Raw genomic sequence first — 136,059 nt, forward strand, 5'->3', positions numbered from 1 at the left:
CTCGCGCTCCGCCGGGCAGCCTGATGGCGCGGTGCGGCCAGCCGGCTCGCGCTCCTGTGCTCTGCCGGGCAGCCAGAGGGCGTGGCGTGGCCGGCCAGCTCCCTTGCTCCGCTGGGCAATCGGAGGGCGCTGCCGGCAGGCGCTGCCAGCGGGGCTGGAGGGCGGAGGCGCCCTCCAGGCCATTGCGCCCTGGTGCGCCGTGCCACCAGCCCCAATGGATGAGACGGCCCTGCATGTAAGGATGCTGTTAAAGACACAAGAGCAGGGACCATTAACGTTCGGTGACCCTCACTTGGTAAGGATAACAGGCTCCCCTAGATGAGGTTGCAGTTTGATTGCATAAAGGTTACATGCAGGTTAGACTACGCCCAGTCTTTACTAAGCATTTCTGAGTGATTTGTGAGGTGGTTATACAACAATGAACATACATTCTGATTTGCTTGTGGGGTATTCACCTTTGGTTCAACACAGTGTTTAAAACACATTGAAACTGCTGCTGTCCTCAGAACTAGTCTGGTGCTTTAAAAAAGCCAAACCTCCTGCAATGTAAGAGTGAAACATACCTCTAACTGTATTTGAGAACCAAAGTGTGCCTCAGCTACCAGGAGTTTGAGAAACAGGCTTCCATCTCCATAAAAGAGTTTACTGGTACTTGCTTTACTCAATGGCTAGCAAGCAAAACAGGCAAAAACAACTGCTTTGTTTTCCCCACTCTCACAGACTAATCTTCTTTCCCTGTCATAAAGAACATTCTTATCAAGATATGCCATTAAGATTTGGATTTTTATTGCATATTATAAACAACATTTTATGCCACCTAGCCTGCTCAGCACTGAGCCTCTTGATAAGAGGAAAGCTAATGGCAGGTGATGGCAGTGGTTTTTCTTCATTTTCGATATCGCATCTTCATCTTCATCATCAATGTACTGTACTTAAAACGTGGACTCTATAAGCCAAGGTTTGTGTGTTCGTCACCAAGTTTGTATTTCTGTTGACAAAGTTCAATTATTTGTTGTTGTTTTTTAATGCAACAAAACAGGTGCATGCAACCTGAGGTAACTCACCTTTCCCTCCTGGTAGAAATTTTCATACTTATTTTTAAAAACTTTTTTAGCCTGCCCTTGCCCCCGGGAAGCAGTTTAGAGAGAAATGGGCAGTTTAGAAAGCAATGGCAACAGGCAGGAATTCAATAAGTGGAATCCTTCCATTGCTGCTTCTCCCCCACCTGTTAAATGTCTTTCTTTCACACAGCTGCTAAAAACAGGTGTATAAGTAGCAACCTTAGTTCAACATCTCCAATCTATTAAGGTTATTTTCCCTAGAAAGGAAGAGACAGCCTTACACACATTGAAGTGGAGACTTAGAAAAGTGATTCCAGCAGCTGATATGTACATTTAGTTTTGGACGGCTGTGGTGGAGCTGCACCTGATTTGCATGTAGGAAGCCCCAGGTTTAAGACCTGGTAAGGTAAAGGGACCCATGACCATTAGGTCCAGTCGCGGATGACTCTGGGGTTGCGGCGCTCATGTTGCTTTATTGGCCAAGGGAGCTGGCATACAGCTTCTGGGTCATGTGGCCAGCATGACAAAGCCACTTCTGGCGAACCAGAGCAGCGCATGGAAACGCCGTTTACCTTCCCGCCGGAGCAGTACCTATTTATCTACTTGCACTTCGTGCTTTCGAACTGCTAGGTTGTCAGGAGCAGGGACTGAGCAACAGGAGCTCACCCCGTCGTGGGGATTTGAACTGCCAACCTTCTGATCGGCAAGTCCTAGGCTCTGTGGTTTAACCCACAGCACCACCTGCATCCCTTTTAAGACCTGGTATCTCCAGCTAAAAAGGAGTTCACAAGAAGACGGAGTGACATGCCCTCAGAATGAGATTCCTGGGTCAGACGTGCTCTGACTGTGTATATGGCTGGCTGTTCTGTGAGAATAGTCACTCTTTTATTTTGAAATTAGCAAGATACAGACTTCATCTTAGAACATTTACCTTTGAATGTCCCTTGTAGGCTGCCAGCTTCATAAAACCGTCTACTGCTTATTTTTATTGCCTGATTCACTTGCCAATTGTGGTGATACCCTGGAGAGTCACAGCTAGTCAATGTAGATAATACTCAATTGGGTCAATCAATAGTCTGACTCTACAGTCTGCAGGCAACTTCCTATGTTCCTTCTAATTAGTACCTGAGCCTGGAATCACTGATCTCACCTGCCTCAGCTTTTTACTCCTCCGGTTATCTGGCTTGAAACCAGGAAGTACAGTAGTACATCGCCTTTCTTGTGATATCAAGCAGCTGAACAAAAACACAAAGGCAGCATTTTCAGTCTCAAGGCAGTAATTTATTTCCCAAAGGCAACAAAAATAGCAATTCTGGATGTGAAGGAGGTTTTACTAGTTTAAAATAAGTCTTTCTCTGCATCCTGTTTTTGGGTGATATTTAAATATGCTACAGTGGTTGATTTATGAAACTGAAATAAATAAAAGCAAATTTCTGCTGATTAAGTTGCAGCTATATATTAAATTGTGAGGGATGCCGAGGCCTGAATTCAGAGGATGTTTGAGGTTACAATCTCCTTCTTCTTTTTACAGTCCCAGGATCCTCTTGCAGAACATATATTAGCAGGTGCAAATGCTTATCTCCCAGATTGTGAAAACTTCACCTGCTGTTTTATGTCAAACTATCTGGCGTTCAAGGTAAAAGGTTGCTTGCTTTTTTTTTTGTATGGTTGGCAATCCTAGGTAAGTCATTCTTAAATCCCATGGATTCATCTCTCCGGATTGGGCATCCTACTATTTTCTATTTATTTGGGAAATCTACTCTTCTAACAAAATAATCCGAAACAGATGGCATTTACATTTAGGCAATGGAACTCATGGGATGTGATTTGTGTTGCATTTGAAAAAATTAGACGCATTCATGGGCAACAAAATGGCCTCTCCGTCAGCAATCCTATAGCCACATTTCTGGGGACTAAGCCCTAATGTAATTCAACATTATTTATTTATTTTACTAAATAGATATCCCACCCTTTCACCCAAAGAAACTTAATATGCATGTAGTTTGCACAAAAGAATAGGAGTATCCATCCAAATTTATTTGCACAAAGATTGTGGGGAGGTTAGACGATGCTGGCTAAATAAATAAATAAATAAGCATTCATTCTGATTTGTCTGCGGGGAGGTTAGATGTTGTTGTTGACTTTTAAGCTCAATAATACGGATTAAAAAAACAAAACAAAATCCCACAATCCATACAAACACACATTTATTTATTTTTTGCCATGAAATAGATCTCAAATTGCAAAGAAAGCTTAAGTAACTGCGCACAGAAGATGAAGTAGTCTCAGGGTTAAATTTCTAAATGCATCTCTTGCCATTCTTATTTCATACCTGTACATTCAGTTTGGGAGGGTCTTTTTTCTCCAGTGTCATCTCTGTTATGCCAGTGTTGGGCTTCTTCACCTTTGGCTGTGGTTTCAGGGGAGCAGGAGGAAAAGTGTAGGTCACAGCCACAGGACGAAATTCACCTGTGCTTATTCGTGCAGACTGGTGGTTTATTTTTGACCCATGTATGATAATACTGTATCTGAAGAGATTTGCTTTGTATTGTGAGAACATAATGTGTGTGTGTGTGTGTGTGTGTGTGTGTTCACACATGCGTACTTAATGTCAGTTCTATGTGGGATTTCGGGTCTGGATGTAATCACTGACACTAATCTTCCAGAACTGCCTGGTGCGACCCGGGCCTCCCTGTCTGACTGACGTGGAAGACTTGAATAGATTCGAAAGAAGGCAAGCTTTGTAAAAATAGGTCAGGTTGCCCCTGGAGACGCAGGCCAGAGATTTGCATTACAAGGAAGTAACAGGGAAGTAAAGCTTGAAGGTTTAGCATATGGTGACGGGTGGGAGGGGTTTGAGGAAGGAAAGAGAACTCTGAAGAGTTTGGTTCAGCAGTAGCTACTGCTAAAAAATTAAGTCCAGCTCCAGGATTGCTTCTGCATTTGGAAAAATCTGTAAGTGTAACATTTCCTAGCTCAGTCTAGAGCAGACTTCTCCAGCCTTTGCTACTGGTTGGGAGGGATGGGAGTTGGAGTCCACAACATCTGGGAGGCTCCAGGCTGGCAAAAGCTGATCGAGGAGAAATTCAGTTTGGTTTGCATTTTAATGAAAACGTATGTAATTGTTACTTCCTGAAACAATATGTGAACTGAAACACAGTTATCCTTCGAAATTCACACTTCTCCAAAATTTGCAAAGCTGTTCTCCAACGTTGTGTACAAAAATGTGTACTTTAGGAAAAATAGTGCATGAAATGCATACATTGGCGAGAAAAGCATACACAAATGGATTTTATTAGGGAGAAGGGCTGGCAAAAATAGTGCAGAGTAGGCAGTCACTGATGAAGTTTCATAATTTATTTGTTGTTGTTGTTTGTTAAGAAATTCAGCAAACTGATGCAGCAATTTGAAGAACTGAACTTAAACTTGGGGAAAATGAGGAACTGAGAGAAACCAAAATTGTTTTCCCGTAGACTCCCCGATGGCCATCTCTGATACAGAGGCATGGGTGCTGCTATTTAGGGTGAACTGAAGGCCAAGACGGGTGTACAAGTTAAAAAAGACCGAACCTTGAATGTGTGTTTTAGTTCTCTCTTGGATATACATGCGCCTGTAGTGTATCAGAGCAAATTGACACAGGTACATTCATGAGGGAACAATGAGTGTTCAAAACACGTGAGCCTTTTTTATGTATGCCTTATCTTGGCCCTCAGCTAAGATTCTGTTTGCAGAAAAGAACATTCATTTATGAATGGAGATGGCACAAAGTGTGGCATTTTATTCCAAAGCTGAGCAAAACCCAGTTTTCAGTCCAGAACAAAAGGTGATTGGCCCTTTTGAATGATTTATCTTTTCCTTGAACATAACACCGAGCACTTTGACCCACTCCCCACAAGAGGCCCAAAAGCAATGCTATCCACCCCTTTGGCAGCTGTGGCTGCTCTTGGGGGGAAATGCAACCTCTTGAGGGAAATGGCATGATAAATAACGAACTGCTTGAAAACAAAGACAAAGAACAATTAAATGAGATCCGTTGTTCAGTCTCTCATAGGAAAAGAATGGAAGTAAATGAGCTTCCTTTTCCAGGGCCGGCCCTGCCACTGGGCAGAGTGAGGTAGCCACCTCAGGCAGCTGATATTGAGTGCTATGAAAGGGGAATAATATATTCAGAATTGTAGAGTTGGAAGGGGAAATCGTTAGTCAGTTTATTACTATTGTGCAAGGGGGAAATAATACAGATGGAGCTGTGCAGCACAGGAAGTAATTGAAATGTGCCTGTGAAGCCAATCTACCTCTTGTGCCTCTTCACAATGCACATGGAGGATGATCAGCTATTGACTCAGAGATGGCACCTTTGGCTTTAACACTGGACCTAGGGCATGGCCCTGCAGCGGTGTCTCCCATCCTAGTGCCTTAGTACTTCACTGTAGCTCTCCTCCTTTCTCCTACCTGCAAACAGCATTCTAGTTTTGTTCCTCATGAGGTAAGCCTGGCGAATGGTGCATTGTCTCTAGTGGTGCCATAGAACGTGGGTCAACAGCAGGCTATCTTATGTCCTCCAAGCTGGAGAACTCTGGTAGATGGGACAGCACCACGTTAATTACAATGGTAAGGGAAAGAGGAAGCAAGTTTCCCCGTGGATGGAAGATTCTGTATTAGGAGAAGAAATAAACTTCATGTTCTGCCATGTTTGGTGGTGCAGTTGTGGGGACATATGACGGAGCTTTTTCGGTTCTGGCACCCAGGTTGTGGAACTCAAACTCTAGGGAGATTCCTTTTCTTACAGTTTTTATATGTTCTGTGAAAACCATTCTATGTTGCCAAGTGTTTTGTGCCTATTTTCTCCCTGCTGCGCTTCTGATGGTTTTCAATGTGCTGTTTTCATGCTCTTGGATTCTTAAATATTCTCTAAATTGCTTGCTTTGTTTATAAGTGGAAGCCACCTCAGACCCTTTCAAGGGCTGAAAGGTGCTATCTAAAAACAGCTTTAGAAGGAAGTAAATAATTCAAAACATGTGTGAGCTTGGAGGCTGGGAAGATACAAATCCAGGCTAACGCTTGAGATGCTCAAGGATCTGCTGGTGGTGGTTCCAATGGCACTGTCCCTTGTACCATCATTATCTGTTGGAGCAGGAGATCAATTTTCCTTGACTGTGACTGGGCATGCTTTCAGTTGTTAGGTGTTTAAACAAGGCCTATTGGGTTATTTATCTGGCTGATAAAGAGCAGATAATAACCACTGAAATGGAGCGGTCACCCCAGCTGTCAAGGCAGCTGGACTTTGCGCTGTCACATAACTGTTTCTCCAAAGGACAGGAGGGTTAAAGTTAACCTCTGTGAACTGGGACTTATGTAAATGTGCAGTCACCCCACCAAAGCCAGCCAATAGCTGCACCCACTTGGTTGCAGCTGGTTCCCAAGAAGCCGTGGGATTCAGGTTCGGGAAATTTCTTTGCCGTTTCAGGTTTTCTTCTGCCTTTTTCTCTCTCACATGAAAGCTCAAGGTGGGTTAAACTAGTAAAATGAATGCAATAAAACCAATAAAGTCACAATGACAATTCCAATCATCATTCAAACCACCGTTCGCCGTAATTCAAACGCACTTAGCAGCTGCACCATCCTATGCATGCCGACTCTGAAGTAAGCCCCACTGGGTTTACTTCCAGGTAAGTGCGTATCGGGTTGCAGCCATATGTGAATCAAACTATCAGTTGTCTGAAACTGGAATTGAAATTAAATTAATAAAAGTGTTTTGAACTGAAAAAAGGGTTTGCCCATTTCCTGGAGGTTGACAGCCTGATCATGTTTACTTGGAACTTCCACTTAAATCAGTAGGTCTTTACTTCCTAGTAAGTGTGCATGGGATTGTAGTCTGCCTAGAGTCCATTTCTGACAGCTTTGCTCAGAAGAGAGTTCAATTTAAAAGAGAGGGGAACCTGTAGCCCTGGACCTGAACCTGTGTTGCTGGACTCTAACTCCCATCACTCCCTGCCAGCATGACCAATGATCAGGCATGATGGGACTTGTAGTCAGTGGTGGAGCTTCATGCTCCGGCACCGGGGGCGGAGAGCAGGCAGGGGTGTGGCTGCTGAGCGTCCCAGGGGGCGTGGTGCACCGTTTGCGGGGGCGTGGCACCCAGCAGGGGGAGGGAACCGCAATGGCACCCCACCGGGATCGTGGTGCAGGGGGCAGTGCGCTCCCCCACCCCCCCTCTTCCTCCGCCAGTGCTGTGGGTTGCCACAGATCACTTTTCCTGCAATATACTACCCTAGCTGAAATGTCTTGGCTCCTCAAGAACTCTTGCAGGATCTTACAAACTATGAGGGATTTTTAAAGAGAAACCCTACTTTTGTGTTACCAATAGGATGACAGGTGCAATGTTTTCAAAGGCTGGGTACACATCATGTCTTTAAAGCACTTTTAAAGAAGATTACTTCCCCAAATGAATCTGAACTGTAGTTTGTTAAGGGTGCTGGGAATGTAGCTCTGGGGTGGGTAAACTACAGTTCCCAGGGTTCTTTGGGGGAAGCCATGTGCTTTAAATGTACGGTGCCTATGCAGACTTGGGATACTATGTCCTACACATAACCTATAACATTGTCCATGAAAGAGCAGTAATAATGTAGTCCAGGAGCAACCTTCCTGTCCCCTTGTTGCAATGAGATAATCTTTCTAACTTAATCGTATTAGAGAGTTAACCTTAGGATTTTTCTTCAAGTGAAATGTCAGTTAGGATTTAACCAAACTTCTTATCCTTCTTTACTCCATCAGCAAGAGAAATATGTCTCATTGGATAGATCCAGGCATACAATGCAATCCTAACCATGTCTAGTCCATTGAATTCAGTGGGACTTACTCCCAGGCAAGGATGGACAAAATCTGTCCACTTCGATTCTCATTTTCCCACTTAGCCCCCTTTCCATAGCAATCTGCATAAAAAAAAACCTCGTGAAAATTTGTCAGGATTTTAGTGCAAATTTCTCCTAATAAGCACATTTTTTCACATGCAGTCTAACAAGCAGATTCCTCTAATGCAATGCATTTTTGTATGCTATTTCCAAGAATAGAAGCACTTGTATGCACACCCTTCCCCAGCAGCTGACAATGGGGGTGGTGGCAGGGAGATCGGGACAGGCAGGTGGCATTGCACACCGGGTTTCCCAATGCTGAGCTTCACTCTCACTTACTGAGAGGCACAAGGCATGGGAAGCTTAGTGCTTGGTGGCCCAGCCAATTCAATGGCCCTGCCACTGTGATTACACCACAATGAGGTCACTGGGTCCTTTTTAAAAAGTGTGATTTAAATGTCACAGATTTCCTGTTTAGGAGAGTTGCAATACAGTTCATCATCAACAGGAAAATCCTTCCTGAATTTTCTGAAGGCTTCATTACATTTGCAAACGTTGCCGCTTCTGAAGTTTGCAATATGTTGTTGCCTTTAGTATTTGAGCACTTCGCAAAGGGCCCCAATTCAATGGTGTCTTTAAGCACCTTGCCCCTACATCGTCTTACAAGAAGTAGCCCATCAGAGAACTATTACTTCCCCATTGTTGGCAGAAAGTTCTCTGGTCTGCCAAACAGGAGGCAGAAGCTACCAGCACCAGTGGAAACTCCTGAAATGGGGCATTTAGGGGGCAGAATGGGGCAGACACAGGATCCTGTGCAGACTGTGTTACCATCACATGATGACAACGGGCCCAATCAGGCCTAGGAGCTGGTGCAGTATGGGGAACGGCATTTTCTCCTTGCTCTCTCCTGCTGCTGCCCTGCTGGGGCTATGGATGCAGCAGTCTGTCAAATGCCACCTCTGCTGGCCAAAGATTACATATTGTCCAACTTTTCCAGAGCCAAAACTGGGGTGCGCATCTTCCAGGTGAGTCATGTGACCCACACTATGCTCTGAACCCCCCAAAAATGCATTTTCAGGGCCGTGATTGCACGTTTTTCAGATATTTGGTGGGGGGGGGGGTTTAGGCTACCATGATCTTGCATGAAAAAACAGAATGTCCCATTTTTCCCGGGGCACTTGGGAGGTCAGGGTTACAGCCTAAGCTAGTAGTGCTTTAGTCCTATTGAGATCAATGGGGCTTAAGTTAGTGATACTGGATCCAACAAAATATTACCAAATCCACAGCTGGCTCAAAACCAATCTATTCAAAAAAAAATTAAGGAGCTGCGAAGGTTTTTCTTCTTCTGAATATGGCAGGATCACATCACGTAACGAAGGAATCACTCAGCCGTGGTACAATTTTAGTAACATGGGAAGCCCTTCTTAGATTAGTTAAGTATAGCCAATTAAGTGCTTCCTAACATTCCTGGTTGTGTTTGGAGAAACCACAATGTGTTTGGATGTCTACACTAGGTATTTTAAGACGCAATAATTAAGACACAAACCACTTACATATTCAACAGCTATGATTTTATTGAACTTAACAGCAGACATTTAAAAAATAGGTAAATTGATTTCCTAACAACAAAATTTGAATTAGGGACTGATACACATTGGAGCTTTTGTGTGTGTTAAGAAAGCCTTCTTTGACTACCACTAGACACACTGTAGGTTTACGGGTTTTGTTAGAATAACTCATTTTCTTTTTTAAAAAAAGCCTGCAAAGTACAGGATTGAATGGGATTGGGGGTGGAAAGCTGCTGAAAAAGGAGCTTTTGTTTTTGAGGTTAAACATTTGGCGACTTAAAACCAATGATTGTGTGGATATTTCATTACCAATATCTAGTGCCCAAATTCTGCTCTATTAATCCAATATTTAATGTGATATGTTTGTAGCCTAACAGTTTTCAACTGCTTTTGTATCACTGATAGCCACACGAGGGAGATCCAAGGAGGTACATGATCAATGTAAATGCTAAGCCTTTTGCCTTGCCAGATGGCACAATCCACCCTCTCCTCCCCTGCTGCACTGTTCAGAGGGTTCTTCCAAACCCCCCCCCCCACAGAGCCAATTTTGCAGTGTGCCCTGGGAAGCCCCATTGTGAAAGCCCTTAGGGCTTCCATTGACAGGACTCGTTTGCTGAATCTAGACTTTACATTTTATTATATGCTCAGACGTTATAACTGAAAGGAATAACCACCTCACTGCATGGAACAAAGTTTATCCTCGGCATGCTTAGCTTTCCATGTGCATTAATGTGTTTGACATGGGTGAGCATGAAAACATGGAATACTATACTTTCATTCTGAGGTGGGTAAGTCCTGGGAGGACTGTACCACATAAATTACATGATCTTTAGACCTGGCTTTCAGACACATGGGTTTATTGGCCAGTGTTGATGGTGATTGTATTCCAGCAATATCAGGAGGGTTTTGGGTCCCTACCCGTCACATTTCATTACGTATAGTGCTGTACAGCTCTGACTCTGCTTATCACCAATTTTTGAAGGGGGGGGGTGAATCTGCAGCTCACTCCTGCATAAGATGATCTCCAAATCTAGACCAGAGAGGCTGCAACTGACTTCCCCCCCCTTTTCTTTTTTTGAGAATGTATTTGCTCTTTGCCCCTGGTGCATCCTTCCACCACTGTTTACACCCTAAAGAGTGAAGAAGATTGGCTTGTCTTATTTAATTTTACTATCTCCCCCTCTCACACATTACATCTAACACTCCCCTGCTCTCACATCCCTTTACTTTTCCTACTTAGCCCAACTTTCCTCCCCTCCTTCTTTGATCCCGTTTCCCAAGGGTTCTAGAATGGAATGCTTGCTTCCATTTCACCTTTGAACCCTCCAACTGCTACAGAAGCAACAATTCCCAGAACATGCGCTGCTTTTCGCTAAGTAGACATCACTTGAGACGTGCCATAGCCTAACAAAATGGCTGGAATGCAGCAAGAACATACCGTATATACTTGAGTATAAGTCGTCCCAAATATAAGCCGAGGCACCTAATTTCCCTACAAAAACCTGGGAAAGCTTACTGACTCAAGTATAAGCCGGTTCACCTTTGCCTCTGTGGTGGTGGAGGAGGAACGAGCAGCCCGAAAGCAGCCCTTCGGGCTGCTCCTTCCTCTTCCTCCTTTGCTGCTGTGGAGCTCACCCTGTCTCAGGGTTTCGAACCGCCATTCTTCTGATCAGCAAGCCCTAGGGCTCTGTGGTTTAACCCACAGCGCAATGTTCCTTTGTGTTATACAGAGAAGGCTGGGATCCTGTCCTGTTTAAGCAGGAGCCAGGGAAAGTGAGCACCTGTGGGGTTTTAATACTTCCTTAACTGATAGGCTTTCTGCCTTCTGGGGTCTAAAGTTTGCATTTATGTGAGCAGTTCAGGAATGGAACAAGCTGCCTGGGGAGAGTAAAGAATCGCCGTTCTTGTACACTTCTTAAGGAATGGTTGCCTGGGGTGAGCAGGCGGCGGCGGCACAAGCGGAGAGAAAGGGCTTCTTTCTCGCCGCCCCCACCGCCCGCCTTACTTGAGTATAAGCCGAGGGCAGCTTTTTAAGCACAAAAAATGTGCTGAAAAACTAGGCTTATACTCAAGTATATACAGTATCCCATTCTTCACTCATTTAATCATTATTCCTCATGAACAAAAACCATCAAAATATTCACTACACCATTACATTATTACTTGACTGGAGAAGGAGAAAGAGACAAGATGGATCCCCCCCCCAGCATGTGTTCTATTTCCATGTAAGAACCTTAATTTTGCTTTGCTAATGGCCAAACCATGTGAAAGCTTTGATTTTCTACATTGCTTAAAACAAGCTGAGGGCTATATTTGTCCAATAGCATTGGTGAATCTCAGTGAATATCCTGGGTAATCTAGTTAGAAATACAATCTCAATGTGGAAATTTTATATGCTTTTCTCTAGCTCAGATATCACCTAGGAATGGATTTTAGTCCATGTTAACATCATGCATTATACAGACGGCTAAGCTAAGCAGCTCTGAGTCTGGTCAGTGCCTGGATAGGTGACTGCCTGAGAACTGCATAGCACCACCTTGGCCTGTGGTCAGAATAAATAAATTTTGTCCCAATTTTATTTTTTCTTACCAACAACTTTCATTGAATGAATGGGGGATTCTGATATTAGATTAGGCAGGGACTGATATTTCATTGGAAAAAAGAGAGCATTTAAGCACTTGTCCCAAGTAAACGTAGTTTTCACGCATGTTTTGCAAGTATGGACAAATATACTTTGTGCTAATGTTTTGTAAGACCCCTCTAAGACAAGAAGGAACACAGCTTTCAGAAAGTAATTGACTCAGGACTAGTTTGATAAGAGAACCTGACAAAGAATGTGAACACAGGACTGCTAGTATTTACAACTGTCACAACTTACCTATTAACACACATGCACATTAGTTAAGAATCAGTGCTTTAATGTCTGGGGAGCAGTGGAACATTGTCTTTCAGCAAAAGCAATGAAACACAACACACAAAGTATCTCCCAAAGGCAAATGCTAATGTTTATTTCAATCACGCAATTCTGTGCTTTTTTCATGAACAAGCTCAGTCAATAGAGCAAGAAACTTGGGCGAAAGATTCCTGCATTGCAGGGGGTTGAACTAGATGGCCCTCGTGGTCCCTTCCAACTATAATTCTATGATTCTAAGAATGGTCTGAATAAAGACAGCCATTGGGGCTCGTTTTAGTCAAGAGAGAAAAAATGTCTATTTTAGGCTCCTTCCTGTACCTATATTCTTTAGCACTTGCTACATTTTCACTAAAGGAATTGCTCTGTGTAAGTTGCAGACCCCTACTTGTGTGGATTGTCCCAGCAACATTGTTCTTTATTCTAAATAACACCTACCTATCACTATCAGAAGATGCAACTGCCATTTCCCACAATCATTGGCAGTACAGGTTCTCCTGCTTAAATGTTTAATAATCCACTAACTGCACAATCCTATTGTGTCTACTCAGACGTCCCCTCTGAATTAATTCAGGCTGTCCCAGATATGTGTGTGTATAGGATTGCAGCCTGCATTTCCCCCTAAGCCAGGTGTGAGGAACCTTTTGCCCTCCAGATGTTGACCCATCATCCCTACCCATTGGCTGTGCTTGCTGAGGCTGATGGACATTGTAGCTGAGTAACACCTGGAGGGCAAAACGTTCCCCACACTTGCCCTCAGCTGAAGAGAAGGCGGCTATTGAGTTGAAAAGGCTGAATCCCCAGATTTCTGTGGCTAAGCAAAGAGAAATCATCTGAGCAAGATGCAATACAAGATTAGAAGGTGCTGGGGTGGAGCGAAACAAGGCAGAAAGCTGCTACAAGTATGGTAGAATTTGTTCTGGAACCAAAGGTTGGGCAAACAGAACCACAAGAAAATCAAAAGACTTCAGACCAAGTGAGGTGTCCTCTTGGAAGACCGCATAGGAGATGCTATAGTACATTTTTGGGTGGTTATTCCTGCTGGAGCAGAGAAATTGAAATACATTCATGCAGGGCTTTTTTGTGACAGTACTTACTGATTTGGAGCACCAGCACCTCTCTCTTCCTCCTCCTCCTTTTTTTTTTGCTGCCCATGGCAGCCATTTTGTGCTGGCACCCACGGCACTTTTATCAATATATAAATACTGGCACATCATTTTTTTAATTAAAAAAAAGCACTGCATTCATGGAATCAGAAAGAGGCAGAGGGCATGAATCAGCCAAACTTAAGCACTTATGTAATGATTCAATACTTAATTACATGCTTAAACTGCTCAGTTGTGTTTTTTGTTTAATACTCAAGTTTGGCTTGATTATGTCCAGGTAGATTAAGGCAATATGTAGTTGTGCTATTAACACTGTGGTGTTTACTTCCTATATTATGTATCAAGGTTATAAAATATGGAATGTTCCTTTTAGTTCTGGAACCAGGGGTTTCCAGATCCTCAGTAGAAATGCTATTGAATAAAGTATGTTAGCTACACATACCCAGTAGCAAGTAAGATTTATATTACCTGCCAAATAGTTAAGAGGCACTGAATAGGCATTAGAAGTGGAAATAACTGCAATCTCATTAACTTTTAGTTAGTAAGGACTAACCCAAAATTTCACTGGGTGTGGGCAGCAAAGTGTCTTTCTACTAATGGCCCGCTGGCATTTAAATTTGGTCAGTAGTAGAAAAAGTGGATGAACAGTGTACTTTATTTACAGTGCTAGAATTGTTGGCAGAAAGTATAAGATCCATGAACTGTGGGAAAGGTCCCAGAAACCATCTTTGAAGATACATGCTTCATTCACGTATCTCATGGTTCTGGCCCATTGATCTGGCTCACAGAATAAACTGCTTACCCCATGAGGGCAGTCCGAGAAACCCCTGGAAGCATGTTCTCATGGGTGTATTTATTTGATTTATATCCTGCCATTCCTCCAAACAGCTCAGGGTAGTATATGTGGGCTTATTCCATTTTCTTCCTCACATTCCTGTGATGCAAATTAGGGTGAGAGAAAATGAGTGGCCTAAAGTCGCCCTACAAACTTAATTGCTGAGTGAACCTAGGCCTCCTCCGTTGTCCCAACACACTTAATTGCTGCCCCAAGAGTGACCTGGGTATTTCCACATATGACCAACAGGCTTTTGCATGGATGGCAAGAGGCATGCTTCCTAAATATCTGAGCTAGTTTAACTGAGATCGTGAGCTAGACAAGGCTGCGAAAAAGAAGGAAAATCACCTAAGGTGGTTGAACTATATAGCAACACTGTACACGAGTTACCTGGGATCTTGTCACTGTTAATGGATCCAGAAACAAATCTTGACCTTTCAAGCAAGTCACTGCCTGCTGTAAAGAGTACCTTGTTTCATGACAGACCCTTGTAAAATCTGAGACTAGAGGCAGAATGCTCCTGTGGGCCCAGAACGCAGTGGCCCAATTAAAGCACCACACACGCACAGCTCTGAATAAAGCTAGTCAGCTGCCCAGGCTGGAAAAAGTGGGGGAAGACTAAACCGATGGCGCCTGCTTCTCATCCTAAAGCCCGGTCTGCATTTGCCCTGGAACTGCATATGTGCAGACCTGACTGGTGAATCATGCATGCAGCAGCCATTTAAGTGCACCACCCCCGATCCGGTGAGGAGCACAAATTGGAAAGCCTGCTTCCCTGCACATGTGGTCCCTAGTTGGATCAGGCTAGCTGACCCAGGGTGAATGGGAACTACACCAGTTTATATGCAGCCCCATTGCAGAGAATAGGAAGTGGCCTGCAGAAAGGTCAAGGCAAAACAAGTACGGTATATGGAATTTTGTTCAAACGGTGTGGCAACTGGGGGGAGGGAGAGAGGCCTGCGTACATGGAAAGGACCAGCTCTGAGCAAAGGAGACAGACCTGGCCTAGCTGCTTGGACCTGGGCCTTTCAGTTCTCCTTTTGAAAAAGCCGAGCGCAGATATAATTCTCCATTAGATTGGTGACAATATTTTGTTACTGGGTTGTTGTTGTTTTTAAAAAACATGCTTCTGGCATTTATTGTCTCAGCTGGAGCCTGACAAGAGTCAGATGAGAAGATCTCAAATGTCCCTTCCAATGCTAAGATTCTATGTAAGCCTATGGTGCAAGGCCTGTATTTTATGAGAGTTTTGCATTCAGAGGCACTTCACAAATAACAAATATTATCATGATGATTAACTTATCTTGCCTTCACTCCTCTTGTTTCAGCATCATTAAGGGGAAATGGGACCCAAATCTATTAAAAAGAGCCAGCCATGATTGTTTTGCGATTCAAACATCTGCAGAAGCTTGACTGCTTTGAAAAATAAAATCGGTGTAGATGAATCAAGTACCTGAGAGTCTGGGACAGTAATAATAGTAAGTAGTAAGTCTCAGGAAGAGGAACAGGAGAGTATCTCTGCCTACTTGCTTCTTCACTTACCCTCCCTTCTCAAAATACCCACCCCCAAACCTACTGGGACAATTCTCATCCATCACGTGTTCAGATCAGCGTTTTCCATTCAGATTCTATGGACATTAACTGACCTGTCTGAAACCCTCTCTGATTTTAAATAGGTCCCCTGAACCCACCCCAGCATCAATTTTAAAATACAGGAAATTCCCTTCAAGCTGTGTACACACAGATACACACTGAAATTGGACAATAAGAATACATATGTGAACATCCCCAGCCCCCCCCCTTTGCCTAACACCTTCCCCTTTATTGAAATCCAGCTTCATTTATGGAGGTAGGCATCCAACCAGAGTGCTCCAGATTTCTTTAGGGACCTGTAGAGGAAGAAGAAGAGGAGGAGGCATGGCATGGCATTCCAGTGTTGGCATGGACTCTAGAGCCATGCTCGTGCATTTACTTGTGCGTAGGATACTGGCGTGTTGCAACGGGGTGGGGCCATGCTTCTCAGTCCGGTCTCAGATGATGCGTCCCTTTCACTGCACCACCCCCAACCTTTTCAGAGGACTGGAAAGCAAACTCTTCACACAAAGCAGGACACACAATTGTGTGAGCATCCTGTTCACATGCAGCCCCACTGCAGGAGCAGCTGCTTGTATGAAGTCTCGCTTTCAGACCTCCACAATCAACATGCAAAGTTCAAGGGTAGATGCAGTGTTAATGGCAGTCCTACTCCTGCTGCTATATATGGGTGCCCTACATGCAAGTAAAAACATGAATAGGGCTACACTCCTCTTCCCAAATCTGGATTTATAGGGCATGCTGATAACAACCTATACTTAAAATTGTGAATTCCACTAGATATTTAATGATAAAGGCACATTGTCTTCCTGGACAGTTCTTCCAATGGATTGCACAGGAGCATTAAAATGCCTGTTAAGGTGCCTGGCATTCCAGTACTGCCTCCTTTTCTCCTTCCATTACTGGGTTCCAGGATATCACTTGTTTCATAAACACTGTATTTGTCAGTTGCATCTTGCCCTGCCTCCATGAAAGTAAGGGAAGTATTTCCTTATTTTTCTCTTTCACAACAACCTAGCAAAGCTGGCTGGCTTGAGCAATGGCAACTAAAAGGACCAGGCAAGGTAATGTCCACAGGCCAAGCTCACTTGCAGAGAATTCCCAGCTCTATACATGTCTGGGGCAAATGTCTGCACAGCAGTCGAGTTGGTTGAAAGTTCTGCCAAGGATATGGGCTACAGGCCTTGCAATGTCTTGCCAGCTTTTCTACATGTGCTAGGTCAGGCATAGGCAAACTCAGCCCTCCAGATGTTTAGGGACTACAACTCTCATCATCCTTGACCACTGGTCCTGTTAGCTAGGGATGATGGGAGTTGTAGTCCCAAAACATCTGGAGGGCCGAGTTTGCCTATGCCTGAGCTAGGTGAACACACTGAAAATCCCCGCCTGTTCTCTTACCCAACAATGTCTGAGAATGCTTTCATGATAGGTTTTTCTTCATAAGGGACATTGTACTTGGCACAGAGGGACCTCACCAACGGTGCAATCTTGTGGTAGTTGTGGCGCGGCATCGTGGGGAACAGGCTATGGTAAAACAGAAAGGAGAAAGCTTGAGGAAGGCCTCCATAGACTCTGTCCTTGGGGAAATGCACTGCCCTGCCTTGCATGTTTGCTTACAGGAATAAGCAGCAAACTGTAGAAGTAGAGGAATGGGTTGTACCCACTTCAGACTACAGGTGGGTGGTCTCTGCTGGTAGAAAACTAGCACTGTATGGAGGAGGCTGGGTTAGAACCCTAGTCCCTGATGCTGGGTTTTACTTGTAATATTTTTTTAAACATGGGAAGGCATTCAAAAGTAGTCTCCTCATCTAGTAGCTTGGAGGGGAACATCCCTGTACATCACCTCAAGACTCTCCCAAGCTACTCTGCTGCGTGAGTGCATGGCTGGTTGTGTGTGTGTGTGTGTGTGTGTGTGTGTGTGTTGTATCTAAGCACCGGGGTTTTATTTAAACCATATTGTAATTTTATGTTCTTTTGCTGTTAGGCACTGTAGCCACTTACTGTGCAAGTGTGGGATAGAAATAATTATTTCAAAAATAACAACAAGGTAATAATTACCCTGCTTTTTGCCCTTCCTTTTTATGGGTTTCCAGTTCCCCCAGTGAGTTTCTATTGCATCTTACAGGGTCTATTCTTTCTAGCAAAGTTCCTTCAGGCCAAAACATTGCATACTTACTGGTGCTCTATTTGAAAGTTCAGGTGTCCACTGAACCAGTCGTTGAAAAAGGATTGTTCAATGTTGCAGGTAGCTGCCAACTGCAAAATTCAAGGAGACAAAACAGTGAATCTTAATGAAGCCCAGACTTGGAAGCAGATCAAGTGGATTTCATAACAAGCTCTGCTCTTCTGTCACTGCCTATGGTTCTAATGCCACACTCTGCCATCTTCTATTCTAAAGCCACAATCCAAGAAAGTCTCAGATTGCACCTGTTTACACAGGAATTCCCTTGATCTCTCTACCAGTCTCCAGTTTTAATTGCTGTGTTGTTTTAAGGGGATAGTTTTATTCCCTCTTTTAATTATGAATGTTTATATTTCAATGTTCGTGTCACTGGTTTCTATATTTTCAAAATTGCTAAGAAGCCCATTTTGGCACGAAGAGGTTTAATAAATTAAGAAATAATAGTAATTGTGCAAGGGCTTCCATGTGGCCCTCTTGTTTAAACGAGGGCCATCTAATTTAAGCAAATGTTCTTCCCATGGCCACTGTAATGCTTAAATAGGCCCATCAGTTTTGGAAGCCTGAACCAAGAAATCTAAGGCTGGAAATAGTTATAACATGTGGTCTGGAGCCACTTCAAATATACCTTGTATAGATGGCAGCAAAGAACTTCACAGAAGTCTGTTGTGCAGTTGTCAGAAATATGACATTCACCCCATATATCAATGGGGAACGGGCTATCTACCACCAAAAATGTAATTTTATGGGTTAGTTATGGCAGAGGTCAGGGGCAATTGGAGGCGGGGGTTGCTGCTGCTCTGCACATGGCCTACCAGCAGCAGTCAGTGCTCCTTATTGAGAGGGAGAGGAGGGAAGATGCTGGGTGCTATATGGGTGCATTGGCAGAGACCACCTGCCATTCCCACTGATCTGCCTGCACAGCACCAAACTTCCTCAGTTAGCTTTATTTTTAGAGGAATCCCATGACATGGACACAATGGCTTAAGTTTCCCCCCAGCATGATTTTAGAACCCCCACAGGGCAATCCCCATGCGTGTTTGAACAGAAATCCCACCAAGTTCAGCGGCGCTTGCTGTCTCATTAAGGCTGTGTAGGATTTCAATAGTTCAGACTTTAGCAACCCAGTTTACCTGAGCACTGAGCCAATCTCTGTGCTTGTCATTGTCGATTTCCATTGGGATGTGATTCATCTGTGTGACCCATACAAACCAGTGACTTTCCATGAACCTTAAAAAAAGGACAAGGGGGGAGGGGGGAGACAAAAACCTTGCAATTCAGCCTCGTCTATCTGGATAGATTAATCCTTGGACAAAACTGTGCTCCGTTAGTGGAGGGAAAATGGAATTCTTGCCTGAATAATCAAAGGAGAGCCTCCTCCATTCTGTACAGACAAACATCTTAGTGGTTGCTAGGTTTTCCAGTGGAAAAGGTAATTGGCATTTTGCTCTGCCTTTCTATATTGTGAGACACTTTCCATTTACTTACTTAATAATTTGCATATTCACTTTCTGTCCTGAGCAGAGACAAGGCAGCTGTTCATTTGGGATAAAAGAATGTTGTTGGACTACAGTTCCCATCATCCCTAGCCATTCCCCATGCTGGCTGTGGCTAGTGGGAGCTGAAGTCCAACTACATCTATTGGCCATCAATTCCCTGCTCCTGCTGTAGCCAGGTAGCCTGTATTTTTAGCAGCTCAAAGAAGAAGTGACCTGGCTATGAAAACCCCCAAACAATAGACACCCCAGCTTCATAACAGACTGTGTTTCTCATATTTACTCCTGGCAACAGTACTTGGGAAGGAGGTGAAACTGGAATTTTCCACTGGACTGCTTGACATTTTTTTTGTATCTTCTCCAAGGGATTTCGTCAGTGACAATTATAGTAGCAGAAAGGACTGGTTCGTACATGATTATTTTTTCACTTGATTATGGGAGCTTATCGGAACAGCCTAACACAGATACACTGCCAGATTCCCCTCAAGCACAGGGCTGCTAAATGGAGGGAGTTCACCAGATTCATAGGACAGACTCATTTATCCAATGAGTCTGAAGATTTTTTTAAAATATACTCTGCATACTGTTACCTTAATAATATTACTATTTGTCATAGGGTCAATTCAGAAATGCATAAATGAAGAGAAATGGTTTGTTTTTTTAATGAAAGTGAGCTGTTTGCAAAGATTATCAGAGGAACAGCTGCTGATGGCTATCTGAAATAAACAGGATTTAAAATACCGGAGTATGGGATGGCAATGCAACATTCCTTGGAAGAGGAATGTCACATTTCAGGAAAGTTGCACTCATTTGCCTAGAGGTACCCCAGTGGGGGCATGAAAATCCATGCAAAAGAACTTGCATTCTTAAGAACAAGAAACACCATGATGAGGGTGACAACGAAAAGACCTTGGAATCCTCAGGCTTGCCATGAAATCCCAAAGCCGCCTACTTCAAAGAACAGATCCAAACATGCTTTGCAACCATCTCTGATAACTAAATCCCTGCAGAACATGTGTGAATGTGTTGAATGTTTGAGAACCCTTGAATAAATAAAACTAATGAAGCACTTTTGAAAACTGCACTCCTGCTCCTCTGATCTCGGGCTGAATTCACGGCACAGCATTTGGTGTGCAGTAAACAAGCACAAGGGAAACATGCCCTCAGAAAAAGAGAGCTAAAGGGGAGGAATAAGTTGGGAAGAGATGGGATGCAGCAAAGCCTGAGATACAACAACTCAGCAAAGATAATACAGCATAGCAGACCAAAGACAGATGACTGAAAGAGGAAGAAACAGTGTGATTAGGCTACTCTGAAGACACTCCTTAGTTCCACTGTTGGAAAGGGGAGGTTCAGCAAGAGGGAAACTCTACCTGACAAAGGTGAGGAGACACAAGGATCCCAGAACTCCATAGAAGGGGATATATATGGTGAAATAGCGTAGGTAGTAACTGAAGGCCCAGGCCAGGTCCTAAGGAGAAAAGGAAGAGGTTACGTGTTGCAAGGGATAATGCTGCCTCCCTCCTTCCACCAGTGCTCACTTCCACAGAATATGCAGAGAGATGCCTCTTCATTTCCCCCAGGAAGATCTCCTTGGAGTGGCCCAGGCCATTCAACTCCAGTGGAATGAATGGGTTTTAATGAAGGCAATGCAGGATATGCAGGATCTTTCACTTACCGCCCAGAATTTGTGTCTGAACATGGTCATGAAGATTTGCATTTGGAAGTAAACTGGAATGAGGAGAGGTGGAAAAACTGAAAGGAAAACCAGAAGGCATTAGAGGAGGCAGGCAGGCACGAAACATAAAATGGCACCCTGCAGCTGGACAATGACCTTAACATGAAAATTAGGGTCTGGAGGGAAGTGCTATCACTCTGGGAAGACATGGCAAGAGATTCTGTTTCAGTTTGTGTTCTATCCAACATCTCAAGATGTTACGAGAGACTAGGATACATCTGCACCATTCCAGAAATGCCCAGTGCTTCTACTTACAACCGGTTCAGGTATTTAGAAAACAGCAACTGCCCATTTTTACTAGCATTCTGAACCACTTCAAAGTGCAGGTGGGTAATGCCAAGTTTGAATTCTCCACTAGGACAGATGATTCCCCGTATGTAGGAACTAGCACCTCAGTTTTAGAATAGCTAGGTCTCTGGGTGCAGAGAATTTTCGACATGTGGAAATACTTAAAAATGACACTTTGAAATACTGTGGTCCCAGGAGGGTTCTCTTGATGCTTGCCTTTAATAAAGCAGCTCTTACTCGATCTACAATAACCTATTTTGTTCCTAGTTTAACTAGAGTTTATAGACCAATAACATTTATTCTTCACATTGCAAGGACAACTTGGGGAAAAAAATGATGGCGCTCCATGTTTTCTTTCATAGAGTTGTGTGGAGTTGCATCATTTATGCCACAATAGCTAGTGTGGTATAGTAGTTAGCAAGTTGGACTAGGTCTCCCAAGACCTAAGTTCAAATCCCTACTCAGCAATGAAGATCACTGGATGTAATCAGTCACAACATCTCAGCCTAACCTACATTGCAGGATTGTTGTGAGGATAAAATGGAGTATGTGGGGAGAAGGACCATGTATACTGCTTTGAGTTTCTTGTTGGAGGGGTGGGATAAAAATGAAACAATGGCAGAAAGGATAGAGTCAAGAGAGAAATATGTGGTATGGTTCTGACTGGATTCTATGAGTTTCTAAATATGGAATACAATGAACACTCAGAAGTGAATGAAAGGAGATCTACCCTATTGCTGCACATCAGAAATGTAGCAGGAGGGATCTTAATACCTACAGAGGGAGGGGCTTGTTAGGAAATAAAGAATAACTGTTTAATCACAAAGGAATTACATGCAGGCTCCTGCCTGCACCTACATGTACGAAAGTGAAAGGAAATGGAGATACTCACCAAAAAAAAAGTATTCGTGCTGATGGTTATATGGGAAGTATTTCAGCTTCTTCTTTCCATACTGAGGAAAAAGGAAAAAAGGGGCTTCTCAGTGGTAGCTCCACAATTGTGGAACTCACTTTCCAGGGAGATTTGCCAAGCTCCCTTTCCTTTTAGGTCTTTCAGGTAGACTTCGAAGCCTTCCTGTTTCAGAAAGCCTGTTAAGGTTACAATCCTAGGTATGTTTGCCTAGGAGCAAGTCTGATTATAATTGCCTTTGTTTTAGTGGACTGCTATTTAAACTGCCATTGTGCTTCTTGTATTGTTGTTATATTGATTTTTATTGTTTGAAATTGTATTGGTATCAGATTAATATTGTAAGCTTTTTTTCTGACGATAGAGGATTTTATTCACTCATTTAAGCCCACTTGTTATTACGTTTCATTTCTTCTATAATTACGCCCCCCCAAGAACCCCCTAACACTGCATTTACATGAGCCATCGATTCTAATGTGCACCTCAATTTTCAAAACCTTGAAATAACAAAAAAAGTATATGCTGGCAAATGTAAATGTGCACCTTAATTTTTGCAATGTAATTTGGCCAAAAAAGGTGCACATTAGATTCAAGTAAATACGGTACTTACAGTCAGGTTTTTAAATATCCACTTTTTCTTGTCAGCTATGGTAAGAATTGCCATCAGGCAACAAGTCATCGTCGTTGTTGTCATAATTTTATTATTTATACCCCGCCCAGCGTATGGGAGGGGGAAATGGAAGGGGGACCGAGGGAGGGGAATGTGTCCCCAACCATCATTCTGGGCTTCCAAAACCATGGTTTTAGCAAGATGGGATCTAGGCTCTATGCATAGTGGAGGTGGAAGAATTCCTTTACCATTCTCCACAGTTCACAGTATGGTGGCTCTTTTCTCATTTTTTTTGAAAAACTGAAATGACACCACTTTCTTTTAAAGGTTCGTAGTTGGAAAACAGCACACATATTTCCTGAGTCTGCTGGCTCAAACCGATTGCTTCGCCTTCGCAAACATCAGATAAATGCCAATTTTCTGCTGAGATGGACTTTAGACAAGTGCCAACCGGATGATATGCTGACACTTATGTCCATGGAAAAATGGAAAACCAACCTCTTCCTTTTCACAACTTTCTGTGTTCTGCTAAACCATTTTTCAGTTTTTATTGCTGTTGTTATTATGATCATAACCACCATTTATAAATAATGATATTATTTTTTAAATGTTGCACGTTGTACAGTCTGTGCCTGCAGGCTCACAATCTGATAGGCATGACACTAAGAAAGAAAACAAACAAATTCAGTCACCTGTTGATAAGGCTACAATTATCATCTTCAAAATGGCCCAGTGTGTCGAAGGTTGGCATAGCTCCATTGTTAATTTTGTTTGAACATAATGAATCAGGCCCAATCAAGTGGTGTTCCTCGAGGGCACGCAGTGCTCTAGACACCATGATCAAACAGCATTCCTCTACGACACAATGTACAACCTGTACACAACCATGCCCAGTTTGCCCCATCTCTGTTTACTTTGAAAATATCCCGTGCACTCCTCCCAGCTGAGGCTTTGGATTTAATGGCAAGCATCTTCTTAGTATGTGATGCAACAGCACGCAGAGCGTTGCCGATTCAGGGTTGCCGTGGCAACCATTCTGCAGAGCTCTGCTGAAAACTGCGTTTATTTCTTCTGGCTGAAGATCATTCTTTGCACTTTTGAACCAGAGCAAACTTGTGTTCCAAGAAAACAACCCATCACAAAGACAACATACAGCTGCAGCGCCCCAACATTATCAAAAAAAAAAGTATCAAAGAATAACATCTTACTCCCCCCTTTTCTTTCCCACCTATAGGAGGTCTGTTTCCTGTTTTCTTAGAGGTGGTTCTCATATTAACGGTGCAGGTGTGCTCTTGCAAGTCACATCCTAAGCTGAGGATAAGTGCACACCTAAGAGTGGGAGAGCATCTGGACTTGAATGCAGGAGGTCCCTGTTTCAATCCCCAGCATCTCCAGGCAGGGCTGGGAATGTCCCCCATCTGAAATCCTGAACAGCTACTGCCAGTCAGTGTAGACAATATTGGCAAGATCCAGTCCTCAAAGCAGGCAGTGAGCTTTCCTTGTTTAGAGAAGTTTTTAATGTTTGATGTTTTATCGCTTTATTATTATTATTATTATTATTATTATTATTATTATTAATACAGTGCTACCTCTGGTTACATACGCTTCAGATTACATACGCTTCAGGTTACAGACTCCGCTAACCCAGAAATAACGCTTCAGGATAAGAACTTTGCTTCGGGATAAGAACAGAAATCGTGCTCTTGGTGGCGCAGCGGCAGCGGGAGGCCCCATTAGCTAAAGTGGTGCTTCAGGTTAAGAACAGTTTCAGGTTAAGAACGGACCTCCGGAACGAATTAAGTACTTAACCAGAGGTACCACTGTATTCTGTTGGAAGCCACCCAGAGTGGCTGGGGAAACCCAACCAGATGGGTGGGGTATAAATAAATAAATCTACTACTACTACTAAAGGTGCAGCTTCATTCTAGGTGAGTCTTCTGCAAACCAGCCACGTAGAGTAGCCAGCTTTGCTATCACATGGAAGTATGATAGTAGCAAGGACAGTTCCATACATGAATGAAACTGCCTTCAAAGTGAGATGTGACTGGTTTTTAGGAAAACTCTAAAGACATTTCCTTCCGGTCAGCTTTTGGATGAAGGTAGGTCAGTTTTATTCTGGTGATGCTGTGCCAAACATGTTTTCAGATGTGCTGTGCTGTAGATTATGATTTTATGGTTTTAATAATTTATGTTTTAATGTGTTGTGATCTGCCTTGGGCAGGCTAGCCCTGAAAAGAAGCCTATAACTAATATAATAATTAAACCACGTTGTTGTTGTTATCGTTGTTTGCGGATAGTCTCTGAGTCATTGGCTCTGTCATCCAAACCCAAGGTTGTGCCTAATGAAGTCATCCCATTATTAGCACAAGGGGTTCCGCTATGCAACAGGACTTCCTCCCTCTTCTCTCTCCTTGCATGCCCCCAATCCTCCAGAACAGATGGGGATGGGCAAGAGGCTTGCAGGGAGAGGAAAGGGAGAAGAAGTCCCATTGCATAGGTGGAAGTCTTTGCACTAATGAGACAGCTTTGTTTGATACAACCCATAGCATTGGTATGAACTGGTATGAAATTCAGAGTCCTAAAACTAGTAGGGTCAGTATTAAGCCACGGATTAGAATGTGGATGACAGTTTTTCCCTACATAACTTGACCACAAAGTCCAGATAAACTGGCCTGCGAAAGAGTTTTGTCCCTCTTGTTTGTTAGTCATTGAGGTGCCACATAACTGTGCTGGGTTCCCGTCCCCCCACAAACATGCTAAACGGGTTCCCAACTCTTGGAAACAAAGAGCTTCAGTGTAAATGCAACTTGATTTCACACCCCCTCTTCTTACCTCGACAGGCTGTGTGTCTCCCAGGACAAAGAGGTGCACCATGTTCACGTCTGGGTCCTTCTTGAAGATGTTTGGCTTCGCATGGTGCTGGAAGTGACGGTGATTCCACCAGTTTGCTGAGGCACCCTGCAGGAAAAAATAGATTTGCACGGTACATGGGGAACTCTTGCTTTTTCAATGCATTCGTGTACACAAAAAGACGCCATGCAATATTATAATAATGAAAGGGGCTGGGAGTTAGGTACAATAGTCAGTTTGGCTCCCTCGAAATCTTGGCTCCTTTTTCCTCTTGAGGTTTGAGTACCAATTTCAAGTGCCGGACCAGAAGGCCAGCTTGCTGCTCACCACTGGCATGGTAGGCAAGCTGGCTGTTGGTGCTGCTCCAGGTCATTTCCCAAAACTCAGGACAGACAGAAAGCTTTTGCTCACAAAGAAGCTTTCAATTCCAGCCCCAGGCCATGTTTATGGAAAGCAAGTACAACACCCTATTCATAGACCCTGGAGGTCCCCCAGAGAAAAGCAAGGAAGCCTACAGCTTGGAGCAAACAATGTGGGCATTATTGAGAAATTAGCTAGCCAGTCCCAAAAGCCTTATCTGGATTTTATGTGGCAAGGATAAATTGCTCCAGCCAGCATTCCTTACTGCTCCATGGTTAGTGATCTTGATTGAGAATCTGAATGGAGGCACTTAAAAGAATGGCCACGAATGTCCATTCTAGGTGATGCTAGTCTTGCTGCTCCTGTGTCTTTAACAGTCGCCTGGTAACTGCAGCAACAAAGCTTTTCCTGACACTTTATCTCCACACCAGGAAAAGCTTAATCTGCTTTCTATCTGTGTGTCAGGTTGCTGCTAAAGGCACAGGAGCTTGGGGGTGGGGGGGAGTTGGCAGCCCTAGGTGACATACTGCTAATTCTTCTGGAGTATTTCAAGTTGGTGGTTCTTAGCTGTGATTGGCTGGCTAGATCTGTTGAATTTCTGCCTGTCAGGCACAGGCCCTCTGTTGGTTAAAAAGGTGGAAAGTATTATTGGCTCTATCCTTATCTTCTGCCATAGCTCTTCAGCCTATTAATGGATTCTTGCAAGAACTGATTTCCTCATCCTGAGCTCTTGAACCTCTAAACTCATTGTATTTATTGTGAAATCTCTTGAACTCAGATCTTCCAGCTTCTGAGTTCTGAATTTATAAAATCCCTCACTTTGGGGTAAAACAGATGAGGCATGTTTCTGCACAAACTCATTGTTTACTTTGATCCTGCAATGTCTACACACTGATTCTATTATTATTTTCAATTTTATACATTTAAATGATTTTACAATCATTTTAGTATTTCAAAAGTTGACTTCCTTCACCCTCTTTCTGCAGTTCCTTAGATTTATTTTTAATATTTTTTGCATATCCAAATTAACTTAATTTGCTCATTTATTCATCTACTTTATATGTATACTCTTATAAAACTGCAGGTTATTACAATAATCCTGCCAGTGTTCTTATCTGCTTACAGTTTATTTGTAAAAAGTTTGTTTGGTTTTATCTTTATTAATCTTAAAACCTGCTACCTCGCCAATTTTTTTTAAAATCTCTTGTAATACTTTTGGGATTGACTGTATTGGATATTCTACAGATATCACCATGTCATCTGCAAATGCTTTTAATTTATATTGTCTCTGCCCCACTCTTATACCTTTAATATCTTGATCACATCTTATTCTTTGCACCAATACTTCCAAAACTATTATAAATAACAAAGGTGACAAAGTGCAGCCTTGTCTTGTTCCTTTAGTTATATTACAATTCTCTGTCAGGATTCCTTAACAAACTTAAAGCGAATAATATAGTCGTTTGACTGTGGCCAATGGTTCAGATTTTGAAGGGAATTTTTAAAAATATATTGCTTGAGACACATTTATGTCAGTTCACAAGCTATACCCCCTCTGTGGGCACAACAACCTGTTCATCTAGAATAGATCCATTTCAGCTTATTCCTTGCTAAAGCACAAGAGCTAGAATTTACTGTTTTTTTAATCACATGGAAGAGTGAAGTAAGCTGGCCTTCAGCTAAGATTGTGCCCTTTTTGTCCTGCTCCCTTAAAAGCTGCATGACAGGCAGAAATCCAACAGGCACAGCACTTCCCAGTGATGGGGAATGCATGATCCTTGGGATCTTTGTCAGTTGTGCAGTTTTTAAAGACACAGAGCTACCAGGAGAGAGATGGCAACCTTAACCCCATCATTTCTTACTGCAGCTATTTCCTTAATGGGAAATGACCTTACCTTCAAGTGACCAATCACAAACTTATGAACTAAGTGGTTCCATGTAGACTTCTTAAACACAGAGAGGTGTCCAAAGTCATGTTGTAGCCATCCAGCCTGGGCCTTGGGAGGAAAGAGAATGACCATGAGAGAGAGGAAATGCACCCCAAAGAGAAGCTTTATATCAAAACCTAACTGTAAGTGCTTTCTCTTCAGTTTCCTTTACATCAATGGTTCCCCAACTTCGCCCCACCACCTTGGACCACTTGAAAATTGTGGACCACTTGATGATTTCCCTGCCTGTTCTAGCAATTGTATGATTTTTTTAAAAAATTGTTCTTTTATTGCTTATTTTATTTCTTACATATTGTGTTTCATTACAATACAAATTGTAGGTTTATTTTTTGAGGGTATTTTGATTCAGTTGTATTATAATATTGTAACAGGGAATGAAACACAACACAGCATTAAAGATGGCCCACCCTTCCAGTAACGATTGGCAAGTATTAAGTTACAAGTTGTTTCATGCTATCTTCAGTGCCTTTTCGAAGCATGCAACTTTCAAGGCATGGATGAACTAGGAGGCAGGTGACTGCCCATTCAATATCCATAGAACAAAGTTTCACCTGGGAAACTGCAAGGATGATGGCGAGGAGGAAGGTCGTAATCCAGTTAGTACCACAGTACGAAACCATAAGCCAAGCCAGAGCCTCCATCACAAGGATATGACCCAAGTAAAGAGAAAAAAACACAGGATCCGCTTGGAATAAGTTCATGTCTTCTGCTGTCTTCCTCAGGGCACGGAAATCTTCCACCAACTGAGACTGCCAAGTAGAAATAAAGGATATTAAAAGAGGTCCTCTAGATACCAAAGGGACTTATGCACACCAAATTTCGCTGGATTGCAAATTGTGTAAAAGAAAATTATATGCCAGCATTTTTGGCAACAGCAAGATGGCTCTCCCTCTCTGTACAAATGAATCTCTCTCGATGAGAAGGAACATGAAACAGACCCTCCCACACACAAACATCCAGAAAAGCCCATCCATGAGTGAAGGAAGTGCCTTCCATTTCCACACACACAATTTATTTTGTCTATTTCCCCCCTCCTTTAAAAAACCCCCAATAATAATCCAAAAACTACACAAGAAAGGGCCATTATAACCTTGGTAAGGGTACAATGCTGAAGTTTCCTAAGGAAACTGGGGTGAAGCAGACGGGGGGGGGGGGACACGAGTCTGTAGACAGTTATGCAAACTCAGTTCTGCAAAATTGTGGCAATACTGCAGCATAAAACTCAACCGTTTTCCAACTGCCCCTGCCTGCAGCCCCAATTTGTTCTCCATAATACCCCTTTCTGCGGCAATAGATTTTGGAACAGCACCGCCTCTGTTTGCAGCGAGCAGCACCCAAGACTCTCAGGGTTTGTCATTGCACCCATAGCTGTCAACTTTTCCCTTTTTTAAAAAAAGGGAAATTCCCTTATTCCGAATAGGATTCCTCGTAAGAAAAGGGAAAAGTTGACAGCTATGATTGCACCGCACCGACTACAAATGCACCGGAGAGCAGCTTTGCTAGGGGAGGTCAGCAACGGGGGGGGGGGCACACTGGTCAAGATTTCTTTCAGAGAATCTGGTCTGCCATTAGTGAACTCCTCATGGAAGAGTCTCTGATAAGCTTTCTAGGAAACCCTGCCGCCTGCTGAAATGTAGTCTGAACCGCCATTCCCTTTGGCATAGGAAGCCCTGAGCTCTGCAGAGTGGTGTTCCTGAGGGAAAGCAGCTCACTGAGGCACCTGCAGGTTAATGTTTAGACACCGGCTGGCTGTCATCAATGCAGTCATCCAAGAACGAGAGGCAGCCGAAAGGGCTTCCTTTTGCAATCAGCCAAGTGGGACGGAGTGCCTGAATAATTGATAGCTGGAGCGTTTGGGATTTGAGGGATCCTGAGTGACACGGCGACGTGGGGCCCGATGGGAAAGGCATCTGTGGATCCTGTTTGCAAAGATGCCCTCCAGGCCAGAGCTCAAAATTTCAGATTATGAGAGATCTACGCATGGCTGGTTTCCTATCCGTTTGGAATATATATGGACGACTGGTTTGGTATGTGGCCAGTTGCACTGGGAACAGGCTCCTGACAGACCCATGAAAACTCTCTGGCCGTTTTATGTTACTTGGTTAATTTACATTCAGGGCTCTTTGTTTCTTTGCAACACTCCCCCTCCTCCTCCCTGCCTCCCTTGTATGCATCCTCTTCTATACCTAGGCCTTGTGTGAGGTTTTCCTTCAGAATATTGATTTTGTGACATAATAGCAACTCAGCTAATCTCTCTCTCTCTCTCTCTCTCTCTCTCTCTCTCTCTGTGTGTGTGTGTGTGTGTGTGTAAAAGTCACAGGTTTATTTCCAGCTGGCTCCTTTTCCTGTCTCTCATCTTCATATGTCATCTCCCTCCATCCTTCCCATATTCTGGTGTTGTTTCCCTTTTTGTTTTCTAATAGCCCCCCCCCCCTTCTCTCTCCCTGCTTGTTTCTTGCAGCCTGCTTTCTTCAGGACCACATTTATCTTTATCGCAAACCCCACCCCCCACCCCCCATTGTACGGCATTTGCATATATTTTTGTTTAATGTTAAGTCGCTTGGAGACCTTAGGGTGACTAGCGACTAATAAGCTTAATAAATAAATAATAAATTATCTGCACATTAAAGGCAGTGTCAGAAGCACTCCTGAAGCCACATGTCTCTGGAGATGTGTCCCTCCCCATTCCTCATTAAGGCATCTAACAAAACAGCTCATCTAATAGCTAGGGATGGCTTTCAAATGGAAAGTTAATTGCAAACTTGTGTCCGCCTCATGTTTTATTCTTTACAATTTCTTTTCTTTTCTTTTACAGCCTGTGTGACCTTGGGTGGTGGTGGAATTACTGTCACAATTACCCATTAAATCATTGTTCTTGTTCTTTTTGGAAGATTCTAAGATATAGCATTTATTAAGCCAATTAAGTCAATGTTGGTAGGATGGACTTACATTGTCCTAAGCCCCTTTGAGAAAAGGGAAACCTCTAAACCTGAAGTTCACTAAATATTACACCTTCCCTAAAACCCTTTTTTGCACATACAGCAAAAGGAGGTAGCAGTAGACTCCAGGGGTATAGTAGCCTACCTCAGTTCAAATAAAGCAGAGGCAAGCTGAAACCCAATAAGTCTTGCAGTATCAGTTCTTCCTATTGGCCTACAGTGTCAAATATCCACTGTATTACAACCCTTGATACAGCTCTGGATGGTAGTGTTTAATCCTCAGATGAATCAAATAAATGTTCTGTGCTTTCTTTGACACCTCAATCCTATAATGTATTTTATGACCCTATAGAAATGTCTACACAGAAACCCTGAATCTGGTGTTATGGCATAATCATTGTGCTGGCATTTTCTGTGTTTTCTACTGCAATCCTGTTTTCTTTCACAGACTATTTTAAATTCTGGTCAGTTTTTTTTCACAGACTATTTTAAATTCTGGTCAGTATATCAGTGTAGTCTCAAGGTATATTACTTTGCAGGAAAATATCGAATTTGTGCCTGCAGCCTCCAAGTGCAGGCCACTGTCACTGGTTCATGCTTATCCACATACCAAGAACTCCCAGAGCTTGGTGTGGTAGAACTGCACTTTGCAGAAGCCAGGCTAGGGTTACCATATTTCAAAAAGTAAATGGCAGCCCTACTAATTCATCTTCACCAAGTTTCTCCCATGGGATAAATAATTTCAGCTTTTAAACAGATTTGCCTGGGATAGGCTGGCTTGTCTGCAAGATACTCCCCTTCCAACACTCAATGCAATTATTCAGTCTCCAATGAATGTTTGTCTTCCAAAGCACCACTTCAAATATTTACAGAACTAGCTCATGAGAGATACCAATGTAGAGTAAAACACAAAAAGGAAAACTGACTCTAGATGAGGGGTGCAGACCCTCCGGCCTGTGGGCCAAACTTAGCCCGCTAGGCATCCCTATTTGGGTCGCAAGGTTGTTTTGGCCAAGCCATATCCACTCACCCTGCACTTGACATCATATATGACATTAGGTGTGAGGCAAGTAAGGACAGAGCCTTAAAGGAACAATGGGCACTTTAAGGGGAACTCCTGTTTGCTCTTTTGCTGGAGCAAGATACGCTTTCATTGTCCATCAGTTCATGGGTGGCGGGAACGTGCCTTGCTCCAAGAGGGGAAAGTGGTTTCCACTGGAACCGTGGTTATGGAAAGCACCAGAGCCGTCTCAAGGGGATCTGCCGCCCTGGCGCGGCTATCCCTCCGGCGCCCCCGCCATGCCGCCTCTCCGCCGCCTCCCTCCCACGCTTGCCGCCCCTTGGGAGGGGGGTGGGCGAGCGGGGGATGAGGGGCGTGGCGCTGGAGCGGCGCGGGGCTCTGCGCGCCCTTCCAGCGCTTCCGGGATGGGAGGCGAGGGCGGCCGGCTCGCGCTCCCGCGCGCAGCCGGGCAATTCGCGCTCCGCGCGCAGCCGGACGGCGCGGCTGGGCAGCTCGCGCTGCATCGGGCGGGCGGCCGGCTGCGCGCGGGGCGCGAGCTGGCCGGCTGCGCGCGGGGCGCGAGCTGGCCGGCTGCGCCGCGCCATCCGGCTGCGCGCGGGAGCGCGAGCCGGCTGCCCTCGCCTCCCGTCCCGGAAGCGCTGGAAGGGCGCGCAGAGCTCCTGTGCTCTGCTGGGCAGCCAGAGGGCGTGGCGTGGCCGGCCAGCTCCCTTGCCGGGAGTCAGAGGGCGCTGCCGGCAGGCGCTGCCAGCGGGGCTGGAGGGCGGAGGCGCCCTCCAGGCCATTGCGCCCTGGTGCGCCGCGCCACCAGCCCCAATGGATGAGACGGCTCTGGAAAGCACGTCTCCGTCCCAGCACTGCTCCTTGAACCTTTGAAAACCAGAGGGCTGTTTGAAAGCCCTTCTGCAAACAGCCCAGCACCGTCCTTCAAATATTCACTGAACATACAGGAAAAATTGCTCTTACTCACGTTCTGGCCTCTGTCTTGGCTAGGTTCTCCTGGGGCAAGTTCTCCAATCAATAATGGCTTAAGAAACTTTCTCACAAACACAGGATCAGGGTGAAAGGCCTTAAATGCATCCTAGAATGAAGAAATACACAATTGCTGTTGAAAGAGCTGTTACCCACTCTTTCTTGTCTCTCATAATCATTTTCCCGTTAGAATACAGAAACTTCTATCTACGTGCAAAAATCCTTATGGATGAGCCAGTGCAGAGCAAATTCCCAGAGTGGTTTGATAACCAATCCCTCTTCCCAGGGAACTCTGGGAATTGTAGTTCTGTGAGGGGAATTGGGGTCTCCCAACAAGTCTCAGCACCCTTAACAAACTACACTTTAGGGCAGGCACCCCCAAACTCGGCCCTCCAGATGTTTTGGAACTACAACTCCCATCATCCGTAGCTAACAGGAGCAGTGGTCAGGGATGATGGGAATTGTAGTCCCAAAACACCTGGAGGGCCGAGTTTGGGGGTGCCTGCATTAGGGGAAGCCATGACTGTTTAAGGTGGCGATACTGGTTTATATGTATTGTGCAGACGGGGCCTTACTGTAGGAATCAAACAGTATTATTTCTGATTACAGATTCCCAAAACCAACACACACACCCCTAAAATAGTATATAACACTGAAAATCTCCATCTCCCATCATAATTATTAGTAGATAAGCAAACAGAAAGCAACATGATATTTTCACAGCCAAAGAGTGAGTGGGTGGCTGAACTAGGAATCCTAATCTTGTGGTGCTTTATTCCTAGGGACTGGTCTGACTCAAGTCATTGTCTCTAATGAGTCCTTTGTTGTCCTTGCTTATGGAAAAAAAGGAAACCTTAATTAGTAAGATTAGCTTCAGCAGCTTAATTCACTTGGGAAAAGCACTGGAACAGGGGACAAGGAGAAAATAAATTAGAAAAAGCCGGAAAGGAGAAAACAAGATAGGAAATAATATACAGATAAGGATAGCTGTTAAAGCATAAATGTGAGGCACCATGGATATTTTATCACCAGATGTGATCTCTGTGTGTGCAAGCTGCTACCTGAATCTGCAGTCATCAAGAAACGAACATGCATGTGCATAAGCCTAAAAGATTTGTAACGGAGGGAGATTTCCAACTCCTTATCTTTCCCTAGAGCCATAAAAAATCCCAAACTCCTTCCTAACTCCCAGCAGACAACACTCTTGCTTAAAGTTGTGCATTGCCAATTCACCTTGCGGCAACATAATCTAAGGCTGGGCGCACCCAGACAATGAACATTTTGGTGTGCTCATTAACTTCCAGAGTCTACATGAAATGAAGGCTTCACCTTTAATTGGTACCAAATTTTCCCATGTGGTGAACAGGCGTTGTTGGGGGTACTGGAGCACAATTTTCAGCTTGCAGCACAAAACTCCTACTGTCACTGCAAGAGGATCAGATGTGAGAGAGCTATCTGCACTGTATAATACAAAGCCAAACAAGAGGAGTGTAGACAACCATTATGTGGGAAGGCCCATTCCCTGCCAAAACACTGGCTGCATCATCACTGGACTTCCTCCTCCTCCTTTTGAAATGAGTATAAAACTGAAAAAAGCAAAGGAACCCTTCCCACATACTTCAACCCCCTCTGATACCCAAAACAAATTGAAAGAAAATGAAAGGTTGTGGGAATGGGGGGGGGGGGCAAGGAAGCTTGCTGCTGAGTCACACAATGCCTAACAAAGAAACAGCCAAGTGTTTAGGAAGATGACAATTGGCCTTACAAAAGACACTGGATCAGTACTGTTTAATGCTGGGGAAAATACGAGCCTCCTGGGAACCGACTAATGGTCTTCATTACAACCCAGTAACCGTACCTTGCTAGCACTGGAATAAAGGGCCTGGCAAGCCCTCTACTGGGATCATATTTTGGGGCCATAGGCCTTTCTGACTTATACCTGTATGTCAGACTCATATACTGCATGCATACCACATTTTATTTGCAAAACAGCCATGCTATTTTGTTGAACAGATACCCATCTCTTTCTAGGTTCTTGAACACATTGCTAGCAGATGGCGAGCAACAGTGGCATCTCCTTAGGAAGCACTAAATGGCTTCAAAAATGCACTGTGAATGAAGTCACACTTGCAGTAAGGGTTTATGCAGCCTGAACCTGGCCAAACAGGAGACAGTCCTATGGTCTTGGAATTGGCTGGCAGAAGCTTCAAGGGCTCAATGTGACTTTGGGGCGTGCACTATCAGCTTGCTTGCTACCTGCTCAAACTGTATATTGAGAGAGATATATATATAGATATACAGAATAAAAGGTACCATAAGTGTCTATCATTTCCTCACCCAAAATGGAAAACTAGCTTGCAACATCCTAAAGGGTGTTGATCAAGCCTGAGTGTCACCACACTCCTGAAGTTCAAACATAATTATGGTGGCAAGCAAGCAATGGTCACCTTCAACAATACACTTGGAAGAAGAACATGATGCTGCAGATTTGGCTCTGTGTCCGTCCCCCCCCCCCCGTAAGTACAAACACTGGCACATATGCTGGTCCATGAGACTGATAGCTTTGTAGTGGATGTACAACGTTTGGGAGAAAGACCATTCATGAAATCCTAGAAGGGATGAAAAGGCAATGCAGTTAGACCAGTGACAAAAGCTGGGAGCCACCATTCCCCACTGATGGAATGCGGAAAATCAAACTTGCTTCTGCAAGTTGGGAAACTGTCATATCTGGTAACCTCTAGATTAGTTTACTGCAATGCATTTTACATTGGGCAGCCTCTTTGGAAACTACAGCTAGTGCAGTATGCAGTGGCCAGATTACTGACTTGGTCCAGAACGTCTGAGCACATTACACTGATTCTGGCCTGACTGCAATGGCTACTGATGAGCTTCCCGATTCCTTGATAGGTTTTGACCTATCAAGCCGTATGTGGCTCAAGACCACAATACCTCAAAGGCTGCCTCTCCCAATATGAATCAGCTCAGAGCGTACAATCTTCATCAAAGACCCTTCTCTGTGTGCCTTATCCAAGTGAGCTGTGGAAGGTGGACACATGAGAACAGGCCTTTTCAGTGGTGGTTCCTCCTGTGTGTGGAATGTTCTCCCCAGGGAAACATGCCTGGTGCCTTGGTTTTTATGGGCCAGGCTAAGACATTTTTTATCTACCTAGGCCTTTGGTAGTTACACCAGCTTCTACTGTGGTGCTTACTTTTTACTGATATGAGATAGGATTTAACCTTATTGTATTGGATGAGCAATTATTTTGTATTGTACACTGTTTAAATTTCCTGGTTTTTATTGACTTCATATATATATATATATATATATATATATATATAGTTAAGTTGCTTTGAGACTAAGAAGCACAACAATACATTGCTCCGCAGAATCACACAATCCAGACATTTCAGCTCATTGTGTCTCTTCAGTCTTCCTTTAAAATGTTGCTTTGAAAACCCCCACTGTGATTTTAGACAACAAAGACAATAGAATCACTGTGTGTTTCACAGTTTGAGAAGTTCAGAGATGAGTAGGAAATGAAAATTACAATGTAAATGATTTAACAATAAAACTTGCAGATTGGCAGGACATCTGGACCAATTTATTTTAATACACGATGGCTGTGTTTCGAAGAATGACAAGTTGATTTTAAAGCATGTACTTCTTCCCAAGAATACAAAATGCAGCAAGCGCTTTATGGACAGTGGACAGAAGTAACCACAGACAGAAACATGCAGCCAAGGCCAAAAACATCCATTCTGGCTTCTTGTTCACCTCGTATGACAGACACACACACACAACCAATGGAGACGCACAAGAGAGACTTAACAGAGCCATGACTCGATACACATTCACATGTTTTCTCTATATGTGAAAGCCTGTGGCTGCTTTTAATTAACACACTGTTTACAAATACACTCCTAGAAGTTACTGGTACACGTGCTGTCTGACATGCATGTAGAAAGGTGGAGAACAAAAGGCATACCCACCTGCCACCTCTGAAGGTGGGCTTTGCTGCATTACATGAATATATGATTTCATCCTCACTTCTGAAGATTTGTTTTAGATACCGGGGCCTAGCCAGAGAATAAAGCTGGGAACCTGTAGCCCTCCAGGTATTCTGGACTCCCATCAACCCCAAGCAGTACGATCAATAGTCAGGGATGATGGAAAACAATACAGTAATGATGCTCTGAGTATTGCCAGGATGCTTCACTTTCCCAAGAGTGATCACAACCAGCTGTAACACATTTAGGATTTGTCCCCAGTGCCTCTCAGGTCCCCCCTGCCCTCAGTTTCAGAAACAGGAGGAAAGAAGAAAGTAGAAAACTGTGCCTCTGAGCACATGCAAAGAGGCTTTTCATCATCATCCCTTCAACCCACATTCACCTGAGGAAAGGTTTCCAGAGCAGAAAATGCAGCTGGAACACATTTCTGAGTCCCATCACCTTCTCCGTCCCACCTGCTGGCACACAATGTTAATCTCCCTGCATTCCCCCCACTTAATGGGCATATCCAGGTGGTTGAAATGATAAAAAGATAAAAATACGTCATACAAAAGGCCTAGCTAGTTCAGTTTTCTGTTTCCCACTGTGGGTCCTCTTGAACATAAATGGGTCTTGGTATCTAAAAGCTTGCAGGCCCCTGATGGAAGGCCAGCAGAAGCTGGGGAAATATCCAGTTCAGAATGAATTACCCCCAAATGGAATGAGAGTTAAAAAAAAAAGTTTCTGATCATTCAAATAGGGCTGGGATACAACAAGATGCTGAGCATCCAGTAGGCCGTGATAGCCCAAAGGGCCGTGAGAGGGGGAATGCACATGCCAAGCAAATCTATAGAGCAGGGGTCTGCAAACTTATTCAGCAGGGGGCCGGTCCACTATCCCTCAGACCTTGTGGGGGGGCGGACTATATATTTTTTGGGGGGGGGGAAATGAACGAATTCCTATGCCCCACAAATAACCCAGAGATGCATTTTAAATAAAAGCACACATTCTACTCATGTAAAAACACCAGGCAGGCCCCACAAATAACCCAGAGATGCATTTTAAATAAAAGGACACATTCTGCTCATGTAAAAACACACTGATTCCCAGACCATCCACAGGCCAGATTTAGAAGGCGACTGGGCCGAATCCGGCCCCCGGGCCTTAGTTTGCCTACCCATGCTACAGAGAATGCCATGTGCAGATATGGAGCCTAAGCTATGATAGAGGAAGTGGGGTGCTTGGTTTTTAAAGCAATCATAGAAAGGTGGGCATAAAGGAAGTCTGGTCAAATAGAGAGACGCAGCAGTATACTATTATCTTAATGGGGTGCAGTTAGGGCAAATTTTTTGAAGCTGAGGTCCACATTCACTTGAGGAAAAGTGATCAGGGGACGCATGCAAGCAGTAGACAGGGCTAAAGTCAGAAGTGAGGAGTACAGCTTCCCCTCCTCTCTGCCATGTCTTCCCTCTACCACTTCATTCATCTCTCCCCCCCCCCTCTCTCACACACACATACAACTTGTTTCCCACAGGCATCTGTTTGGCCACTTTCCCCAAACCCATTTTCTCCTGGCGTAATCCAGTGAACCAGAACCCGGATAGACAAAAGTGCTTCTTCAAAGCTTTTATGGTTAAACTATGGAATACTATGGCAACATGTGAGGAGGACCCCCAACTACGATGGCTTTTTTGTTTTAAAGGATAGAGACAAATTCATGGAGAAAAAGGCTAGCAAGACAGGCTCCCTCCAGGACCAGCCGGCCTCAGGAGTCCAGTCGCTAGAGAATAGCAGCAGGGGAGAGCTGCAACTTTTGTGCCCATGTCCAGCCTGTGGGCTTCTCAGAGACATGATCTGACTGGCCACTTTGGGAAGCAGGATGCTGGGCGAAACGGGCCTTTGGTTTGAGCCGCACAGGGACTACCTTCCCCGCACTGTGCGTCCTGCCCGGAGCTATGCCTCCGCTGCCCGGCTGCTCCCCTGCAATTTGCGCTTTCAGGAGCCGCAGCTACTAATCTTGCAGAGGCATCCTGGTTTTGCTCCTTCCCGCCGCCGCCGCTATGCCTGCTCTGCTGCCGTTACTGAAACAGGAGCCAGGGGGTGAGGGGTAGAATGAGGCTAGCCCAACCACTAGCTGCAGAAGCAGAAGCCGCTGCCCGGGCGAGGGGAGGACGCCACCAGCTCCTTTCCTTGGGGGGGGGGGGGGGTCTCAAGAAAAGAAAAGAAAATCCTTGCAGAAAGAGCCACCCTGCAGGAAAGCATCTCTCCTCCCCGCTCTTGCATTGCTACAAAGCTCCTTTTGCAGCCTCCCAGCGGCCGGCAACCTTCCAGCTTGCAGGCGCCCCATTCTCTTTTTTGCATCCCGTCCCCGTTTCATGCCAAACGGCGGTTCCTCCCAGCCCTGCGGCTGCAGCGAGCTCGGCGCTGCGGATTTCCCAGCCCTGCGGCTGCCGCCGGTTCCCTCCCTTCTTCAAAGCAGCAGCAGGTGAGCGGCAGAGCGGGAGCCGGGCGGCAGCAGCCATTTGCGCCCGGCTGCAAGCAGCACCGGCAGCCGGAGCCCCTTACCGTGGCATCTTCGCCAGCGTAGTGGCTTATCACGCGCAGCCCCCCCGGGTGTCGCTTGGCCCATTGGGTGATGTTGTACACTTTCCGCTCGATCACCAGCCACTTGTCCGTGTGCACGTTGTGCTTCTGGATCTCATCCCAGGTGTACGAGGGGCTCGGCGCCTCCCGCTCGCCGCACACCCCGCCTTGCTCCTCGCCTTTCCCCATGAGCGGCCCCGCGCTGCTTCGTCGTCCCGCTCGACGGCTCGGCTTCGCACTTCCTGGCGATCCCGCGAGGCGAAAGGCTCTCCGCCTCTCCGCTCCGGTTTAATTCGCCGCCTGCGCCGCCCCCCCCCCACTCCACGCCTCCCCCTCCGCGTGTTCTTTGTCTTCGCCTTGCCGCCTGCCAGCCCTTGTGCAATTTCTGCCGGCTCCGCCGCCTGCTCTGAAGTGCCCCCTAGGCTGCAGCGGCGGACTTTTCCCTCGCAAATAATCCCTGCGCCAGCCAGCCAGGGGGGAACCTCAGCCTCTCCATCCCATTCCATGAATCACCGACGAGGATTCCGGAGGGTAATCAGCAGAGCTCCTCCTCCAATCGCCGCTCTCCGCCGGCGAAGCGGGGCTCTGCCATTGGCTGGCGCTAATCTTTCGAAGGTGAAGGCCGGCTGACCTCAGCTTAAAACTTGAAGAAGCCTTGATGTTGTGAAGCGGGGCCCCGCAGTGGTTGAGCGGGGCTCGCGGCGCTGGCCCAGGTCTCTTCCCAGAGGCAGCTCCGAGGGCGCCACCGAGGCAGCATCAGGCACGAGGAGCGCGCGCCTCAAGGAAAGCTTTGCGCCTTCCGCCAACGCGCCTATCTTTGTCTCCAGATTGGCACCAGAAACGAAGCTGTCATAACTCAAGACAGCCGGCTTCCTGAAAAGATTCCACACACACACAACGAAGAAGAGTTTTTAAAATTATGCAGATAAGCCTAAGAACTAAGAGAGTCCCTATCTGCTCCTCATGTCAGTGTCTCTTATCTCCCCAACTAGGAGATCTTGGCAGTTCTCCTAGCCAATGCATAGGATTGTCTATCAAGAATACCAACTTGTAAAATATATTCCGCAGGGTGGCCCTTCTTTGTTCAGCTTCCACAATGTTAGGTAGGTAACTTAACTCAAGATTTAGGCAATTTCACTTCACGATCCATAAATATTTTTCTGTATGTTTGGCATAACAAAATGAGCTGAGGTTGGTTTAATAGACATTGTTTTCTGATTGCACTTACATGAATGAAACAAAGGGTTCTTTTTTCCTAATGTTTTTTTTTAATGTCAAGTACATAAAAGTGATAGGGTGCTGTTTTTTTCTGTTAAAAACTCATGGCCATCAGAAGGCTGTCACAACCATACCCATTTCCATGTGACTGCAATGTTATGTATTTTGCCATAAATACATGTCACATTGCAGCAGCTCATGCATGTCTTCCCTGGAGGCAGGGGAGACGTCATAAATTCGGACCTTTGCCACTTTTCCCAGTAAAGTAAAACAAACGTTTTCACCATGGATCACCTTTTATTTGTTGTCACTGAAAAACCTTTCCCTCACTTATAAACAAGCTATGAGAGGTAAAAGTGTAGTTTTAAATTGTTGATTAGACATTTTGATCCCCACAGGGTCTTTTTCACTTTGCAGCTCACAAGGACAGATTTGTTACATTTAAGGCTATGAAACTTTGCAGAGGAATCTTTGATGTTACAGATTTGAAGTCGAGGAAGAAAGAGAACCTTGCAGGCATGGAACATGCCACTCTTGTTTTTGGTTAAGAGCTCTTCCACACATTTGCATCCCTCCAGTGGCAAGGAGTTCCTAAATCTGAAGGGGGGGTATAAATTAACCATCTATCTCTGTTTTCTGGGAATTTGTATGATACGTTAAAACAAAATAAAAAATAAAAATTTTCCTTCCAGTAGCACCTTAGAGACCAACTAAGTTTGTTCTTGGTATGAGCTTTCATGTGCATGCACACTTCTTCAGATACACACGACATGCACACGAAATGCACACGAAAGCTCATACCAAGAACAAACTTAGTTGGTCTCTAAGGGTGCTACTGGAAGGATTTTTTAAAAAAAAATTGTTTTGACTACGGCAGACCAACACGGCTACCTACATGTAACTTGTATGATACGTGTCACACTCCCAACATTCCCAATTTCCTTCTAGCATAGAGCATTTTAAATTATTTAGCTTAGTGTTATGGATAGGTTGGAACCGTAGCCAAATGCACTTGCAATTTTTAAGTACAGTGGTACCTTTTTTCTCAAGCTTAATTCATTCCAGAAGTCTGTTCCAAAACCAATGTATTCCAAAACCAAGGCGTGCTTTCCCATAGAAAGTAATGCAAAATGGATTAATTCATTCCAAACTTTTAAAAACAACCCCTAAAACAGCAATTTAACATGAATTTTACTATCTAACAAGACCATTGATCCATAAAATGAAAGCAATAAACAATGTACTGCAGTCACACAACCAACCAATCAGTAGCTGAACACAGTCACAAAAACAACAAAAAAGCCACAAAATCCAAAACGCAAAATAAATAGTAAAAACAGACAGACCTCAGTGTAACACCAGAACTCTTACTTCCGGGTTTGCAGTGTTTGAGTTCCAAGTTGTTTGAGTACCAAGGCATTTGAGAACCAAGGTACCACTGTATACCTCTGTTGCACTGTGATTTGTATGCTTTCATCATTTCTTGTAAGAAATGACAATTACACTTTCTAAATCCTGGTTTGTGTGTATTTTCTCGGTTGCACCCACATGCAGGCACACCTAGAACAGTGCCTGTTGCTTTTCAGCAAAAGTTTTTGCTCCTCTCTGGGAAACAAGTGTTTGGGGTATTTGAGTGAGCAGCAGATGCTCATGGGATCCAGTCAGACTTCCTTAATAGTACGTGTGCTCTTATCAACTGGCCATGACTTCACCATTACAGGGATCTGAAGACTTTCCCAGAATTTCCTGGAAACTATATACGATTTGTGGGCAAACTATTCAATTGACTTAAAAAGAGGGTTCCAGTTCAGCAAAATAGCACCCAGAAGGAGAAGGGGAAAGACAGCTTCAAAGAAACCACCGAAGGCTCTATAGTGAAAACTTTTGAGATGAAGAATTTGATAAAGTGTTTCATGAGATCATAATGTGTTTAATAGATGCTCTAGTTTTAGTATATGGAGACCCAAGTAAGCTGTTTATTCTGTACACATATGCCAGTAACAACGGCCCCGGGGGCAGTACAGTGGTACCTCAGGTTACAAACGCTTCGGGTTACAAATGCTTCAGGTTACAGACACTGCTAACCCGGAAGGAGTACCCCAGGTTAAGAACTTTACCTCAGGATGAGAACAGAAATCGTGCGGCAGCAGCTGGAGGCCCCATTAGCTAAAGTGGTACCTCAGGTTAAGAACAGTTTCAGGTTAAGAACGGACCTCTGGAACAAATTAAGTTCTTAACCAGAGGTACCACTGTATTATACCAAGAGACTGATAGGAAAAGGCAGCTAGTTGTGTTTGCAAGCTGGGGACTGATCACTAGTGAGAGACCAGGTACCACATGCATAAACAGACCACCAAACTGTTTGGACCAGTGGGCACATTTTGAATAATGAGAAAGATCCATAGGTACTCTGCATGCTCTGGTGGCTTCTCTCATCCCGTTGTGAGATTTCCTCTACCACAGTCAAAAAGAGAAAGTATGCATCCATGCCCACACAACACACTTTGGGTTTCCAAAGGGTCTGACAAAAACTTAGATCCAATAGAATTAGAAAGAATGAATCCCCCCCTATTGTCATGGACTGACAGAGAAGTGGTGGGAGGCACCAGTTGGGGAACCCCTAGGGAACACCCAAGGAAAGAAGGCTAAGAGCCAGGGGGTTGGTGGTGGGACGACGATGTCAGAAGCTGAAGAGGCAACAGGGTTTAATGAGCAGGAAGCGTCTGTGGAAGAGAGCAGTGCAGGTTCTGAGGCTGAAGCAAAGGCTGGAAAGGAGGGGGGGCTAAGAGGCAGAGATCAGACAAGCAGCTGAAGAACCCAGGATATCTTCCCCTTCTGCTGCAACCAGCTACCCCCCTAGTCTCCCAGAACTTGCAGAGGTATGAAGAGGGTGGAGCAAAGGCAGACCAGGCAAGGGAGCCTCAGTTTGTCTGAGAAGGACTTGGGGGGGGGGGAGGAGACTTAGGCAGCTGTGGGAAGTCAGGGACCTTCTGTCCTTGCAACTGCCTCATTGGGTCAAAAACTACCAGGAAGAGTTGCTGTGCTCACTAGCCCTTGCCTCCTAAGCTGTCTGTTTCTTTGCAAAAAGACTTAACTTCATGAACACTGTGTGACTTGCTTCTGGCACCTGCCTCTGACACGCCTTCATTCCTTCTCCTGATTCCTGCTATACCCCATTCCCCCCCCCCCCGACACTCAATTTTCGCCTCCCCACATTTCCAGTCTGCTCCCTCTTCTCCCCTACCTTCTTGTTTGCTCCAGTTTCTAACCAGCTATTCAGTTGCTGATCTGAACCCTGAGGAAATGGGAACTGTCTCCTTCAGTTTTACACACTTTTCAAGGGAAGGTACCGGTACTTTCCACCAACTCCTGATGAAGCAGACAACATAGGAATTAATTTAGCTGCAACTATATGTTACAGCCAGAGACAATCAATCATGCTCAGGCCCTGTTTTCACAAGTTATGCAACTCTTGTTTACAGGGAAATATCCTGTCTCATGTAATTCTACCTACTATTTGAATTAAGTACAAGTAATTGCTTGGATGTGGGCCTGACAATAAACTGAAGTTGAATCCTGACAAGATGGAGGCACTTTGTCCAGGAATTTAGGATTGAACCCTCTCTGGACAGTGTTTCCAAATTCCAGAAAGAGCAGGTCCATCATAGCTGGGGTGGCTGGCACTCCTGGACCCAACTTTGTCATTTGAGGCTCAGGTGGCCTTGCTGGCTATGAGTGCCTAATTTCCAGGTATAGCTTGTTTGACAGTAACTATATGGCTATACAGAGATCAAAGCAGCCTTACCATAGTGTAGCATGCTCTGATTACCTCTTGCATAGACCACTGGAATGTGTTCTAGGTTGGACTGCCTGCCATTGAAGAAGATCCAGAAATTAAAACTAGGGCAGAATGTAGCAGCTAGAGTCTTAACTGACACCTCTGTGCATTGTCACATCACATTTATTCTGCAGGATCTGCACTATATGTTTCTAGGTGCAATTCAAGGTCCTAGCACTGGTGTAAAACTGGCTTGGGACCTAGGTATTTGTCTTCTTCTCATATCATCCAGCACAAGCCCTGAATTCAGGGGAATCCTGCTTGTGGTCCTACCAACAGGGATGGCCCATTGCAAGAGAACCTGAAGTGGGGCCTTCTCTGTGGTGGTGCCCCTGTTATGGCACACTCTCTCCTTGGACACATGGTTGGCTACAACATGAATGGGCTTCCAATGAATGGTGAAGTCTCATGATTTTTCCTAAGCTTTTGGAAGCCGCATTTAATTTTTTTTGTCTGTCTCTAATCTTCTTTGTATTTTATATAGATTGCTATTGGTTTATTGGTTTAAGTTGTGTTTCAAATTTTGTTTTGTGATGATTAGAGCTTTCAAATGTTCTGATAACACTGCAGCAGTTGTGACATGTTGACACCATTTGGCATGAAGGGTTACTTCAGTTCTTAGGGTTGGTTTCATACGGAAAAATTGGGAAAGGTCATGTTTTCTGGCAGTGTCTTATACAGCATTATCAGTGTCATTATATAATCCAGCCCTCTGGCATGTTTGGGAAGTATTTGTACCTCTCTCTCCAGTGTCAAAGCCTTGGGTTTGGCACTCATCCTCAGCCACAGAAAGGAAGACTAAGAAGGGGAATGAATTCACTGTATTTACTTTTGAAGTTAGTGTTGGTAGCCAAATAGGCAAAAGGCTGCACATTGTAACTGCAGCTTGGGAAAAGAGTATGGAGTAGCTTTGATTAAACAAAAGATGCTGTGTATTAGAAAGCAGGAGAGGGGCACCGAGTTGGAGGATTATGTGTGGGATAATTAGGCTGAGAATTCCAAACAGAGAGAGAAAATGAGAGGAAGAATGAACAATACAAAGAGGGAACAAAAATAAGACAGAGGAAATCAAATGCGGAGGTGGGGGCTGGGAGGAGTATGCTTAACAGATTTATTTAAGGCAGGTACATTTAATCTCTAGTATTGAGGAATATGCCTCATACAGCCATGCTGCCTCATATTCAGATAGGCATCTCAGTCCAGCAACTATTGTACTGATATCAGAGGGTACCATGGGTATTTGCTGTGGCCTTCATGGCATAGTTGGCTTCACTGAAACATTATTGCCCTGAAGCCAACAGCTGTAAAGCTAAAGGTTTGTTTTTTTTAAAAAAAAAAAAAGTTTGACTGTATGATACAAACTTTGCACATATAGAACAATTTCCCAGTCCCAGAGGTGTAGGAAGGTCAGGTGGTACCCGGTGCAGAAAATTTCATGTCACCCCCCATTGATCCCCCCCCTGCAAAAATGGTTTTATGTTATTTCATATTTTCTTACAAAGGAATAACAAGTAACAACAACAACAACAACAACAAACTTTTATTTATATCCCAGCCTACCCGGCCAAAGTCGGGCTCCAGGTGGCTAACATCAGATACATAACATTGGTATAAAATCAAACAATAATTAAATTACCTCCTAAAAACATCTCATAATCAAATTAAAGTCTAATTAGATGGCTTTCCACAGGGTTAGGGTTGGGAACAGTAAGTGGTCCACTGAACTGAAATTTCAGCCTTCACGACATAGGAAAACAGCCAAGTAAACAGCTATTTTGGTGGAGGAAGGTCAAGATATTAACCGATATGCATGAAATTTCATATATAGCTATACAATCCCTAGTACAGTAAGATAAGACCTTTGGAGCAGGCATTTAAAAAAATGTTTTTTATGAACCGCCCTAGTGGGGCAGTAATTGTTCCTTGATAATTTGTCACCCCCTCCATTATGGAACATGGGGCGATCCGCCCCCTACGCCCCCCCTTGCTACGCCCCTGCCCAGTCCACAGTTCTGGGAAATGTTTGCTAGATATTGTAGTGATGTATGTGCCACGGCCAATGATATATCTATGAAACCTCTCTGGGGGATAAGGAATGGCTGTCTGTCTTTGTCTACTACCTCTGCCTCTTAAGAAAAGAAGCAGATAGATACCCAGTATATCATTTAGGTTAAAAACACAACCCCATATTACCTTATAATAAATCTATCCTTGAGTGACAAAGGAGGTGGTTATTTTAGCATAGAAAAGCTGGTTAGAGTAGAAGTTGTTTTTGTTTTGGACCAGGAAACCACTTCAAAGTGTAACATGGTTGCAGTGTGGCAGAAGTCAGTTAATGGTAATAAATGTTACAATGTACAGTGGTGCCTGGTTACAGATGCTTCAGGTTACAGAAGCTTCAGGTTACAGACTCCGCTAACCCAAAAACAGTACCTCGGGTTAAGAATTTTGCTTCTGGATGAGAACAGAAATCCTGGGGCAGTGGCATGGCAGCAGTGGGAGGCCCCATTAGCTAAAGTGGTACCTCAGATTAAGAACAGTTTCAGGTTAAGAACGGGCCTCTGGAACTAATTAAGTTCTTAACCAGAGGTAGCACTGTAGTCAAATAGCCAATGTTAGTGACTCATTGCATGTTGGAGAGAATACCAGTTCAGATGCATAGAAGTCGAGCTTTTTCACATCAGCTTCCAGAATTCCAAACAAGCAGAGCTCTGGCTATCTGTATTCCTGTCTGCTTCACCTCTTAATAGAAAATGGGGACAGTTTTCAGAGTTTCAAATGTTAGTAGTCTGAAAGCAGTCATTCTGCGGAGAGAGAGAGAGAGAAATGGGAAAGAACATAGAGGGGCTGGCTTTGATAAACCACATCTCTCTTTTGAGTCACAGTAGTTTATTCCTATCACCTACTTTTCTATTGTCCTAAAAATTAAATCAACAGTGAATTTACTCAGAAGTAAGCCTCAGAGAGTGCAGTTTACAACTGCAGTTTGAAGGGCTTTCTCCCCTCCAAAATAAGCCAGAAGCACATAAGCAATAATGAATGCACGAACAGCACATAAGCAAAGATAAACAAGAAAAAATCCAAGCCACTTAATTAATTGGTGGCGGGATGGTCTGTTCCTTTGGATAAAAGATAGATGAATATATAAATCAATCAAAAAAATCTATAATGTGCCACATGGGCATTTGATTGCATAAATTGCACGTGCTAAGCTATGAGTAGAAAACTGCTTGAAATAGTATGTTTCTACAGAATGAGTAAAATGTTTCATTTTTACAAGTTAATTGCCAATATGCAGAAGCACCACATGGGAAATAGCTCAGGTGAGGAGTTGTTCTGTGCAAGACATGACTAAATAGAAGACTGCTGTGTATTTAAGACTGCACAGAAGTATCAGAATTACCCTGCCCTTCATATTTTTATTTTGCTCGTTTCTCTTATTTATCACGTGTCTCTTACCACAGTAGGAGATGCTTCCTAAAATATGCTATAATCTATTTATACTTTATCCCCTAGAGCTGCATTAACATTGTCGAAAGGCAGTTTATGCATGATGAACCTTTTAGATCTTGGGCTTGTTTTTCCCCTTTCCACTTCAAGTAAATTCTCTGACCTGCCACTTTCCTTTGCATTGTCCTTTCTCACCATATTTTCTTGGGTAACCTATATGTATTGGGTAGTTGTTCATCTCTGCCTCAAAGTTAAAATACAATATTTTTTGTACGATCTTTCCTAACATGTAGAACAGAGGTGGGCAACCTATGGTCCTCCTGATGTTGTTTACCTCAAACTCCCATCAGCCCCAGTCAGTATGGCCAATGGTCAGGGTTTATGGGAATTGTAGTTCAGCAACATGTGGAGGGTCACAGTTTCCTCACTTCAACGTGCACATCATCCACATGGATAATTATTTCCTACATATCAAGGATGGGAACTATTTCTGTGACACTCCTGGAACCAGATTCTCAAAACAACTTACAACAAGAATAAAAGGAAATCTAAAACACATACAATAAAACAGCTCAACAATAATACATATTTAAAACGTACACAAACTAATTCCAATTCATTTCTTAGGCCAACCAAAATATAACAGAATAGTGTTGTAAGCTTTTGAGTTCTGCAGATCTCTTCATAGATAGTAAACAAAACAAGGGGAGGGGGAGGATTTTTTTTTGTCTGATGTTGAAGCCTTAATGACATTGGGATTTTTCTAAAGCGCCAACACAACTACCTTTACATTTTATGCTACATGGAAAATAAATTTAAAAATGGCAAATATAAAATTGATTAGACCTGGAGCAGATTGAAATATATCAATCTGAAATGCTATCAGCCAGGTGAACCAAGTGAGCCTCAACTGCTTTTAGCATTTTAATGTACCAGTAAGCATCCATGGGAGTCCCATGATGGGTCAACTTTTCCTAAGTGTAGGAAAAAATAAACATTAAAAATAGTTTTAAAAACAACAACATTGCACAGTGTATTAAATGTGTGGGCACTCATTCAGCCACAGTTTTGATTTTAATAGGAGAGATTTAACTCACATCTTTCTCAATGAAAAAAATGGCGTCTGGGTTGGAAAGTGCCAAATGAATGAATGAATGAATGAATGAATGAATGCAGCCGAGGAATTCAGTTGTTCAAATGAGATCAGGCAAATACAAATGAAGGCATGAATCCCAGGATTTGAAGCTGGGGATATGATAATAATGGGAATCTAATGTTTTTCTGAGGCTTGTTCACACATCTTGCCAGATAGCTAATCATGGTGTTGTGCTTGTTTTAATCAGAATGTGCCACAATGCAAAACATATACGGTCTGTAGCAGCCATTCATCCTAATATTGCTCAGAAAATGTACTTAGCAGCTACATGCAACAGTTTATAGATTTTGTCACATCGATGAAGTTATTCACATAGAAACTGGAAAAGTGTGAGCAACAGACTAGATAAGGCAATCAGACATTTTGCTGGAATAGCAGAGTTCATTGAGTAGTCTGTTCTGGTATGTTTCTGTTCATTACCTTTCACCGGATATGAACTCACTGTAAATGCAGATGGCCACAGCTGGATGCTAGTGAGCATATAGTAGCAGCTGCTTTTTCTTCTTATGTTGATTTCATAACAATGACCTTATTCTTGGCTGTGTGAGGTCCTTTGGAGCTCTGTGTGTATTAAGTGTGAAAGAATTCGCTATTTGGACCAGTCTTACGAGTGTCTTGAAAATCCATTACACCTTTGGCAAAGGCTGTTCTCCAATTGGAGCACTCGTGGGCCATGTTTCCCAATTGTCGGTGTTTATACTACATTTTTAAAAATTTGCCTTGAGAGAGTCTTTAAACCTCTTTTGTTTTTTTTTTAAAGTTTGGAATAGAGTAGGCCTAGTTGCTTTGGAGGACGATAATCAGGCATCCAAACAACATGACCAATCCAACAAAGTTGATGTTGAAGAATCATTGCTTCGACACTGGTGATCTTTGCTTCTTCCCGTTTGCCTGTCGGGAAGATATGCATTTTTTTTTTGGAGACACTGTTGATGGAATCTTTCAAGGAGTTGGAGAAATGTGCTAAGAGGAAGGCAGATTTGGCAAACCTTCACCGTGATCAACTATGTCCCCACTGAAAAAAAAACCTATGTCCCCACTGTGGAAGGACGTGTGGGTCCAGAATTGGCCTCTACAGTTACTTACGGACTCACTGTTAAGACCGTGTTCATAGAAGACAATCTTACTCGGCTACGAGTGATCGCCAAGAAGACAGAAGGAAACCAGTAGCAAACTGCTCTAGATTGCCTACTAATCAAGGCGGCCGTGCAATTTTCTCCTCCAGCCACCAGTTTAAGCACTGTTTATTCTTGCTGACTACTAGACAACTAGCACCTGCACTGGGTGCACTGCACATTGGTTTCCAATCAGATCAACTGTGCTGGCATTTTTTATTCTGTGCTGCACATTGTATTGTTGCATGCCACCCCAATCTCCAAGTGGTGCGAGATTCCAGGGTTTTCCAGGCGATATAAAAAAGTCATTATTGAAGGACCACTATTGAAGGACTTTCTCAGAAGCCACCCAGACAGCAACCAGTTCTCATTTGCGCGCGCACCATCCCCACCCCCCGCAGTCCTTTTTTATGTAACATCTTGCCTTGGCAAAGGCAAGGGCTTGCCAAATATCATCGGAACGGGACCGGCACGAACAAAGGCCATGGGATTACGCAGCACGGCATCTGCCGGGGCACAGGCAACGGCGGGAGGGAGCGGGCATCCAATGCGCGCCAGGGATTTCCTGCACAATAAAGCCTGAGCTCGCTCTCTCGCAGCGAGCCGGCAGAGCGGCCGGCCAATGGGCTCTCTCGAGCCGGGCGCGCAGGGCGCGGAGAGGCGTGTCCCGGGCGGAGCGCGCAGCTGACTGGGCGCTCGGGGGTGGCGGCTGCTCGGCGCCGCTGGAAAGGCAGAAGCGCCTCGACCAACCGGTGGTCACTGGCTGTGGCACCGTGAAAGCCGCTGGCGGAGATGGCGGAAGCCGAGATCCCCGCGGCAGCCCCGCGGCTCTTCACGTGGAACGAGATCCAGCTGCGATCGGGCAAGGCGCCGGAGCGGTGGCTGGTGATCGACAGGAAGGTCTACGACATCAGCCAGTTCCACAAGCGGCACCCGGGGGGCTCCCGCGTGATCAGCCACTATGCGGGCCAGGACGCCACGGTGAGGGGGCCGAAGGAGAGCGGGGGCGCCAGAGGGGATGCCCCACGCAGCGAAGCCGGGGAGCTCCTTCCCGGGCGAGCGGTGGGGGCGGAGATCATGTTTCAGGGGCCGGGCTGGAGGGCGAGAGATGCCTGGAGGAATAAGGTTACTGGATAGGCCGGCATGTGTCTGGTGTTTTGTGCGGGCTTTAGTGGAGAAGTGATCATTGTTGCGACCCGAACCTACACGTGTTTAATGGGAAGCAATCTCCGGGGCTTAGAATCGTAGAGTTGGAAGGGACCACGCGAATCATTTAGCCCAAACCCCTGCAATGCAGGAATCTTTTGCCCGACGTGGAGTTCGAACCCGAAACCCTGAGATTAGGAGTCTCATTCTCTACTGACTGAACTATTCAATGCAAAGCCATGCTTCGGATTCCAACATCTGGAGCCCACTCAGCCACACCGAGGGCCCTGGAGTGGCCTAAAGATCCTGCAGGGGTTTTTTCATGGAGAGGCTGTGCCTTATACTCAAAAGGGCAAGAGTTGCCATAGGCAATGATGAATATTTAAATAGAAATAACTAACTGACCAATCACATCGGTTCTCCCCCCCTCAACAAAGTCCTGCCTCCCCCCAAACAAATATCCTAGCTATGCCCATGTATATATGGTGAAGGATGGAACCTGCATTACATTTTCTGTCTGGAGGTAAAGAAAGAAAAATAACTTTGCACATGCTCAGAAACACTGTTATTTCACATGTCTCACAGTGATCACTTTTCTAGTTGTAAGAACATGCAGTACATTCTCTGTGCTGCAGGGACAGATCACCTGTGGATCTCTGGGTGTTGTTGGCCTCCCAGCCTTCTTCAGCTTTGTACAGCATAGGCCATGTGGTCTGGGGTGGAGTTGGGAGTCCAGCAATGTTTAGAGGACCACAGTTTCCCCATCATTTTTGTAGGACTTAGACAAAAATGAGAAGGCTATGAATGAATATTTGCCTTTTTGTGTGAGAGAGCAGGAACTGTGGAAGAGGGGAAAGCATGGTGTCTGGCCTGTGTGCTTTGCTAGTTTGCTTGTCTGTCTGTCTGTACTATGTCTATCTATTTGTTGGTCTATATGGCTCCCTCTTCTTCCCAAAGCATGTTCAAATATCCCCCATAGAAAGCTAACATGGTCAGGGGGAGAACTAGGCAGACCATTTCTCCTCGATACCTTAATTTCCCACGTGTACTGTCTTGTACAAGTACCAACTTGAGAATGAAGATAACTTTTCAAAATGATGACTGCAACCTGTTGGGGCTGCCCCTACCATTAGGCAGAGCAAGTCAATTGCCTTAGGTGTCAGAGGCTTGGTGGGGCAGCAGTGGCTTCACGCATCCAGCCACTTCTCTTGGACATTTTCCTCTGTTAGAGACCAGAGCTATGTGCGCCGCAGGCCAGTCACCCACCCCCATAACCATCCCACTACCCTTGGTTGCACTGGAGGATGCTATCCTGTTGCAAGGATTGAAGTAAGATTCAGTTGCCAGTCTAGTCAGTATCTGGGTGTGTATGTGTGTGGCAAATTATCCTTTGCTTCAGGCAGCAAAATGTGTTTGGGCTGGCCCTGCTTATTAGGCATCCATGCAGTGCTCTATTAGTGTTCACATTAGAAAGTGGCTCTCCTGATGGGGTGGAGCTACAGCACTAGCCTTCTGGCAGTGGAGAGGTGGGGAGGTGGGGGGGGGGAGAATGGTGTGCTGCAGGCACACCGATGGAGTCAATCTGGTGCTCCTGCCAGTGGATCTGCACTACATTGACCACCACCCTTCTTCCTGGCAAATGGCAGTGACATCTAGTATTGTGAATCTGCCCCACTGTTTGCATGTACTAAATTGAAGTTTAGCATGATATATATGCAACCAGGAATCAGCCACAGCAAGCCCTATTGTGCCCCCCTTTTGTCCCCCACTTTGCATAACCATAGCTTAAAATGCCATCCAGACTTGGAATTATGATTAATAAAAACTTAACTTTGATAATTATGGCGTGAAGTTGATTTGCCTGAAACCAACCCTTATTAAAGTTAACCATAGCTTGGACCAGCAACAAACCATGGTTAACCATAAAACGGGAGCTTCCAAACCTTTCTGTGGAAAGAGAAGTGGGGAGCATTCGCTTATCTGCAGGCCATTTCACACTTCATACTAAACTGATAGATACAATAAATACCTGTTAAGATTCTACATGCTTGTTTATCTACACAAACTTGTTTGTAACTCCATGGGAGCACTGTACTGGGGTGGGGAAGTGGAGAAGCAGTAGGTTTGATAAAGGTTAAGTAGTCTCTGTGCCCTTCTGCCCTATCGCATCAGCTCTCCACCCCAAATCTCCTCCTCCAGAAATGGCTTCTGTCTAAAAGGAAAATGAGTCTATCAGGATTTTGTTGCATGCATTGTGTGTTAATGTTAGTTAAGCTGCAAGTGTCAAGTCAAGTAATGCCATTTTCTTGCACATCTTCATAACCACCTTGTGGGGCTGGCTGCTATTCTTTGTATTTTGCCTTGGAGAGCTGAAGTGGAAAACCATAGAAGTATTTGATCTGGGTTTAAAATCCGACCACAGCATAGATTTATTGCGGTCATGGCTAAGCTCCGATTTGAACCTAAGTCATTACTTCACTTCATTGATGGGATCCCAGAACAGCAGAAGCTTAGATCAATGGACCTCCAGTTTACGTGGCTGTGCTTTTTATGGAACTCAGATAGTCTTGTGCTTACAGTGAGGTTTCTGTCTGAACCACTTCTCACAAACTCACATTTCAACTGGTCGTGCAGCCACTCTAGCCTTTTTAGAAATGATAGTGGTGGCATACTAAACGGCAATTTGTGTTTGTGATGAATGGCTCAGCTGTCTGACTCATCATGTACATAGCACAATCCAGACACAAAAAAAATGCATCTGGCAATGTGCATCGTGGCAGTGCTTTTGACTCTGAATAAGCCATGTATTTTAGTCTGGATTTAGCAGCCTTGAGGACATGCTGAAAGCTTAACACTTGTGCAATTGGAAACAAAGATGAAATACTGTTCATCTGGCAAAAAAAGCTGATATATATATATATATATATATATATGGAAAATCAAAAAAATATAAGAAAATGAGAGGTTCACCTTCTACATCCTGCTGCCCAGCTAACTATTCCAATTCCGAGAAGGTGATTTACAAGGTCCCTCTCTATCGCCTCCCTCCCTTCTCTCCGTTTTTTACATTACTGCCGGGTTTTTACAACAGCCATTGTGAGGATTGGCTGAATCTTATGGTACCACCATCTACAGATCAGCCTACGAACCACCCCCTTTCCTCCTTCCAATGAGAAAACTAACAGGAAAATCCCCACTCCCAGGATTCAGATAAACTTAGGAACAGGGGATACAATCTCTCTCTCTCTCTCTCTCTCTCTCTCTCTCTGAAGTACGTTGAGCACTGGAAGTAGTTATATCGGCTGCATTTTAAAACACTTTCCTAGCCAGCCTTAAAGGGCCAGCACCATCCAAAAGCGCACAAATTAAGGATAGCATGTGTTGATCAGTATCGTGGAACAGAAGGAAAGGATAAAAGCTAATACAGAGATTTTTTTAGAAAGGGGACATTTTCGGTCTGAGGGGTGTCAACAGCAGAGGCATTATATTAGACAAGAAGAAACCAGCTTCTTTCCTGAGGTCCTCACACTGCTTGAACAGAAGAGTGACTGACACTGTGTCAGTGTGATACAAAGTTGTTGTTGTTGTTACTATTTATTCAATTTATATACTGCCCCTCCTGCCAAAAGAGCCCAGGGCAGCAGACATGACAATAATAAAACAGCTTAAAACATGTTTAAAACATGCTATATATAAAAAAGTGGATTATGCATCAAACCCAGGCCTGAGCACAGACTGGAATGGGTCCAGACAATCTGTTTCCTCCAATAGTGCTTTCAGCTGAACTAAAAAGACCCTTTTGAGCAGGGATAGGCAACATAAGGCCCGTGGGCCAGATGCGGCCCAATCGCTTTTTCAATCCGGCCTGCGGACGGTCCGGGAATCAGCGTGTTTTTGCATGAGTAGAATGTGTCCTTTTATTTATAATGCATCTCTGGGTTGTTTGTGGGGCCTGCCTGGTATTTTTACATGAGTAGAATGTGTGTTTTTTATTTAAAATGCATCTCTGCGTTATTTGTGGGGCATAGGAATTCGTTCATCCCCCCCCCCCCAATATAGTCTGGCCCACCACATGGTCTGAGGGACGGTGGACCAGCCCATGGCTGAAAAAGGTTGCTGATGCCTGCTCTTGAGCATTTGAGGCAGATTTAGGGCAGTGTGACCAGTTCTCCCCCACTGGGCACTGAGCCAATTGAGCGCCACAGGGTGTCACAACTATGACATAGTGAATTGAGCAGAACGGGAGGCGAGAGGCGGGTGGGGCGCTTAATTTTGGCCTTGTACATGGCACTGCTGAAATTTGAAAGACCAAAGTCCACCCCTGTGAGCACTTTTACCTCAAATGGGGATGTTAGAAGTCTGAAGTACCCCCTGTCTACAAACCTGTTTCTTTGTGGGGAAGCGCAAGCCTTCCATGGACATTGTGGTGTAGGGGGTAGTGTGTCAGACTAGGGTTCAAATTCTTACTCAGCCTGAAATACAGTGGATTGCTGTGAGGATACAATGGGGAGTGGAAAACTTTATACACCACCTAGGGCTCCTTGGTTAGGTTGTGCACCTAGTTACCACACTGACTTGAACATCTTAAATTGAACCCTGGCAGTGGGACAGCTTGCTCCATTGCACTTGAGGGCACAGGCTTGTTTAGGTGACACAGGGCAGGCCATGTGGCGCACACACAGCCTTGCCTATTCCCTACTCCTCAGCATTTGCTGCCTGAGGTGGCTGCCTCACTCTGCCTTATGGTAGGGCCTTGTTATACAGACAAGCTAAATAGCACATGGAGAGGAATATGAGGTTTCAAAGTTTTGCTGTGCCTTCTTATATGTATCTGAATCAATATTAGATTGGGGTTGGGAGGCCTTTCAGTAACAGCCAGGAAAATTCACATGTTATTTGCTGGTATTTCTACACAACCTTATCCCCAGCTTTGCCCTGTTTACAACACTCAGGGACTGAATGAACGGTTGGCAGACATCAATCAATCATTTATTTATTTATTTATTTATTTTGACTAAAAGCCATTACAAATCCAGTTACAGGTCCAGCAAATCAAATAAAACCTATTAAAAGAGATCCAGAAATCTACATCCATTTACATTAAATCAAATTAATGAATCACTGCACAATCTACAGAATTGTCTTTTATGTAGCTAGCACAAATACTTTTTAGTGGCTTTTGCAAATAAGGCTGTTTTATATGTGAAAAGCAGGTCGCGGTCAGATAATAGCCTACACATTTTCACTTCAGGGTTCTGTCCCTGTAGCGGTGCCAACATCTGTTCCAAAAATATCTTTCTGGGGTTTTGATAGAGCTGACAATGGAGTATATAATGGGGAATATCTTCTATTTCACCTACCCCACAAATACGAAATCTTGAATGCCTTGGGATTGATGTGGGCATTATTTGAAAGCGGAGAGCTGTAAATGCAGCAAGTGTCTGGTTTATAAATGCAAACACATTTCCAGAGCGGCACCTAGTGACCAGAAGGAATAACTGTTACCCAGGACTTTTAGTTGTCTTCTTGAAGGGACAAGGAACAAATGCCTCAAATAAAAATAAAAGCACAGGAACAAGGAAACCAGTGTCCCGGCTAGAAATCAGTTGAAGGACCATCAGTATCTGTGCCAATGCCACATGTGCCAGAATGTGTAGCTGCAGCCTTTAGAGAAACTCAAGTCAGAAGGTGAAAGAGGCTTTTTGGAAGAGGAGACAAAAGAACATTATTTGGACAAGAGAAAATATTCAGGATATGACTGACAGGTCTCTGTTTAGCGCAGGGATGGGGAACCTGTGGCCTTCCAGATGTTGGACTACAACTCCTATCATGACTGGGCTGATAAATAGAGTTCAGCAACAACTGGAAGGCCCCTAGAGGAAATGTTGAGACATTCCTACACTGAAGAACTTTACTAATTTAAGGAAAAAGTTAATGGAACAATATGGCCATTTTGGATTGGAAGATATATTTTAGGAAGTGCAGAATGGGACCAGCAAGCTTCACTAGCTAGATTTCCCCATGTTGACCTAGGGGTGCCAATGCCTATTTCTTGACATTTTTAAAATTAGCATTTAAATTCCACCTTCTTGAAGCACCACTAGTTTACTCACTTCATTCCACTGTGGTTTTTCAGGATCCCTTCACAGCATTCCACCTGGACAAGACTCTAGTAAGAAAGTACATGAAGCCCTTGCTCATTGGGGAGCTTGCAGCAGATCAGCCCAGCTTTGAACCCAGCAAAAATGTAAGTTTCCATATATATATATATATATATATATATATATATATATATATATATGATATAGTAATATCATTACTACTATTGTTGTTGGTGGTGATTTATTTTGAGACCACCCATCTAATAATTGCAGGTTGTTATACTACAATATCTAGAACCTTAAAGGTAAAGATACCCCTGACCGTTAGGTCCAGTCATGGACGACTCTGGGGTTGCGCACTCATCTCGCTCTATAGGCCGAGGGAGCCAGCATTTGTCTGCAGACAGCTTCCAGGTCATGTGGCCAGCATGACTAAGCTGCTTCTGGCGAACCAGAGCAGCGCATGGAAACCTTCCCGCCGGAGCGGTACCTATTTATCTACTTGCACTTGATGTGCTTTTGAACTGCTAGGTGGGCAGGAGCTGGGACCGAACAACGGGAGCACACCCCGTTGTGAGGATTTGAACTGCCAACCTTCCAAACAGCAGGCCCTAGGCTCTGTAATTTAGACTACAGGGCCACCCGCATCCCTTATCTAGAACCTTACATGATATTAAAAATGCTTAAAATCTTAAAACATCATAGGGCATGTTGAACTGGTGAGACTGATGGTCAGTCACTAGAACTCCATATATTATATATATAGCTTTAAAGTCTCAGTTAGCCCCCTTATAAAAATATATGTCATCAGATGGAACTGAAAGAGGGGACCAATGGTATCTGCAATGGGATAATGTCTCATGGTTGTAGTGCCACCACAGAGGAGACCCTGCCACGTGTTGCCACCAGAGAGGCAATAACCATTGGTGGTACCACCAGTATGTAAGCAGGCTGTGAATTCCCTTAAGCACTGATGTTATATGATTCTGTCTATGATTACTGTATAGCAGTCAGGCTGTAGCATTCCATACTAGCTGTAACTTTTGACCCACATTGAGCTCATTACAGTAATCTATGGGTAACAGTGGCCAGGCTATCCTGATCCAGAAACAATCATAGCTGGTGAACCAGCTGCATCTGCGAATTAGCACTCCTTAGAATCCATGAGTAGTCTCAAGTTACACACTGACTCTGCTGAGGTGAGGGCAACCCCACCTAGAACAGGTGAATTTTTCCTTGTGCAATAGACTATTCTCCCCATTTCTTCCCTATGTATGTCTCCCAAATCTGTTCTGGGAGCTCCTCCATCCCTCTGGAACAGATTTAAGGAGGTATGGGGGAGGCACATGGGAGGAGGAGGGGTGGAAGTCACATAGTTGCACATGTGCAGCTATTTCATGGAATACAGCCCGTGGGTTTGAAGTCAAGCAAGATCAGTGAAGCCAGTGGAAAGGTATCCGGGTGGCCTATCAAAGAGATACAAGAGATACAGAAAAAGGATCTAGTTGGGGGTGAGAGAGGCAAGAACTAGTTTTCAGTTGAAAAAAGATGAGGGCACTGCCAGAACACAAGAAAGAAAAAGAAACACTACTGGCAAAGCTACTACTATCAAAATGGTAATGAAATACAGTATAAGAAATTATAATAAGTATGAAATGTCCAGAGATATGTAACAATTTTTTAGAACATACCTTCTTCAGAGGCAAAGAAATAGAACTTGATACCTTATCTGGGCATAATTTTTAAAAAGCACCACATCTCACTGCATGAAGTATCATACTTCATTGTATTCCTTTGACTTCGAAGAACATGTAGCTGGAAACACACGGCGCATTTCATATGCTTTACTAAAGTTTTCTATACCGCAGCACAGTTTTGAGGTTCTGCCTCAGGATCTTTTGTTGTTAAGAACTGGTTTTTAACATGGTTGTTAAGTGTGAGAACATAATATGCCGAATACTGAATGGCCATCGAAACAATGGCTCAGCACCAGTACCCTACTGTATTATGATTTTTATAAAAAGTATACATTAGCACACATGCAGACAGAATCTATACTACATTGACCTTCCAAAGCCTTTTTGTTTACAACTGTTTATGTGTGGATTTTAAAATGAATTGTGAGACTGTCTAGGTTCTAACAATAGGCTCACCTGGAATGGTTCTAGAGAAAGAAAAGCTGGACTTCAGCATGCTCTCTGTAGGAGGTTGGATGAGGCCCCCTTGCAGAAGAGAGAAAACGGCAATGTGGTCTCTCTCCACAGAAACTGCATGTAGATGATTTTCGTGAGCTCCGTGCTACCGTTGAGAAGATGGGGCTTCTGAATCCCAACCGCCTCTTTTTCTTGCTGTACCTCATGCACATCTTGCTGCTGGATGTGGCAGCTTGGCTCAACCTCTGGTACTTTGGACCATCCTTGGTGCCTTTCCTCTTCTCTGGATTGCTGCTTGGCACTGTACAGGTAACCCACAGATCAGATACAACAGGGCAATGAACAGGACAGGTGGTGGGGCAGGATTGACTACAGTTTTAGCTGCTACATTAGGCTGCACAAGAGGAAACAAGATACTTCTAGAAAGTCCTGGCTTCTTGTAACCATTGCTTCTCCAGGTTACCACCCATGGCTGCCCAGAGGTTTCCTACCCTCAAACAATTCTTTCTGCTCACCCACACTCTGCTTAAGCTAGGAACTCCTTAAAGCACCTTGGGGATGCTATGTCACTCTCTTCTTTGAAATCACTCCATCAAGCTTTTGGATTAATTCCTCTGCCTTCGTCTCCAGTCACAACGAAGTCTATGCATATTGTTATTGTTGTTGTTCTTTTAAAAAAATGTTTAGTGCCCTTCAGCTGAAGATCACAGGGTAGTTCACAACATAAAAACAAAAAATGAGAAGACAAAAAACATAATACAAGAAAAACAAGCCAATGATCCCCCCTCCCACAAACACATTTAAAGGGTCATTGAATGTTAATCAGCTAAATGCCTGGTTATAGAGAGATATTTTAGCCTGGTGCCTAAATATATGTAATAAAGGCATCAGGTAAACCCCTCTGGGGAGAGCATTCCATGAATGGGGAGCCACCACAGAGAAGGCCCGTTCTCGTGTTGCCAACCTCCAGACATCTCGTGAAAGAGGCCTCTGATGATTGTCACACAGAGTCTGTAAGTTGGTTCATATGCATATTAACGGCACTTTTTCTCCATATTGTCCTGACCTCTCCCAGCCTCCTCTTTTCCCTTCATTGACAAACTTCAGTCAGTAAAGCTCCCTTGGGTGGAGATGGGTCCTTTCCCCTTTTTGTTGCTACTTATGTTATAAAATGCTGCATGTATTTTACATTGTGGCATTGTGCTTGTACTGATGTTTTCCAGGCGCAAGCTGGCTGGCTGCAGCATGATTTGGGACACCTTTCGGTCTTTGGCAAATCCAAGTGGAACCACTGGGTTCACAAATTTGTGATTGGACATCTGAAGGTGAGTAATGGAGCTGGGATTGTTCCTTAGCATCACTCCAGTGGTAATAAATGATGGAACCCCTTTGGCTGAGACTTTGCTGTGTCCTTTATTTGGGGCAGAGTATAAAGATTCTGGGACGCGGGTGGCACTGTGGGTTAAACCACAGAGCCTAGGGCTTGCCAATCAGAAGGTTGGCGGTTCAAATCCCCGCGACAGGGTGAGCTCCCAGTGTTCGGTCCCTGCTCCTGCCAATCTAGCAGTTCAAAAGCACGAAGTGCAAGTAGATAAATAGGTGCCGCTCCGGCGGGAAGGTAAACGGCATTTCCGTGTGCTGCTCTGGTTCGCCAGAAGCAGCTTAGTCATGCTGGCCACATGACCCAGAAGCTGTACGCTGGCTCCCTCGGCCAGTAAAGCGAGACGAGCGCCGCAACTCCAGAGTCGTCCACGACTGGACCTAATGTTCAGGGGTCCCTTTACCTTTACCTTATAAAGATTATAATTTAGACCTCTTATTTATTTCTCTCTTCAGGGGGCACCAGCTAGCTGGTGGAATCACTGGCATTTCCAGCACCATGCTAAACCTAACTGTTTCCGCAAGGACCCTGATCTCAATATGCATCCTTTGCTTTTTGCGCTGGGAAAGAAACTCTCTGTAGAGGTGAGTCTTGCAATATTTTGGGAATGGCAGGGGAATGGGAAGCATGTGATGCTATATACATTGAAATTAGATTGGCATCTCTCTCTCTGTGTTTTTTTTTTTTTTGGTACTTTGGGAAAGGTCTGGGTAAGGCAGATTCCTTGCTTAAATTTAATTGAATCGAGGCAGAATGAAGTCCAAATCTTAGAGAGAGATTAGAATAAGTTTATAGACATTCCACAGCCAAACTGACATTCCTTTACGTATTTTTAAAGAAGTTATATGCATGCTCTAGCATTATATTGTTTTGAAAGGTTCACAGTTTTGCAATCATTACCAGATTTATGGCCTGTTTCTAAGTATATTGACTCTATTTGTTTCTGCATTGGGAAACAAGTTCTGGACTTGAGGCAGAACAGGTTCTGCTAAGCCTTGAGCAAAATATGTTAATCCTAGTTAAGTGTTATTGCCATTTGAAAGGTTGACTGACTTTTATTTCATCCCCCTTGTTACGATTCAGAAGTTGCTACCCAATTTCATTTGAATGGTGGCTTTTTGGAATATTTTAAAAATAAAAGTAGAGCAGGTAAGATTTTTCATAATGACCTATGCTGGGCAAAATTATGAAAATCATCTGCCACTTAAAACCGAACTCACGCCAAACACAACTCTCTGTTATTTTACGGGTAGGAAGCCCTTAGTGAAATAAAATGTTAATATAAATACTTTTACAAATCTAATGGAAACAATAGCAATCAGTATCTAGCTGATACATTTTGAAGAGTACATGATACAGTGTCCATTGCATAACTCTACTGCAGAGCTTTCCAAAACTGTGTCACGACATGTTAGTGTGTCGGCTGCAGTGTGTAGGTGTGTTGCACAACTACTCCCTGTGCTCCTCCTGGGGCTGGAAAAGGGTTAGTTTGACCTCCAGTTTGCTAGTAAAACTGAATTACTGCGTTGCAAGATGATGCATGTCTAAAAAAGTGTGTCACCAACATGAAATTAGTTTGGAAAGCTCTGCTCTACTGTTTCTAGGGTGCAAGTATTGCAGCTCTGGTTCTGGGTACCTGTACCATCCTTTATTTCTCCCCCCCCCCCCCCGCCTCCAGAGTTTAACCACAACTTTGGGTTGCACAATTGGGTTAGACTGGGGAAATAACGTGAGGAGGAAAGTTTAAGCACATGCTGCCTCCCACCAGTTCTGTTCAAGTCAAAACTGAAATCCTCCAGAGCTGGTTTCAAGTAAACAAAAGTCCTGAGAAATCTGATAACGATTTGTGGATCTCTTGTTTAAAGAATCCTTCTTTTTTTGTATGAAATCTGCAATACAATAATACAACAATACAACCTGTGCTGTGAGGAGCCTTTTGAATCAAACCACTATTTAACTCCCTGGGGAGGTTTTAACTATTTATAAAAATGTAGTATCAGATGTTATAACCATAGCTGTCAACCTTCCCTTTTTTGCGGGAAATTCCCTTATCAGTACTATACTATAGACTATAGTACTGATAGGGGAATTTCCCACAAAAAAGGGAAGGTTGACAGCTATGGTTATAAACCAGCTTGTTCATTTTGTTCCTTCTACTGCCATCAAACATTCCTGGTAAAAATATACATACTGTACTGTATTTTCCTTTCTTTTCCTAGTAGGTGGGATAGGTTTTAGGCTTGAGACATAAAGAGGTTATTTAAATTGAACCAATGTACTAAAACTTACTCATTTTTTTTAAAAAAACTTAGGACAAGTATTAATGGTTGGACTATATTCAAATATGCTTTGTTCAGTATTTGCTTAATCGATACTATAACCTAAGGAGTTGGCAATCATCTTGAACTAGGTTGCTTCCCTAATTAATAGGGCTAACTTCACTTAAATTGGCTGCCCCCTCCTCTGCAACTTCCATCAGCCCCAGCGAGTAATCTGGGATAAAGGGAGTTGGAGTCCAACAACATTTGGAGGACTATTGATTTCCTATCCCTGCCTTCTGTTAACTTGTCCACAGTTGGAACTCACTGTTTTGTTTGGATGTTATTGAACCAAAGCCTTTCTTCTGGTCAGGACCAGACTGACAAAGGTTCAGAACAGAAGAGGTTTACAAGCTTGCACTCTCTGAAGACATCACAGCTTCTTGAGCTCACCTTCTTATACTGAGCATACAATGACTCTCTTGAAGTGCCACTTCAGAAGTCTTCCTCTTCTTCCAGGTCTTTCTTCATGAGTTTCTACCTGCATGAATTCCTTTGCCATCCTTTGGACAGTCTAGGCTAAGTTCTCCCTCTGCTGTCGCCTTTGACCTCTTTCAGATTTTCCAGTGCAGCTTTGCTTCAGCTTCTTCTTGACAGATCCTCTTGACCCCAAACTTTCTCTTTTTAGTATTCTCTGATATACAAGTGTGGCTTTTTATTCACTGCAACCAACTCCTCTCCAAATCAAAACTAGCCTGGCAGACTGATGGTTCAACACAGCAATAAGTGGCAATGGAATGTCCACCCATTCATCTCTCAGTGACGGACTTCTCATGCCCTTTTCAATGTCCACCTCCTGCATTAATAGAGGACTCCTACAGTTTCCCCTGACACCAGCATGTGATAGCAGCTCCCTTTTCCTCTTCAACATTAAAACATATTTGATGCTTGGCAGGCTGTCAGCTGTGAATCTCAATATGACATTTCTGTCTCAGGATTTTTTACTGTTTCTCCAGGGGGAGTAAATATAAATAGGATTGTTGACATAGTCTCATAATTTTTTATCTTAAGTGGCTTATTCATCATTTCCTTTTACCTCCCATGACAAAAAAAAAAATCCTATTAAAAAAATTCCTGTTTTGTTAGTGGTTAGATTATTCATGAAAGAATTCACCTAAATCTCTATTCACAGTAGCTCCATTCAAGCCCATGTTGCTTTGATTACCGTACTTAGGTACATGGTAGTATTTCAAAAGGCTCCCTTTGTCTGAGACATTCCTTTCATCCATTAGACTTGCTTGCTTGCCAAAGAAAGAAACTTCATAGCAAAGTATGCTGGTTGCTAGCAATCACCTTATTTCCAGTATGTGTCTTACTCCAACAAGTTATAAAACAACAGCCAATGTTATTATGCATTCCCCTCTTCACAGAACAGCAGAAAGTTCTACAGCAGGGGTCAGCAAACTTTTTCAGCAGGGGGCCGGTCCACTGTCCCTCAGACCTTGTGGGGGGAGGCTGGACTATATTTTGAAAAAAAAAAAAGAATGAATTCCTATGCCCCACAAATAACCCAGAGATGCATTTTAAATAAAAGCACACATTCTACTCATGTAAAAACATCAGGCAGGCCCCACAAATAGCCCAGAGATGCATTTTAAATAAAAGGACACATTCTACTCATGTAAAAACACGCTGATTCCCGGATGGTCTGCGGGCCGGATTTAGAAGGCGATTGGGCCGCATCCGGCCCCCGGGCCTTGGCTTGGGGACCCCTGTTCTACAGCCTGCACTGCTGTGTTAATTGACTTTGATGAGGGAGCCCTGGAGATTAAGGCCTGTATCCAACACTGCAGTTCTGTTCGCTCAAAACTTGAAACTGCTAAACTTATTTTAAATTGCAAGAATAAGTAATACAACAATCCTTGATTATCTTTCTCAAATACAAAAGAAAATGTTTTAGCACACCAATCATTTGGAATCGTCTTGTGAATTGTGATGTTAAAAATGCAAGTCTCTTCAAAGTTTCAATTTCGGGCACATCAGAATCTCCCTTTGCGTGCCTTTTCCTTTGCAAATGTTGTCACCCATTCCTTCAGGTCAAGTGCTGCATCTTTTGCATGTTCAAGTCATATAGTTGCCAAGCCAACTAGTCTCTTTTGCAACGTTGTTGAGACTGTGTAAGTTCCTGTAAGTTTGAGCTTTGAGAAACTATGTACAAAATAGAAAACAAAAATAAAATGCTATCAGAAATTTATAAGATATAACAAAATCTAATCTGTATTAAAAGGTCAGTACTGCACCCATCTCTGGTCTGTGCCCTAGGCAGTTGCCTAGTTGGCCTAATGACAGCACTGGCCCTGGTTCTGGGTGGTCGGGACCCAAGTGTTTGTTTCATCAGGCTGGAATTAATTCCTTTTGGCTAAATTGCTTTTGGTCTATCCTGATTCACTCCATCTTGACCTTCTCTATTTTCATAGCTACTTTAGTGTACAATGCATTCTTCTCCTCATTTAGTTATTCCCTACAAGTGCCTTCTGAGGTGAATCATGAATATTCCTAGTAATGACAAGCAGCAGCAGCAGCAGCAGTGAGGGAGTGGGAGCTTGCACAGGCTGGGTGAAGAAACTGGGGAAGAAGGAGTGGGTGGTGAGGAGGGAGCCGAGGGCCAGGTCTGAAAATGCAAAGTGGGGGGGGGGTGTTGCAAAGAGAACAGGGCCTGATGCTCTTGTGCTTTTGTTTGGAGGTGGACATAAATTGCAAACAGGGCTGAATGCAGCAAGGTTTGGAGTGAGCAGCAGGTGGAGCTGCTGGGCAGGCGCAGCAATTGCTAAGGCATTGATAAGGTAGCCAGACTGTGGAGGTTAGTTAGAAAGACTTGAGGAATCAGGCCATTGAAGAGCAAGGAATTAGCCATTCTGACTCTGGGCAGAGCCTCCGGGGTTGGGAAAAGTGGCACAGTACCATGTTGGAAGCCTATCATCAGCTGAGCCATGTAATCTATATTGAACTTGCAAAGGAAAGCGTCTAACTCACTATTACCTACTCTGATGGGCAACAATTCTCCAGGATTTCAGACAGGAGGCTTTCCCAACCCTGCCTGGGAAATGCCAGTAATTGACCATTTTGCTCACTTTACTACTGAGCAAGGTCCCTTCCCTTGTATCACTTCAAACTATAGGTGAGAGATTGAATGTTTCAGTACTTTCCCATATAAAAAGCTCAGTGCTTGGTTTTCGAACAGCTTAGTTCTCAAACATTTTGGTTCCCGTTTGCAAACTATTCTTGGAAGCTGAATGTTTGACAGGGCTTCCATGGCTTCCAATTGGCTGCAGGATCTTCCTGCCCCCAACCAGAAGCCGCGCTTTGGTTTCCGAATGTTTTGGAAGTCAAACGGACTTCCAGAATGGATTCTGTTTTACTTCCAAAGTATGACTGTATTGGGAAGAGGGGTTCTGTTATATACTGATCATGTGGTTTGCCTTGGAATAAGGATGCTTGACAAATTAGAGATCTGTGAATTCTGTTGCCCCTCTGTACCTCCTGGAACTTTGTTCTCCACCAGCTTGTGCCCTTCCCAAATGTTTGAGCATAGCTCTCAGCTAAAAAAATAATAATCAACATATGTTAACATGTGTTTTGAGAGAAAATATATTTAGAGATGCATATTCAAATAAGTGTTTGCATGTATTTTTTGTGTATTTGAGAAGACTGGAATAATGCAGAAATGGTACAGACTCAGGGGCAAAATCATGCAAAAATGAAAGTGGAAATAAACTGATTCATCCATCTATAGAAATTTTTGTGACCATTTTCTCCCTCCTACAGCTTGGTGTAAAGAAAAAGAAGTACATGCCTTATAATCACCAGCATAAATACTTCTTTATCCGTGAGTTTAATTTCTTTTCTGCAGTGGCTTTCTGGATGGCTTAAAAAATGGTTTTAGGCAAATTTATGGACGGCAAGGCTGTGTGCTACGTCCAGTACTAGAGGCAGTATGCCTGCCAGTTTCTGGGGAGCGCAAGTGGGGAGCACACTGTTGCACTAATATCCTGTTTGCAGGTTTCCCATATGCATTTGGGTGGTGACTGTGAGAACAGGATGCTGGACTAGGTGGCCCCTTGGCCAGGGGCGTACGAAGTGGGGGCGGAGGGGACGGGTCACCCCGTGTGCCACTCTGGGGTATGTGTGACAAGATGGCCCCTGCCTCCCTCCAGCTGTAGAGCAGCCGAGGGCGCACACAGTCAGTATGGGCACCGCTCACGCAGCATCCGTACAGGCTGCCACTCTTGCGTGCCATCCATACAGGCATCTGTACAGGCTGCTGCGCGTGTGCACTCAGTACGGGATGCCGCACATTCACAGTCTGTACGGGATGTCGCACATGCACACTCCGTACGGGATGCCGCACATGCGCACTCCATACAGCTGAGAGCAAATATCTGGATGTAACTATTAGGCTCCAGCATGCTCTGCCTCTGTACCTCCGAATGGCCCTCTGAACCACAAGGGTTCTTGGTCTGACCCTGCAAGACAACCCTGAGGTTCATACTGACCCACCAAATGCAGAGATTAGCAGGAGTCAGCACCATTGCTGTGTGGGCTAAACCAATGCATCTGTGCCCTGACCAAAAAAAATCCTCTGGTCAGGTAGAGCAGGGAGAGGGAGAAGTGAGAGAAAATGACATGCTTACATGACAAAGCTGAAGGCCTAGTTGTCTTGGGCCACTCATTTCTTTTGAGCCAACTGAGAATGTTTCTCTGAATTCATCCCTAGTTGGACCACCAGCTCTGGTGCCTTTCTACCTGCAGTGGTACATCTTCTACTTTGTTGTCCAGCGCAAACAATGGGCGGTGAGTATGCCTGAGCCCAGCTTCCCCAGATCAGCTGCCCTGGAGGGAACAGGCTTGTTCCATGATAGCTAGGAGCTCGTTGCACCAGACATTTGTCTCTGTAGTACTCTACATACCTCCTTACACCCATACTTGGTTTCCCTGTCTCCCAACAATGTATTGTATTTCAGGCTGGAAAAAAAAGGTAAAACAATGGTTTGGTTTATAAACTTGCTGTAGGAAGAGGAGAACTTTAGCACATGGCCATGTTGCTAAACTCACACAGGTTGCTTAGCATACCTGCTTTCTGTTTTCCTCGGTTCTTTGTCTCTGAGGCTGCAACACTGCACTTTCATTCTTTAAAAAAAATATGAACTGGAACTGAAGACTTAAAGCTACTCTTCAGTTTTTATGCTAACATTTCCTCTACACTGGGCTGTTCTCAGTTTAGGTTTTTCCTCTTTCTAAATTAGTTTGCCGCTAGGCTTTTCCAGTTAAAGTTTAACTGCGGACAGTCAAGCTACATTAGAGCTGAAGAACTGCTGTTTTGCAGAATGACCTCTTCAAGGGTTATGGTTCAGTTCCTGAGATGCAGTGCCCCTTTTCAGCTCCAGGTTATAGATTTATATAAATGGATATTACCTGGTCACAGAGATGGGCTCCCTTGAAAGCCAGTCCTATTAAAATTTGTTATAGCAGGAGGGGTAGTTATCACAAGGGTGAGCAAATCAGAGGTGTGGATTGCACAATCTTACAGTGTGGGCAATGGTATCAGAGGATTGGAGAAGAGTTGAATTGTCCAAAGGACACAGTTCGTTGGGTAGTAGAGAAATGCCTAAATAAATAAATAAATAAATATAAATTAAGGGAAATTAGTTAGGATCCGCTGGGAGCCAAGCAGTATAACCTGCTTTAAGCCTGGCTAAGCTTGTACTTTTCTAAACTTACACTTTATTACTATTTCTGTTATCATTTATTAAATTTATTTACCATATTTCATCTGAAGATCACTGGGCAGTTTACAACATAGAAACACAAAATTCATAAAACAATAGCACAAAACAAAACCCCAACATATTTAAGATGCCATAGAGTGTTTAATTAGCAAAAGGCCTAGTTGAAAAGGAACATTTTCGCCTGTTGCCCAAAGATATGTAACAAAGGCGCCAGGCAAATGTCCCCAGGGAGAGCATTCCACAAGTGGGGAGCTACTGCAGAAAAGGCCCGTTCTCATGTTGCCACGCTCTGGACCTCTCAAGGAGGAGGCACATGAAGAAGGGCCTTAGATGATGATTGCACGGTCTAGGTCAGTTTGTATGGGGAGAGGCAGTGCTTGAGGTATTTGGGTCCTGAGCCATTTAAGGCTTTAAAGGTCAAAACCAGCACTCTGAATTGGGCCTGGATGGGCAGAAAGAGGGCAGGATGTGGGGAGTGAAAGAAGATTTGATGAGGAATAACAGGAATGTGTTTAAGAAACTTCCTGACCGAGACAGGTTTAAGCATGTGGACACTTAAAATAGCTTTGGGAGATATCTGGGCTGTTACCTTTTCAGTATATCAGACTGAGGGCGAGCCCAGGTTTAGTGATAGGAGACTGCATAGGTGGCCTCTGAGACTGGTGCCCTACATAAGCAAATTGGTGGGGGAGGTCTGCAGCACTATGACATGGCCTTCTGCAGAGCATTCATCCTTTCCTTTGCGACAGGATCTGGCCTGGATGGTGACTTTCTACATCCGTTTCTTTTTGACTTACTCATACCTACTGGAACTGAAAGGTCTCCTTGGCCTCTTCTTTCTGCTCAGGTGAGTTTTATTTGGATCCGTACCCTAACCATAACTGGTTATTTGGCGTTACCATATAGTCCCTCCAAGTCAAAGGTCTTTGTTTGCATTGCAGCACCACATTCTGGCATGGTCAAGAAACAGAACTTTTCCAGGATAATGAGCCATGCATTGAGAGGGGCCCCATGGTGTGTGTGTGTGTGTGTGTGTGTGTGCGCGCACACACACACACACACACACACACACACTGTGTTTCTGTGCACACAGGTGCATTGCACCTTCCCCAGGGTCACAGCAGTCTGGGCTCCACCTGTCCACATCCCTCTGCCCACCATAACAGCAGGTATTTTGTTCCTGCAATACTAACTTGAAGTAGCCACCCCTCCCTGAGCCTGCTCTCACAGTCCGTTAGATTCCACTCACAAGCTTGCACCAGAAGCATGGACCCCACTGCCATACACCAGCCATAAATGATGTTTAAGATTTACTGATTTGTATCGACTAATGTTGAACAGACATTCTAAAACAACAGCAACAAAACCCCTTTCTTGCTAAGAGAAAACTATATAGTTTTAATCTTCACCCTTCCTCTACACCTTTTGCCACCTGATTAGTTTTCCTTTGCTTGGTGTGGTTTTGATATTGTTTGGATTGTGGCTTTCTACTCCCCTTCAAGGTGTGTGTGTGGGGGGGGGGTTGGTTTTGTTTTTTTTAAACTGTCAGTCAAGTATTGGTGCTTTTCAATAGGCTGTGGGTTTGGTTGGATGGAAACACAACAATTTACTTCTGTGCTTTGTGCAGATTTATAGAGAGTCACTGGTTTGTCTGGGTGACTCAAATGAACCACATCCCAATGAACATTGATTACGACAAGAATGTGGACTGGCTTTCAACCCAGGTAATGTGCACAATGATTCCAGCAGTTATGATCATGAATATGAGACTTAATACAGGAGGTGTCTAGCATCTTAGGAGCTGAAGTATAATTGAGTGACTGAAGGGTTGGGTGTAACCGTATGTATGAAGTAATGACGGAATACTAATAACTTCACAGGATGTTCTGGGTTGGGGGTGAAAGAGGACAGGCTGTGGGAAGAAGATTAGAAAAGGAATAACAGGAATGCTTGCAAGTGTCTTCCTGATCCAGAACTTTTATACCTTGTCAGGGATTGCCCGGCTCCTCGCGAGGACAGGGAGAGGAGAGGCCCTACTCAGAAGGAGAGCCGGGGCAAGGGTATTCCTTGGGGGGAGCAAGGGGAGAGAGGTCCTCCTCTCGAGGAAGAGAGGGACAGGAGGACTACTCGAGAGGAGGGGCTGGTTGGAGGTCCTGCTCACGAGGAGGGCAGGGAAATAGGTCCTCCTCGGGAGGAGGACTGGGAGAGCAGCTCTTCGCGAGAGGAGGGCTCTCTACGCTACAGGGAATGCCAGCCGCTTCTGTCGACAGACTCCTCCTCTCGCCTGAGCTCTCTCCAAGGGAGAGGGAGATGCGAAGGCTTGGAGACTCTGGGCAAAGACCCATCACCGCCAGCCAGAGAGGATCTGAGGAAGAACGGCCGCTTCTGGCGCCAGCACAACATCGGGGGTTTGGGGGGCACCACAGATGTCGTTTTAGGGTGCCGAGACTTTGGTATTGGGCGGCAAACAGGAGAGGGGCACTTCCGGATTCTGCAAGTGACTGAGCGGTCATGTTTTGAACTAGCTCTACACTGTAAATAGTAATGCACAATAAATAGTCTTAGCTACTGAAGGCTCTGTCGTTACTCATGAGCAACACTTGGGAAGATCCTGACATACCTCTTGTGTCAACACATGGAACTCCCATCGATTATTGCTGCTTGGTTGAGTCCCATGTCCAGTGAAACCCGAATCCACCCTTCCTACCGCTCTCACTGCATTCATTATTTTGAATTAACGCACACATGGGATTTTGTCATGGGTGGGTGGGGTGGCTGCTCACATGCTCCACATTTGGGCCCCAGAAGTCATGCAATAATGGTGTTATTCTCTGTGGTTGACACGGGAACTGGGGAGGTATATGAGGTGCTGACGTTTTTTGCCAGCATTCACACAGACATATATTGTACAGCCCTGCGGTCAAGTGGGCCCATGTGGGGCAAGGCAATCTGATAGGTAAACTGCTCCCAGTTGTTAGTTCCATCTATTTATTATTGTTGTTCTTATTCTAAGGACTAGGATGGGGAGTTGAGGGCATGCCACAGTTCATTGGGATGCCTAGCTAGAACTAAAAACAAGAATATCATCATGTGGTACCTTTTAAAATATATTTTCTCTCTCTCTCTCTCCAGCTCCAGGCAACATGCAACGTAGACCAGTCCCTGTTCAATGACTGGTTCAGTGGGCATCTCAACTTCCAAATTGAGCACCAGTGAGTGTATATATTTCTTTTTTCACCAGTTGGAAGGTGTCTTAAGGATATCAGCTAATATGAAGCCTAGAAAAAGAATGGGATCTATTTCCCCGAGAGGCTTATTTTATGCAGTAGTAAGTGACCTTGTAGGGGGCTTAAGAGGATGGAGGCCTCATAAGATACCTAACAATTCAAGAGCCTGGGGTCCTGTATGGTATTCATGTTATTCAGTCATGTGGACAACTGAGCTTGTAGGGGCTTCATGTACTGCTGAAGAAGCATCATGTGGGTAGTCTTTGGGTATAATGAGGAAGCAGAGGACAAGGGATATTGCAAAGTTGGATTCCTGTGTGAAAACAGTCTTGGACCAGGGAAGCACCCAGGACCTGATTAGCTTAAGCTGGCAATGCGAGAGAACCCAATGTTATGATTATAATCTTAGGGCAAGGCCCTCTGCAACAGTTGTTTACAGAAGAAATCATTAAACTTGTAAGCGATTATTTGGCTTGGGCAAGCTTCACAAAGAAGTATTGCACACACTAATGAGATTTCGGGAAGAAGAAGGCTCTCTAGAGCTCTGAAGAAGCCATAAGACCTGGCAGCTGCCTCTCTCCCTCTCTCCACAGCCTTTTCCCCACCATGCCTCGACACAACTTCCATAAGGTGACCCCCTTGGTGAAGTCCATTTGCGCAAAGCACGGCATCGAGTACCAGTCCAAGCCTCTGCTCACAGCCTTTGCAGACATTGTACAGTACGTATCAGTGAACGTGAAAGCACCAGCACCCCTTGCAGTCCCATGAGGAAGGACAGCTCCCCTGTGTATGGGGAGACACATCAGACCGACATCTTGTGAAAGGGCACAAAAAGAAAAGAGAATGGGGGGCGGAGTGGGGATAATATGGGACCTCCAGTCTCCAGCCATTGCTCCCAATAATGCGAACAGATAGCTGGGAAGAATGCTCTGAGGAAACAATATTTGTTAATGTTCAGAGTTTTCAGGACTCTTTTAGTTGTTCTAGAAATCATAATGAGGGCTGCATACATTCTGCTTGCCCTCCTCCTAAAAACACATCAAAACTTGGTGCAAAGGAATCAGAACATTTCTAAGCCAATTTTATTCAAAGTAGATGCACACACATAAGTCAGGTATGGGAAACGTGTGGCCCAGGAGAAGTCGTTAAGGCTCCTGTCAGCCTCTGCCAGAAATAGCCAATAGTAATAGATACTGGAAACCACTGGAATCTAATGCCGTTGTTAAAAAGCACTTTGAACACAGTTTGGGGGAGTTTGAAAATGTTGGCACTGCCCGTGTTTTGGTTCTCCCCCTTCAAATATTCCTCTCTGACCACAAGGCTTAGAAACTTGCTTTAAAAACAAGAACACAGGGCATAGCTGTCAACTTTTCCCTTTTCTTGCGAAGAATCCTATTCGGAATAAGGGAATTTCCCTTTTTTTAACAAAGGGAAATGTTGACAGCTATGACACAGGGATGAGTGCATGATTAGAGCATAACTCCTGCGCAATATGCAAGGAGGTCTGTAGAATATGCACATCCCAGGAAAATGGACATCCTTCATTGAATGAGCACAGAGTAGGTGGAAAGCTAGTTGGGAGGGCTGTTGATAATAGTTTTAATTTTTGTATATAGCGTAAGTCTCTTTGAGTTTACTTTTAATAAAAAAAGCCAATAGTCTATTCAATAATAATAATAATAATAATTAATAATAGCAGCTAGTGAAAGTAGTTTGCCTGAGCTTTTGGAAGAGCATGGGGGCAAAGTCGAAACAAGCATTTGTAGATTCTGAGCTCTGTGGGTTAGTTCACACATACCTACTGCATCTCTTGACTGCTTGGGTCCTCAAAACCTGCAGACAAAGTGTGTGGATTGAGCCTGCTGAAAAGAACTGCTCTGAGATGACTTGAAAGTCCTGTCCTGTCTCACCTGGGATGGCTCATTCGTACAGCATTTGCTGCAGCAATCAGGTGATGAGCCTGCATGTGTGAACCAGCCCTGTGGCTCTCTCCATGAGAGGGTGCTGCATTCTCCCTTGTGCTTTTAATGCCACCCCCCATCCCACCCTTCTGCTCTATTATGGGTTATTTCTTAGCTCAACATGCTCACTCAATGACTACAGTGCCCTGAGAATTCCTGGCTCAATATCAAATCTCTTTTCCTGGTTTGTTTCTTCGTGTTTCCTGACTTGATCCTTTTCACCCTTGTTCCAGTTCTCTGAAGGATTCAGGGGAGCTCTGGCTCGATGCGTACTTGCATAAGTAAGAAGCAGGTGACATCTCTCACCCTTGCTGCCTCCTGCTGTTGGCATCTTGAAGAGAGCAGAGGCTTGGCTTAACCAACCATGGGCAGCTGGCTGAGCTGAATGCTGGGACTGAGTATGATGTTTCAAGAAGTCTTGTTCACTCATGCACCTCACTCTCCTCCTCTCTGCTCTTGAAGATACTGCAACCTTTCCAGGAAGAACGCTTCAGGACCAGGAAACGATGCTCATTTCTTTGCCGCCATTTCACTTGCTTTGTATGTAGAAGGGAAATCTTAACTTAGGGATCTCTTAAGGCTTCTGTCGCCCTGGTGTCCAGCTTGCCTGGCTCCCTCCTAGAGTAAAAAAGAACCGAGGATGTGGATGTAGTCTGATGAGCGAGGTGGAGAGGAGAAGGCCTAGGGAAGGAGAAGAAAATGCAGGATCTGGGGAGCTGGTGGTAGAAATATCAGATTAGGACACGAAAGCTTGAAGTTGGGGAACGAGGCATAGCTGGGACTAGAGAAGACAACAGATGCCAAACTGCAGTGCAGGTGATTGTGAGAAGAGAGCACCCAAATACTGATACAGGCACACATTCCAGGGCCAGGCTAGAGAATGGCCAGCCTATCTTTAACTACGGAAAGCAGTCTGGGCTAGGCTTTCTGAGCACAGGAGTCCAAGACATTCCTGGGTGTACTTTTCACAAAGACAAAAAAGTGCCTTAATTACAGATGTGGCACTACTACCACTCCACAGGGCCACATTTTGAAAGGGGGATAATAAATGTCTGGTCTGGCTATTGGTCAAACTTCCAGAGGGAAATTGGGAGTACGAAGATGCCCAAGTCCCTCAGTTTAGCTACTGGTATGCCCCGACAACAAATAGTGTATACTTTCACACAACTGGAATTGCACTCTTTCTATATTGCTCAGTTGCTAAGGGCTGTTTCTAGATCACATACCTGATTAGACTAATTCTGTTCTACAAATAGGACTAAACCTCTGGGGTGTTTGCTGCTACAATTGGGGGGGGGGGGGTGACAGCGACTGAAGCACAAGTCCAGAGCAGGCATTCTCAAAGTTGTCATAGTCTTTCCTTGTCTCTAAAATGGGAATGAGGGGAGGAAGAGTTTGAATTTTCTCATGCTTATTTCACTTGGTGTTTGATTAGTTGTGCAATTAGGTTTTATGGGGGGAAAGTCACCATGAGGTGTCTGTAATTCTTTCATGGCTTCTTATTCACACAGGTGTCTTCCCTTACAATGAAACTGGGATGCATAGCCTTGAGGCATTTCGGCTACTGAAAACAAATTACATAGTGACATTGGTCGTCCCTGTCCCCCCCAACAATTTGAGTGTTATCAACTTTCTCTAACAGCTAAGAGATGTATCTGCTGAATCGTTCTGTTCTTCCTGGTCCAAAGGCAGATAGTAGGAAGGTTCAGACCCAAGTTGCTGCCTTGGGCTTCTCCAGGAGGAAGGGTGGGATATAAATAATAATAAATAATAAAGTGAGACTTTGATTCTCCGAAGGAGAGACCATATGGAGATGTATCTCCCCACAAAATGGGTTTTTGCCTTGCCGTTCAACAATTGGGTTTACACAGTGCTATTTTTCTAGAAGAAGAGGTGCCAGAACTCACCATGACCGCCTCCCTTGTTCTCTTATAATGGCAATGGTGCCCACCTGAGAGGTGCCAGAACTGAGTTCTGGCTGAAAAAAAAGCCCTGGGTTTATATGCATTAGGAGAGAGGGACCTAAGATGAGAAGCAGACCAGAAATCCATTCATAATGAAAATCTGTTAGAATGGGTATTAGTTTTCCATATGAATGCCTGGTGCTTTGAGACCCATAGCTCTAGAGAGGAGTGGTCACTCACTGACAAGCTTTAAAGCGTTAACATTCCAGCCCAGAGGGAAACGTCATGCAGCCTTCAAAACAAGCCAGTATATCACCTCTGATTCTTTCTTGTATAATGTGCCTCTTAGGAATGCTTTTGGAGAAAGAGCATGCTGCCTTGGATTGCCACCATAGCCTTATGTTGCCATTTGATACAATCTGTAGAACATGACAAAGCACATCTTCTGAATTAGACATGTGGGGTTGCTCCGGGCATTATGTTCCTTTGAAAATGAAGCCCTAACTGTGAAGCATCTTTCTTTTCTTAACCTCTAGTCTTTCCTTCTGTGAGTTGATGCCAACCTTTCTTCTTCTTCCAATCTTCACTATCCGCTGATCTTATACAGTCATACCTCAGGTTGCGATCGCTGCAGGTTACATTTTTTCGGGTTGCGCTCCGCGCCAAACCCAGAAGTACCGGAATGGGTAACTTCTGGGTTTCGGCACACATGTGCAGAAGCACTAAATCACGCTTTGCGCATGCGCAGAAGTTCTGAATCGCAACCCGGGCAGGTTGCAAATGTGCCTCCCACATGGATCACGTTCGCAACCTGAGCGTCCACTGTATAAGCAGCATGTGATGATGGCTTCCTTCCTTTCTTCCAATAAACCTTTCCTGATGGCACATGTTGCCGTCTGCCAAAAACTGCCAACAACACCAAACTAGATGCGGTGGTGGAGAACCAGGACTGGATCTTGAGTTTCTTTAAATTTTGACAAATAGGAGCTGCAGGTGTTTGTGTCCAAAATCTAAATGGGGATCCACCCTTCACTCCAGTTGCTATTTGCCATTAGGGAAAATGTAAATGTGCACAGGCTGCACCCATAAAGGGGTAATAAAAGCAACTTGAATGGCTTATTCAGTGGGAAAATAGCATAAGTATTAACTTTTCAGGTAGTTAGCTGCTATTTGTCAGTTTTTAAGAGGCATATCTCTGCTGCCTTGTGTAGTTTGGCCCTCCTAATTATAGAAGTGCCCTTTGCAGGGTTGTGGCATAGGATAAAAACCATCACTACCCCTGCGCTAATTATTAAGAGAGGATGGAAAGGCTGGAGGCAGAGGAGTGTTTGTCTCCCCCCATGGATGAAAACTGGATATACAGTATTCTCTTTCGTGTGAATTTTTTGATGGGGATAACCATGCTGTAAAACAAACAAACAAACAAACAAAAACCATAATGTGAGTGTTGAACAAATAAGAGTAGGTGAAGCAAACTGTGTGTGTCTTTTTATCTTTTCCACCGTTCTGTTCATTTTCCTTCTTCTCTTGCTTCATACCATACACCCGGCTCCCTAACAAACACATACGTTCATTGGCTGTGTGAGGAGGTAGGACAATTGTGCCTCCTGGCCACGATCCTTTGGCAGACAAACATGCATCACTAGCAAGAAAGGGCTCCTTTGTGTGGATGGTTCTGCCACCAGTCCTTCTGACCTGAGCAGGCTCTTTGAGAAGTTTTGAAAGCGGTATTTTCTGATGTTCACATTTGGAATGGCATGATACCATGGGCGGAACTGGAATTCAACATATCACTTAAGTGAGGTATGCACACGGGGAACAAGGTCTGATGCAATGGTACTTTTATCCCTTCTACCCCTGTGGACTCCTTGAAACTGTTCTGTGGTCCCCCCCCAACCGTCTAGAGAAGATTTAGGGGTCGTGGGGGCACACATGGGGGGAAGAGAGAGAGGAAAGCCCTATTGTATGAGCAGACCTTATTGCACGCATGCAGCAACTTGCTTGAAACCCATCCCACTAAAGTTTCATGTGGATTTGAAGCTGCTTGTGCCTTTGTTTGTTTGTTGAGGGGTCCACACAACACCCTCCTCATCTTAGTGGCAGCTTGCAGTTTCCCTCCACTAAATTTTGATTTTCCCAATTGAAGGATAATCCGATAAAGGAAGAAAATCTAATATAAAAGTGCATGTCACCTGACTGGACACTGAAGTGCATTGCATGGGTGTGTTTTCGTAATAAATGCATGTGGTGATGTTTCTTCGCTGCCATACCCTACTTCCATAACTGGGTTATTTGTAGGGCATAGGAATTCATTCAACCCCCCCCCCCCCAAAATATAGTCCGGCCCACCACAAGGTCTGAGGGACAGTGGACCAGCCCCCTACTGAAAAAATTTGCTGACCCCTGTGAATCAAAGCAGTTCCTCTAAACTTCCCCAAACAGTTTAGAATACTGTAGTTCATTTCCTTAATATATATTCTGGGAATAAATGTAGAACATCCTACATTGAAATGCATAGTTCATGATGAAATCCTTAGTATCAAAGCAGTTCCTATCTCTTTAATGAAATACTTGGGTCTGAGAAGGTTGCTCTTATCTGATCTTTTTAAAGAGTCAAGTATCAGCTTGCAAGTTCATGTACCAGATTTCAGATATACTCCTCTGTATGCTCACTAGCTTCCAGCCTTCCAGCCATGCAAGTATAAAATGAAACAATGGCTTTTGTGATAACTGAGTTGCAACACAATTACTGTATTATAAAAGCCATTGTTTCATTAAAAAAACTTTATTAAATCTCATATATAGATATTGTGTGTAACATAAGATAGCAAAATACACACATTTAATAAATGTTCATATTATAATTATGTTATACTTAATATTTTACCACACATAAAACTTCATCCACATTTATACTATATTTATTATTCATAAATTCATTAAGAGGGTTGCATGTAATTTTATTTCTCTTGTCTGCTTTCTCTCACTGATCACTTCCATAAGCTTGTACTGTACATCATTGCTACCTCCCTCCCAAATGATTTTGCCCATTCTTTAACTGTTGGTGGTGACCTATTTTTCCATCTTTGTACAATGAGCATGCAAGCAGCTACTATCAAATTCCATATTAACTCCTTATGGTTTATTTAATAATTTATAATAACAATTTCTTATTTATACCCCGCCCATCTGGCTGGGTTTCCCCAGCCATTCTGGGCGGCTTCCAACAGAATATGAAAACCACAATGAAACATCAAACATTAAATACTTCCCTAAACAGGGCTGCCTTCAGATGTCTTCTAAGAGTCAGATAGTGGTTTATTTCTTTGACATCTGATGGGAGGGCTTTCCACAGGGCGGGTGCCACTACCGCGAAGGCCCTCTGCCTGGTTCCCTGTAATCTCACTTTTTGCAGTGAGGGAACCTCCAGAAGGCCCTCAGTTTGTGAATCTACAGTAAGTACTCTAATAATAGGTCAAAACCAGCCCTTTGAATTGGCCCTGGAAACAAATTGTCAAGCAGTGCAGTCAGGCCAGGATCAGTGTAATAGTCTCAAACTGCCTTGCTCCGGTGAGCAACCTGCCCGCTGAATTCTGCACTAGCTGAAGTTTCCAAATTGTCTTCAGAGGCATCCCTACATATTTTTTCACACATAACAACCGTTATGGGGACAATAAGATCTTTAACAGGATATGCCAGTGAGATTGGCAACACACACCTGCTCTTTACAAGAATGCAACAGATCAGCAACAAGGCGAACCATAGAACGCTAGGGAAGAACAAAGCATGTGGAACAGGACCACCTAGTGGCACGTGGCAGGTGCTGGGTGTTGTTGTTTAGTCGATTAGTCGTGTCCGATTCTTCGTGACCCCAGGTGCTGGGTATACATACAGTGGTGTAAGAAGGTGGGGGTGATGGGGGCGGGGCGCCCTGGGTTCCAGCCTGGAGGGGTGACACGGGGCCCATGACGCCCAAGCCGAGCCCCGCTGCCCGGCAAAATCCTTGCTTGGCGTGGCGGGGCTTGGCTTGCTTGCTCTGCCGGCGTGCGCTCTCCCTTCCTGCTGCTGGGCCCTGGGCAGAGCAGCGGAGTCGAGGGGCAGGCCAGCGAGGCAGCATCACGCTTGTGGGTGGTGCCCCTCGCTGGCCCACCCCTCGCCTCCGCCCAGGGCCCAGCAGCAGGAAGGGAGAGCAAGCACCGGCCAAGCGAGCAAACTGAGCCCTGCCACCTGGCAAAAGCCTGGCTTGGCGCGGCGGGGCAGGGCCGGCACGCGCTCTCCCTTCCTGCTGCTGTGCCCTGAGCGGAGCCGTGGAGTCCCTTCTGTCAGCCTTGCAGGCTGCCTCTTCTCCCACTGCTGAAAGGATTCCTTTTCATCCATGCACAGAGCTGCGCTATTGCCATTTTCCTTCTCTGCAAAACAGCTTCCGGCACCTCTCCAGGAGAAGCTGAGCACCCGAGGATTGTGCAGTATCGTGTGCTTTTGTGTGTGTGTGTGTGTGTGTGGTGCGGTTGTGTTTGCCTGGGGAAGCCGTTCGGGGAGTGTGTCTGGGTTTTTTGCGTGTGTTTTAAGGGGGAAGCTTCCTGGCTGCGCTGCTGTCTTCTGCATTGTGGCAGCCAGCTCCTTTTGCTATTTAAAGAGAACGTATTTTGTTTTAACTTGCCTTGCAGCCTCGCTGCCTGCAAACCCCAACCCCTTTTTTGCGAGCGTGTGGGGGCTTAGGGTTCATTCGCCCTTGCTATTTGACCTGAATTGCCAGTAATTCAGTCCTTAGCGGGGCTTCCGGGTTTTGTCAGCCGCTCTGCTTCGCCCACCATTTACTTCACTCTCCTTTTCACATCGCTTTGTTAGGCCCCCCCCTCCCCTGCTTTCAGTGCCTGTGGTTTGAGTTTTGGCTGTAGTGTAGTGCTGCTTTTGAAATTTTACTTTTACATTTGCTTGTTCCTGGATTACTGCCTCCTTTTTGGAGGCTGCTGTGCGATTCTCCTGCTTCGCCAGTCTTTTTAACTTTGTGGCTGATTTGGAACAATTTAAAGTTGTTGCTTTCACACCTTGTGTCTCTGGTCACATGGTGATGTTTTTCAGAAGCAGGGAGTCAAGGGGTGTTGCCTCCGCGGCCATTATTGTTGTGGGCAACTGTTGTATAGGCTGTGACGCCCCTCGCTGGCCCACCCCTTGCCTCCGCGGCACATGCGCTGTTCATCCTGACTCGTGCGTCGTGACATCACAACGCCACGCGTCAGGATGCATGCACGCTGCGGAGCAACGCCCCGCCCCCGGGGGTGCCTCCGCATTGTCCGCCCCCGGCGGCCAAGCAGCTTCCTCCGCCCCTGTATACATAACTATTTTAGTATTCTCTTACTTGCTATGTATTCAGCAAGGCAAAAATAGAACCTCTCACTGCCCCCACCCCAGCACTAAGAACAATTCAAAAACCTGGGTGCCAGAGGAAACTGGGTGGTTCCGGTAGTGAATTTCATTAGGGTGTTCAATGAAGAATAGTTGTGCACTCTGTATGTGCTTCAATTCTCTCTTCCACTCATCTATTAAAGGTACAGGAGCACTGGCCTCTTTTTCACCTGGCTATTCTAAATGTTGTGCCGTCACTGACCCTCCACCAGCATCACCCATGTGCCCCCTTTGACTGCATTTGTTCCCTCTTTTGGTATGTGGACCACAATAAAGCTGTGTGTGTGTGTGTGTGTGTGTGCGTGCGCACATTGTTAGGACAGCTCCCCTAATTTCCAGAGGTGCTCAGGTTTCACCTTGGCTATTATTTACATTAAAGTTACATAGAACTTGGCCTGAAAATATGGTCCTCCAGAATTTCCCCCAGGAGTTCAGTGTTACTTTATATGATGTATTCAGTGCCTCAGTGGCAGGGTTATTTCCCTAAATGCCTACGGGAGAGTGCTTTGGCTTAGAAGCTGAACACATCATTTGCATGCGGAAGTCCTCAGTTTCATTCCCTGGCATCTCCAGGTTTAAAAATAATAATAAATAATTCATAGGAAGGGTGTAACTTATCCTTCTTGAAAAAATCCTTGGCACTGAAATCAGAAACAGTGAAGTAATCACATTCCTCTGCTGACATGGACGGCATTGCATAGGAAGTTTTGGTACTGCTGGGAAAAAGAGCCAAGTAGTTCACAAAGTCACATATGGCAAGCTTCCTTACCATTGGCTGGGGCTGTTGTGGTCCAAAACTCCTTGAGGGAGGCACCAGGCAGGCCACATGACCCGGAAGCTGTCTGCAGACAAATGCCGGCTCCCTCGGCCTATAGAGCGAGATGAGCGTGCAACTCCAGAGTTGTCTGCAACTGGACCTAACAGTCAGGGGTATCTTTACCTTTACTTTACCAGGAAAAGTCTGGGTGGCTGCTGTGAGAGGTAGCATTGGTTTTCTTTATTTTTATTGTTTTTCAGCTGAAATGTTCAGAGCTTAGTATCAAAAGGTTCTCACGAGTAACATCTCATTACATTTATTTCACAATACTGTATTTAGCTTTCAGTAATTTAGCGAAAGTGTGGGCAGAGAGTAGCTCTATTGCTGGATATCTGGGTAGTTTGGAGTACATCAGGGAGTAGAACTGATTCCTAATTTTTTAGCAGCAGAAACAACAAAATTAATTACACTCAGTGATGTTAGTTGATTAAGGTTGCCAAATTTCAAAAGGTAAAAATCCAGACACAAAAGTTGAGCTTTTCTTTCTTTCTTTCTTTCTTTCTTTCTTTCTTTCTTTCTTTCTTTCTTTCTTTCTTTCTTTTTGCAAGATATCAAAAAAGAAAATGAAGTTGTGGAGCTATTTTAGTCGACCCACTATGAACAGCCATGGAAAAAGCAAATTTTATGTTAGGGTCATAAGGACTGAGAATAAAACTGCTGATATCATAATGCCATGATCAAGGCTGAATCAGCCCTGACCTGTTTAACATTATTAGAATGATAATAGATATATATATCCGTTCTAAAACATCACAGGGCGTACTTGTAATTTAGATTGCTGGTTGCTCTTAATAACAGATTGTTCTTAATGTTCTTAATAACAGATTAAGAACATTAAGAGCAATGCGTCCTTTGTCCCTCTGTGTCACTACAACCGTTCCTTAACCCTTTCCTAACGTTAACAACATGAGTTTAGATCCACCCCAAGAACAACTCTATGAGGAAACATTATAACATGGTCAAAACAAAATAAAATACAAAATTCCTTCCAGTAGCACCTTAGAGACCAACAAACTTAGTTGGTCTCTAAGGTGCTACTGGAAGGAATTTTTTATTTTTATTTTGTTTTGACTATGGTAGACCAACACGGCTACCTACCTGTAATTATAACATGGGGTAGTTGGATTATGCACAGTGCTAAGAAGGCAGATAGGGAGCTATTTCTCTCCCTCTCTCATAATACTAGAATCATTCAATGTAGCGGAATGTTGGAAAACTCAGGACAAACAAAATAATGGTATTGCTTCACAAAGCACAGAAAGGCTGGTGGTTGCAGCTGGCCCCAAGACTTTATGAGATCAACAGCATGCAATCAAGGAATGAATGAATTATCCTACGCATAATAATAATAATAATAATAATAATAATGTTTTCGCACCAAAGTTTGAATTCCTGTGATTTTTTTTTTGTAGAAAGATGTGTTAAATTTTGCACTCATTATCTACTTTCAAAATCTCTTACAGCAGCAACTATGGTACCCAGTCACATCAAACGTCCGTTGTTGACGTGTTTGTCTCCCCAGGCATTTCACACAACGCCCATCTCTAAAGTTGATTGTTCCATCAATTTCAAAACAGCACACATTCGCAGGCTACTTATATTTATTTATTTATTTATTTATTTATTTATTTATTTATTTATTTATTTACAACTCTTCTACCATAGAAGGACTTCATGGTGACAATTTACAACAAAATTACATAAATTAATAATATAATACAATAAGACAATAGCTGTGACATTAAAAGAGAAACAGAGATGGTGTCATTGGTTGCACCTGAAATATTTTTTTGTTTGTTTGTTTTAAATAAGAGTACAGGAGGGAGGTTTAATCAGGGTTGCCTCATGGAGAAGGCATGTTGCCACCATCTAACCTCTGAAGGCAATTCCACCCAGAATTGGGTCTCATCCAATTATCTTCATGAACAGACAACTTCATATACTAAGCTGAACTATATTATCATGAGAAGCAAGAACTTCAGTTTGGGAGAAATGGAAAATGGCTTTGCTTGCTCAAGGAGCCTGCTTAGGACTTAAGGAAAAGATTTCTGATAACCACAGAAAATTAGATCTTGCTTAATCATTGTTCCCTTTATTATGAAACTTGAATGACTGAGTGCTTCAGTTTGGAAGCTGAATGTGGCCACCCCCAAAATAAGGAAGTGTTTGATTTGTGCCATTAGTTGTGTCATTGTGTAATTTCTCCCATTATCTGGAGGCAAGACCTCTGGGTTTACACAGTTTCCCAAAAACAGCAGCTGTCTTCAGTGCTTCGTGTCTTTGTTTCAAAGGAACATGGTACTGCTGCAGATCAATAACAGTTATGACACAATCTTGGATTTCTCCATTGAGGAGGAAAAACTGGAAAGGGAGGGCAGGGGAAAGAAGAGATTGGCCTCAGAGCTGGAAAACCTACCAGGCGAGATGAGCGCCGCAACCCCAGATTCGTTCGCGGCTGGACCTAACGGTCAGGGGTCCCTTTACCTTTACCTGGTGCTACTGCCTCACTTTGCCTGAAAGTTGGGCTGGCTCTAGGGTCAACTCAGTAAATGCAAACCATGCTTTGTTTGAGCAATCTGATCGCCAAAGCCTTGGGTGGCACAGAGTTCATTCAGTGGAACGAGGAAGATTGAATCTGGAGGTTCAAATCTGGCAGGAGCCTGAGACATTTAAAGGACTATGCAAAGTCTACTAAAGGAAAGGATCGGGGTGTAAGGACTCAGAATGGTTGCGAGGCTCCTCATATACCTTTGAAACTGTTGTTGCAGGTGGAAATACAGAGAAAGCAAAGCACTGTTTCCCTTTCTCTATCTCTTCATAAGGTCTCAAAGTAGAATGAAGGCTCTTTTTCATTTTTCATTCCTCCACAAACAGAAAGGGGGCAAGACAGCAGAGAAGCCACCCTTCTCTCTCTCTCACTCAAGTTCAGCTCCAGCCCCACCTCATATTCCTAAAGCTTCAGAGATCAGCAGCTCAAGGTGTGTGTGCCAGGGAAGGGGAAGCACAGGAGATCACAGTTCAGCATGAGGCGATTCGTCCCCAAAGTCCCCTCTCTCCTTAGGCGTGGATATAAGCATCCAGCCAGTGTTCCCCAGACTCCTTCAGCGTGCTGCAGAGGAAAAGAGAAAAGGGCTCTCAGAAACCACCCTCAGCTTAGTTTCATAGTGCTTGTCTTTCTTCCTTGCGCTGTTAATTTCACTTTTAATTTGCATACCGCCTTTCTGTATTACTGTAGCTGAGATTAGCTGAGATTCCTGCATTGCAGGGGGTTGGACTAGATGGCCCTTGGGGTGCCTCCCAACCCTACAATTCTATGATTCTATACACAAGGCAGTGTAGAGAAACAAAAGGCGGTGCGAAGAAGCAACAAAGACTGCACACCTTATAACACAATCTGATCCAATACAAAAGTGTCATAATAAAAACGTAACTTAAAACATAAGCAACTTAAGCCAAATAAAGTGATAACAAAATAAAAGTTACAGGTGGGTAGCCGTGTTGGTCTGCCATAGTCAAAACAAAATCGAAAATTCTTTCTAGTAGCACCTTAGAGACCAACTGAGTTTGTTCCTGGTATGAGCTTTCGTGTGCATGCACACTTCTTCAGGTGAAGAAGTGTGCATGCACACGAAAGCTCATACCAGGAACAAACTCAGTTGGTCTCTAAGGTGCTACTAGAAAGAATTTTCGATTTTGTTTTAACAAAATAAAAAATGGAGAAAAAAATTCCTTCCAGTAAGTAGCACCTTAGAGACCAACTAAGTTTGTTCTTGGTATGAGCTTTCGTGTGCATGCACACTTCTTCAGATATTCAATATTCCATTAGAATATAATAGCACACAATAAAATTAAATATCAGCAAATAATAACCGAACAGAAATTCACTCTCAACAATTACAATAAATAATATCTAAACTATAACCAATAAAAATAACAGCGGACCACAGCGCATATAACAACACAGTGCAAATTGAGAAGCAATTTACACAACTTAAAATAAATTTACACAACTTCTCTCTTCCCAGCTGGTTCTGCTGTTCCTAAAGTCAGGGTTTCGAAAAGGCTGCTGGGGCTGGAGTTGGGGGGGGGGGGGGTACAAGGCAGGTGGGAAAAATCTGTTAATTGAACTTACTGCAATATATCTGCAAAAGCCGTGAGCAGGGGCTTGCATTGGTACTTAACGCCATGCTTAGCACAGAGGGATTTCACCAGAGGAGCCACCTTCCAATAATTGTGGCGAGGCATCGTTGGGAAAAGGCTGTGGAAAGAGAGCAAGAAATGGTTTCACATGGGGAACCAGTGTGGTGTAGAAGTCAAAATGCTGCACTAGGACTTGGGATACCAGGGTTCAAATCCCCACTCAGCCATGCACCTCGCTGGGGGAGGTGACTTGAGTCAGTCTCAGGCTCTCAGCCTAACCTACCTCACCACCTTGAGCTCCTTGGATGAAAGGTGGGATGGGAATGTAAACAATAAATCAGCGGCAGAGCCTTCAGTTAGCCAAAGCCATCCCAACCTCTGTTAAAGTTCCCTAACCCTTTCCCACCCAATATGAGTATGGGCTGTTGTTTCCATGAAGGCCTTTTCCAGACACATTCACACTGTACCAGTGTCTCCCTTCCAAATGTCACATACTCACTGATGCTCAATCTGGAAGTTCAGGTGCCCCGTGTACCAGTCATTGAACAGGGATTGATCCACATCACACGTCGCTGCGAGCTAAGTGAGAACGAGAAAGGAGACAGACCATTAAATGGCCCGGCAAAGGGGGAAAAAGCTACCTCCAGAACCAACCCCACCAAAATGTGACCATGGCAACTGGGCCATTTGAGCCACTCTCTCTTTGACGGAAATGTAACCTTGCCCTTTCTAAGGAGGCCATGCACTTGAAAGCGCAAATGGATGGCCGAACCTATCAGATGAAAGAAAGTTATTGTCTCTGGGAGAAAGAAGTACATATTAACTCACCTGAGCAGACACCCAGTCCAAATTCTTATCATAATCGATAGTCATGGGAATGTGGTTCATCTGTGAGACCCAGAGAAACCAATTGCTTTCTAGGAACCTGGAACACAAGAACAACAACAATAATCGCCATTCTGTCAGAGATGGGCCAATACCACCTCATACAGAATGAAAAGGGCTAATTCTTTCAAAGCAAGTTTTTTCTACATCCTCCTTCCGCTTACAAGGCCCTGTTCCCTTTCTGCTCCCATAGGAGTGATGAGAGTAAGGGAATAAGAGGAGCAGGTGCTCCATGGGCCTTCATTAGGCCCAGCAGACTTACTTATGGGAATTTTCCAGTGCAGATATCTCTGGGATTTGCAGTTTTACCAAGGCCTCACTAAGAGCCCGGAAGACCTGAGAAACTACAGATCCCAGGGATCTTTGCCTTGCAGATGTCTGTTATTGTTTGTACAGTGGTGCCCCGCTAGACGAATGCCTCGCTAGACGAAAAACTCGCTAGACGAACGGCATTCGCTAGTGGAAGGCTGCCCCGCAAGACGAAAATGTCAATGGGGCTGCCTCGCAAGACGAAAAAAAAAAATTTCGTCGTGAAAAGTAGCAGTTTGCATTGGTGCTTCGCTAGACGAATAATTCGCTCTACGAAGACACTCGCAGAACGAATTATTTTCGTCTAGCGAGGCACCACTGTATTTCATCAAATTGGCACTGCTAACTCCAGAGGAGTCTATTAGTAGTTAGGCAGCCTCTTATCTCAGCGAATGAACCTTTTTGTCACAGAAGAACATTGCACGGATACTCAAGTTTCCATTAAAAAAACCAACCACCAGGTGATAAATATAATGCTGAAAGCACATAGGGTGAGATCTCTTAACAAATGTAACACTTCTGCTTGCACAGCAGGGCTTCCCCCCTCTGCTTATGCTCCCCCACATTAGCTTGGAGGGGTCAGTGGTAGCCCCAGAACAGCATGTGGGGGGGAGGGGAGGGGATTGTTCCATTTCACAAGCTGATGTGCTTTGTGCAGACAAAATGTCTGTAATAGCATGATGCTGAATTCCACCCATCTCTGTATTTTACTTTTTTCACTATCTGAATGCAGAGTAGGAGGCAGAGGAACAGTCTCTCTTGTGACTGATGGACACTTTCTTGATCATCTGCATGACGGATCTGTTCACGCTGGTGGGATAATTTGAGATGCAAAGAAAGCACTTTGTACATGCACAGCCCCCCCCCCCGCCCACCCCACCCATGAGAGTTTTGCATACAGATTATTTACCTGGACAGCCAGTAGAATGCCATGAAGCTTTTAAATCCCATTAAAGGAACAAACATGAGACAAACGCGGATATTGTAGAACACAATGAGGGCAAACTCCTGCCAAAGAAAACTGGGTTAAGGCAATAAAAACTAATGAAAACGATTGTATGGTGCAATTATGATGGCTACAAAGGCCATGATGCCTTATGATTCTGAGAAATGTTTGAATGTATGGAAACGCCCAGGGATCGGTATCATGTTAAGAAGAACAGACTCCATGGTATGGAAAGGGATCAGTATCAGTGCAGATGGGACAAATGATTCTGCACCGGGGTGGATATTATGAAAGGCAGTATATAAATGCCTTACAAATAACAAATCAAAGGAATCAACAAATGAAAATCTCATGGATATTGGTCTTCTTGATTACTGTAGATCTATTTCGCCCTCCCCAAACTGACATTGGCTCCAACATACGAAGGCCAAGTGGATTTGTTTGCTCTGTTTATTCACTAAAGTAAACTCATCCTTCATGAGACACAGGAATAAAAGAATGATTTCTCTAATGCAACTCTGGTGCCTAGCTGTAGTCAGTGCAGACACAGGACACCTGCATTCCACCATTACGTTATTATCCATAGGGGAAACAGTGCAGTTACAAGTTCACAGATGACTCACCATCCATTTTTTCCTCTGAATTGCGAAGCGTATTATAATCAGCTGCACAAATACAACAAAAGTCATCGGGGCTAAGACTATGGAGAAAAAGGAAAGCAAACATAAAACAAAGAGGAATATTTTCCTTCAGTTGTAATAACCAAGCTATTCAAGCCACCCAAGTATTTCTGGGTATTTCTCATCTCCCAGGTAATTCTGGAGCAATCATACTGAGCTAAATTTAAGTTGGGGGTGGGGTGTCCCCTCAAGATCCCTTGCAGCCCTGTGACTCTATAGCTGTATGATTTGCATTTGTAGAAAAGGACAATTTTTTCTTAATTGAAAATGGTCAAGCTTGGCATAATTAAAGAGCTGGCTTAGTGCAAGTGATTTGTTGCCATAGGCCAGGGGTCAGCAAACTTTTTCAGCAGGGGGCCGGTCCACTGTCCTTCAGACCTTGTGGTGGGCCAGACTATATTTTGAAAATAATAATAATAATGAACGAATTCCTATGCCCCACAAATAACCCAGAGATGCATTTTAAATAAAAGCACACATTCTACTCATGTAAAAACACACTGATTCCTGGACCGTCCGCGGGCCGGATTTAGAAGACAATTGGGCCGGATCTGGCCCCCAGGCCTTAGTTTGCCTACCCATGCCATAGGAGCTCAAGGGTATTTGACTTTCATCCCTCCTGCCCTGGCTGGAGGTGAAGTCATGAAAGTGTGTGTCTGAGAAAGAGAACCAAAACAAAAACCTCAAGAGTTTTGAAACTGAAGCTGAAAAGAGACGGAGCAGCTCGACTTGCTTTGTGGAATTGGTGTCCCCCCTTGTACTCTACTGGAGGGGGGGTCTGCTGGAGTTTTGATGCTGTTAAGTTTCTTTCTTATGCTCAGCCTGTATAAATGTGTAGGGGAAATGCTACTCATCTCCACAGATTTTCATTCTGCAGAAACAAACCCTAAGATATAACCTGGGGGCCTGAAATCTCTCACTGCTCAGAGACTGGGGTTTGTGTAACGCTAGTAAAGATAAAATTTCTTCTATCTATCCATTTGCCTATATAATATTTTTATTCAGAACCTCCAGCCTCTGATCTATCATGCTTCGGTCGTAATCCCCAAAGAGGCACAGCCTTGCTGATGGTAGCAAACAACTGAGAGAGACTCACGGATGAAGTACATGTGCTGGTGCTGGTAAGGCATGTATTTCTTCTTCTTCTTCCCAAGCTGCAGATGGAGAGCAGAAGCAATGCAGTTAAACATAGGTAACAACTTTGCTGACCTTTTGTCACTGTACAGATTTTTCTTATAGAATTTGATTCAGGAAAGAAGCCTACGATATACCGTATGTTCGCAACATGAAATCAGCTTCCATGGCCATGTTTGCACGTAAGGCTAAGCCAAACCATGGCTTTAACCTACTGCGTCTGTTATCCATGGTGTGCATTTCCCTGTCTACTCACTTCCTCAGAGAGCGCCTTTCCCAGGCTGAACAGGAGTGGATGCATGTTGAGATCTGGGTCCTTGCGGAAGCAGTTGGGTTTGGCATGATGCTGGTTATGCATATGGTTCCACCAGCTGGGGGGCCCTCCCTGCATACAGAAGAAAAAAAAAATCCACCGATTTTTCATTATTCGTGTTGGTGGTGTTGGGGAAACTACGTTATGTGCTTATTCCTGACACACAAATTGGAAAAAAAATATTGTCCAAAATGACAATGCTGAGAAAACAGAGAGAGACAACTTCAGCCTCCCAGGGCACTCTGATGTTGACCTGAGAGTCGCAGTCATTCAACAAAGTATTCGACGAAAGTACCAAGAGTGAAGTTATTGAACTAGACTTTATCAGGAAGTTTGATTCTATTCCTGCTTAGCTTCCATGAGTTCTAAGCATGGAAAACCCCACTCTCGACACTAGGCTCTTACTTTAAGCATTCCTGCCACAATGTGGTGAGCCAGTCTATTCCACTTGGGCTTCTGAAAGACGGAAACATGCCCAAAATCATGCTGAAGCCAGCCATACTGGACCTGGAAAGCAAAAAAAAAAAAAAAAAGCAATATCAATACATGTTGATAGGCTATTTTCCACAGATGGGTTAGTAGGAACAAATGGCTCACTCTTTCACCAAGACTTGGGAAAAGGAACAGCAGCTATCCTACGCACTCTGTCCCTGTTTAGTTGCCCACACATTTGCCACGGAAATTGGCAGGAAGCCTGGGAACTTTCATCAGGAGGAGAACTGGTTCCCATGAAGTTAGTACTATAGAAAAGGGCACTAGGCCTTCCTGCATGGGTATATATCCTCAGTTCCCATGGTGGCGTAATAAAAAAAAGCTTGCCTCATGAATATTGTTTATAAAAGTTCAGACACAACAGAACAATGAAATGGAAGATGTTAAGTATTACAGTAGCATTGTGGAAGCCACAGTCCATGGATTCATCCCACGGGGTGGTGTAACTTTTAAAGGCCCACAGCTATGTAAACAAGGCCAGTCAAACAGATCTTCACCTTGAAATCACCACCTCCCATACTAGTCAGGCATAATATTTATGATAAGGACCCATTCCATTGCAAATGGCTCTACCAAATGGCCACTGGCCTTTCAAGGTCAACAGCTGGGGGGATGAATTCCTAGAAAAGCAACTGACACAGCACTACCATAACGTCAAAGGGTGCCAGCATCTCTTTCCAATGAAGCAACTTTTTTGCTATTTCTCTGTTAACAGCTGACTTTTTTTGCCTCAACATGAAGAAGAAAATGCTGGATTGACATCTTTATCAATCTACTGTGACTCTAAGGTCTCCTTCCTAGACAGTCAGTTCCACCAGTTCAGACCTCATGAGCATGCATGTGAAATTAAGAATTTTATTTTATTTTTGCCTTGACAAGCATCACTTTGTATTTGTTTACACACATTGAGACCACATGCATTTTGACTACAAAGCTGTGCCTACTGGGTGTGCGATTGGTATGCAGGCCTCAGGATTAATTGCAGCCTGCACACAGATCACACACCCAGTTGTCAAATCGCCCACTACTAGGATCACTCCACCTCTGGAGAAGTTCTCTCAGGGCAGGTTTCTTTTTAGATCAAGGAAAGTTCAGGCAGCGTAGTGCGCCCTGGCTTCCATACTGAACTTGCCTGGCTGTTTAACTTGCTTTGACATTTGTCCAATGGGAACCCTGCAGCTTGTGGAGCTAGCTCCTTTTGCTAGGTTGGTCTAAATCAGTGTTTCCCAAACTTGGGTCTCCAGCTGTTTTTGGGACTACAGTTCCCATCAGCCCTAACCACTGGTCTTGCTAAGCTAGGGATGATGGGAGTTGTAGTCCATAAACAGCTGGAGACCCAAGTTGTGAAAACCCTACTCTAAATTTATATGCCTGGCTAGTTCCTCCCAGCTGCTGCTGCTGCAGTCAGTAAGGTCGGGTGTATGGCTCAAATTCCTGAAAGTAGGGATTTGAAAAAGGGAGTAGTAGTCTGGAACAGTGGATGTTGATTGACTGGACAATGGGCAATAAGATGACTGCAAATTAACTCGTTAGGGAAATTTTCTTATTTTAAAACTTTTAATAAAAAATAAGTAGCTTTTGCCTGTTGCTGAGCAGAGCACACTTTTAAAAGTGCAGGTTTACCTGTACTTTTAAGTGGTACCTTGAACTCCCACTTTGATAAACTAGACCAATTTTTAGCTGGTAGCATTCAAATTGTGTGCTCAGGTTTCCAGGTTTGATCCCTGATAACTCCCAGTAAAAATAGCACTCATTTAGTAGGGATGTGAAAGTCACAGTAGGCAGTATTTAGCTAATCACCATGATATGCTGAAATGCCAAATGCTTAGGGGGGTTAGGATATGACAAAGCACTAAGACAGGGAACCGGTCTAGAATAGTCCAGACTGAATCCTGCTGCACCCAGTAATGCAGACACATTTACCTGTGCAGTGGTGAACAGCGCTACACCAATGAGGAAAGGGGTCCATGTTTTTCCAAAGTACCAGATGACAAGCCAGGATGCAATGTCTATCAGGAAAGCATGCAGGAACATGAAGGCGAAGAAGGGATAACTGGCCTTCAGGAGTCCAGATCTCTTCACTGTGCTGTGCAGCTCACGAAAGTCTTGTATCAGCATATCCTGTGAGAAGTGGCCATGGTTAAGTCCCCCCTTCACAAAGTACCGGTACATGCATCTGATTCAAACTGTAGCATTACTACGCTTTCTCTAGAGAGATCACAATGGTAACAGAGAGGCCAAGCCAGCTGGTCAGCTCTCCTTCAACAGAGGGTGGGTTGGGATAGGACTCTAAGATAAGAGGGGCATGATGATTTCAGGGCATTGTCTAACCAGGGTCAGTGGAAAACCTCTCTCTGCTCTCTCTCCACTGTAACTTCAAGGAGTGCAATGAGTGGATTTTCTGTAAGAGTTGAGGTTTTTGTACCCAGATCCCTCCTGTGTTCTTGTTGGCATCCGTCTATCTTGAAAGACAATGTCAAGACCCTGACTTCTGAGCCTCTCTGATGTGGTCCAAAGGAAAGCAGAACAACACTCTTGGCACCAGCTTGGTTGCTGGAGTTGCCAGAATGAGGCATATAAGACACCATCCAACTATCTTAGGGACTCCACTCTGGATCTGTTTAAAGTTTACTCCTTAGCCTTTCCTTCTAACAAAGATATCCCACAAGGCAGCAGAGGTTTAGGGCCAGAGTTTTCCTTCTTGCCTTCTTGACCATTAGACTCACTTGTCTGTTCCAACTGCCAGAGCCTGTCTTTGCATGCAGGGGAAGAGCACTTGGCATGCTAGATGCATGTAAATCCTACAAGGAAGCAGGGCAAACTCACTAGGCTCCAACTCTTCTTTGCTATCCTCATCTCTTTCCATGAGGATGAAATCCGAAGTGGGGAATGCCTTTGCTCCTCACATGATCTAGATCCTCAATTTTGCAGGGTTCTAAATTGTGTAGGAAATCTCATTTTAGACTTCACCCTTCAACTCATAGAGGTTTATGGACAGGGCCATAAACACAACTTTACTGGTGACCAGTGAAGAGTGGGCAGGTGCTAGGCAGAGAGATTTAAATATCCAACCAGATCCCTCCACCACCTACCCAGTGGCACAAGACTATGGTTGTCTCTTCCATGGTGGCTGTGTGGAAAGCCATTCTCCTTCACGTCTCTACCATGGGGACAGGGGGTGAGGAGCAATATTGAGGTTCTAAAGCATCATGAAAAGTGTACCCTTTAGGGATCCATGGGGCCTAAGCTACCAAAGGGAAATCCTGCAGCTAAGTTCTTTGGTATCTGCAGTGTGCTTTTGCTCAATTAGAACATGTATAGCATTTTAGTCCAGTTCTTTTGCCATGCACACCACATGGAAAACTTACCTTTTTGGTGGGTTCACAGCTGGGTTGATCAGGTGCCAGCTCCCCAATTAGCAGTGAGCTCAGGTGTTTCTTTACTAGGTCCTCATCCTTGTGGAAAGCGGTGAAGGCATCCTAAATACACACACACACAAATGTAAAAGGATGTAGGGGTCTTAACATGAGTCACAAACTTAACATGAGTCAAGGGCTGGTGCTGTGCTAACTGTGCTATTTATATTGTAATTATTGGTATGCTTTTAATAGATTTTATATATGTGTATAGTTTTAATTTTATTAATGTTTTATGGTTTTTTGATTATTGTTTTTTCTATTCTTTTAGCGGTTCTTATTTTTTTCCTTTAAGCTGCCTTGAGTCCCATCAGGGAAAAAGGTGGGGTATAAACAAACAAACAAACAAACAAACAAACAACAACAACAACAACAAACGAGCGACTATATTTTATTTCTGTTAAGTAAGTTTCATGTTTTGCTGTAAGTACTCGTGAAGCCAGTGATTCACAAATCAAGACTGGTATACAGTTCCTGTTAAATGAGTTAACAGAAACTAGAGGTCCAAGATTGATAGTAATTATGATGTCATTTGGTCTGATCTTCAGGAAAGCACACTCTCCTTGTCCTCCCATCTTATTTTTTCCCCCCACGGGTCTCCTTTGGTTCGGGTAAACTATAGTTTGCCATAGAATCCAAACCACAAACAATGGTTTGCGGTAGTCCTCTGGAGCAACAATTTGCAACCAAAGTTTGCTCATTCAGATGTAACAGGAAACTATGGAAGAGAACTGAAGTATACAAGGAGAGAAAGAGGGAGCACATCAGCCTAAGGAAGGTCAAGCCTTTGTTTAGCATTACATTTGAATTAGCCCTGGAAAGAGACTACCCTGATTAATTGCATCCAGAATTCTGCATCAATAGAATCTTAGTGGTCATTCAAAATAATTAAAGCAAGTGCCTTGACCTTGTGGCTGAAAAGAGCTCAGAAACATGTGTGCCTGGTGAGGTCTCAGAAGCCAGGTGGGCTGAGCACGAAAAGCAATGCTGAGGGTTGAGGTTGTGTTTGTGTCTCCAGTGCTCTGCATGATGGCCTTTTGCCAACTCACGTGGCTAACAGAAGCTGTGAAAAACAATGTTTGGGTTTCCTTTTTGGTTGTGTGTGTGTGTTTGTGTACAGAGGCTGGATCTAGACACATCAAAGAAGTGTTTCAGTTTAAACAGGGGAAACAGGTGGCGAAAAACAGGATTCCACGCCGCTGCCTGGTGGCAATATCAAATGTACAACGTATATAAATAACTTTTTATGTACCAGTTCAGCTGAGTCCAAAGGCCTTCGGGCAATGACTCTTTGCTTATTACTGTGAGTTTCATAACCAGCAAGAAATCTTCCACCCACAGAAGAAGGCTTCTGCAAATGCAGGGGCGTAGCAAGGTAAATTGGTACCCGGGGCCAAAAAAAATTTTTGTCACCCCCCCCCCCGAGGCATAGGAAGGTCAGGTGGTACCCGGTGCAGAAAATTTCATGTCACCCCCCCATTGATTTCCCCCCTGAAAAAATGGTTTTATGTTATTTCATATTTTCTTACAAAGGAATAATAACAAGTAATAATAATAATAATAAACCTTTTATTTATATCCCGCCCTCCCTGGCCGAAGTCGGGCTCAGGGTGGTTAACATCAGACACATAACATCGGTATAAAATCAAACAATAATTAAATTACCTCCTAAAAACATTTCAAAATCAAATTAAAGTCTAATTAGATGGCTTTCCACAGGGTTAGGGTTGGGAACAGTAAATGCTCCACTGAACTGAAATTTCAGCCTTCACGACATAAGAAAACAGCCAAGTAAACAGCTATTTTGGTGGAGGAGGGTCAAGATATTAACCAATACGCATGAAATTTCATATATAGCTATATAATCCATAATATAGTAAGATAAGACCTTTGGAGCAGGCATTTTTTTTAAAAAAAAACGTTTTTTATGAACACCCCCTAGTAGGGCAGTAATAGTTCCTTGATAATTTGTCACCCCCTCCATTATGGAACATGGGGCGGACCGCCCCCTACGCCCCCTTACTACGCCCCTGTGTAGATGCCAACAGGGTTTACACATTTTCTCAAAGGAGCTTCCAAACTTCAGAATGAACTCACTTTAAAATAAAATAGAAAATTCTTTCCAGTAGCACCTTAGAGACCAACTGAGTTTGTTCTTGGTATGAGCTTTCGTGCACTTTAAAAAGAGTCACATCTTATTGTACCCAATTCCTTTCTCACGTCACATTTCAGTTTCGACAAACACCTTTCCAGCTACATACACTACCAAAAGTTCAACAGATGGGAAGGCAAGAAGACTCTCCGTGTTTTCTTATTTCCTCAGAGGAGGAGACGTGAAAATCACGGCTAAATACAGAAGGCACTTGAAAAATCATTGAAGGAAGAGCATAGTTATTATTTACTTCATAAAATGTATACACTGCTTGATTGTAGAAAAAAACCTCAAAGCAGTTTACAGATGCACTCAGCAATGCCCTAAATGGCAAACCCTATGTTAGTTATAGTTTTGGTGGGTGAAGTAAAATGCAGAGGCGTTCTGAGCACTGTCCCGTTGTCAACATGAGTCAGCGCACATCAGTTTCTTCCCCACCTGCATTGATTAAAAGGCTAATAGTTATAGTAATGTGTCTTCTGTGCCAACTTTTAAATACATGCTCAAACCTTTTCTATTCTGCCAGGTCTATGTGGGCAGTTCAAAACAAATCCTTTCGCAATGGTTGGTTGATGTTTAACTTTTTATGGTTTTTATTGTGTGGTTTCATGTTTTGTTGCTGGAAACTGCTTTGATTTTTTTAAAAACCACAGTGGTATATAAATACGTTTAGAAGTAATATTTAAACAGCCCAACACAGCACGCATCACCAGTCAGAAAACTTTTCAGGTGTTGTGCTTACGTGGCACATCAGGTGGTGCCGCGATTACATTATAGCTGCTTGCACTCAAAAGTGGCACCAGGACTGGCTTCTCCTATGTTACGTTGCTCCATTAAAACAGTACATTCCAGCCTGACGACCTCTCCAGATGGTTGGGTTTCTATTCCTCTCACTGTGCAGTTGGTTTATCACATGACAGTGTTATGCATTCCAAACACTGATGGTTGGAATCACAGGAGCAGATGTTTACTGTACTCTGTTTCCGTTTGTTTTTTCTCTTCTTTGGACTTCTCTCTGGCAAGAGTAGACATGTTTTCTTTTGTTCTGCCTTACGCTTAATAAAGTAGCTTTAGTGCACCCAATCTCTGCCTAGCTCAGTCTGTGTTTATCTTTGCTGGATCTCTGAATATGTGCTCCGTGTCTCCAAGACAAGAGTCATAATAAATTATCTGGGGAGGCTGTCGGAACTCCCTAGAGCTGCACGCTGCATGCTGATGGGAGAGATGGGCTGGAAATGTTCCTGTTGTGTGCCTGGGGGTTGTCTTTGCCCCGACACAGATGTGCCTTCGTGGTGATTTGTATTCATGATGGTATTGAGGCAGTTTTACACAATCCAAACTCTTAACAACAACAACAACAACAACAACAACAACAACAACACCTTTATTGTCAATGTACAACCTGTGTACAATGAAATTAACCAAGCCTCCCTCCCCCCCCAAACACTCAATCTCATTGCACTCTGTGTGCTTGTCGCACAACACACCAACCCCAAAAGTCAGTTGTACTATATTATTTTCCATTCAGCAGCCCACAGCCCACAGATAGAAACTGTTTTTTAGCCTGTTGGTACGACTGGTTATACTTCTGTATCTCCTACCCAAGGGTAGAAGATTAAAGAGGTGCTGGATGGGGTGTGAATCGTCCCTGAAAATTTGTCTCGTTCTCCTAAGGCAACGATTCCTTGCGGTGTCATCTAGCGGACTCAGGGGACAGCCCATGATATCATGTGCTGTGTTCACCACCCTCTGTAAAGACTTTCTCCTCCGTGGCTGTCAAGCCAACGTACCACACTGTGATACAATATGAGAGGACATTTTCTATTGTGGACCAGTAGAAGGAGGTCATCAATTGTTGTTTAACATTGTTCTTTCGCAAGACCCTGAGAAAATGGAGTCTCTGTTGGGCCTTCCTAACCACCTGAGTTATATTGTTTTTCCAAGTGAGGTCTTCACTAAGGTAAACTCCCAGGAATCTTTAAACGGCCCTTGTGGCCTAAGCCAGTCCATTCCAGTAGGAGGTACCAACCTAGCAGTCAACAGACAGTGGTCTGCAAGTATTTTGGCATAAGGCGGTACCTCCTCTGATATTTTATCCTGGGATATTTCATGGGTGCTCATCTCAGCATTTCCCCCTGAGTGATCTCCACCCATTAAAGGGTCTCCGCCTACCTGTGAAGGAGCTCTGTTTGATGTAGTAAGTTCTGAAGTTTCTGAGGTTTGTGTTCTTACGAAAACATCCAGTTTGCTCTGTTTACACTTCTCCTGTGGGCTCATTTGTGGGGATGCAGCTGGTCACTTCTTTTTCCTGGACATTTCTTGGGTATGCAGCCGCTTCTAAATTCTGTTGTAAGTCAGAGAGCTCGGCATCCTCCCAGGAAAGAGCATTTGATCTCCCCTTCAGCTGATAAGCAGCTTTGTAGATATAGTAATTGAGGACAAGTTGCCAAACCAAACACTCAAATAAGACTAAGGTTGGTAAGCATTAAAAGACTTAAAAAAAACTAATAAAATTGATAAAATTTAGATAAAAACTGGTAAAACTGCATTACTAACGCGGAGCTCAGCACAGAGTTCCCGCTAATGACGCCTTCTTAGCTCTCACATACAAGTAAATATGTTCATGAAAATAGCATAAATAGTACTATGTTTTTATATGTGCTGTAAGCCGCCCAGAGAGCCAGATGAGTGGGGTATAACAATAACAATAATGCACAAATGCATCACAACATGTGTACATTAGTCAATGCCAGGGATTTTTCTCAGCCAGAACGCACTGGAACTCAGTTCTAGCACCTCGTAGGTGGGCGCCATTGCCATTCTAAGAGAACAAGAGAGGCGTTCATGGTGAGTTCCGGCACCTTTTTCCAGAAAAATGGCACTGGTCAAAACCATTGAAGAATTTTGTGAGGATTAAAAAAATATATATTGTAAATTCCTGCAGAAATGTGGAGAATCGACTGGAAGATTGGAAGAGCAAGAGAACTGAGAGAACTGAAATATTCCTCCCTCTTGCCCAGAAGGAATCCAGTGCATTTTATCTGCCTGAGGTAGAGAAACCGATTGACATCTTCTCCTGCCCACACACCCTAATGTTGGTAGAAATATTACGTCAAACTAAATAATTGACATGTTCCAGTCTTTTAATAGTAGTCCTTAAATCTTTAACTTGAGTTGGGCTGCCTGCCTCAATCTTCTTGGCACTGAATAACTCATTGGCACTTGCTGCAAATACTTCTGAGATCTGAAGGAGTGCTAGGCATGTGAGAACGCAGAACGCAGCTGATGCAGTGGCGGAGCTTCATGCTCCAGCACCTGGGGCGGGAAGCAGGCGGGGCGGGGCGCGCCACCTGCAGGGGCATGGTGCGTGTTCTGGGGGCATGGCGCGCTGCCCACAGGGGCATGGCGTGCGTTCTGGGGGCATGGCGCGTGTTCTGGGGGTGGGGCGCGCCGTGATGGAACCCTATCGGGATCCCGCTGCCTGGAGCGCCCCGCCCTTCCTACGCCAGTGAGCTGATGTTTGCAACTCCTAGCCAATGTTTCATTCCTGTTTGTATTACCCATGGGTGTTAAACAGGTGGCCAGGGACTTAGTAGGGGAATTGTTGGTTTGGCTACTCGCTTCAAAGAAGAAGAAGAACAAGAAGAACAGGAGGAGGAGCAGGAGTTTGGATTTGATATCCCGCTTTATCACTACCCTAAGGAGTCTCAAAGCGGCTAACAATCTCCTTTTCCCTTCCTCCCACACAACAAACACACTATGAGGTGAGTGGGGCTGAGAGACTTCAAAGAAGTGTGACTAGCTCAAGGTCACCCAGCAGCTGCGTGTGGAGGAGCGGAGATGCGAACCTGGTTCACCAGATTACGAATCTACTGCTCTTAACCACTACACCACACTGCAGTGTGACTCCACCACAACTTTCTGGATCACTGTGAGGGTGGCTGTGCATAAATTTGACTGTCTGCGTTATTAGTTAAATGCTTTCAGTAAATTGCTTAAATGTCCCGAAAATCTGGACGTATGGCAACCCATGTCACAAGTCTAGACTTTTCCTGTGAGGCGATGCTCAAATTACATGCTGGGTCAGAGCCCCTTTAGTTGCTGGATTTTGAAAGACAATGGGAGGCATGATTGGACTACAACTGGGGGTGGAGGGGTCAGAGGCATGTGAATTTCTCAAAGAACCCCACCCTTCAACTGGAACACTGCATTGTGGCACCTTCTTTTCTGTCTTTGTGCACCTTGGTATTTCTCCATCTCTATTTCTTTGTCATGGGAATTTCCTCACAAGGCAGATGAGAATTATCAGACAAAAATTGCACCAGGTTTTATGCAAATTAAGCTGCAATGCTGTACACCCTTTACCCGGGAGTGAGTCCCACTGTAATCAGTGAGGCTTACTTCTGAGTAGACATCAGGGAAATGGTGGCTTTTCAGATTTAAAAAAGGTAAAGTTTACTTTGACATGCAAGAAAAGTGCTAGAAAAAGATACCATCCCCAAGGCAAAATTAGAAAACTTTAAATCACCAAGGTCAACATGACACTCATTTTATTGCTGTGAGATATACATAAATCACTGCATCAGGATTTATGCCTCTCCCTAACTGTTCAGTCAAGACAATCCCAAACACAACATCCTTTACTTATACTATTCTCAATCTCAGGTGGTGTTTTCTAAATTTTAATTTCAGGTGTACAGCAGATTAGTATATTTCACACCTTGCCAATATATTCTGCAAAGCTAAGACATTCTGTAGTGAAATATAAAATTGTGGCTGTAATTCTAAGTGTACTTACCAGGGTTAAATCCAATGAGAAGAGCAAAAACTACAATCCCGAAACAAATACCAGCGATGCTACATCAGTTCTCTTAGCTTCCTACCCCAACATTACTCAAACATTTTGGCTGAGGAGACATCCTCAGTCATAGTTTCTCACAGGCAATGCTTAGATATGATAACTCTGCTTTTGAGTCCATATGATTTAAGGAGGTCTTGAATCCTGCACACCTCTGGGCTTCTTAAACCACCTTGAAGTCAGTGGGATTTAAAGAGGCAATGATATGTATAAAGGATTATAACCAATTATCCTTAGAAGGAGCTGTAGACTAGCTGTAGCCACCTATGCCCAGCCAGAATTTAGCTTCCTCCTCCAGCAAGCTGATTATTATGTGTTGGGCTTTTCTGTGCCTTCAGATCCTACTTCTGACTCTTGTTTCCCACAATAACAGAAAATTGTCAAAGAAACATAGCAAGCAAATGAAGAACCTTGGTCCCTCTAGTCCCTCTAGTGCTGTGTCAGTGGTTCTCCAGGATGTCAGGCACAAGTCTTTTTCAGATCTGCTACCTGAGATCCTTGGAGATGCTAGGGGTTGAATTTGTGATGTGGTGCAAGTAAGGCAGGGGTGGGTAGGCCTTTTTGACTGGGGGGGGCAGATATTTATCTCTCTCCACCCTTCAGGCCAACTTCAACAGGTGGATGGGGCCACCCATCTATCAATCATCCGATGGCCAGATGACATGTGGTGGGTGATCTCAGAGGGCTGCAGGGATGGGTCTGCTTTGCCAATGCATTCCCTGCATTGAACTCTCCCCTCTTCAGCTGTTGAGCAGAGAGACCAACCCTGCTCTCTACAAGGGTCTACTATGCCAGTGTGTTTCTTGCAGGGAACATGCTGGCAAAGATGCACCCAGCAGGATTGAGCCCCATCCCCATCAGCTGATGCCAGCCAGTGATGTTAGACTGCCATGACCTCATGGGCCAAATGGGACCTCCTAGCAGGTCTACAGGCTAGCATTTCCTTACTCTTGATTCAAGGCATGTGCTCTGCCACTGGGTGATGGTCCTTCTCCCCGCAATAAGGTCTCACCGTGGCATCTTGTCCGGAATAGTGGCTGATGACACGCCTTCCTCCAGGATGTCGCCAATAGAACTTGCTGACATCATAGACTTTCCGGTTGATGACCAGCCACCTCTCTTCCTTGGAGTTCCCTTTGCCCGAGCGGAGTGCTATCTCCTCCCAGGTGAAAAGCTGTGGAGTATCTAAGCAAGGTTCCTTCCCCCCTAGAGCATTGCCTGACTGTGGAGGCATTCTGACTGACAGCGCAGCACCAGCTTTCCCAGCTAGCTGCTCTTTATCCGGGTTGGAGCAACCTGCTTCATGTTTCAGACAGGCTTATATAGACAAACACACCTGTTACAGCAATCCAAACCACCCATGACATTCTGTTGCTTCAGGCAATCTCTTTCAAAACAGTTGTCTTTCTCCCGCTCCTCCCCTTGGCTTCCTTTCCCCATAATTCTGCAAGAGTCACCTTTCCGTCATGCCCGTGCATCCTTCATACCTAATAGACCTCAGAACTGGGAGAACGAGCATGTAAATAATTGTTGCTTTAATGAGTACAGCCACGTACATAGAAGCCATTTATCTTTGGGTGCTCTGCATTGTGCAAGAGTCATAGCTTCACCCCAACAGAAGTTTGATATTTGCCAGCATCACTGATCACTTCCAGAGTAATATTGCTTCCTTTTTCAAGCAACAGCATTGAGTGGAGATATACTCACAACAATTATGCCACAGGTAGGGATGGGTGAGAAAGTTAAAGTTTGCATTTAAAGCCAAATCTGCCCATTGCGAAACAATACGAGAATTGAAACACAGTCATCCTTTGACACCTGCAATTTTTCGAATCTTGCAATTCAGTTCTCCAACCATTGTTTACAAAAATAGATATACAGTGGTACCTCGGGTTAAGAAACACAAATCTGCAACATGTGCAATGGCCACATCTATAATGCCCTTTCATCGATATATGTGGGTCCTCATTGTGATATTCTAATGAATCCGTGTGGGTAAGAACGTCCCTGAATGATATGGTCCATCTCTTCTCTAAAATTGGCAAAATTTCACAGCCCAGAATGTGTAAGATAATATGCCAGTGTTGTTTAATAACTCTTTCAATAGAGGAGGATAAACAATTATATTCTATGGAACAAAAAATCCTGTTGTGTTCATTCTTGGGTTTTGATACCAACAAACTTTGTCTAGAAGTTCTTTTAGCCCTATCAAGGGCTGTCTGAATTATGGTCTGTGGATAGCCTCTATCTCTTAATGAAGAAGAAAGAGATGCAGCCTTTTTTTTTTTTTTTTTAGAAAATCTGATTCAAGAGAAGAATTTCTTTTTAATCTAATAAATTGGCTAAATGGAAGACTATTTTTTAAAGGGACCGGGTGATTGGAATGATAATGCAATAGGGAATTTCTATCTGTGGATTTACGAAATGGACGTAAATTGATAACTAGTTCATTGCCAGTAGCAACAAAAAATAATTTGACATCTAAAAAAGGAATGCTGGCTTCACTCTTTTTGCCACTGAATCTTAAGGCTGTATCACACTGATTCAACCAAGTATCAAATTCAAGAAATATATCCTGGTATAGAACAAATATCAAATCATCAACGAACCTCTAATAAGCCAATAAATGCTTTCTAAAGGGGTTCAAATCACTCAAAATATATTCCAAATCAAAATAATGCATATAGATATAGGTGAGAGATGGCTCACAACGGACGTCCATCGCAACACCCCTGCATTGAATATAAAACTGTTCTTTAAAGCGAAAAAAATTATTTTCAAGAATTCGATGCCTCTTGAACTATCATTAACAGTTTACGTCTGACCTCATTAGAGGGATTATGATCCACAGGCTGGTAATAGTTGCAATTACTCAATTGTAGAATGGCTTCTTGTTCGTATACTACTTTATCTAAAACCACAACAGCCCCTCCCTTATCAGCTTGTTTGGTAACAAGATGTTTCTTCTCAGCTATCTCTTTAAGGATGGTATATTCCTCCTTAGACAAATTATAGGATTTATACTGTTTCCTTCGTTCAATTTTCAATCTCTTAACACTAGGGACTGGTATGTTTGTATATAATGATTGTATGTTACGGGATTGAAATGAGACTTGGTTCTGAATGGGGTAGGCTGATATGTCTTGCCTGCAAAACATTCTCTGAGTTTAATCTGACAAATGATTTTATGAATATCTACACAAGTTTGAAAGGCAGAATAGCCAGGTGTTGGTACAAAACCCAAACCATTCTCAAGTATACATAATTCTGCCCTAGTTAAATTCTGAGAAGACAAATGAACAACTAATGATTCTGTTGGAATCCTTTTCTCCTGTGAGGACGTTTCATCTGGTCCTTGTGAAAACCCGGATAGCGTCTTCCGGATCTGAGTTGCAATTCCCTATCTCTCTCCATGTCACTATCACTGTGACTGGAGGCACTAATGGAATCATAGTCACTAGGGAAATCACGTGGTGTGTGACCACCATCATGTCTTCTGGTCTGTTTGTTCTTATTTTTATCAGTGTCATTAAACCACCAATATATATTCTTATGAGCATAATCGTTTTCGTCCCTGTTGAATTTCTGCACATTCAATTTCTTGACCTCCTCCGTGAAGGTTTTTAAATCCTTCTCTACTGTCTGTATCAATTTATCCATTTCATGAGATTTTAATTGAGCTTTCAGACTATCTGATACCGTAATAATTTCTTTCTCTATAATCTCTATCTCACGTATGCACTGTTCAATAAGTAGCAACATAAGGTCCAAAGAACACTTATTCATAATAGAGATCCATTTAAATTTAAAATCGTCATTCTTACGGAATAACATTGGTTCTTTCTGTATTCTAATTCTAAAGGAGAATGTTAGCCGCTTTGAGACTCCTTCGGGTAGTGAAAAGCGGGATATCAAATCCAAACTCTTCTTCTTCTTCTTCTTCTTCTTCTTCTTCTTCTTCTTCTTCTTCTTCTTTTTCTTCTAATTCCCCTTGGAATAAGATCACATTTTATGTAATCTGACAACGAAGCTAGGTGTAATTCCAAATTCCTTTTCTTTTTCATCAATTTACCTAGATTTGAATTATCAATAGTTCTTGTATCAAAATCTGGTAACAGAGAAGGTGCTGCACCTATCAATCTATCCTTATCCTCAATGGTAAAGGCAAATTTCCTTGTAAACTCAGCCATGATACAAAACTACAAATAATATACACAAGTATCAATTGTGGTGAAAATAATACAACAAAACAAAACAACAACACCACAAACTGGTTATAACTATAAAACCAAATTTACTAGAATAGAAATGAGCTGGTAACCATTAGCTTCACAAGCATGCTTAAGTGCCAAGTGCAAATACTGAAAAAAGGGTAAAAATACAGCAGTATCTGAACAAATTGGATTGATGAATAATATAACAAGTGGCCTGAGTCCAAATACAGGATAATGACCCCGTGCTGGCACAATGGTGAGGGTGGCACATAGGAGAATGGAGAAAGTTCAGAAATCGTTGTTGGTGTCGAACTAGATGGAATGTTTCTCAAAGGGTCTCAAGCTGGAAACTCCAAGCTGTGTAAATGGAAAAGGCGAATCAAAGCCACCACCCAGATGGGGATGAAGAAGACCTGCTTTCCGGATATGAGTCAGATTTCGCAAAGTGCTCCATCAGCCCACAGCTGCATAGTACAAATAACACTCAAATTACAATGTATGATAAACAAGAAAAAATTATATAAAAACTATCTCACACTGTATCTTGCCAAATTGTGCAAAACAGGTTACTCCACATAGAAGAGATAATTTCAGGCACAGCTGGTGTACAAACTCATATCAAGCAGTTAAATACAATGCAGGTGTGAAGAATGAGTGAGTCATCACATGGTTACATGGTTAAAGGTGCAGCATCACTTTTCTGTTACCACTAAACAATAGTATACATACGAATTGAACTCAAACATAACATCCCAAATCAAACTCAGTATTCAAACCATTCGGATACAAGGTTCCTAGTTGAAATATTAATCTACACTCCTTTTGTAACAAAACTCTTTGTACATATACAGTTCTAAACAGTTGTTTTTTAAGAGTCCACAGAATGAAGAAACTCAGATCATTCTCTGTATGGGACACCTGCTGGAAATTTTGGACTAAAGGGGCGCCTGAACATACATTACGTATTTTGGACCTATGCTCAGAAATCCTGGTCCTAATTGCACGGGTAGTACTGCCAACATATAAGAGCCCACAAGCGCAGCGGATACAATATACACAATTTTTAGTGGAACAATTTGTGTACTTTTGCAAGACAATCTTTTCCCCATTCTTTGCATTCGTGAATGATTTTACGGGTAATGCAAATCTGCAACATGTGCAATGGCCACATCTATAATGCCCTTTCATCAATATATGTGGATCCTCATTGTGATATTCTGATGAATCCGTGCGGGTAAGAACGTCCCTGAATGATCTGGTCCATCTCTTGCCTAACACTGGCAACTTTTCACAACAATGCTTCTTTCCATGCTGTGACAATTTTCATTCCCATTAAAGCCACAGACTGTGCAGAGAAGATTAAATCTCTTCTGCCAGCCTAGCATAATGAGAATGAGTGAAAGCCAGACACGTCCTGCCTATGGCTGCACCCTATTCTCCCAGTAGCAAGGGTGTAGCTAGCCACTGGGCTGCCGGGGGCGGCAAGCCATGCAACACACATGGGGGGCGGGGCGTCGCTCCGTGCGCATGACGTCATGACGCATGCGCACAGAGCGACGCCTCTGCCTGGGCCAGCTGGCCCGCCCCTCTCCCGTTGCGCTCCATGAGCGGAGTCGTCCCGGGGAAAGGAGAGGGGTTGGGCCAGCGAGGAGGGTGTCATTCCCCTCGCTGGCCCGCCCTTCTCCTTTCCCCGTGGGGAGCAGAGCGGCGAAAAAAGCCGCCGAAAGGGGGAAATCCCCCTCTTTCAGAGGCTTTTTTCACCACTGGCTGGAGGCGGGGATTGTGGGGGCGGGGCTCCGCCCCGAGTGTCACCCCCCAGGGCGCTACGGGCCCCCCGCCCCCTTGCTACGCCCCTGCCCTGTAGCATCACTACCACCTCCAAATATATTGAGTTTATGGCTCATGGGCCACCAGCTAAAGCTTGGTGGAGAAGATCAGGCTTTCGGACTGCACTTGTTCCAACTTGTTGGGTTCAGTCGGGCTTGCTTCTGAGTAGTGATGCTTCCAAAGATTGTTAAGTCCTTGGTTTTGAATACCACATCAACTTGTTATCCTCATCTTAATTAGCAGGTAAACATTATGATCCTCAGGTTTTTCTCCAGGTTGCATGTTAAGGGGGCAGTTTCTTCAACCCACAATCCCCTCCATCCGCCGAAAGGAAGAAGCCAATTGCTCTGGCAGGCTGCAATTCATCCTGTCCCAGGCCATGGGGCCAAGTGCCCCTATTGGTCAGTTGGTCCTGTGCCCAGGGGAACACCCGAGACCTCCTGCCACCATAGGTCAAATGCATGGCAGGTGGATGATCTAGCCTGCCATTCACCGGTTCACTAGAGTGGCTCAGGGCCTGTCCACAAAACCACCTGCCTGGGAGGACAAATGGACTTTCTTCAACCCACAATCCCCTCTTTTGGTTCTGGACACCACTGTTCCCACTTGAGTACACTTGCTAGGAGAGTTACACTACATTTACATCTGAAATGATATAGGAATCTGTGAATTACATTTTAACTATATCTAAGTTGTACATAGCTAGTCTGAAAGATAATGATTTTTATGGAAAATATGTTTTCATTTATATGATGCAAATTACAGGTTGTATGGATCAGCCGTAATCTTGCCTTCTTTCATAGCAAAGAAATGTCTTATTTTCTCTTTTTATGCTACCATTTCAATTAAAATGTAAAAAGCTGTCTCATTTACTTTTGGTGTGTCTCTTTGGAATTAAAAAAAAAACATCTGGCAGGGTAGATATATGTAGCATTATTTGCTAGATGGCTTTGAGCAACCATGAGGATTCCTTTTAGGCTTGGCATGTAGATCTGGGTGATAAACAAACTGGTGGGGCCATGCTTTGCTTGTCAAGCTCATATACTCAATGTGGCAAGGTGAGGCAGTTGCCTCAGGATGGCAGGCTCTGGACAGCTGGGAGGCAGCAGATCTGACCTCCAAGGAGCATGCTGCTCACCTCCTTTCCCTTCTTTTCCTGCATGCCTATTGCCCACCTGCCACCTGTCCACTGATGCCCATTCATCTCCAGCCTCCTTTTACCCCAGCGGGCAGGCACACTGCTGCGGGTGAGCTGTGGATGAGCGGCCGGTGGGTGTGGAGGTTCTGGGAGTCTCCTCGCCCAGGCTGTTGTACTAAGAATTGGTGGCAGTGATACTACCTTATAGGGTTGGTTTTCAATTCTATTCATTTGGCTACTTCTATCCCAGCAAGAAGGCTAGCTGGGAGCTGGTCCCTTGACATAGGGTTGCCAAACGTCCGGAATTTCCTGGACATAGTCGGAATACTGCAGTCGGAAACAGTGTCTGCGCGGAAATTGCTTAAATGTCTGGGAAAATCCGGATGTATGGCAACCCATGTCGGAAGTCTAGATTTTGGGGGATTTACTTAAAAAAATTACCAACAACTTCGGGCAAACTTTTGTGTCCAGATTTTCACTTTTTGAAATATGACAACCCTACTTGACAGTTGGCCGCAAGTGCAGTGATCTGAGGAAGACGTCTGCTGCATTTCCTTCTTGACTATGGAGGAAATGAGCTTTCAGTACAGATGGTGATCCAGAGAGGAAAAGGAGAAGCTGAGCACTCTGTTCTTTTACCAGCTGACCACTTGCCCCAAGGAAATTCCACGCACTGGACTGAATGGAATTGCAGGTCTCCAATGACAACCAGGCAAGCAATTAAATAGAAGACTCATTGAGTTTACACTTAAGAAAATAACAAGAGAATATTGAGAATATATATATTTTTAAGACTAGGACAGTTGAAGAAAGAAAAACTCAGCAGGAAATTTATTGTTGTTTCTGGAGTCACATGACAGTAGGTTATAAATGGGATTCTGATATGACTTGTTTCATTCCATTTTTAGCCACTCTCCCATAATTTAAATTGCAAATTTCATTATCCTGGGCAATATCTCAGGTTCTGTGATACCACACATTAAGGCAATTTCAATGCTTTTAAAATATGTTCCTTGCCCTTATGGTTTAAATAACAACACTGTTGTTAGTGTTTAAGGATACAGGCTCAGACTTGAAAACATCAATCCCAACTAGCATAGATTAAATTGGTCACAAGCTTGTTGCAAAATTTTAACTCTGAGATTGGGGCAATTGTTTCCCATGTTATTGCCCCAATCTCAGATGCTTCTTCACATAGCATTCTCTGCATACTCACATGAAAAGAAGTGTAGCAAGGCAGCTGATTACAGGGAAAAGGGTATTTTCTGTGGGCAAGCCCTCCTGAGAGATGCCATCCCAAACAAATACCCTTTTATTTTCTCAGACCATTTAATTTATTTTATTGCTCAACCTGAATCAGTTTTATCTCTTCCACATGGAAAAAAAAAACAATTTCTAATGGATTTTAATTTGTTTACCCAATAGCTGCCCTGGGAATTCTGTGGTGGGCAAGAGGTGAATACCCTAAATATGTAAGGAGGGGGCTTCCTTATCACTGAATTTATCTAGGCCAGAGTTCTGATAATGCTGCTTCAGTTCTTCTCCAATGCTTTGCCTTGCAAAAGCGTTTAGGCTTCTTGTCTCTCTGGGGAACCACTCGCAAGTCAGGGAAGGCAATAACGAACTATGGTGCCTCCAGAATGTCAGTATTTTGCAAGCGAGATTCAAGTGCATACCAGATAATAAGGTATGCACAATTCAAGTGAATTAAAACACTGCCATTCTTGCACAAAAATCCACTTTATTTTGAAATTTAACTTTTTCCAACCAATCAGTGGGAAGATGTATAAATGTAAATCAGGATGAATAACCTGAATAAACTGCTTGTGAGCAGATCACAATGAATGCTCAACAAAACTAGATATAAGTTTCTCAACATTTTTAATCCCATACTACCTTTGAGCCAACACAAATCCCTGCATTAGATGACACAATTGTTTGATTCAGCATGAGGCTGTTGAAACTGCGTGTGCTTCCTTATTCTGTCTAACTGCACATGTCAGTGGTTCCAAGCATAAATCAAATATCAGTGGAGAAAGAGAGCACTCTGTTCCAAAAGGAACAGATGTGAACTGCCAATATAACTTCCTCAAATGCTTTTTCAGAATCTAAATAAGTAAGTGCAGCCAGATGCATTTTATGACTATTTCAGACCACCAAATTGGTTACCTGTCTTAGATGACTGGCGGCCGTCCTGCCGCTTGTGTCTCCAAACTCCTTCTCATTGCTGTCTGCCACTCCCACAATGCTCCACATGGCGTCCCTGCCACTCCCAGCTCAGGTACTGATTCCATCGCCCCACCCTCCCTGCTGCTCTCCAGAATTTCCCTCATGGAGATCTCTGTTGTGATGGCTTGCAAGCCTCCCTTTGTCATGACTGTCCCTCAAAATTTCCGTAGCACAAGGTGGGAAGGCAGTAGCAAGCGACATCTCTTTGTAACCTGGGAGTAGACCTGAGTCAAGACCACTCAGGTCCACTCCTGAAGGGCCAGCCATGGGAGCCAGAACACTGGCTCTGATTGGCTCCCAGTGGCAGAGTAAAGGTAAAAAGGTAATGGATCCCTGGACGGTTAAGTCCAGTCAAAGGCGACTATGGGGTGCCGCCGAGCAGGTTTGCGAGCAGGCTGTGGAGTGAGCCTGCTCCGCCCCGCGGCCTGCCCGCCGCTGCCGCTATGGCGTAGCACGCCTGCGCAGTGCATCACCCCCCTCCCCTGGAACCCGCGGCGAACCGCCCCCTGCCCCCTTGCTCCCCCCCCCCCGCTAGATAGTTTCATCAGGAAAATCCCAATTATTTGGACAGGTTTCTTATGAAGCTGATAAAAGAGATTAGAGAAAAGAGTGTCTGAGGACAGATCAAAATGCATAACTGACTTTGCAGTATTAAATCTCTTAGGATTAAGGAAGTATTTAATATTTCATGAGCTATAAGAACTCACGTCGTCAAAGTGACTTATGATCTGGTCTGAATCTTGCAATTAAATCTAATTACTTTGCAAGGCTCTGGAAGCTGGTTAATTGCAGCTGTTCTATTTATAGAAATGGTTTACTGGATAAATTCTTCAAATGGCTTAGGAACACCGGTTCCTCACTCTGTTTAGGAAAGCAACTGTTCATTCTAGTCTTGAACCTGCAAATTGTGATCTTTCATTTCTCAATCCTGGTCTGGAGGTAAGAGTTTGTAGAGAGCCTCCTCAGTCTCTGCTGTGTAGTTTGGATCTAGGTGGATCTTGGGGCCCTTTAGCCAAGTTGACCCAACAAGCTGAGATGCTGGAATGGAACGTGTTGAATGGTCTGCTGAATTTTGGTTGGTGGAAACATATTGCCACTGTTCTGGCTACATTGACCTTCTGATGCTCTCCACCCTGTTGCTCATATATACACAGAACCTTCTTTTCTGATTGTGTATGTAGACCAGTACAACCTTGCTGTCTGTGTAGAGCGGCACATTCTCAAACTGGAGATCCAGTCCTTTCTCTACCAACTCTGACAGTTCTACTGCCAGCATGGTGCCGTACAGCTCTAGCCTTGGAATGGTGTGTCCTTGGAGTGGTGCTAGCTTTCCCAAGACGAAACCCATGTGCCCTTGGCTTTCACCCTTAGAAATATCATGGCTGCTATTGCTTTATTTGCTGAATCTGAAAACACATATAGTTCTTTGCGGGAAGTGGCAGAAGGAGAGGTGGGCACGTAGCTACAGGGAATGCAGGCTACCAAGGGAAATTCTCCTTTAAAAAAAATTATTATTTTAAAACTTATACATTTCAATAATTTTACAATCATTTTAACATTTCGAAACTCGACTTCCTTCCCCTTGTCTGTGGTTCCTTCAATTTATTTTTTATATTTTCTGCATATTCCAAATTCACGAAACTTAATAATTTATTCACCTACTTTAAATGCATACTCTTATAAAACTGCAGCTTATTATCATAATCTTGCCAATGTTCTTATCTGTTTACAGTTTGTTTGTAAATATTCAATAAATCATTTCCATTCTTTTATAAAAGGTTCATTATCTTGATTTCTTATTTTTCTGGTAACTTTCGCCATTTCTGCATATTCCATAAGTTTTTGTATCCATTCTTCTTTCATTTTGACCTTGAAAAGTTAAAGTGTGGCTTAAATTTGCGACCTTACAAAAATTGGCTGCTGAAACAGGCATATGGTAAAACAGAATGGGTGTGACTGCCTGCAGAATTTTAAGGGAGTGGTTTATATTCGGGTACTGCCTTTTTTCTCTCCCCCCCCCAAATTTTAAAAGTGCGGCTTATTTGTGGGTGTGGCTTATATTTGGGCCAATATGGTATTTAAATTGGAAGGCTGCAGTACCATGTTTCAACACCAGATAGTGTTGTGACATTGGATGAGATGGCTGCTGCAGAAGCCTTTGTGAATTTAAGAATATAAATCCACCATAGCAGTCTTGAGTCACAAGGCGGTTCTGCTGCCCAAAGTTCTTGACACTCTATCTTTTCTTAAAGGGCCAGTGTTGTTATTCCTTCTACCTAATACTAATTCACAGATTAATAACTGACCCTTGGGGCACAACAGTTTCAGTTTTCATATAAGGAGATTTGTTTATCTATTTTGTTGTTAACTGTTAGACTTGAAACAATAAGTTAATTCCCTCTAGCACCACAGAAATATGTTGCAAGTTACCAAACATGGGTGGAGTGTAACTTTTACATTTCAGGTAATTTGCACAATAGAGAACCTCACCCCAAAGTGTGCACACATTTGTAGCTATCCTTACGTAATCTCTGGGACTTCAAGCCACACCTCATGTCCTAATTGCATAATTAGGCATTCTGTGGGTCCCGCAGTTATATTATCTCTGCAACCATTTACAGATACAAAAGCCAGTTCCCAGCTTTTCAAGAGTCTTCCAATATATGCCATTCCAATGTGACTTAAGTAACAGAACTCCGGGTAGGTGCGGTTTAATTCCCCTGAGCTGCTGCAGTTCATTACCAGGGGACAAACCAAACAGGTCCCAGCTGAGGATCTAGTTCAGAAGAAGCAAGACCTGCATCTCACTCCAGGAGCTGTGAACAAAGGGAGGGGAAACGTTCATCTTCCATCTCGACCAAGTCTCGGTTGCATGCATTTATTGCATACATTTATTCCTGCCATATAAGTGAATGCCCTTGATTTATTCTGATGGGAAAAGTGAAGCATTGCACAACAGGACAACAGAGAGCCACTATGCAGTGGTTGGAGTTTAATTCATGAAAATGAAAGTCGGTCATATACAACCAAGGTGTTGGTTTTTTTTGGAGGATGCACACATGTGTCACACTAGGTATGATCTTTCTCCCTCCTCTGTGTAATAGAAGGAGAAATGCCTTGCCCTCTCCTAAGGTGAATTCAGAAGCTTTCAGTTTTGTAAGTGCTTGCATTTTGAAAGGATGCATTTTTAAAACCGGGGACACCACTTCAAAGGTCAATTAATCTATTAACAGATTAGATTGATTGATTGATCAATCAATTCATCTATTTATTATTGCTGTAGTTGTGTTTTTATTACAAAATGGTCTAATGCTTAATGATTAGCAGGTTATCTCACGACATTATCTGAATAGGTATGTTTAGCTTCCGAAGCCACAAATTAAAAATAGAAATTATGGGAGATTAACCAGTGGGACCCAGGTGGCTCTGTGGGTTAAACCACAGAGTCTAGGGCTTGCTGATCAGAAGGTCAGTGGTTCAAATCCCCGTGACAGGGTGAGCTCCCGTTGTTCGGTCCCAGCTCCTGCCCACCTAGCAGTTCGAAAGCACGTCAAAGTGCAAGTAGATAAATAGGGACCGCTCCAGTGGGAAGGTAAACCGTGTTTCCGTGCGCTGCTCTGGTTCACCAGAAGCAGCTTTGTCATGCTGGCCACATGACCCGGAAGCTGTCTGCGGACAAACGCCAGCTCCCTCGGCCTATAGAGCGAGATGAGCGCCGCAACCCCAGAGTCGGACACGACTGGACCTGATGGTCAGGGGTACCTTTACCTTTAATCTAATAAATGCAGCTGCAAAGCACTAGGAGAATCCCTCTAGCACTAGTGACCTGTTGCCTTCTTAGGCATAGAACTGAAGTGCATGACTACTTCTAGTGTACTTGGATGAGACTGCCTTTCTGGACCCATTTCAAGCTGTTTTTAAGCCTGGTTTTGATATGGAAATACCCTGGCTATCTTTGTGGATATCCTATGTTAGGTCCGCAAACTGTGCATATTCCATCAGTTTAAGTTGCCATTCTTCTTTAGTTGGGGCCTCGCTCGTTTTCCATTTGGGGGCTAACAAAACACGGGCCGCAGTACAGTGGTGCCCCGCTAGACGAAAATAATTCGTTCTGCGAAAATTTCCGTCTAGCGGGTTTTTCGTCTTGCGGAGCGGCAATGACAGCCGCGCTCCGCAAAACGAGAAAAAAAAAGACGAAAATTTTTCGTCTTGCGAGGCAGCCCCATAGACTTTTTCGTCTAGCAGGGCAGCCTTCTGCTAGACGAATGCCTTCGTCTAGCGAGTTTTTCGTCTAGCGAGGCATTCGTCTAGCAGGGCACCACTGTAGTGGCATACATAAATAACCTTTTTTGACACCTGTGAATTTCCGTCTGAATTATTCCCAACAAAAAGGACTCTGGTTTCCCCCCCCAAAAAAGTACTTTTAAACATTTTTTTTCAATTCATTATGGATTATTTCCCAGCACTCTTTTACCCTTTTACAGGTCCACCACATATGAAAGAATGTTCTCTCAACCTCATTGCATCTCCAGCACTTTTCTGATTCAGTCTTATACATGCTCGGAGTTAAATACCATCTATAAATCATTTTCAAGTAGTTCTCCTTCAAAGAAGAACATGCTGTAAACTTCAGATCGCTCTTCCAAAGTTTTTCCCAGAGATTAAAATCTATATTATGTCCTATATCTATTGCCCAATGTGTAATAGAGGCTTTGACAAGCTCGTCTTTTGTTCCCAATCTAATAACAGATTTTACATTTTAGATAAAAGTTTTTATTTGTTTTGCTGAAGTTCTTTTTCAGATTGTGAGCTTGACTCCTGCTCATCCTCCTGTGCCTACTGACACGATTGATCATGGTATATTTCTGGATAACTCATGTCATATGCAAAGTAGTGGATGTACCAGAAAGAAATGGACACACCTAATGTATTACATTGACAAGACTACAGGTATTAAAATATGATTTAATACCTGTAGTTCAAATTAAGTATTTCAAAAAGTATTTTGATTTATGGAAGCAGAAAAGCTTGTTAAATTTCTTTAATAATTATTTAGGGGCAAATGAAGATAACCTTAAGGTTTGGAGGAAAGGGATCTTTATTCAGAAAAGTAATGGCACAGGCTTGGTAACAGACACAGTGCTCAGGAGTTCAAAAGCAGAGCAAGACTGGATGGAAGCGATGAAAAAAGCACTTGGGGTTTCTTCTACAATCCAGTTGTATATACATTTTATGGATTAAATAACTAATGATGTTCCAATTTCATGGAATAAAATGTCCCTCCCACCAGCTTTTAAATATGAGTTGTGGTATGCTCACTTGCAAGATCCTCTTGCATTAAGGGCCTGTGGGGTCCTTCAGCGTATTGTTTTGTCCCCCATGCTATTTAGCATGCTGGGAGAGTTGTCCAGAGTTTCGGGGTTCAATGTCACCAATATCCTGATGACATCCAGCTCTTATTTCTCCTAAATCCAAGGAAGCTGTCTCAGTTCTAAACTTGTTCTGTCATCAGTAATGGAAAGCACGAGGGTGGAGAAATTGAAACTTTCTTGGCTGGAGAACTACATTGCAAAATTTGAAAACATGTGAATTTTGAAGCATGGCTGTGTTCTGCTTCTCACTTTGTTTTGGAAAATGTTAATTGGGTAACTTTGCCCTTGAATGCAAACTGAATTAATTTTCTCCCCCACCCCTAACGATGGCCAAACAACTTTTGTGAGTTGCATACTGTTGCTGAGAAGATGGAATTACTAAATTCTCTTAATTTGTAGGTGCATAGTGGTCAGTCATGGGGAGAAAGGCCCTCCAGATGTCGCTGGACTACAACATGAGCAATGTTCAGATGTGAGCGTCTATGCACTAAACACAGCTTTTGATACCACAGTTTAAGGGATTTCCCCTCCTTAAAATGTATAAAGCCACTGATTTAAGTACTGATAACACAATTCTCCAAAACTGGAAAAGGAGCTTCATATTGGTCTTATTTCTTTGATAATTTAGACCACCAATTTAATTGCCTTCATTTAAATAAATTCATATGATTTGGATTCAGTGCCTGCAGGCTGAGCTTTATCTTTCAAAGCATAAAGTGCTTAGTATATTGCTTCATATGTTGCATGTGCTTACATATTAAAAGGTGGTGATGTTAATCCATGGCTTCTTTTTCGAAAACTGTAAAAACACCTGCAAAGCATTCTTGTAATGCATCCAATCATTCCTCGCCCTTGATAAAATTATTCATCAGAATAAAGTGATGCAAGCCTTCACTTTCGAATAAAGGCAAGAGAACCACCTGCCAAATCAGGCCACCTAATGTGTATTGTTGGGTGCGGGTGTGGGTTAATGTACAAAAATTCTTGGAAGAAATCAGGTTGTAGTCATGCCAGAAACAAAGAAGCCCTTTCGTTAGGTTTGTTTCAGCTTCCAGAAAATGAGAAGTTATTTTAGTGATGGTGAGATTTAAATTATTTAATTGAACTGAATAGTTTATATGCCACTTAATACCAGAGTTTCTAAGTGGTATCCAAGAGGGATGCAAAACGGATACAGCATAACATCTCTTAAAACTAGTAAGATAATCTGATTTAAAATATTTGCTGAAATAGAAAAACCATCACCAAGGGCTGGAAGTTCAGCAGGTGGAGGCTGTCTTATATTTTATTGTTTTGTATGTGCTGGAAGCTGCCCAGAGTGGCTGGGGAAACCCAGCCAGACGGGCGGGATATAAATAAAATCATCATCATCATCATCATCATTTCCTCAGCCAGGAGGGAGCTCCAAAGAACTGGGTCCACAAACAGGCGCATACTGAGCTGCTCGGTCACCTGGGGCGGCAAACCCAGGGAACCAGCGGCGGCGCGCAGGCGCAGCATTGCTGCATCTGACGCATGCGTCATGCACCGTGCATCATACTCAGCAGCATGCGCGCAGTGTGTACAATGCATTGCGCATGCGTGCCGTGCCATAGCAGTGCCGCGGGGCAGGCCCCAGACTGACCGCGGGGCAGAGCGGGCCGTTCCTCATAAGGCATCGTTTCCAGGCCTTTGACCATTTTGGTTGCCCTCCTCTGGACACGTTCCAGCTTGTCAGTATCCTTCTTGAACTGTGGTGCCCAGAACTGGACACAGTATTCCAGGTGAGGTCTGACCCGAGCGGAATACAGTGGTACTATTACTTCCCTTGATCTAGATGGTATACTCCTATTGATGCAGCCCAGAACTGCATTGGCTTTTTTAGCTGCTGCATCACACTGTTGGCTCATGTCAAGTTTGTGGTCTACCAAGACTCCTAGATCCTTTTCACATGTACTGCTCTCAAGCCAGGTGTCACCCATCCTGTATTTGTGCCTTTCATTTTTTTTGCCCAAGTGTAGTACTTTACATTTCTCCCTGTTAAAATTCATCTTATTTGCTTTGGCCCAGTTCTCTAATCTGTTAAGGTCATTTTAAATTGTGATCCTGTCCTCTGGGGTATTAGCCACCCCTCCCAATTTGGTGTCATCTGCAAACTTGATCAGGATGCCCTCAAGCCCATCATCTAAGTCATTGATAAAGATGTTGAATAAGACTGGGCCGAAGACAGAACCCTGTGGCACCCCACTAGTCACTTCTCTCCAGGATGAAGAGGAGCCATTGATGAGTATCCTTTAATAAATCCTGGGACAGAATTATGGAAGAAGATATATACATGAACCACTCTCTCATCAATGAAAAAAATATTTTCCAGCATTTACCAAGTCCTCCTTTCACTAGCGGGTGCAGAAACAGGATTCCTTACTTCCGTTGGGTGAATTAAAAGGGCGTGGAGCTCTTATTCACACTCTAATCCTGCAGCGACAACTCTAAAGGGAGGGGAGCCTTTAATATCCTGGCTCAGCAATTTAGCTCCAGCTCTCTTCAGGCGGGGTGTTACATAAAATGCATGCATATTCATGTTCTGTGACGAAAACTTTGTCAGTGTTCCTGTTTTGGTTTATCATATATTTCATAAGGCTAGTTGCCTAGGGGAAACAAGGGTGTTTTTTTTATATAAAGGGATTAGTTGGAGATTCTGGATAGTTTGGGCAACTGTGGCCAAGGGGATCAGAGTGTTGAGAAAGTGGAGAGAGAAGAGAAGTGGAATGGTGGGCTAGCCAGGAAGAAGAAAGTGTGTGAAGGGCATCCAGTGAGTGGAGACTGGTGGCAAAGTTCTGGGAGTGACTGTGGTGGATAGAGATGGACTGAAACAGCGATGGGGGGCTGAAAGGCTTGTATGGGTTCAGGGGGATCCAGTAGCCTGCGATGCCAAGCAACAGCATAAGAACCTCACAGGAACACCAGCGCATCATAAGGGACTTGACTTGACTGACGCGTCGGATTATTCTGCAAGAAAGGATACCGTCTCCTCATTTATATCAAAAGATGTTTTAAGAAAGGCGTTTGTGTAGGCTTTTTGAAGAAGAAAAAACACCGTTAAGCTGAAAAACACCTGTTGCCTGTGGGCATTTACGATACCTGAACAGCCCATTCACAACATTAAGTCTCTGTCTGGAGGACAATAATTATTAGTGGCTCAGACAGAAGAAGCAGCTAAAGGGGAAATTGTGCTGTAGCAGAGCCTGACCAGTGAAAAAGTGATGCTTCTTTCTGTTACTTGAAGCTGCTTATGTGCTTTCATATGCTGAGTTAGAGAGGAATGGAATAGAGGGGCCAGAATTCCAAACAGGAGCATTGCAGGTCTTCTGCGTCCTTTATAGCTGTGGAAATGAGGGAACGTTCAGCAGGTGTAGCTTGTCATTAAAGAAGGCTGGTGCAAAACATGGTGCCACCTGAGGCACTTCTACCACTGCCCTTCCTCCCCACCCCTTACTTTTAAAGTGTTTTTATTATGTAGTGGGTGGACATAGCAGACGACACAGGGATTTCTCCAAGTAGCTCTTTATAAGTAAGCTGGAACTGAACTGCAAACAGCTCAGCCGGCCTGCTTTTAAAGGCAGCTGGCTGGCCACATTGCAACAACAACAGCCCAGGGTTTCCCACCTATATTAACTGACATGGACCTGAGTGAAAACTATATACACAAAACCCCTGTTGGCCAGGGTGAGAACTTCAATACCTAACAGTTTTGCTGTCGGCACAGCAGCAGCACTGGTGGTTTTGCCGGATCCCTCTCCTCTCTTCCTCACTCTGAAGAAAAAGGTACCTCATCAGAGTGAGGCATTCTGGGTGACATGGCTTTGGAGAGAGCCTTCACCATCACCGTTATTCTGCAGTAGCTAGAGATTATCTTTTAAATTTAGTTCAAAATACTTTAGTCACTGCAAAGTGTTAGTTAATGTTTAAAAAGAATTTCCAGCCACCGTAGAAAAGTAGGCACTCTCCACGGCTTCCTTTCTCACAATACCTTCCTCTGAGAGTATCCTTCCTCAGAGTATGGCATATAAATGGGGCTGGTGTTCTGGAAAGCTCGGCAGCAGTGGGTGGGTGAGCTTGGTGGCCAGACATTCAAGCAAGGGTTCAAATTTACCAGCCTACGCCCACTGGCAGAGGAAGAGGAGGGCGGGGGGAGTGCACTGCCCCCATCAGCATGATCCCAGTGGGGTGCCATCGCGGGACGCACGCCGGCCCTGCCCCCGCCTGCTCTTCGCCACTGCCTATGCCCAATTACCTCAGGTTGCCTAATGGAGGGGCATGCATGCCAATTGAACCTGCCAATTGTCTATACAACTATGAAAGATGCAGAAGCTCTGTCCTGTCCCGTCCCGTCCCCCCCAACCGGGCCATCCCAACTGCAATATTTTGTTGCAAGTCCCACTTGTTGCACTTCAATTATTTTGCTAAAGGTCATGAATTATTATTCATGATCCTGGTCTTGACTGATGAGTGACTAAAAACACATATTGTTAACTCTTCTGAAGTAGCTAGGATTTTCTTTCTATAGCGTTGCCAGATTAACAGACTGGAATCCATATGACATGTTTTATGGGAAGGGGAAAGAAAATGTTAACCATTACCTCCTCCTGCACCTCTCCACATTATCTTAAGCACTGCACCCACAGTAAGTGACTTGCTTCCATACTCTACAATCCTAGACGCAGCTTCTGCAACCACACAGCAAATCTATGACTCCCTCCACACCCCCTTAGTCTTTCCAGCACCACTTCTGTACTAATGCCACCAGCCTGAATTTCACCTATCCAAACTAGAAGGAAGGATGTTCTCCCCCTATATTCTGCTGCTATGATAAATACAGGGAGACAAACAGAACAAAGTACCCCTGGTCAGGGCAACAACTCACTGGAAAAGAACTAAGGCCAATACAGGTATATGAGAAGTCTTACATGTTTGGCAACAGTTACAGGTAGGTAGCCGTGTTGGTCTGCCATAGTCAAAACAAAACAAAATATATAATTCCTAAGGTGCTACTGGAATGAATTTTTTATTTTATTATGTTTGGCAACAGAGCTTCCCACACTGCTAGGATGAGTCTGCTTTGGGCAGCAAGTCACACCGCTGATATATTCCTGCCAATTTCAAAATCCCTTCTTTTGAAATACTTTCCAAAGGCTATTTCAAAAATCCAAATTCATTACATCCTTTGTTTAGAAATAGGCTTGACACCTAGCATTATTCAAGCAACTACTGTTGCAAAATAAGAATGAGCATTACAAAGAGTGTTTGATGCATGGTAACACAAAACATCTAGCCCAAAGCAAAGGTGGTATAGCGTTGGGTCAAATATGACAGGTGAGACATCTGAGAATATTTGTTTGATGGGAATGGATCTCAGGCAAAGATAGCATGCAGCAGCACCAGTGGCATAGTTAGGTAATTTTAGACTCTGGACTTAATGAGCTTATTTGGTCACAATGCTCTTATTTAGATTGTAACTTGTATTCCTTCTTTTACTTTGAAAGGCAGTAAGCCAGCTCTGCTGCATTTCAGAGTTCTCTTGCTCATTCTATTACAGTGTTTTGGAGATCTGCCCAAAAGTCCTGAAGCCACCACTGCACCACACAGTCCCCATTGGGCCAAATTTGCCATTGAAGAGGGGGTAGGACTCGGGTTATTTAATATATTATAAAAGTGGTGTTTTACAGAGGAACAGAAGAAAGACAGGTTCCTTCCTAAGAAGCATAAACTCTACCTCAGGGGTCACCGACATTTGGGGGAAATACTGTGAGCACCAGCTTCTCTGGTCACTTATCTGCCATTTTGCCTGAGACAGAAGGAAAGAAAGCATGCATGTATGCACTTCGATATCCCAAGGGATCTGGGTAAAAATCAGATCTGATGGTCAAGAATGTCCCCAATGTAGCTCATACAGAGTTCCTAGCTATCTCTGCAGGGGTTCAATAAAATCAACAATAAGTCTCTTGACTAGTGGCACTCCAGGACATGGGCATAGCCAGGATTTTTGTTAGGGGGGGGGCAGAACCTCAGTTAGCTATGCACTTTTATTGATTGGGGGGGAGCAGCTTCCCCTCCCTGCCCTTCCTTGGATACGCCCATGCTCCAGGAGACTAAATTGTTCTGCTGGTAAAATCCACAATAACTTCAAGATGTTGCTTACACCAGCATACTTCTAGATGATTTCCTTCGTAAAGGACAACAGGAGCTGCATCCCAAGCGATATTTATTGTTCCTGAAGAATCCACCATGGACAAGACACACTGGCTTTGGAGAAGCTGCTAGAGCAGAGTATTTTGAGGGGTGCCAAAGTAAGATGAGTGAGTGTGAGGAGGATCAACATATGCTTGTGATGGGCTGTGAGAAGAGTTCTCCACCTTGGAATGCAAGAGTACCTGATCAAGGCAGGTAAATATAGTGGCTGTGCTTTAATGACATAGGGTGGTATCCAACAACTTGGTGTGTCAGCACAAGGATTTACACTTGTGCAATGAACCTTTCTGCTCCTCCTCCTACTGCACCCCCTGAAATCTGTTCTGAGGTTTCCCCTCAACCCACAGGAGCAGATTTGGGAAGGGTCTGGGGCATGCATGGTGGGAAGAGGGAGGGATGGTTCTGTTGCACAGGCATAAATCCTTGCACTGATGGAATATGGTAGTTGGATACAGCCCATCATTTGTTAAATGGGAGAAGAAGAGATCAGCAGATCATGTTGTTGATGGAGGTGGGCATATTGGCTTAGATTACGATAGTAATAAGTATTCAGCCTTTACCAGAGCCTAGGGATGGTATTTGCTGAGTACTGATCTACTTGTGTATGATAATTATTTTGCTGCTTCTAACAGTTCCACACAAAATATGTTCAGTGCGCCACACCATTTTGGCATCTGAATCAATCTATGGCAAATAAGCTCATTTTCCAAGTCTGACTGTTCACCAGTGTAACTTTAAAAATGGGAAGTAGGCCTGCACACAGTGACACCATTAATGGGCAACTACTGAGACACGGGTGGTGCTGTGGTCTAAACCACATAGCCTAGGGCTTGCCGATCAGAATGTCAGCGGTTCAAATCCCTGCAATGGGGTGAACTCCTGTTGTTTGGTTCTAGCTACTGCCCACCTAGCAGTTCGAAAGCATGTCAAGTGCAAGTACAGTGGTGCCTCGCAAGACGAAATTAATTCGTTCCGCAAGTCTTTTCGTCTTGCGGAAATTTCGTCTTGCGAAGCACGGTTTCCCATAGGAATGCATTGAAACTTAATTAATGCGTTCCTATGGGAAAAAACCAGTCGGGGACGGGTGTCGGGAAAGCGAGCTGGGAGAGCGGTTACTTACAGTACAGTACTGTAGTGAGCGGCGGTGGCGGGAGGAAGCCAGGTGTTGGGTGTACGATCGGGGAAAGCGGGGAGGGCGAGCGGGAGGAAGCCGGGTGTCAGGTGTGCGATGGGGGAGCGCGAACGCGAGGATCCAGGCGTGGGGAGGGCGATGGGGAGCGCGGGGAAGGCAAGCAGGAGGAAGCCGGGTGTCGGGTGTGCGATGGGGGAGCGCGAACGCGAGGATCCAGGCGTGGGGAGGGCGATGGGGAGCGCGGGGAAGGCAAGCAGGAGGAAGCCGGGTGTCGGGTGTGCGATGGGGGAGCGCGAACGCGAGGATCCAGGCGTGGGGAGGGCGATGGGGAGCGCGGGGAAGGCAAGCAGGAGGAAGCCGGGTGTCGGGTGTGCGATGGGGGAGCGCGAACGCGAGGATCCAGGCGTGGGGAGGGCGATGGGGATGGCGGGGAAGACAAGCAGGAGGAAGCTGGGTGTCGGGTGTGCGATGGGGGAGCGCGAACGCGAGGATCCAGGCGTGGGGAGGGCGATGGGGATGGCGGGGAAGGCAAGCAGGAGGAAGCCGGGTGTCGGGAATGCGATCGGGGAGGGCGAACGGGAGGAAGCCGGGTGTCGGGAATGCGATCGGGGAGCGCGGGGGGGGCGAATGGGAGGAAGCTAGGCGTGGGGAGGGCGAGGGGGAGCGCGGGGAAGGCGAGCAGGAGGAAGCCGGGTGTCGGGTATGCGATCGGGGAGCGCGGGGAGGGCGATCGTTAGTCAGCGGCAAGCAGGGAGGGCCAGCGCAAGCGGGAGGGTTCTTCTTACAGTGGTACCGCGCAAGACGAATGCTTCGTCTTGCGAAGCACGACCATAGAGAAATTCGTCTTGCGGGTCAACCAAAAAATCGCAAAACCCTTTCGTCTTGCGAGTTTTTCGTTGTGCGAGGCATTCGTCTTGCGGGGTACCACTGTAGATAAATATGTAGCTTCTCCGCTCTGCAGCCTCTGCAACCTTCTGCAAACCACTGTTCTAAATCTATACTATCTTCCTCTTCTCTGGAAAGTGCGGGGGCGGGGTGGTCTCCACCATTCCTCCTCAGACTGGTCCCTCACAGCATTCAGCAAAATATGAAGCAAAGATGTCAGAGAGAAGTGGAACGACACCACCTGATTGTGGAATCACCATCTTGGTGCCTGTGGGTCCAACGACACCTTTGAAGGATTCCTCTTGTGCCCACAAAGCCTCTCCCTCACTCCTCTCTCTCTCTCTCTCTCTCTCTCTCTCTCCATGTTTTCTGCCTGAAAATGGCTGCCACCAACTAGCAAAGTGGGGGTGGGGACCACAGAAGTAAGGAAGAAGTTTGTTCAGACTAGAGAATCTGTGAAGCATATGATGAGGTTTGGGCACAATTCTTTAAGTACGGGTAAGTGAATTTTCATCTAGAGAGTGTGCAGACCTGCAGGATTTTCGTGCATTAAGAATATTGTTGGGAAATAAGTCTCATTGAGCTCAGAGGACTTATTTTGTGCTCCATGTGCTTACAAATGTATTAGAAGTTTTCCCTCAAAGTTGGGGCGAAGGGGAGGTGTGTGATAGGGAGAATAGTTGTTGTGGAAATAAATGTAAGGTTTGTTTTGCATTTATGGTACAGCATTGCCATTCTCTTGAGCACTGTTGTGGTATTTTATTATGAAATACTTGTCATCTGAGGGCAGGCGGGCTAATCAGTTCCAACAAAACTTGCTATCTAAAATAAAAAAGAGAGGAAATAAGTTTATAAAGCTGCTCCTTCAGGAAGGTAAGAGCTGGTTAGAAAAGGGAAAAGGAAGACTGGGGAGAGCAAGTATCCCTTTTATTGTGAGAGAAAATAGTTTTGCCCTCCAAGTTCTTAGTTGGTTTGCTTCTGGATTTTCTTACATGCCTAAATATTTTTTTAAAAATAAACAAACTCAGGACCTTATTATGAAGTTAAAATATCAATACAGTAACAAACAATAAATTAAATAAATAAAAAGAAGTGGGGTAGCTTCACAGCCATTTACTCAGTGCTCCCCCCTCCCCGAAAAAAGGTGTCAGTGCTCACCATGAAGTTGTTACAGTAAATGCCACACTTTTAACATTTGGGGGAAAAGAGTGCTGGTTCTAAACCCTTGAGTACCCCCAGAAAAAGGTGCTGCATTTACCTCACAGTCTCTTGAGAATTTACTTTATATGCATAAATAGTTTAATTTTCCAGTCCTTATCTGAATTGAACATCTGTTATGTCAACCTCATTGCAGAATTAGCCTTTGCATCGCAATCACTGAAGAGGTTGTGGGGGCAGAGAGTGAGCTGTCAATGCAAATGTTGCTTTGTGTGCTTACTAAAGTTGATAGTCACAACAGGCTGGGTGCCCTAAATCCAAGGAACTTCATTCCTGGTCCCATGTCCAATTACTGGACAATCCTCTTTGGACACCATGGGGAGATTTGGAAGTTTGTGGTAGAGTGTAACTATGTCCTTGCCAAAGGAAATCAACTGGGATGTCTAAAGTAGCAAGTTGGATTCAAGTTGGCATATTCCGTCAGCCCAGATGATTCTATGGTATCATCTAAACCAGTGATGGCCAAACTTGGCCCTCCAGCTGTTTTGGGACTACAACTCCCATCATCCCTAGCTAACAGGACCAGTGGTCAGGGATGATTGGAATTGTAGTCCCAAAACAGTTGGAGGGCCAAGTTTGGCCATCACTGTTGTAAACTATTGACTTTTTCTTGTAGAATTCTAAACATAAGTGTTTAGACATAAATGTTGATGGGCTTTAATATTTTGCTCTTAATTTGAATTATATTTTAAATGTTCTTAATTACTTATTTTTAACTATTGTTTATTGATAATCTTAACACTTTAAATCTAAACTGCTTAAGGCTTTTTATCACTATTATTATTATTATTATTATTATTATTATTAATGTTCTATCTTTTCTCCCAGAACTAGCACTCAAGGTGGCTCTACAATCAAGTGGCATATACATTTTGTTTAAAAATAAATAAATAACAGTGACACTGGCTGCTATTTGGATTTGATTCTGAACAGCAAGAAGCAATTCGCTAGGCTTTGCATGTACCTTATTTTGATGTCGGCAGTACTGCCGAGAGAGAGAGAGAGAGAGAGAGAGAGAGAGAGAGAGAGAGAGAACACACCTTCAGAGTGGGTATTACAATGAAGTCTATCTGCACATATTTATGGTCACATAACAAAAATCCCTCACAGAGAAGTTGCTTTAATCTCTTTTGGTTAAAGATGTGTGTCAATAAAAAGAGATAAACTAAGGAAACAACAGTGAACCGAATTAACACCTGAACCCCACAAACGCTTCTTCAGTATCCCTGTTGAGATGGACTGACCAGAAATGCATGCAATACTTTACTTCTGTGAACTTTAAGTAGTGGCAGTTGTCAACTAAGATTTGTTTGTTCCATCTAGGAAGAAACTGCAATCAGAACTCCATGTACCAGGAATATTGCCAGGCATATTCAGATAATTAGCTGTGATAGTGTGGGAAGCTAAACTTTGAAGTGGACTTAGTTTGGTGTGGTTGTGACTGCAACGCTAGTCCAAACACGCCTCTCTTACAAGTTTTATTTACCACAAGCCTTCCACAGGCATTTGGACGCTACAGACTATCCTCGGCAGGTAGATATGATTATATCCAAGTTACATTTAAAATAATAATAACATAAAACAACCAGCTCAGTTTGTACTGGTTTTTCTTTGACAATAGGGGGTTGTTGTGTTGTAGAAGACTTGTGAATTGTTTTAAAGGGGGGAAGTGTATAATTTTGGTTATAGATGGACAATATCCTTGGTTTGCTGAATTATCCTCATAACTAGAATCAATTGGTATTAGTTCTTTCCACTAGCAAGAGCCCCAGCCATGCTTGTCTTGTTCTGTGTGCTGTGCGGATATATTCCATTGCAACAGCTGATAAATACGCTGTCAGCCTTTCATTTCTCTCCTGGCCATTAGAGCCATCACATCATACCCTCCAACATTCCTCAGAAGAAAATGTGGACATTCTGTTCTACACCAGTGTCATCCCCCACCCTGCGACCCCTGTGGTGGAATACAGGAAAAGGGTGGGGCTGCCCGAGCTGCCCCAGTGGGACTTATTTTTAAGCAAGCATGCATGGTTCAAACTGTAAGCTCATACCCTTCAACATTTCCTGGCTGAAAGGGACATGCTTGTTGCAACATCTGTTCTGGTACCAAAGAACCATTTTGCAAAACTGAAGTTTTGCATACCGTTGAGGTCGTTTTCATGGTTTGCAGCTAGGTGCTGCACCAGTGCTTACTGTGCAACAGTCTGTCCTCCACGGATTTAAAAGCTCAAAGGTGTAATGTTTCTTTTGTTTAAAGATAGTCTTGAAAAATGTAATTGTTCTACAATGGCTTAGTTCAGGGGTCAGCAAACTTTTTCAGCAGGGGGCCGGTCCACTGTCCCTCAGACCTTGTGGGGGGTTGGACTATATTTTGAAAAAAAAAATATATGAATGAATTCCTATGCCCCACAAATAACCCAGAGATGCATTTTAAATAAAAGCACACATTCTACTCATGTAAAAACACCAGGCAGGCCCCACAAATAACCCAGAGATGCATTTTAAATAAAAGGACACATTCTACTCATGTAAAAACATGCTGATTCCCGGACCGTCCGCGGGCCAGATTTAGAAGGCGATTGGGCCAGATCCGGCCCCCAGGCCTTACCATAGTTTGCCTACCCATGGCCTAGTTCACACATAGTGCTGTGTCAAACCAATGGCTTAGTGCACAGAAGCAAGCATGTGGGTTCCCAGAGCAAAGGAGGGCAAAGGGGAGCAAAGTGCACATTTAATGTGCACCAGACATGCCCCACACACTCCAGTTCTTCCCAGCTAATACCGTGGAGCTGGAAAAGGGCCCCCAAAATGATTAAGGGTTTGCAGCAACTTGCCTACTAAGGAGAAAGTTCCCCACATGTGGAGCTTCACAGTTTAGAGAAAAGGAGAAGAATAGGGTACGTGACAAAAACATATACAAGTATGTGTGGTGCAGAGAATGTGGATAGAAGTTTCTCTCCCTCTCTCCTAACACAGGAACTCAGAGCCACCCAATGAATGTTGGAAGTTTCGGGACAGGCAAAATAAAGTATTCATTCATTTAACCTCTTCACATAGCACATAGCTAAACTGTGGATTTGTCTCCTGCACGATGTAGTGATGGTCACCCGTGCCCTGGAGGTTAAGGCTATGAATGGCTATGAATGGCTACTAGGGGATTGGAATGCTAAAGTAGGGAGTCAAGAGATAAAAGGAACAACCGGCAAGTTTGGCCTTGGAGTTCAAAATGAAGCAGGGCAAAGGCTAATAGAGTTCTGTCAAGAGAACAAGCTGGTCATCACAAACACTCTTTTCCAACAACACAAGAGACGACTCTACACATGGACATCACCAGATGGGCAACATCGAAATCAGATTGATTATATTCTCTGCAGCCAAAGATGGAGAAGCTCTATACACTCAGCAAAAACAAGACCTGGAGCTGACTGTGGCTCTGATCATCAGCTTCTTATAGCAAAATTCCAGCTTAAACTGAAGAAAGTAGGAAAAACCACTGGGCCAGTAAGATACAATCTAAATCAAATTCCTTATGAATACACAGTTGAAGTGAAAAACAGGTTTAAGGACTTAGATTTGGTGGATAGAGTGCCTGAAGAACTGTGGATGGAGGCTCGTAACATTATACAGGAGGCAGCAACGAAAACCATCCCAATGAAAAAGAAATGCAAGAAAGCAAAGTGGCTGTCCAATGAGGCCTTAAAAATAGCGGGGGAGAGAAGGCAAGCAAAATGCGAGGGAGATAGTGAAAGATACAGGAAATTGAATGCAGATTTCCAAAGAATAGCAAGGAGAGACAAGAGGGCCTTTCTAAACGAACAATGCAAAGAAATAGAGGAAAATAACAGAATGGGAAAAACCAGAGATCTGTTCAAGAAAATTGGAGATATGAAAGGAACATTTCGTACAAAGATTACCACAATTAAGGACAAAAGTGGAAAGGACCTAACAGAAGCAGAAGACATCAAGAAGAGGTGGCAAGAATACACAGAGGAACTATACCAGAAAGATATAGAGGTCTCATACACCCCAGGTAGTGTGGTTGCTGACCTTGAGCCAGACATCCTGGAGAGTGAAGTCAAATGGGCCTTAGAAAGCCTTGCTAACAACAAGGCCAGTGGAAGTGATGATAGTCCAGCTGAACTATTTAAAATCCTAAAAGATGATGCTGTTAAGGTGCTACACTCAATATGCCAACAAGTTTGGAAAACTCAGCAGTGGCCAGAGGATTGGAGAAGATCAGTTTACATCCCAATCCCAAAGAAGGGCAGTGCCAAAGAATGCTCTAACTACCGCACAATTGCACTCATTTCACACGCTAGCAAGGTTATGCTTAAAATTCTACAAGGCAGGCTTAAGCAGTACGTGGACCGAGAACTCCCAGAAGTGCAAGCTGGATTTCGAAGGGGCAAAGGAACCAGAGACCAAATTGCAAACATGCGCTGGATTATGGAGAAAGCTAGAGAGTTCCAGAAAAACATCTACTTCTGCTTCATTGACTACGCAAAAGCATTTGACTGTGTCGACCACAGCAAACTATGGCAAGTTCTTAAAGAAATGGGAGTGCCTGATCACCTCATCCGTCTCCTGAGAAATCTGTATGTGGGACAAGAAGCTACAGTTAGAACTGGATATGGAATAACTGATTGGTTCAAAATTGGGAAAGGAGTACGACAAGGCTGTATATTGTCCCCCTGCTTATTTAACTTATATGCAGAATTCATCATGCGAAAGGCTGGGCTGGATGAATCCCAAACCGGAATTAAGATTGCCGGAAAAAATATCAACAACCTCAGATATGCTGATGATACAACCTTGATGGCAGAAAGTGAGGAGGAATTGAAGAACCTTTTAATGAGGGTGAAAGAGGAAAGCGCAAAATATGGTCTGAAGCTCAACATCAAAAAAACTAAGATCATGGCCACTGGTCCCATCACCTCCTGGCAAATAGAAGGGGAAGAAATGGAGGCAGTGAGAGATTTCACTTTCTTGGGTTCCATGATCACTGCAGTCACGAAATTAGAAGACGCCTGCTTCTTGGGAGAAAAGCAATGACAAACCTAGACAGCATCTTAAAAAGCAAAGACATCACCTTGCCGACAAAGGTCCGTATAGTTAAAGCTATGGTTTTTCCAGTAGTAATGTATGGAAGTGAGAGCTGGACCATCAAGAAGGCTGATCGCCGAAGAATTGATGCTTTTGAATTATGGTGCTGGAGGAGACTCTTGAGAGTCCCATGGACTGCAAGAAGATCAAACCTATCCATTCTCAAGGAAATCGGCCCTGAGTGCTCACTAGAAGGACAGATCCTGAAGTTGAGGCTCCAGTACTTTGGCCACCTCATGAGAAGAGAAGACTCCCTGGAAAAGACCCTGATGTTGGGAAAGATTGAGGGCACAAGGAGAAGGGGACGACAGAGGATGAGATGGTTGGACAGTATTCTCGAAGCTACTAACATGAGTTTGGCAAAACTGCGGGAGGCAGTGAAGGATAGGCGTGCCTGGCGTGCTCTGGTCCATGGGGTCACGAAGAGTCGGACACGACTGAACGACTGAACAACAACAACTAGCCACGAGGGCTGCATTCTACCTCCACTGTGGAGGCAGTAAGTGCCTCCGAATAACAGCTGCTAGGAATCACAAATGGGGAGAGTTGCTGCTGTTGAACTCTGGTCCTGCTAGTGGACTTCCCATTCGGGCATCTGGATGGCCACTGTAAGAACAGGTAGCTGGATTTTATCAGGAAGAACAGGAACAGGAACAAGGCCTGTCGCCCTCAAAACCCGGAGGAGGTAACATATAGATTTCCTCCTGCAGCAGCGTGTTTAAGTAGGCGACATCAATATCAAAACTAGCAGCTTCCGCGCCTCTCTGCGCTGCTATAGCCAGAAGCAATCTCATGGTTTCACTACGGGACGTGGATGCATAGACTTGTGAGTAATGCACTCCTGGCCGCTGGCTGAAACCTCTTGCCACCAACCTAGCTTTATATTGTGGCACTCCACTTGCAGTGGGTTTCAACCTGTAGACCCAGCGACAGCTCACAGCTTGCTGGTCAGCTGGTAGAGTTGTCAGTGTGAAAACTCCAAGAGATTTAATGGCACTAAGTTCTTTCTCCGTTGTTTGCTGCCACTTGCTGGACTCTACCTGAGGTAATTTCTGCACCTCAGTGAAGCTTTCCAGTTTGCATTGAGCAAAACTGGCCCATACATTAGTGGCTTGGAACCTGTCAGGAGGTTTTCCCTTTGTAGTGCATTTGGAACACCGTGGCACCACCAGAGACCCGCCCCATGACCCAGACGTGCTGGACTCAGCCTGTGAGTCCCTGGCGTCCGGTGAACCACCAAGCGACTTGCTGCACTTGCTGTGCCCACCTGGACTGGGCTTGCCTGTTGGAGACCATGGAGACCTACTTTGTTTGCTTCTCATAGCTACTTCTGGAGATGTGGGTGCACTGCTGGTTTCTGTCTTCACCTGTCTTTTTGGGATTGCCCCCTCTGACACTGCACCCTGGCCGTGTTTGGGAACGCAGCCCGAAACACCAACCGGTTGACCACCTTCTGCACCACCGGCAGGTGTAACTGGCTGATCTTGATAATCAAGACAGCAGAACAGATCTGTGAGCACCTCAGGATTTCCATGAATCCTCTTCCAGCCTTCCTGCTCACAAAACTCAGCGCTCCTGCTGATTACCACATGTGAACGATTGCCACCTGGGTAGGCAAATCTCCAGGCTTTCAAACCTGTCTCATAGCCGCAGAAAACCATTTTTTGTGACCTAGGACTGCCCTTTCTACGCAACTACTTGGGGATAAGAACCCAAGCCTCTGCCCCGAAGGCACGGGAATGGGTGAGAACCTCAGAAATAATGAGCTTACATACAGCTGTCTCCTATTAAGGCTTCAAGGCCAGTGTCACAAGGTAATTGGGTGGAAGAGGTGAACACCCATGGTCTAAATCCCCATAAAACCTGGATTGGTGGGAACTCTTGGCAGAGTTTTATTTTAGTAAAGTTTGTGTATGATTTTATGAAATTTGGTCTGTTCTGAGTTCCAGTGATCCGAAACTATGGTATTTCCTATGTTTGCTTCCAACATCTTACAACATAGACCAGGCGATAACAGAATAACATCACTTTTTGATGGCGTATTGATATCTTAGAATAAAAGTGTAATCTCTATCGTTGGGGTGCGCATCAATATATTGATTAGCTCCTATGCATTTAGTCCTATGTCTCTGGGATCAATTACATTGATAAACCAAGGTGACAAATTATCAGTGATATTCATAGCGTGATATATGTACCAAATGGGGCTCATACCTGAACAGCACCTGGAGACAGTAAGAAAGGCCTTCAGTATCATCAGCTCACCATATATTGCAAGGGAGTCTGTCTTAGCTGTGTCATACAGCTGAGATCTGCTTCTAAGGCAACACAGGGGATGGCCTTCTCAGTGGTGGTGCTCCAGCTTTAGACCTCCCTCCCCCAAAGATATCACTGGCACCTACTCTCTTAACCTTTTGATGCCCGCTAAATATGGGCGGACTTCTGTGCCGGTGTATAATTTTATTTTAGTTGGTTAGTTGGAGCTATCTGCCTTGTTTTTAGTACTTGTCTGATGCATCAGCATTTGTTTTAATTTATAATCCATTTTGGATTTGGATTTGCAATAGACCTGCTGGGTGCCAAGATGGGTTGGCAAAGGGCTGGCAGGACTTTGATAGCCCTTGTGCTAACCTCAGAGTAGCTTTCATGTGGATGCAACATGCACCTGCATGCTCAGCATTAGCTCTGGAGACGCTGGGGAAATGAGTAGTCTTGTGACAGACCATATGCTTTGAGGCCCAGTCATAAAAGCGGGTGTAGTTGCATGGTCTGAGTGACTCAAGCCAACATGGCACTGGTAGAATCCTAGGTGAGACAGGTAAGCCACCTCTTTCCTACAATGCTGCCAGTTTTCGTCTCCTTCTAAAGGGTTTCAACTGCACATAGGGGTTGCACCAATATAATTGTGCGGCTAAACTGTGTTTAGAGTGGTATATTGATAAGTTGTCCCCAGTTATGTTCACAACTCTGTGAGGATGATAAATTTTCCCAGTGTGGGTTTCATGGCTGAAGACGATTTGAATGTGGGTACCTCCAGTCTGAATACAGCACATTTCACTACATCACATATCACTGTGGATATCTGCTGACTAAATAAATCTTAGCTGATTGATTTTCTTAGTTTAATAGTGCAACCCTATACATGTGTACTGAGAAGTAAAACCCACTGAATTCCATGTTGCAAAGTCCAAGATAGGTGGGTGTAGGATTGCAGCTTTAATTGACTAATGAATTAAAAGAGCACGTGCTTTTGCGTGTCAATAAACAATAGTTCTACAGAGGTCAGTGGATGCTTAATTTTAGATAATGTGTTTTTAAAATTATTTATTTATTTATTTAAATTAACTACCCAGTTGAACTCGGATAGCTTTTTAATTTAATAACACGGTCAGAACAATCAATTAAAAACAATGTTATCAACAAACAATGAAATCCTTTGCCCCTCCACACCGAAGTAAGATCCAATGTGTTCCGTTGGTCTTACTTCTATACAGCAGTGATATGTAGTCCTTCAGGCATGGACACAAATTGAGAACGTGAAATTGCCATGGGCAGCACAAAATACCATACACAAATCATTATGAAGAAATGGTGAGGCTAAGAACACCGCCCCCACCAAAGTTATGTGAGATTGGCTTTTTACCTGGAGAAAGAAAGCCAATGCTAAACTATGTGTGCTAATTATTTTCATGACAAATTACAATTGTCAATTGCCTTATGAGGCAATCTTTCCAAGGACTACATAGCTATTGGGATGTGCCAAAAATTATATATCCAATTTGGCTGCTAATATGAGGTGTGAGCACTATTGTCTTACATAAAATATGTTAGAAATTTCAAAACTCTATGAAACACGCTGGAAGCTAGACAAGTTATAATCTCCTAATCTGAGGTTATCAGATTTAGTGGTGAAACCCTATGGATATCAGATTTATGCAGAGAAGCAGGGCCAGCCCTAGATATTTTGCAGCTAAAGGTAAAATGGAAAATGGCGCCACTGCTGCATGCCTATGCACCCACTGCCAGGGTCACCAAGAGTAGGTTCGGATCTCCCTCTTATTGGCCCTCGAAATGCAGGGCGCAGCCGCTCACCTGTGGTAGAAAGGACATGCTATGGGACCTCGAGCCCCATTCGTCTGTGCACACTGTTGCATTGCCTTCAACAGTTGCTTCCAAAGTTCCCCACGCCATAGCATTAAAAAGAGACCACACGTTTGGTAAATTATCAATGGTTTGCTTACAAACGCTTCAGAGATCAGATTCATATGCTTTTCCACACAGCAGCAAGAAGCAACAGGCACTATAATTTAGGTTCCAAAATGTTAAAGGCTTCTAAATTATTTGCATAGAAACACAAAGATGGTTGCTGAAGCCACGTGGTCCAAACTTGGATCATCCAGTTTAGACCTCCTAAGTGGTAGTGTTCACATGGTGGAAGGGGAAAAAACAAAGAGCTTGGTAACCCTTCCTCCCAAGGTGAAATAGCTAAGCCTGGCAGGACAGCCTACTTTATGGTCTTAACCCCTTTGTGCATTAATTAGAGTTAAACATGTTGGTTATATGAGGTTGGATATATTCCACAAGACACTCCCTCAATTAAGCATCACAACACTCCCCAAAATGAGAGAGATGACATCCCTATGGCTCCACACTAAAGGCCTGTCCAGCCATGG

At 44.0% G+C, this 136,059-nt stretch overlaps 3 protein-coding genes across 4 annotated transcripts; 1 reads left to right on the forward strand and 2 right to left on the reverse strand.

The window, feature by feature from the left end:
* Nucleotides 1-15,690: 15,690 nt before the first annotated feature.
* On the reverse strand, nt 15,691-40,049 carry LOC117050926 (acyl-CoA 6-desaturase-like). Its single transcript, XM_033156889.1, has 12 exons — nt 39,781-40,049; nt 33,227-33,337; nt 28,851-29,048; nt 28,246-28,347; nt 25,973-26,098; nt 22,516-22,576; nt 21,276-21,352; nt 20,971-21,068; nt 19,235-19,331; nt 18,099-18,178; nt 17,321-17,446; nt 15,691-16,218 (listed from the first exon to the last, which is right to left on the reverse strand). Exons 1-12 carry the CDS (start codon nt 39,985-39,987, stop codon nt 16,167-16,169), a joined length of 1,335 nt encoding a protein of 444 aa, XP_033012780.1. The 5' UTR covers nt 39,988-40,049; the 3' UTR covers nt 15,691-16,166.
* Nucleotides 40,050-51,330: 11,281 nt separating this feature from the next.
* Nucleotides 51,331-75,841, forward strand: LOC117050934 (acyl-CoA (8-3)-desaturase-like). Of its 2 annotated transcripts, XR_004427142.1 has the most exons (13): nt 51,331-51,556; nt 57,858-57,968; nt 60,087-60,284; nt 61,199-61,300; nt 61,812-61,940; nt 67,440-67,500; nt 68,389-68,465; nt 70,150-70,247; nt 71,028-71,124; nt 72,533-72,612; nt 73,221-73,346; nt 74,822-75,182; nt 75,228-75,841. XR_004427142.1 is itself a non-coding variant. In XM_033156899.1 (12 exons), exons 1-12 carry the CDS (start codon nt 51,368-51,370, stop codon nt 74,871-74,873), a joined length of 1,320 nt encoding a protein of 439 aa, XP_033012790.1. In that variant the 5' UTR covers nt 51,331-51,367; the 3' UTR covers nt 74,874-75,841. The 2 variants fall into 2 exon arrangements, 1 of the variants encoding a protein (XP_033012790.1); XM_033156899.1 differs by having other exon boundaries at nt 74,822-75,841.
* An 8,687-nt stretch (nt 75,842-84,528) lies between these two features.
* LOC117050943 (acyl-CoA (8-3)-desaturase-like) lies at nt 84,529-103,296 on the reverse strand. Its single transcript, XM_033156915.1, has 12 exons — nt 103,053-103,296; nt 94,983-95,093; nt 93,538-93,735; nt 91,528-91,629; nt 91,066-91,194; nt 90,772-90,829; nt 89,619-89,695; nt 88,960-89,057; nt 87,684-87,780; nt 87,355-87,434; nt 86,848-86,973; nt 84,529-85,824 (listed from the first exon to the last, which is right to left on the reverse strand). The coding sequence occupies exons 1-12, from the start codon at nt 103,272-103,274 to the stop codon at nt 85,773-85,775; spliced, it is 1,350 nt and encodes a 449-aa protein (XP_033012806.1). The 5' UTR covers nt 103,275-103,296; the 3' UTR covers nt 84,529-85,772.
* Nucleotides 103,297-136,059: the final 32,763 nt, after the last annotated feature.

The sequence above is a fragment of the Lacerta agilis genome, chromosome 1 (assembly GCF_009819535.1).
Source record: "Lacerta agilis isolate rLacAgi1 chromosome 1, rLacAgi1.pri, whole genome shotgun sequence".
In the NCBI taxonomy this organism is placed as follows: Eukaryota; Metazoa; Chordata; class Lepidosauria; order Squamata; family Lacertidae; genus Lacerta; species Lacerta agilis.

Excerpts from the sequence above, each read along its gene's own strand:
- LOC117050926 (XM_033156889.1), bottom strand. The coding sequence starts at position 39,987 with ATGGGGAAAGGCGAGGAGCAAGGCGGGGTGTGCGGCGAGCGGGAGGCG. Across the intron at positions 28,348-28,850 it reads TCATCCTTGCAGTTTCCCAG|GCCCAGGCTGGATGGCTACA; the intron begins GTGAAACTTTGT and ends TTTCCTCCCAAG. Across the intron at positions 18,179-19,234 it reads GAGATTGGCTCAGTGCTCAG|TTGGCAGCTACCTGCAACAT; the intron begins GTAAACTGGGTT and ends TGAATTTTGCAG.
- LOC117050934 (XM_033156899.1), top strand. The coding sequence starts at position 51,368 with ATGGCGGAAGCCGAGATCCCCGCGGCAGCCCCGCGGCTCTTCACGTGG. Across the intron at positions 51,557-57,857 it reads ATGCGGGCCAGGACGCCACG|GATCCCTTCACAGCATTCCA; the intron begins GTGAGGGGGCCG and ends GTGGTTTTTCAG. Across the intron at positions 70,248-71,027 it reads GGCCTCTTCTTTCTGCTCAG|ATTTATAGAGAGTCACTGGT; the intron begins GTGAGTTTTATT and ends TGCTTTGTGCAG.
- LOC117050943 (XM_033156915.1), bottom strand. The coding sequence starts at position 103,274 with ATGCCTCCACAGTCAGGCAATGCTCTAGGGGGGAAGGAACCTTGCTTA. Across the intron at positions 89,058-89,618 it reads TTCAGAGGAAAAAATGGATG|GAGTTTGCCCTCATTGTGTT; the intron begins GTGAGTCATCTG and ends TTTCTTTGGCAG. Across the intron at positions 87,781-88,959 it reads GCATTCTACTGGCTGTCCAG|GTTCCTAGAAAGCAATTGGT; the intron begins GTAAATAATCTG and ends CTTGTGTTCCAG.